This window comes from Cydia amplana, chromosome 2, assembly GCF_948474715.1.
Source record: "Cydia amplana chromosome 2, ilCydAmpl1.1, whole genome shotgun sequence".
NCBI classification, from domain to species: domain Eukaryota; kingdom Metazoa; phylum Arthropoda; class Insecta; order Lepidoptera; family Tortricidae; genus Cydia; species Cydia amplana.
The window spans coordinates 22,230,766-22,365,932 of record NC_086070.1 but is presented as its reverse complement, the minus strand read 5'-3'; the positions used below and the strand labels follow the sequence as shown (position 1 = coordinate 22,365,932).

Below are 135,167 nucleotides of genomic sequence, written 5' to 3'. Positions count from 1 at the left end.
TGTATGTTTCTTTCTATATATGGATGTATCCAATATAAACGGCGTCGTCGCCGACTTCGAAGATAATAATAGGCCAAAATAACGTCTTCATCACTGGACTATATACATCATCACGAATGAAAGAAAATGCAGGCTACGATACGCTTACGCTACGCTTCGTGGACAACGTCAGTACGCCGAGCTGCATGAATGCTGCACGGCGATGCGTGCAGCGTCTATGCAGCTACGCCTCGTGGACGTGGACAGTAGGCCTAAGCCAAGTTTTTTGTAATTTAACCTCTAGCCATCCATATCAATACTATACTAGCCATGATCATTGCAATTTTGATTAATCAAAATGGAGTGGAACGACGTGAGACCGTTTTATAAATGTTTTTAAAATCAGAGCGTACAGCTTGGCAAAAAAGAGTAAAAATTAAAAAGTAAGAAAACGGGACGACACTACAGTGTTGCCACTTTTTAATTTCTACTCTTTTTTACCAAGCTGTAATTTCCATTGTATAGGAGTGACTCTTCTCTACACTAATAAGAAATTGCATGCAATTTACGTACATTGCCGACTACTAAGGTAGACTGCATTCAAATGTTTGATCAGATACCGCAATGTAATGAAAATCGAATGCAAGTTCTTGCTAGTCTCCTCGGTTTAAAGAAGAAGACAATTAATGATTATAAAACCTCGCTTTAAGAAAATTGATTGATTATACTCTGCATATGCTCCACTGACAAGCTTACGAGTCTCACGACAAGCTCTTGCCAAACTATACATAACCCCATATAAAATTATACCATTTAGAATGTATGTACTTACCTAGATGTAGACATTGTAAATTGTAGATAATAATAAGGTAAAAATGTTTCCCGCCTTTTTACGTAAACACGGTATAATGTGTGTTGCATGGAGGGTTAGGTATATTACTTTACCGTTTTCTATAGCCAACGCGACCGTTGTAGAAAGCTGTTTGTGAGAATTGTTGAACAAAGAATTTTTTTCTTGAAGTCGGGTTAGCCATGGAAATGTGAGCAATGAGCATCCATATTTTCCATTTTCTTTTAAAAATATGGAAATGAATACAATGTAGGTATACCTACAGACATTACATTACAGACTGTACGAACAGTCTGTTAAATTTGTGTCGTATACCTACCTACTTAAATTCTCACCGTAGCATTTTTATGGTGTCGTAGACTACGTTTTATTCCGTTTTAAAAAAAAAGATTCAACAAAAAAACAACGTTTTCACATTGTCCGATTCGATATCGGATGTCTGATCATTGGAAAAAAAAAACTTTTTTTTTAAATGTATCACCTACCTACCTATGAAGTATAGATGGTCAACCAAATCTTGTCAGTAGAAAAAGGCGCGAAATCTATACATTAGGTACTTATAGCTGGTCAACCAAATCTTGTCAGTAAAATAAGGCGCGAAATTCAAATTTTCTATGGGACGATATCCCTTTGCGCCTACATTTTTCAAATTTGCCGCCTTTTTCTACTGTCAAGATCTGGTTGACCAAGTATACGTCATAAATTACATAATGATGGTCAAGCAGATCCTGTAACTTCTAAAATAAGAGAATGATAAAACTAAAAAAAATATATGATGTACATTACCATGTAAACTTCCACCGAAAATTGGTTTGAACGAGATCTAGTAAGTAGTTTTTTTTATACGTCATAAATCGCCTAAATACGGAACCCTTCATGGGCGAGTCCGACTCGCACTTGGCCGCTTTTTTACTGACAAGATTTGGTTGACCAGCTTCATATGTCCAGTTACAATTAAATAGGTGCCTATAAACTTGTCTACAAAACCAGGTGTCTCGAATGCAACTATGTATAATACCTACACGTATGTCATTTACCCATATTTTGTAACAGGTGGAAGTGGAACCGACACGTGTAAACTATAATGAAGTCACGGAAATATTATGTCACTAAAAATCCACGAGTAACTACGAAATTACATTTTCATATTATTTTAACAGTGATACGTGGGTTATAGCTTTACAGCTACAATTGAAATGTTTATTGTTTGCCTTTCTTTCTAATAACAAATATGGTAATAAAACAATTAATATTTTAAAACCTATTATTCTCCTTCTAAAAGCAATTGACTCACTTTCCTACTAGTCAAATCAGCTTCTTTTTTAGAACTGTCAAAACGAATTGCTAATATGGAATTTATATAAAAACGTGTGTAGTGACGTCATAGTCAACTCACCTACTTTTTATACTTCCATCCGATTTATTAAATAGAAATTGTGTTTAAAAATAACTGCTGTTTTTCTAATAATTATCTGGTGCTTTATTTGCACGGTGTGAAATAATTTATTTTAAGGCTTCGTCACAGGCGCGTTTTCCAGGCGGAGGGTATAAAACGCTCTCCCCGCTCACGCCACGCCAGCAAAACGCGCCTGTGTGACAAAGCCTTTAAGTAGGTATATAGGAAAGTACCAAATTCTGCACGCACAGGACATCTGTTTTCCGTTATGTCTGGTATTCAATAGTAAAGCCGATTTTGTTTCAAAGGTCCAACTCTGTGAAACGGATACGCGCAAAAATGAGCTTTTTATTACTCTTGAGTAAGTTCAAAATTAAATAGCCAAGTAATTATAGAAGAGGCAAACCTGACTGCAGCGGCAGCCAGCAATCTGTCAAACAAATACGTGCAAAAATCGACTTTACGTACTGTAACATTTGAGTTCAAATTTGAATGGCAAATGACTATTGCAAGAGGCCAAGCAGATTGCGGCTAAGAATGTGGCTTGACAGATGTGCGCGGTTGACATCTGCCTGCTTTAACACTTTGCTTTGACTGTAGAATTAATGTAAAAAAAAATTGGAGTTGAAACTCTAGGTCCATGGGGTCCCAGCGCGCATAAGTTGTTCGCAGAAATCGCGAAGCGTCTGGTTGACGTAACTGGTGACCGAAGAGCTGGCTCTAAGAAGAGCTACCTCGCACAACGTATCAGCATTGCGATACAGCGAGGAAATGTCGCCAGCATCCTTGGTACAATGCCTCAAGGGCCTATTTTAGATTTAAGCTAGTTTTTAATTTCTTTTAGTAATACATTCTCTTTGGTAATACACTGTATATATCTTGTTTGTAAATAAATGAATTATGAAATTAAAAAAGAAAAAAAACAAAAAATTATAATTTAATAATATCATTTTAGTATCGATAAATCCGTGGGACACGGACATATTTATTATTTAATCTGCATTGGGAGCCTACCGCAAAAATCGAAATTCGCAAATTGCGGTCAGTTTTCTCTGTCACTCTAATTACGCCTTCATTGGAGTAAAAGAGAAAGATCCCCGCAATTTGCGAATATATTTCGGTTTTCGCGGTAGCCCCTGTGATGTGATCCTGATGTCAGTAGGTATCACAAGGTGTGTGCAGTCAACATAATAAAATCCCCGTTTCCCCTAACATGTCAGGGTTTTTGGTCCTTTGTCAGGATTGCGGGGGGACCTGGTGAGTATCAGCTTTGGTATCAGCGTTTCTTAGAAATCTCAATTAACCACTAGTGACTAGAAGTTAGCTAAAAGTTTGGAGTTAAGCAGAGAAAAGGGAAGGTGATGCTACTATGTATTAGCGAGTGTATTGTGGCGAGTTAAGTGAGTGGCTAATGGCCCACGAAAGGTTTTAGAAATTTAAGAATGGGATTTAAAGGGAGGATTTTTGATACATTTCACGACTCTTCTCTTTCCGCACAGACTATAATCTACAACTATGGTCCACAATTACTATGAGTCTTTTGGTTTTATCTGGGTTTTTCTCCCATTTATGAAAATGTTTTGCCTCAGAACTATTACGTCATCCAAATAAAAGTCACCTAAAACTAGGGTTACCAGATACAATTTTAGATTTTCCTGACAAAATTCCTGATTTCCGAATATTTTTCCTGACATTCCTATTTTTCACGACGACGACGGGGGGGGGGGGGGGTCTCTAGCCGTTAGCGATGGTCATCCGATTGAGCCGAGCCGCGCCATGTATGTATATGTATGCTTGATTAAAGATTTGTTAATTAATAATTATGAAGTTATTGATAAGTTGAGTGGATCTCATTTATTATTTTTTTACAATGTTTTTGATTAATTTAAGTAAATAAAAAGGTACTTTATAATAAAGTCTATCAATTCTAAAAAATCCTGACTTTTTCGTGTTCCGTCCCCATTCCTGACATGTCAGGAAAATTCCTGTCATCTGGTAACCCTACCTAAAACTAAAAGTTTTGGACCATAGTTGCGAGACTTTGGACTACATTTGGGTGGATTTACGGTACTTGTACTTACTCAATAGGAAGTAAATAAAACGGGTTACCTACGCCATTTCGAAAGATGTTTTGCCGATAGTTGTTTCGTCGAAGACCTTTTATCGAATCTACTTTTAGACGAAAGCTTGATCAATCGAAGGTACCATTCATCGAAATATCATTTCACCGACAATGCGTTTTGTCGAAAGCTTAAAACATCGAATATTCATTTTATCGAAACTTTTTTACACATGATATTTCATCGACATTTGAAGTACTTACCTACTTATGCAATGTTTTATTTTATCGAAAAATGGAATCTTGACCGTTGCGAGGGTTTCAAGCAAAAATTCTTATAAAACTGGAAAACCGTTTATAGGTTTTCCTTTCCTCAAAATTTGCAATAAAAAATACAATATAATAAAATATGTATTTTTTTAAAAGTGATACCTATAAACCTAGAATATATTATGCTGAAGCGATCGACATCAAAATCAGAGTGGTTTGTTAAGATTAGTATGTCGTACGATGAAACGGAGGAGTTACTTAAGTGAGTTCACTAAATTGGAGTTATCACGCGTTCACTTAAATTAATAATTGTCTACTTTAATTTTATTTTCCCCGTATGCTTCTTTAATCTTTTGTTTGTAGTTAATTAATAATAGTAACAGATTCAGTATTCTGCAGTAGGTTATTTCGCAGCTCACATTTTATTATTTTTATCTGTATTATAATTTTTGTTTTTCCTGTACATATTTTCCAAAATACTAGTTTTTTTCACTTGACTGTTGTGTCAACCGACCTTACCTTATCTGTACCACACCGAGTACTGCCGGCCTAGCCAAGGTTACAATCGCTATCGCTTCGACAACGAAAAGCTTCATGTCTCTCTATCACTCTTCCATATTAGTGCGACAGTGACAGTTGCGTTTCGATCGCTACGGAGCGTAAGCGATTGGCATCTTGGCTACGCGGCCTGGCCTCCGCGACACAGGCTTGCCTAGTGCGGGGACCACCGATACCGAATTTGCATCGCACGTTAAGATAAGTTCCTTACATAATAAATTAGCGAATAAGTCTGTAAATATAGATTACTTAAGTGTATTGTACCTACTTATCTTAAATAAATATATTTTCATTTTTTCATTTTCATTTTTCAGTTAGTGGAAACAAATACGAAGTAGGTAAATACGCTTCACAATACATATAATCACCTACGGCTACACTAACCGCGTAGTGTGCAATATAATAGCATGCATATAACCCGCCTAGGGGCCGATACAGACGGACTGCAACTTGTACATATGGGAACTGCACGCCGACATTGCAGTTGGCGCGCAGTCGAGTCGACTTGCAGTTTCCATACAAATTGCAGTCGGGTTGCATTCCGTCTGTATCGGCCCAAAGGCTCAAGGTTCTTCCTAAAGTAGGTACATATTAAGAGGGATGAATAGCTACTGACAATAATAGGTACATGTTTGATACAATTTCCATTTCGGGAGAAAACGGTTTCCACTAACTAATCTTAACAAACCACTCTGATTTTGATGTCGATCACTTCAGCATAATATATTCTAGGTTTATAGGTTTCGCTTTAAAAAAAAAATACATATTTTATCTATATATATAAATGCACGTGTCCTGCCCTAGTAGCACGGTCGCATTTTTATCGTTTATCACCATGCCCGTCACGTTCTAACAAGTATGTAAGTGCGAAAGTGACGGGCATAGTGATAGTCGATAAAAATGGAACCGTGCTGAGCCCGCTGACTGATTGACTGATTGACTGAGTGACTGACTCATCAACGCAGAGCCGAAACTACAAACGCTAGATAGTTGAAATTTGGACACTAGGTTGCATTTATAAAATGTATAAGAGCTAAGAAGCGATTTTGAGAAATTCAACCCCTAAGGGGGTTAAAAAGGGGATGAAAGTTTGTATGGGGTTCAAGTTTTATTTTGAGCTAGGAAATTGAAACTTCGTAAAAAGATATATTATTAAAATACACGAAAACTAATTTCAGCGTGTTTGAAAATTCATCCCCTAAGGTGATGAAAAAGGGGTTGAAAGTTTTTATGGATATCAAACATTTTTTTGAGCGCGGGACTTTAATCTTTGTACAAAGCCATATTATTAGAAAATAAGAAAAGTAATTTTAGCGTTTTTAAAAATTCATCCCCTAACAGGGTTAAAAAGGGGTTGAAAGATGGAATCCATTACAAATTCTTTGAAACTTCTTATAAAGGCATAATATAAGATAGCAAAATAACATTATTTGAACGTCATTAAAATTTCAACCCCTAAGGGGGTTAAAAAGGGGATGAAAGTTTGTCTTGGGGTGCACATTTTATTTTAAGCTAGGACCTTGAAACTTTGTGAAAAGGTATTAAATTATAAAACAAGAAAACTCATTTCAGCATTTTTAAAAATTCGCCCCCTAAGGTGGTGAAAAAGGAGTTGAAAGTTTGTGTGGAGATCAAATATTTTTGAGAGTGCGGGACTTGAATCTTTGTATAAAGCCGTATTATTAGAACTCAAGAAAAATAATTTCAGCGTTTTTAAAAATTCATCCCCCAAGGTGGTGAAAAAGGGGTTGAAAGTTTGTATGGAGATCAAATATTTTTGAGAGTGCGGGACTTGAATCTTTGTATGAAGCCATATTATTAGAACTCAAGAAAAATAATTTCAGCGTTTTTAAAAATTCATCCCACAAGGTGGTGAAAAAGGGGTTGAAAGTTTGTATGGAGATCAAATATTTTTGAGAGTGCGGGACTTGAATCTTTGTATAAAGCCATATTATTAGAACGCAAGAAAAGTAATTTCAGCGTTTTTTAAAATCCGTCCCTTAAAAGGATTAAAAAGGGTTTGAAAGATTGTAAAGGGTTCAAATTTTATTTTAAGCTACGAATTTGTAACTTCGCAAAAAGTTATTTCATTAAAAGAGAAGAAAACTAATTTCAGCGTTTTTCAAAATTCATCCTTTACGGTGGTGAAAAAGGGGTTGAAAATTTGTATGGAGGTCAAATATTTTTTTAAGTGCGGGACTTGAATCTTTGTATAATGACATATTTTTAGAATACGAGAAAAGTGTTTTCAGCGTTTTTAAAAACGAATCCCCTAAAAGGGTCCAAAAGGGGATGAAAGTTTGTATAGGGTTCAAATTTGATAGGTCAAACATTTATTTGAGTGCGGGACTTGAATCGTTGTATAAAGGCATATTATTAGAATACAAGAAAAGTGATTTTAGCGTTTTTAAAAAATCATCCCCTAAAAGGTTTAAAAAAGGGTTTGTAAGGTTGGTAGAGGGTTCAAATTTTATTTAAAGCTAGGAATTTCTAGCTTCGTAAATAGGTAGTTACGTAGTAGGTTTTATTAAATAGTGGACTTGAAAATCTCCTGGGGGTTGAGAGGAATTATATCGAGAACAATTTTATTCAGTTTGGGGCTTGAAACTTCGTAGCCAGGTTGTGAAAGACAAATCTAATAATTAAGTTGTATAATACTTAACAAATGATTAACCGTCCCTACTGCTATCTTTTGCTGCATAATGATCTAAGCTAATGTACAAATCCACGCGTACGAAGTCGCGGGCAACAGCTAGTTATATTATATTTTTTATTGCAAATTTTGAGGAAAGGAAAACCTATAAACGGTTTTCCAGTTTTATAAGAATTTTTGCTTGAAACCCTCGCAACGGTCAAGATTCCATTTTTCGATAAAATAAAACATTGCATAAGTAGGTAAAGTACTTCAAATGTCGATGAAATATCATGTGTAAAAAAGTTTCGATAAAATGAATATTCGATGTTTTAAGCTTTCGACAAAACGCATTGTCGGTGAAATGATATTTCGATGAATGGTACCTTCGATTGATCAAGCTTTCGTCTAAAAGTAGATTCGATAAAAGGTCTTCGACGAAACAACTATCGGCAAAACATCTTTCGAAATGGCGTAGGTAACCCAAATAAAACTGGCAAGTTCAATTTGTAACTTAAACGATGACTTTTAATACATTTTCTATGTTACATTCGTTTGTACAACAGTACGAAGTATACAACGTATGTATCACGAATCGATCTCACGAACAGTACAAAACTAGTACAAAAACACAAGTACAAAACATAACTAATATCAAAGTATTAACTAATATCATGTGTAAAAATTACGTATAAAAATGGTTATGGGGGTGCATTTGATCTTTTTATCACATCACCGATAAACAACATTGCTGAAAAACAAAACACGGTACAGATATAAGAAATAGAAGAAATGGCATATCTTTCGAAATACTTATCTGACTTGATCAATAGCATAATTTAAGGAAACTAACCCTCTAGCCACCTACGAATCAAAACTTGCCAAGGCAAATGCAATTTTGATTTGGCAAATTAAAGATTCAAAAATTCAATGGAACGAGAGACATTTTTATAGGCCTCTGGGCAACAGAAACAATATATAGCTGACCAGAGGTGGATCTTATATTTTGGTAATAAGATTTATTTTATACATATTATCAGAAAAGTGTAAGATAGTACGCCAGTTGTGATACATTATCTGTACCGTGTGATAAGCAAACAGAACAAATTAATAATGAGCGATTCTTAAAAAAATAACAATTTTTTTGATAGTCAGTTGTTCAATGAAGGATCAGTGGAGCTATAAAGTTAACTCAGGGATAAAATGAAGAAGTGTTTACTTTACCACATCATTTTATCCCAAAAAAAAGTCGGTTAAAAAGTTATTTTAACCGACTTCAAAACTCCAAAAGCAGGAGGTTCTAAATTCGGTTGTTTTATTTTTTGTTTCTTATGAGAAACGCTCAGGAACATACAATTAGGTATATTCAATGTAAAGTCTGGCAAATAAGTTTTGTCAGTACAAAAACTGTCTTCCTCCCTTATTATAGTATTTACTAGCACAACAAAAAGAGAGTAAGATTCTCTCTGCGTATGCTTCAATAGCAAACGACTCTTGCCAAACTATAGCAAAAATAGGCACTAGTAGATATAAAACAAAGATTCCTAGTGTCGTCCAAATTATTTATATTAAATTAAAACTAATTGTGATTGTGAATACGCATCAATTAAATAATTTAAATGATTAAACGTAGAAAATCATACAAAAACTGTTATTATCACACAAAGGAAAAATACGGTTAGTGAGTTTGTAAATAGTTTCGACATTTCTTACATTGGTCATATCAGGTAGGTACTTAACTATCATATTTATCGAAAGTTCGCTTTATTAGTGTTATTAGTTAATTTTATACTATTAAGCAAATGACCACACGGTCAGAATTTAATCGTCAATAGAAGACATAGATTTCAAACAACATTACCGTACGTATAGGTAAGTATTTATGAACAAAAGTTAACGTTATAAGATACTGGTCTACATAGGTATTAGGTATGTAGTGATTTTCAAATACATATGAAACTTTTTTGTAGTTACCTGCCTAAGTTACAATAAATTGAACAAACCGGTACTTTCCATTTGCTCTACAGAACTGTAAAATCCTTAAGAAATGGTGTTCATAAGACAAAAAGTGTCAGTCCTATAGAACTAGTGAACGGTACCCAAATAATCCGATCGCTGTCGTAAAAGCCACAAGCCGTGTTGCCATGGCAACCGCGCAAAGTAGCTGTAAAAACGAAAATAACTTACGGCTTGCGACTTTTTGAAATGGGCGCCAGTTGTTAGGAATTTTATGTTTGTAACTTATGCAAACTTATCAGGAAGACGTTTCATACGTTTAAAATATTTAAGATCCATGTCTTCAATATGTCTCGGTGAAAAACTTAGAAATGCCTCTCTTTATGTCGTAGGTAACCTCAACTTTTGAACATATGATCCAATTTTCATTTACATGCAAGTGTCCCGTGTCATTATTTTGAATATTAGGTACTCGCAATGTCTGAGAGTCTTTGTTAATTACTTTATAATTGTTAATTTAACAATGTAGGATGTCATGCATTCAAAGTTATTGGTACCTATACCTACATTTTGATATGCAGGGTGCACAAAGGAAGATAAACTAACATCTTTGTATTGTAAAGATACCTATGTACCTACTTTAAAGATAAGTTATAGCATGATAATAACGTTTATGCAAGGTAAATATTATTTGCAACAGATGCAACCGATTGTTAAATTAAATTAGTAATCGGTAGAATCCCCAATGGTTTCAAGTTTTCCTTGAAGACAACTAGCTTACTTTGTTCTCAACTAAATAATTTGTACCTACATAATTAGGTTTCAAGCTTGTTCAAGGGCAAACAAATCAACTAAGTATAACAACAAGTAAGAAATAACGTCAATTAATGAGTCATACGCTGACGACCCCCAAAACCGCAAAATGAGAAAATGCAACAATCACTACCCGTGAGATCGATCCGAAACAATTAATTTGAAGAATGCCTAAATATCTATCTAGCTAATGGAGCAATTACTTACATTAAGAATCAGACCTTTTTAAAGAGAAAGTCAACAAAAACTGGATTCCGAAACTATATTGCATAAGCGGACTAAATTTACATAGTAAATACGAAACGTTACGTTCAAAAAGGTCCGAGTCGACTAGGCGTTGGGGCGTCTTCCTGCACCAAAACAAACAACGTCAGCAACAACGAAAACTGCCCCACTTCCTAAATAATTCGTTAAACTTAAAGTTGGTTAATTTCATTCACTGTCCGGCGCACAACCTTGGCGGCTCCTTCACTTCAACATGGCGCCGCACTCACACTAACGAACGTTCAGACACTGTGTGTGTGTGGTCACCGCACATGCCAGAGACCGAGGTTAAGTACACTAAGCCGAGGCAACTTCATGATGTCTTTCAAGCCTTGCGGCGTGATACACGTACAGCCGTAGAGATCTATCGCCTTCAGGTTGCGCAGGCCGTCGCTCAGCGCGTGCAGCCCTCGGTCCGTCACTCGAGTGCATTGGCCTATATTCAGCGTCTCGAGCTGTGATAGCCTCGCGACCCGCTCGAGCCCCTCGTCCGTCAGCCGACAGGCGCTGAGCGATAACGAGCGCAGCCCCGACAGCCCCAGCGTCGCGTGGGACAGCGCCTCGTCACCGACTTTATCACAAAACGACACATCCAGTGCGATCAAGCGTCCGCTCTCGGCCAAATACGACACACCGACATCGGAAACACCGTCACATGCCCTTAAATTCACGTCTTCTAACAGTGGAAGCCTCGCTAAATGCCTGAGTCCCGCATCGGTGACGGCGACGCAGAAGGAGAGGTTGATCGATTGTAGTTTTGGAAGCCCGGTGGCCGTGTGTTTCAGAGCTTCGTCGGTCAGCCTCTGGCAGTCTTGTAGTCCTAAATGCTCCAGCTCCGGTGTGCCTCTCGCCTCTCCTCCGCCGCACAGGTGCGCTATACCCGCGTCGTTCACGTGCCAACAAGATCTGAGGTTCAAACGCCGCAGCTTTCTTAATCCCCACGCTATTAAAAGCAGGCCCGTGTCCGTAACGTTCGAACATCCGCCTAGTTCTAGCTCCTCCAAATTTTTGAGCGATTGTGCTATCCTCCCGAGGGAAGAGTCTGTTACTTGTTTACATAGGGATAAGTCTAATCTTCTTAAAGCTGGAAGTTCCGCTGCGAACGCGCTAGCTAAAGCGGCGTCTGTGACACTATAGCAACCGCTTAGGGAAAGGGATTCGAGGCCTGGAAGCGACGCGACGGCGTCCCTCAGCCCTCTTCTAAGGGACAGGACTTGTAGTTTTCGGACTCCTCTTCTGGCTAGGGAAGCGAAGAGTACAGGGGCAGGTCTGCGAAGATGTAGAGCGGCCTCAACGCCGCGCCACACGGACCGGCGGTCAGCCGCGTCCCTCCATGCGCGGCACACCTGAGCGGCGCGGCCTCGGTCCCGCACGGGAAGCCTCTCGAATATAAGCGCCAGGAGCTCCGGGTATAACCTCGAAATGTGCGTCCCCTGCGGCTCAGGGACGGGCTCCGGCACGTAAGGCACGGGCAAGTGCGGCCGATGCAGTCTGTACGGCGCGCTCCTATGTTTTCTCCTCGTCGTGCTCGGCAGCTCCGTTAGGCCGAGCCGCTCGTCTCGCCAGGACAGCATTTCCTCCGTCCACGCACTCATCGCGGCGACACAGCACTATAACGACATCGCATCGGACCGGTTTTCGGAGAAACTCGTGTTTGACTACACGAGAGATGAACGGAACTGACGTCCGTCGCGCGCGTTTGCTCCTCGTGCACTGGCGAGGGAGCGGCGCGTCCCCCGCGGCCTTCCCCGCGCCCCGCAGCGCCCTCGCGCGGCTATTGGTCGCGCTCGGCGGCACGTGACGCGCGCCGTATCGATTCGAAGGCTCTGCGGCGGCATTTTTAAGTTGGCGGGCCGAGCGCCCGCCCCGCCCCTCGTCCCGCGCCCCCCACCGTCCTAGAGTAAACACCACGCAGACGGCAACCCATTTTGTACCTGCACCACCGGAACCGCAGATAGAGATGTATTTTATTTTATTCTATGTTTACAGTTATAAGTTATATGCTTTCCTACAGATCGCAAGGACTACCTGGGTTACTTTCAAAGGAGGAGATTATGAAGGAAAATAAATCGTTGTTTGGTTATTTATCAAGCAAATTCATTTTATTAATTATGATTCCAGTCAAAAATGAAATTTTCATGTATTTTATGTAATGTCCTTCCATTTAATACCGGATAATCAGTAGAGATGCCCCGAATAGTGGTTTTGGTCGAATACCGAATATTCGGCCCCTCTCTCGGCCGAATACCGAATATTCGGCATGACATGCGAACATTTTGAGTCGCCAACAAAGCTCAACGTTAGATGGCGTTAGCTAAGATATATCTTTGTTGAACAGAATTAATGAATAGAGTCAAACAAATCAGACTCATGACAAAAATAAAATGTTTTTTAACCAACAAATGCTCAAAAAATGGTCTTCGTATTTAACAACTTTCCAAGAACACATTCTAAATATACCTACATAGTTTTTGGTTATTTTTGTTGTGCAATTTTTATTTTTAAGTAGGTGCAACAGGTATTCAGGTAGGTGGAATAGTAGGCAACATTCGGCCGAATACCGAATATTCGGCAAAGTGGCCGAATAGGCCGAATACCGAATAGTTGCCGAATATTCGTGGCATCTCTAATAATTAGGACTACTCTTTGCATAATATGAGCGCATTAAGGTAGAATTGTTCGCGCGCTCTAGTTCTTTTTGTACAACTTCCACAGTTTTTATCGGAAATTTAAAATTTAAGCTGTGACGTATAGTCGAATAACTGGTTTCTTTAATATTATACGCAAAATTTTTATAACGTTTTTCGTTGAGCTCTAAATCATGTAAACACGAACTTTTTTCAAAAAAAGTGGATTTTATTTGGTTATAGCTCCTAAAATATACATTGTTTTTATAAATAATGTATTAACGAATCATAGTATATTTAATAATCTTTCGTTTGATGTAGCACACATGTATGTATGACTCATGATATAGTTATAATTTAGATTTTGCAAATTTCGGCAGTGGTCACATGTATGACGCCATTATTTATTACTCAGGCACTATAGAGATTGTCTCCCAGCAGTTTTATGATCCTATTTATATTGCTAATAACATACTAGGACCTTATGCGGATTGTCCTGAAAATGACCAATTTTGATTTTTTAAACTTTAAGGCAATTGTTCTGGCGAATACCTACATTTTGATGCATAATTTCCACAATTTTGATCAGATTTTAAAATGTTTGATATATATATAACGCTTGAGACGTCATATTTAATGTTATAGTACATTGCTTTAACGTCCGACTTTTGGTTTGGTTGTGAAACCCAAATACATAATAGAATATCTTTTTTTACATCATTTTGATTTCTTTGTGAATTGCTCTTAAACTGTTGTATATTTTGGTACACAGTGTATAAATTAAAATATCTGGGTGACAAACTCGAAAATGCGAGTTTTCCCAGAGATAAGACCTAGCTAGAACGATTTTTCGCCCCCGAAAACCCCCATATACCAAATTTCATCGAAATCGTTAGAGCCGTTTCCGAGATCCCCGAAATATATATATATATATATATAAATAAATAAATAAATAAATAAACAAGAATTGCTCCTTTAAAGGTATTAGATTAGATATCATATATTTAATTGGGTTTCATTGAATACCCCACACGTGTATGTGCAATGCATATTTTGGGTGCAATATGCAATATTCGCAATGAGGCGGGAGTGATTTTGATGACGTCATTCCGCTGAAGTAGATGGCCGACGCCGCTGTCTCCCGGCAGTTTTGGAGACCCAATGCCATGCCCAACAACATACTAAAAGTTGGTAGCGGTTTCCGGATCTGAACTATATTCCCATAAGGCAGTGCACTATTACCCGGGTGTGCAAAGGAGCTAAAAACAATTTACTTTTCAGGAACGGAACCCTAAAAGTAATTCGTGGAAATGATAATATAATTTGATACCTACCAACAACAGTGATCTTACTGCTAAGAACTTACAGGTTTCCTGTTATAAATACCTAGTGGAAAAAAATCCAATCGAAAAGTTCGAAGAAACATTATCTGTGCGACGTCTTAATTTTTCCTTATACGCAACTCGCAATTACATATCTTCTGCCAATTTGACAAGTTATATCTATTATCTATACAAATCCCTCTTTCAATGAAAAGCGAATGAAGTTAAAAGATAAATGAACAATACAAATACTTATTTTAATAGTTCGTAACAAAATCGTTTTTAGAGTGCCGTCGACTAACGAGTTAATACTTTTTAGATTCGACACTACATATCAAACGGAGCACCAATGCACTTTGACTCCATATCTAATCTTTGAACCTAGTGATAAGGCGGCAAAACAACTCGCGCGCCGTATTTTCGTTCGCCCAGCACTTGTCGACGAAACACGGCCATTTTAAATAGACCCCCGCTGCTTCCCGTCTGGCCTATAGAACATGATATTATAGATACTCCCACTGCTATGACACGGGTCTCTTTAAAATTGCCGTTTGATAACACTAGCCAACTATTACAAGGGCGACCGGTTGGCGTTCCAAATATGATTTTGAATTCAACGCGTTTGAATTTCAAACGCGTTCCAGAATGAAGTGGGACTGGCCGTTTAAAAATGATCAGCCTGTGGCGAATTTAAAAAGTTTATGAAGGAAAGAAACTGTCAATGGTCTGCGTTATGTCTGCGTTCGAAATTTGAAAAGCAGTCTGTCTAATGTTTGAAACAATGCAGTTCAAACGTCAATTTATGTGTCATTGAAACTAATTGCCCCCATAACAGACGACTCAAATTACAGTGTTTCTGTTTTCTTTTCAAGTATTGATGTAATAGATAAGCTCTAAGGTTCGACGAACTTGACTCAACACGTAGGTACATACCTATACATTTACTACATGACTGCATTTGAAACACAGCTAGGCTACAGCCTATATATTCTTAGTTTTAGTAGAGTCTGTGCGGAAAGAGAAGAGTCGTGGCAGAAACGGGAACTAACATTTTAAATTTTATATGGCAATCAAACCTTTGACACCTGTCTTGTAAAAAGTAAACAAACTTCTGTCATTGTCAGGGATCGGATATTCGGATTGATATTTACCTAAACTTTGGCGGCGTGAACGGTATGGAGACGGACTCAACTTTATTTTCGTAATAAATTTCCCGGGATTTCCCGGGATTTGTTAACTATGTAACAAGGCAATCTAAACTCATATTTGAACATTTTAATACGCTTATTTATTATGTATTTAATGTAATTTACTATGGAGAAATATTAAATTCAATGCATGGTATAATAATATACTCCGCCTGGTACTCTCTTCCGAGATTCGCGAATGACCTAACTGGCACTTGCCTACGTCATCATGCTGTTTACAGGTTCTCAAACTTTAAAATGTGGGAGAATTTTAACCAACAGTGAAAATTATTTTAACGGCATTAATTTTAAGTTATTCATGTAGAAACATAGTAAAATAAAACAAATCTATACTGCACTTTTCACTCCTACTCTTACAGTTCCGAATAGAGCAGCCAACCATTTTCGTAACAAAACATTAATTACGAAGCTTACAACGTGAAAAGTTTGGAAAACACTGCGACTGCTGACACTGAGCGAGAAGGAAATAACAATTAACACGCGTTCGACAAGGACGGTCGGTCAGGGACAAAATGGCGGATTGTCAAATGTGACAGCGCTATCCTGTGTTGCCAGTAGTGTAAACAGAATTACCCGAACGTCTGAAATTTCTTTCGTGAATCGGAAGATATTGCTAACGAATAATTAAAAATGACGTGTTATTGTAAAATTTAAGATAAAATACATATAAATGAAAATTATTAAATTATAAAGAAATAAATTAACTTATTAACCATAGATATAATGTACCCATGTAACATGTTATGTTGAAATAAAGTGGCAATGTTATTGTGACGTAGGCAAGTGACACTCTGGGAAGAGAAGACCATGTTTTATTAGACCATGATTCAATGTACCTGAGATTTATTCAACTAGCGAAATATCATTATCATAACTTAGTTTAACGGAACTTGTCGTGAGTACTAGTACTTTTAAAACTACGAGTACTTTAGAAATTGTTTTCCTTCGACGTTTCAAGGACGACATTATGCCCGTGGTCTCAAATTTTTTCCCTTCCGCTATCTCTGCTACCGCCATTGTCTTACGCATAGCAGGTAAAAAAAGACGGGCAATACAAAGAAAATTCGTCACCACGTGTACTTTAGGTATGTACGTGGGCTTTATCTTAGAGATTAAGTGGGGTGTTGAGAGTAAATCATAGTGTCACGAATACCATCAAGATTTAACTAGACGTGAACCTTATGTACAACTGACAAAATTGTACCTTTTGCTTGAAAACGTCACATATATGTGTTATACAAAAAAAATGTTTTATTATTCTCTTATATTACAGAACCCTTGAATCTACTATAATAAGTAGTAAATAGTTATGTAAGATATGTATAGAGAAATGCTTACATTATTTTGCCAATTCACGCTGCGGCTACACTACATACACTGTTCTTGTTAGATCTATATAACAACATATTTCCTTACAAAAATTGTCAAAAATAGCCATAAACTAAACATGTAGGTAAATTTGTACCATCTTATGTCATTTCGTGCGATCCCGGAGTCCCGGAGCATATTTATTAAACTTATAATAAAAAAGAAGCCGACTCCATATTTTCCCAACAATTTCCGGAATTTTGCCAAGTTTAGGTAAATATCGATCCGAATATCCGATCCCTGGTCATTGTATATTTTTATTCACAAAAACCGCAAGTTCTATGTATAAAATATTTTCAAAACACGATAAAACCGTGCATAAAACCACAAGGAAAATTATATTTAACATTGTTCGGGTTTGTCAGCGGGAAGAAAACGGCTAAAAGCCGACTATCAACTTACAAAAAGTCGCGGAACGTGTTTCCGCCATTCACGGGTATTGATGTTGTATTTAATATTAAATAATTACCTATTTAATAAGCCCCCTAAGTAACTTGTCTCCGGTACATAATCGGTAAGTATATTCATTCAAAATATTATATTCATTTTCATAAATAAGCAGGTCATTCATGATCTTTAAAATAACTGAAAAATAGTCTTGATACTTGCCATTTTATGCATATTTATATGTATTTTTTTATTCAGGATTGTGTAAAAGTACCTACGGTATCTCGAATAAAAGACAGGTAAGTAGGTGATATGCAAGAATTCGTAATCTACGTGCCGGATTCAAGCACATCCAGTTCAGATGAAGATAGTTCTATGAGTGTCCCTGGTTGTGCTGAAGCTAGCTCAAACATAAGTGACATTGAATATTTTAATTCAGACTTTGATTACAAAGAATAAAACTTTTTCTAATGAAATATTTCTTTATTTGTAAGTTCGTTTAGGTACTAGGTTCTGAATAAAACTTTTTCTAATAAAATATTTCTTTATTTGTCAGTTCGTTTACTAGGTTCTGTTAGTTACGAAATTATATTTCATATTTAGCAGTGGCTTTTCGGCGAAGTAAAATATCGTGAGATGAGAGAACCGGACATATCCCAATAAGGCCTACCTACTTATGCACTATTTATATATCCCAGATAGTAAAATTACAGTTCTATTGCCCAATTTCTGCCCGATCTACCCGGTATTGTATTAAAATAACTGTTGGACTGCAATGATTAGGCAGTACATAAATGAGACTCTATCTTGTTTGGTACTAAAATGACAGTTGTATTGGGCAGATTATGAACTAGTTTTAGCAGTTTTGTCAATCGCACTGTCACTTTTTAGTATCTGAGACATAAAAGAAAAGTGTGTTTTAAAAAGAAAACTAGTGCCTGCGCTAAATCAGAGGATTGAGTTGACGAGCCGACACCACAAAAGGGATTCAAGTATCATGGCCTTTAGTGTCGTACTATAATCACGTGACCAGTGTTGTCAGCATAGCAAAAATCATAAAATAGCACTGGCGCGCCCTCAAATCCCACGACTCTTCTCTTTCCGCACAGACTCTACCTATGTTTTAGCATAAAGTAAGTATAGTATAGAGTAATCGGCCCATACAAGCCTCGCTTAGTTCCACAAAAATCCAAGAGATGTCACTCAGAGCACCATTGGGCCTAAATATATATTTGTGTTATTTCAAATCTTGCCAATTTTTAAATTAACATGTATAGTTCTAATTTATTTAGCATATTACAACAAAAACCTTTTAAAACATCCATTTACACATAGTAAATCGACGCAGAAAAAAATAAATAAATAATGGCATGAACTATTCTAAGCGCCATCTATCGCATTACTAGACAGTTAGTTTCTTGCCGTTGTAACACACTAAATAGCTCGATTGTTTGAGAAAGACTATCAATAGATGTCACTGTAGTAAATCCTCATACTTTATGATCATATCACAGACAACATATCAACATTATTAAGTAATAAATAATATAATTTTTCTCAAAAATGGACGGCAAAGTCGACGTTGCCGGTTAAAAAATAGGTCGCGAAGTGTGTAGTTTATGGTCATTCTAAAAATTAAAAAGTTAAAAACATTGCTGTCTCGATTTCGGGACTGCAATGTTGCATACAAATTCCATTATTAAACGAGTTCCAAACTTTTTAAAACTTTAAATGGCCATATCAAATGAAGGCATAGGTCCATTAAACAGCCGAACAGATGATCAGCACTTATTATTAATATAATGTTGGTACCGCGACTATTTAGGTGTCTCAAATACGTTGGCGTATTTTCAGCAGAAAAATACACTTCTATTTTTTTAAAGGCGGCAAGCAAATCTTTTTAATGGTTTTACTTTTCTCTGTGAAAATTAGAACGTTGCTTCTGTAAAATATCTCTTGCACCATTTTTGAGAAAAGCACTATATATGACTCGGCTGGAAGGCTACTTGCTGGCTTCGGATTCAATTAAACGGACTCCCAAGGTCGTCCGTTTAAAACGAATCCTCAGCTTGCAAGTAGCTACTTCCGAACCTCGACAATAATGTACTATTGTTCTTAGAAACGTGATAATAATTAAAATATATTAAACCTACATGGTATCATCAGCCACACTGTTAAGTGTTAACTGTACCGATGTACAGTTAGGAGTGTTGCTGTTTGTATATTAATTTACTTAACCTTACGCATTACAAAATTGTCCTCATATAGCTATACATATATTTTAGGACAGTCTTACACTAATCGACCTACTTGGTAACAAAACATTGTAAATTCTTGAGTAGTTTGAATAGCAGGGCAGGTGACAAAAACTTGCTCAAAAGCATAGAAGGTAGCATCCTATAGAAGTGGTGTACGCGTGCCTCCGTGAGGGACAAAACATGTAAATTCGACCAATCATAGCGTCGCATTGCGCCGCTATGATTGGTCGAATTTATTTGTTATGGTGGGCAACAAATGAATTCGACCAATCACGGTGGTCAATTTACGGTGGGGAATAAAACAAGATGTGAGACTGTGACAAGGACAAACAATAATAGCGCTTTCGCTGCTACTCCTACTGAAAGATACATAAGACTATCCCGTTCTGTCAGTTATCCCCTGCTTCTATTCATGCTCAAAAGAGAAGAGACATCCGACATTTAAAAAAATATCCCTATATGTATGAGAGCAATAATACAATGTGTAAATGTAAATACATACATATCTTATATTTTATGATCATATCAAAGCTGGAAGTCCTAGGTTCGGATCCCCCTAAAAGTGTATTAATATGGTGTCCCATGGTGGTGGCCCATTTGTCCCCGCCGCCATACAAGAGGTGTGGACAGATGGGAATAGATATAGACCATTAATATATACACACACAATTAAAAAACAAATAAATGTCCTATGAGGATTTGAACCCAGGACCTCCTACTTCATAGCACATAGCAGAGCAGGGTCACTGTCACTACTGACTAGCTAGGAGGCCGTAGAAATAATATACAATTTATATATATTTAAATTAAGTACAGTCAGCGTCGTATAGTAGGTCGCATCCAAAGTATTCAAATAGTTCAGTACGCCATACAAATAATATGGTGTACCGAACTATTTGAATACTTTGGATGCTACCTACTATATGACGCTGACTGTACTTATATAACAATTAACAAATCAGACTGGCAGCCACAGTTTAATGGCTAATCTAGGATTAAAACTTTTTAGTGGCTTGCCATTATGTTCAAAACATTTAGCTTCATACCACATCAAATATTTAAGTTTACCGCCATTGCCCGCCAGCATTGAACAAATTGGTTGTTAGTGGGTAGACAAAATAAAGTCACTATCATGTTAAACATTGAATTTATTAATTGTATTTTATTATTTTTAAGAGAATCTTCATAGCATGTGTCTGTCCGTTGAAACAGGAATCAATCTCAACCATCTTCCACTCAAAATATTTTACTTGTGGTACAGTCGCCATCAGATATATCGGAGCGGCCAAGGCGCTCACAAATATCTGAACACGCCTCTATTGTCAGGGCGTTAGAGTGCGTGTTCAGATATTGTGAACACCTTGGCCGTTCCGATATATCTGATGGCGACTGTACAGAGATGCATTGACTATTTCATCTTCACTCTCTTGTTGCATACATTGTAACTTCTAGTGGCTAGAGGCTGGGTCCTGAAATCAGAAACATATTTTTTATATATAAAATGTAATAATATCACAATAAAGTTTAATACACATTGCCTTCACATTGGAGTCTGTTTGCAAACACTAACCATTGTATAGATTTAGACCAAGAAAAGTATGCAGCGATATTGATCGCCTGCGCAGTACATGTGTTATTTTAAATGTCAAACATCTTTGAAATTATGACGTACCTTTCTTCTTTCTTGCTCTAACTCTAAATACTTTGGAATCTTTTGCTTGCTCGGGTATCAATATTAGCATGGGGGGTTAAAATAAAACTTGACAATAGTTATTAGTGGGCAAGGGGGCAAAGCAGTTGTTTAACCGCTCATGCTAATGTTGATTCCAGGGCAAGCAGAAGATTTCAACTATGAGCGTAGCGAGTGGTTCGAGAAGTGGAATCTTGAGCGTTGTGAGAATTCAAGGCACGAGGGTTAAACAAACATTGCCACCTAATGAAACACAGAATTTATCACCATGCCAATGCAGGGAAAATACCAACTATAAAATACCAAAAAAATCAAATCCACATGAACATTATAAAGAATTTATAATTCAAAATCATCATTTAAAAGTAAATTCTACCAGCTAACATAAGGAAACTCAAAATTTAGATCTGATTACTTTGCCCCACATGTGGGATAAATCATAAATGCAATTTTCTCATTAGTATTTGAACAATCAAGGGGGCCTTTACCAGTTGGTGTGGTGATAAATTATTTAATTAACCTTTGTATTCAAAACAAACTTACCTGAAGTGTTAATTTTTTATCAATTTTATCATTTATTGGCAAACAGTAGACACTGTCAGATTAATATGTAGGTTTTACCATTAGTAGTGTTCCGTTACTACATCGGCAATTCACGTCATCATCACAGGTCTTTTCGTCTATTGCAGACGATTTATGCATTGCTGTTTAGACAACGGGTTTGGTGATTGTGGAGGCCGATGCGTGAGCGGCACGACCTCCCACATTTTGGGCACATGTCACGCTTAGCACAGTCTTTAAAGCGCCACATCGGTCTTCCAACTTTCCTTTTAGCATACCTACGCAACTGCACCAAGCAAGACACGTCTAGGTATTCTATTCACGTACTTGTACTATAGTTCAAATGAAGCTATAATATGAAATTAATAAGTTTGTATAAACAGAAACAAAGCAAAGGCAACCAACAAACGCGGTGCCGCTTTGTGGCGACTTGACTATTTGACAGTTTATTTTTAGTGTTGCCGTTGAAAGTTCTTTCTTGTCCCTAAATAGAGCTTTTATGATTTATTATTATACAATATTATTAGTTCAAATAAAATATGATATTCCAAAAGACTACAAATAATATTATATAGTACTTAAATTCCAAAATAATGATAATTATGCCTCAGTGTCCATTTCTGAGGGCCTACCGCGAACCACGTTCGACGTGTTGCCTCTCTGTCGCACTTGTAAATTCGTACGTAAGTGTGACAGGGAGGCAACACGTCGAACGTGGTTCGCGGTAGGCCCTCAGCTTTTTTAAGGAACAGGCGTATAACATTACCCTGAAGTAGGGGACTAATTTTAAAATAGCAATAATCATTACTTGATGCCGTTTTTGACGTTTCTGTGCACGCTGTTGTCTGTCTATACTTATAGGTCACATAATTAGTGATACAAACACCTGCCTGGTCAATATACGCAAAATTAGATATATTTATTCTAATTATAACAGAAAAAGTTTATTAAAACAAACATTAAATGCTTTTGTATAATAATTTCAGGTTTGATAGGTACGGGTTTTGCCATGGGAGAAGTTGAAAAGGAACGTTATGAAAACATATCTTTGTATGTATAGGTACTAAGATGGTACAAATCATGTACAAATCTGTTGCTTAAAAATAAAAGCACGACGCGACGTTGCCAAACTGCTATGAGTTACTGCGAAGCGAGTCCAGTTTAACTCGACAACGTCGCATCGTATTGTTACAATAGGGTATTTTCGTACTAGTCAAATCAGTTACTTTTTTATAGTTATTGCAATGCAACTTGTATCGTAAATTTTTAGAAGGCACGATAATAGTGAATTGAGCATGAATTGAGGTATTTTATCTCATTAGGATCGAAAGAGCTCGTGAATTTGAGTACAAATAACACAAAAGTGGCAAAAAAGATCACAATATAAAAAATGGCAAAAAATAGTAGTTTTCGATATAAGTGCGAGAAGTATGTCATTTTGCACGAGTACCGAGCTTTCGATTTTTCCGGAAATATACTGAGGGGCTACCGCCAAAACCGAAATTCGCAAATTGCGGGGATCTTTCTCTTTTACTCCAATGCAGGCGTAATTAGAGTGACAGAGAAAAATGCCCGCAATTTGCAAAATTCGATTTTCGCGGTTATAGCCCTGTCACTTACAACGGATGCCTTTGCTTTGATATCTGGTGGCGTTAAATTAACTCCAAAATCGTCTGAATCACTCATTTTTATTTAATAACTTATGCTTTCTTGGCAATTACTTACAAACATAAATCACTTTAAATGTTGAATAAAAAAGGCGGGAAGGGAATAAAAAAAGTTTTACTTTTAATTGCCATTTTTTTCAATGTGGATTCTGTTGTCACTGTTGTCAGCATTATGCCAATTGAAGAGAAATTGTATTATTAAAATTAATAAAATTAATTTTCAGAACATATAATTATACATGGTCAACCAGATCTTGACAGTAGAAAAAGGCGGCAAATTTGAAAAATGTAGGCGCGAAAGGATATCGTCCCATAGAAAATTTGAATTTCGCGCCTTTATTTTACTGACAAGATTTGGTTGACCAGCTATATGTAAAAAAACATGAATCTTTTGTTATTTCATTATATTGATATATATCTAATTAATTACATTTATATTAAGTGTATAAAGTGTATTGTACGAACGTCAGCTTCATTCTGTCGCGCGTTGTTCAAGTAATACTATTGGGTCTCGAATAATACTCCTTTATGCCCAATCGCGCGTTGTTCAGGTGGGTCATTTATAAGCGGGTCTCGCATAATACTCATTTATTTAAAATGTATCAATCAGATTACTTTTTAGCACTAGTGTAAAAAAATCAAACTTTACGCACGATTTGCAGCTACAAAAACTAAACTTTTTGAGCAATTGGATTAAAAAAATATAAAGAAACGCTCAAGTACCAGTGGCATGGTGGCATATAGACGGACTTACGCCAGTAGTAATGTCTAATCCTTTTGCCATGCACCAATGGTAGCATGCGCAAAATTATTATGACAGGTATTTATTTTCAGCCGGTTTAAATAGTTTCGGCAAGACTTATGTAGCATTCTTATAATATATAAATATTATCATCACCACAGTATCGTTTTCCGAAATTACTTTATGGTTATACCGTTTGGCTACGCTATTTCTCTGTACCCTGCCTCTCCCTTCCCTCCCTGTACTCCTTAAGTGCCCGAACTCTCTTTACTCATACTGAAAGATACATAAGACTATCCTGTTCGGTCATTTCCTTCCACCCCTCATGCTTGATCCAGTTTTAAACTAGATTCATGATTTATTCAATACGCTATAAAGCGACATCTGTTGATTACTTCTAATCGTTGGCAACGACTTATGTCTACTAACTTTCAATGAAGTCGTATAGATGTCGTTAGGAATTCTATGATTTGGATGTGACACAGCGCCATCTTGTATCCATGATAGGCAACAGTGCTTTTTCAGTGACGCCATCTGGTAATGGTGCGCTTTTAGGCGGTCACATTTGAATGTATGGGATAGCAGCGTCTGTATATATGTAGTCTGTGGTTTTAGGTATGATGACGACATGCAGGCCTATAATTACAATGTAAGTAGGTTTCAAGTGGTTCGGTAGGTTCATCACCCGAAGCCTAGGGTTGCCTTATGGAAAAATGGAATATCCTGACAAAATTCTGGACATCACTCTAAAAATTCTGACATTTCCTGGACGGTCATTTCTCCAAAGTCTACCTACAACCGCTTAAATAACTTATTCCAAAACCTTTAGTGGGTCACTAGCCCCTTAACGGCCTTAACTAACCACAATAACCTTCCCTTTCTTCTGCCCAACTCCAAACTTTTAGCTAGTTTCTAGTGGTTAGCTGAGATTTCTAGAAAAAGCCTGACACTCGCCAAGTCCCCTGCAATCCTGACAAAGGACCAAAAATCCTGACATGTTAAGTGAAATCCTGACATGTCAGATGAAATCCTGACATCTGGCAACCCTAAACCAGTCTACCAACTGTCGCTTTAGAGTAGCTCGGTCCAGTAGGTACCTACAGCTTGATCATATCATGACCACGAATTATCGGTATGTAGCTACATATTATTATGTAAATACCTAGTTGTAAAATTCCCTTAGATTAGATTAAGTACCATACCTATTTGGCTCTTAAAGTTGACATTTTATAGAATTAAATAATGAAACTTCTAAAATTATTAACCACTCCACAAAAACTTTCCAATACCTACTTTGTATTAAATATAAAATCACGGCACAAAATCAGAACATTTTATAATGCAAGTCCAGACCTCACGCACACCAACAAAGAAACAGGTAAAAATTCATACGCACGTCCTCTATACGATAGAATCTATGTGTTGAATACCACTTTACGTTTGTACTTCAAAAAAAAATTACGAATCTTTTTGCAATAAACATAAAGTCTAATTTTGCTCGTTTATGTCATGAGCTTCTTCATAGAAGATTGTATAAAAACAATTTTATACTTGCGTTTCAAATACATAATGACAACCCTATAATGAATGCATTAAGGTTCAAGTTAGTGTTGAGTTTGGTTTGATAACTGCATGGAGGTCTGATGTTGTGCTAGTGTGCGTGGAATGTCAAGCGACTTGGCTAGTAGAGGCACCGTTCCACTTGAGTGGTTTTGTTTTTTTTTATATACTTAAGGAAATTCTAATTTTAAAAATGTAATAAATACCACGCAGAGAGACAAATTTTATGACGATTAAATCGAGCGATTAAATAACCAGTAGGTACAACAAAACATACCTAACTTTATGGTTGCGTAAAAAATGTGACGTAATGTAATGTAACGTGTAATATAATTTCATTTTTCCCGATATTATTTTTAACTCATGCCAAAAATAAAAATGATTAGGTACATAAAAAGTATTGTTTTGGTTTGTTTTGTTTTCAAACTTTTCCTAAAAGTTAGGCAACCATGGCGGGAGTAAGTATTTCAGGATTGGTATTTCGCGACCCTTCCCCCTCTGACCCGGATTTAGATAGGTACCTATAGGCAACCCGTTGCGATTCATCTATGTCAAAGTTAAATAACAGATATTTATAATACCGGTATTATTAATATCTGTTATATAACTTTAAACGGGCACTATTTGGTAAATTAAGTACCTTTAATAATAAAATTGTGTTATTTTGTACTACAATACACATTTGTGTACCTTGGGCAGATAGGTACATATAGCTAAAATTATAAGTTAGCAGCTTAATTTATACGAATAGGGGTTTAATTTCAGAAAAAAATTACACTGTACAGTCACCTGCAATAATATGTTACCTACCTACTCTTCGAAGGCCTTAAAAAAGGCTCCACAAATAAGATTGTGTCAGAGATTTTTACGGCCTGTCGTTGTGTAACATTATCATTGCAGACCTGACTTTCTAACTATTTTTCTATAAACTACTTTTGGGCTATTGCTATGCAGAATCACGAGGACTAGGTATGGATTGCCCTTTAACGGGTAAGACTGAAAAAAAACCTCAATTCAAGCCTCATCGGCAACGCCAATATATTCCTAAAACTTTTAAACGAGAAAAAAATTAAGTACATAAAGATGATGTTATAGTATGGTCTTTTTTGAGACCGATGCCCTATAAAGGGTAAAAAGAGTTTAGAAGAGAATTGTCCTCGGGATTCTGAATTGAAGTAGTAACCCAAAAATTGTTAGTATTTCGAAGAGTAAATAGGTAAAATAGTGTAAGGACTTTTTTCTAAAAATACCCATATCTACATGGAATGCGTGAATATTCGCTGACCCATAATTGCCTGTAGGTATATAAACTACCCAGGCGCACTTAAGTTTTTCAGCTATACGGTCAGGTGTAAGTAGAGAAAACTAGAAAGAAACCTATAAGGTAGGGGCAAACCAGTCAAACCACACTCCTTTGTTGGCAATACAATTTTAATTCCTGCCAAATTCCTGTTATTACCCGAAATAGAAACCAAAATATAAACCACTGCCTTCGGCGTTTTTACATCGGTACGATTTTGACAGGGGACTCTTTTTTGTTCTACCTGGTCCTTCTGTTTTCCCAACACCAGCAGAACGATCTACTTATTCTAACTAGTATAAGTTGACCTACAGCCCTGAGAAACTATTAGGCAACTAGAGATCACATATACGCTAGTCGAAGAGTTGATGGTAACTAGTAAACTATTGGAACACAACCCTTAGAGTTAGACTAAGCTAGAAGCAAAAAAGCATAAGAACCTTAGACATCCAAGGCTGATTCGCTCTTTTCGTTTTCCTACAAATTATACAGACGGTGGTTGTGTGAACTCTATCGCTGAAAGAATAATGTCTAATTTTGGCAAATCTGCTATTTTCCCGTGATCATATTAATATGATGTAGGATTTTGTGTTTTCATAGCTTTCCGCGCGCGGGAGTCGCATTTTGAAAGGTAGAGTTTGGTGAGACTACTAGAGTACCTAGTAATTTAAATTTGCTAAATATGTAACCTATTCTCCACATGCATTAATATTATATAAATTAATTAGGTACTAGTATTTCAAAAATTAAATTAAAAATATCCAGATATTCCAGATTTGATATATGTACCTACTTATATTAATAACTAATGAATCTCGCTCTGTAGTCTCTGTCTGTACTTATCTACTTATTACTTTATGCGACTCAACAGTCGTACCTAATTTACCAACAATTTATGTCCTAGTGCATAATATACCTAGTACTTAGAGTAAAAATATAGCCAAGTAAAACTGGCCAAAGTCACAAGTACCTAGCTGACATGACATCAGAACTTGAGCAGTCACCAACCAGTTGCATAAATCAAACGAATGACTCATTTAAATTGGTGCGACATAGTGCTACGGTCTAAAAGAATTAGTTGATATTTCTTCTGGAAGTAAATAGATTAATTCCAGGAATCATTTGTATCAAAAGTCTGAACATTTGCAATCGTTTAAAGTTCGAAGAATAAAATGTCACAAACTTTTAAATTTGGTAAAGCAATGAAATGTCAAATGCTAGCGACATCTAGTGGCGAATAGCATTCGCAAGCTAGCTACACATGATAACGCCATCTGTTGCTGAGTAGCAAGAATATGTAACTAAGAAAGTCCAAGGTACTGTCTGTGGCAAGTAGTTTTAAGACTATGGTATAGAGGCGCTATTCGCAAAATTATGTTCCTGCGGTTTCAACCCTCTCTAGATTACTAATGTATAGCTAAAAACTGATTGATTATAATATTTATAATATATAAGATAAAGATATTTTATTTCAAGAGGTGTAAAATCTAAAAAAAAACGCCCCTGAGTGTGATGTTAAAAAAATTACATTTATATTTTCAATAATGTTAATATCCAGAGAGGAAAATGGGGACTACCTACGTTAGCATGGAAAGGCGGTTTCGGGGCGGTCGTCCCCTTCGTATTAAAGACAGAAGTCGACAGAACCACCAGGCCATACCAACTTACCAACACATAGCTACAGCAGCTTAAAACCTTCCACTTTCTTGCAAAAAAGAGGTTTGTGTTGACACAATACGGTCAAAAGGTTAAACCTGTTTAAAGCTTATTTAAATTATTTGACTAAGTTGAAACGTCGAGTCTCCCACATTGTTAAAGCCGGACCGGACCGGTACAAAACGAGTAGAGTTGATATATTATACGGCCTTATAGCCTAATATAAGTATGGCTGTAAAGCCATATAATATATCAATGTATGGCTTTAGGTACCTATTAAGGCCCACTTGCACTATCTCACTAACCCCGGGTTAAGCAGTTAAACCGTTAACCTAGTGTCAAATTGTACTGGTAACCATGGTGACGCCATGTTTAACCGCTTAACCCCGGGATAGTGGAATGGTGCATGTGGGCCTTATAGGTACTAATAGGTACTACCTATAGTATATCAAGCCATTTCCGTCAGTAAGTAGATGTAATAAATAAATAAATATTATAGGACATTCTTAGATTGACTAAGTCCCATAGTAAGCTCAAGAAGGCTTGTATTGTGGGTACTCAGGCAACGATATATAAATACATAGAAAACACCCAGGACCAAATATCTGTGCCACATCTGTGCTCATCACACAAATAGATGCCCTTAAGGTAACAGTCCATTTCCAACGACACTGCACAATTTTACTATGGATATTGACAGTAATTTTTCTAAAAATACCCATATCTACATGGAATGCGTGAATATTCGCTGACCCATAATTGCCTGTAGGTATATAAACTACCCAGGCGCACTTAAGTTTTTCCCAGGACCAAATATCTGTGCCACATCTGTGCTCATCACACAAATAGATGCCCTTAAGGTAACAGTCCATTTTCAACGACACTGCACAATTTTACTATGGAAATTGACAGTAATAGCGACGCGTTCAGTACCAGGTACCAGTAGTGCAGCTGCGGTCAGAAATGGAATGTTACCCTTACCGGGATTCGAACCCAGGACCGCGGCTTCACAGGCAGGGTCACTACCCACTAGGCCAGACCAGTCGTCACAAAAACCTTTAAAGGTTAAAATTGTCTCGATAGAAAAAAAAAAACAACCGGCCAAGTGCGAGTCGGACTCGCGCACGGAGGGTTCCGCACCATCAACAAAAAATAGAGCAAAACAAGCAAAAAAACGGTCACCCATCCAAGTACTGACCCCGCCCGACGTTGCTTAACTTCGGTCAAAAATCGCGTTTTTTGTATGGGAGCCCCACTTAAATCTTTATTTTATTCTGTTTTTAGTATTTGTTGTTATAGCGGCAACAGAAATACATCATCTGTGAAAATTTCAACTGTCTAGCTATCACGGTTCGTGAGATACAGCCTGGTGACAGACGGACGGACGGACGGACGGACGGACGGACAGCGAAGTCTTAGTAATAGGGTCCCGTTTTTACCCTTTGGGTACGGAACCCTAAAAATTGTATATGAAATTTTTAGAGTTAGAGCTAGTTAGAGTATGACCAATAGGGGTCAATTTCACCAAACGAGCATTTTTGTCTAATTCCCATGGAATTTTGAAATACTAACATTACACAAAAAAAATTATGCTGATAATTTGATAAAAAATATAATAAACATTAATTTTCTTATGGGGTAAAAATATTCATAAAACTATAAAAGTTATTTCAATTTAAAATTTTGGTCAGGACACGGGAATTAGTGTGTCCATGGGAATTAGATTTTACTAGCACGGAAATTAGAACATGGCACAGGAATTGTTTTCTTAACTTATTTTGGTAGTTAAAACTATTATTTATGTATATTTTAATCTACAATAATGTACTTTAACCATACTGAAGCGGCATCGAACATATTTACCTTCTTTAATTTTAGTTTCGGACGACAAATCTACGAAAGTATGATACACTAAAAACTACGTATTTGACTAATCGTTTCCTTGATTTTAATGGCAACTAATCTCTCTTTCTTAGTAAAATGTACATATTTCAAAACAATACCTACTTACATACATACATACATACAAAACTATTCATTAAATTAAAAAGTGTCATGATGTATCTGCATGTAGATAGGTACAAGGTGTATGATCTGGTATATGGCCGTATAGGAAATGATACTAAGAAATAAGTAAATAGGGGCACAGTGAGAAGAAGTTATTGTGTAAGTTAATCTGAAGAAATCGAATATGCTGCCTTCATAAATTCATAACACAAAAAATTGTTTGACCACATATGAGGTAAGGTGGGGTAAGACTATCACAGACAGACAGACATGACGAAACCATAAGGGTTCCGTTTTTTGCCATTTGGCTACGGAACCCTAATAAGGTATCTAATAGTATTACGATTTTAATACCCCCTGGCACTGACTAAAATAACCGACTTGGTTTCCCATTACATCTCAAAACTTTTTTGTAGTAGAAGAACTGCGTTGCGAGACTTGCATCTTTTTACATGTAATGTTTTTGATAGGATCCCATCTCTTTTTGTAGGCTGTCCTTCTTTTCAGGTAATCATACCCATACCATACTGATACTATGTATACACATCTTTATTCATACTCACATCGTACGTCGTAGTGTACCTTTACTTTCCCTACTAATTGTAAGAACTAAAAGGTAACGTTGTTATCGCATATATTTCTATGGGATTACAAACTTATTTATGCAGTTATTAGATCTTTAGAACGTGACTAATATTGCAGTATTATTAGATTTTTATTGGCTTAAAAAGCTAAAACCAAATTACCTTTCAAATTTGGGTATGCTAGAAGTACCTTAAAATAATGATGATCGTGAGTGATTGTGTCAGTGACAAAACTAAGGGATTGTAAAGTGCATTAAATGTTATTTTGATAGAATGTTATTGAGATTTGATGGTACGGCCGTGCCACTTTGTTTTGCTCGACTTGGCGGCGGCACTGCCGTGCCCCCAGATCCTTTGTCCTTCCCCGGGCCTCAAACTATCTCTATGCGAAATATCATCAAGATGATATTGGTTCAGCGGTTTAAGCGTGACGAGATAACAGACAGACAGACAGAGATACTTTCGCATTTATAATATAGTAAGAATAGGATATATATTTATTTTTTCTTGAATTAGAAAAGCTAATTTATAACAACTAATCTATTAAACAAGCAATTCTTGTATATATTTCGGGGATCTCGGAAACGGCTCTAACGATTTCGAATGAAATTTGATCATATATGAGGGTTTTTTGGGGTGAAAAATCGATCTAGCTAGGTGTTATCTCTGGGAAAACGCGCATTTTTGAGTTTTTAGGTAGGTATATGTTTTCCAAGCAAAGCTCGGTCTCCCAGATATTTAAACTTTATACGGTATACGCTGTCAGCTGTCAAATTTACAAAAAAAAAAAACATTGCAAATTTGATTCATTTTGTTTCATGTAACCTTAGGTACAGGTATTATAATATGTAATAATTCCAGAAATAGTTTTATGTTTATATAATATTTTAATTTTATAATATGATCAATGAATAAGGTAAGGTGGGGCAAGACTAACAGTACAAGGATTCCATACAAGTGATAGTCTTACCCCGGTGTCGTCTTACCCCACCTTACCTTACGTATTAAAATTGCCCGGGTTATTCGGGTCCACCCTGTATGTACTAAAGTACTTATACTAAAAAACCGTTCACAAATTTTTGTGCATTCTTTAAGATTTCCTTAAATGCAAAATAGAAAGATATACGTCATATTATTATTACATATAATATATATTCAAGGCCAATATACATAAATGTAATAATAATATGACGTAAACATTGCCAATTAACTTAAAGTGCCCCCGATAAAAGATTTGTTGACAATAAATGTAATACTTTCTAATTCCCGTGCCACTTAATCAGCTGTTTTAGGTAAATTTGCTATGGGAATTAGGGCACGGAAATTAGAATTCGTAATAAAAAAATTCGCCAAAAATTTAAATCGTGTTTGACCAAACTGTTATGTTATCGCTTACATAAAGATACATAAAGGGCTCCTAAATATGACAATTGTTATTGAAAAGCTATGTGGAAAATAAAATTTATAAGGGGCATCGAAATTAGAAAAAAATTGTCGCCCACCCGGATTCCGAAATACTTACGCGATTTGCTCAAACACGCCACGGCTTGACGTACATCCGTTTGCTTTGAAAGACAGCCGAATACTGCCAGTACAGGTGAGGCGGGACACGAGGCGGTTCAAATACAGACGTCGGCTGTCAGAGCCCTGTGAGTTTTGCCGACGAAATTGTACTCGCGCGCTCGGACAAAATTTAAACATCGATCACGAGTTATTTACCACAATGAAGTTAATAGTGTATGTGCTCAGTGATAGTAAATATCATCTAGTTTAAGTATTTGACACTAAATTAGTGATACTAATGTAGAATTTTTCGTAGGATTTTTCATTATGCTCAAAAGTAGATTCCGGACAGGGCACGGGAGCAGTAATTTGAGCCTTTAGGTATTTTTAAGTGTACTCTAAAAACCAATTAATCAGTGAATTCATATGGAACTCGGTGTGAAAGTGTGACTTCTTTATGTAAAAAAAAATGGTAAGTATTATCTGATGCTAACCCGCGATTTTCATCACGGACAGAAAAAAAATCGTGTTCAGAAATTGACCCATAGGGTCATACTGTCATAGGACTGCGTTTTCTCCGACGTTACCTAAGATATATAAATACCTAAAGGCTTGGCCAAACACAGAGCGCGACGCAGCGCCGCGTGATGCCGACGCGATGACTGTTCAAACAGGGCGCGCGCGGACCGCGCTCTCAACACGCCCTCATCGCGCGCGCGAACGCGGCGCAGCGCTGCGCGGACGCAAGGGGCCGCGCGGCGCGGGGCGCGACAGAAGCGGGGCGTGATACCGGCGGGACGCAGTCTCTTTGACGTCGGTAACCTGTTAACATGTGCCGCGGTCGCGCGGCGCGGACGCGGCGCTGCGTCGCGCTCTGTGTTTGGCTAAGCCTTAAGTATCCAAATTTTTCATGCAAACTTATAACAAAAAAAAACAAGTTTTAGTTGAAGTGATAAATTGAAAGAGAACATAATTTACAATATCTGGGTGACCGAGCTTCGCTCGGAAAACATATAAAAACTCGAAAATGCGCGTTTTCCCAGAGATAAGACCTAGCTAGATCGATTTTTCGCCCCCGAAAACCCCCGTATAGCAAATTTCATCGAAATCGTTAGAGCCGTTTCCGAGATCCCCGAAATATATATATATATATATATATAAATAAATAAATAAACAAGAATTGCTCATTTAAAGGTCGTTTATAGATAAATAATATACATAAAATTGTATTAGAAAAATGTTGATAGGTCCTGATTCGGATTTTGAACTAGACATCTATTAGATATCACCAAGATACGACAACGATATTTTTAAGATCTAGCCTGTCAAATTTGACATTTACGCGATTCTGGAGATACTCATCCAAGTCACATGTAATAGATATCTAATGGAAATCGTTCGTTCATATACGATATTTTAACGTAAAAGTGACATTGGTTGCCCGAATTGAGCTGCAAAAGAGAACTACTTAGTTGAAATCTAAACTGTAAGTAAGTAACTGTAGAATGGATCTAGTACGTGTCGTCTCTTGTGAATATCTTGAAGTTCGAATACGGTAGTATGACTGCGCTTTCTCCGACGTTACCTAAGATATAAAAATATTATACATTTTCAAGGAAAGTTAATAAAAAAATACTTTGGAGATAAATTGAAAAAGATCTTCATTAGAAGCAATAGAGCCTTTGGCACGTGTCAAATAGAGGCCTAGAAGGATCCATCAACATCGAACGCGCTAGTATAATGCATAATCCTGGACATGTACTCTAATCAATGAGGCCAATTTTCGGTCTGTGATTCCGTCAACTATATTTCAACTACTCTTGCCATGTGTTGCTTTAAAGAAAAGTCTATACGTATTCAATATATTAATCAATGCATTCCACTATTCTGTGCATTTGGATGTATTAAATCTGGTAGTTTATCTCGTAAAAAATTTAGTACCTATACTTCGTTTTTTAGCATTAGAAATAAGGTAAACAATCTTGATGTGTCTTTTAATTGAAAAACACATTTTAAAAATAAGTTACGGTAAATATGTAACAATTATGAATCTAATACGATCTTTTATAGTCTTCTGCTTTCATTATTAATAGTTATTGATTTTTAAAAAAGTGTTTTTCAATTAAAAGACATGTCAAAATCGCTTATCTTCTTTCAAGTTCTTTCTAATGCTAAAAAAAACGAACTATAACAATCGAATCGAATGGCTCATAGGTTAGTAATATACCTATAATGTTAAATAATAATGTTAAATATAATGGTTATATTTACCTATGTCCAGTATTTAAGACCTTGGCGAGTTAAGGGCGATAGACATTCGGGCGTAGTTGAGGTAAGTAGTAGAGTTAACCAGAGATGCGATTTATTTGAAATACTTCTATTTAAAATGCAAATACAAAATGCAAAATACCTATTTTGTATTTTGCATTTAAATGCCTTTTAGTAAAAACCATTTTGTATTTTATTTGAAATACTTTTCGAGACGTATTTTGCATTTTTAATATTCATTTCAAAATGCAAAATACTTTGTGATTAAGTTTAGCCAACATTACCAGTCAAACAAAATGAAATGAACGAATGACGCTTGTATTGCCGAATTTGACCGATAGAGGCGCCTGCTAGCGCCTGGCGCCAGCGCCAGGAGGCCGATTTTTGAAATTCGACCGCTCGATTTCGTGTATTTCGTTCAGTAATATCTCCACTACTAGGCATGTAAATTCTACTAATAGAATCAAAAACTAGTGGTCAATACCACTAAATTCACAATTTATATCGCTCGTATTTGAAAAATCAGCATCTCGCCGTTTTCCACCGATTTTCGAGTGACGAAATCGAGCGATCGAAATTCAAAAATCGGCCCCCTGGTATTGTTAAACAGCGTAATAAATAAAAACTGATGTTTTTTTCACTTTTTAACAATACCAGTCCAGTTGTTATTAATAAAAGAAAAGTGTAATAATAATAAAATAAGAACTAGATGCACAATCAACCGAAATAAATGGCCACACAAGTCACAAAATGGAGCCATGGCTCTCTTTTCGTTAGTCTAGTTTTTTACATTATTTTAAGTGAGTATTATTTCCTTTATTTATTTCTCTTCTTAGGTTGGTTTTTTACAATATGTATATAAAATTAAAATATAAAAACACTTACAAAAATAATATAAAAAAATATTATAAACACATTATAAAAAACCTAACCTAGGGTGCCGCCAGCAGCGGGGCAGGGCCCAAGCTGCCGGTGGTCAGGGCCGCAGAGAGAGGAACCGACGGACTATTATTAATACCATAACAGAATGTATTGATACGCGTACTGATAAATATGACCAAAATGTCATGCATAAGGTGCCATGCCATGATATTAGACGTTTTTGTTCGGCTCGGCATTGTGTCTCTATTTCTCATGATAAATACCTAAAATAAATAAAAATATCTGAGATTTGCTAAAAAGGTATTTTATTTTGAAAAAGTATTTTGAAAATACCTATTTTGCATTTAGCATTTGAAATACAAAACGCAAAACTATTTGGTATTTTGCATTTGAAATAGTAAATCTGAAAAGTATTTTGCATTTTGTATTTAAATGCTTTTTTAAAACCATTTTGTACATCTCTGGAGTTAACCACCAGCTGTGCGATTAAGGCTTATTGCCAGTTTTATGAAAATTACCAACCTTTTAAGTTACCTACAGCTAAACCGAACTCTGATGACGCTGTTGTGCAATTTCGTTGTTGACTGGACTTTGTTAGGTCCACGTCTACATCCAATCAAGTCAGCTAGTTAGCGGACAGACAGACAGACTGACAAGTGGTCGAATTAGCATAGTAAGGTGCGTGTGGCGCGCCCATTAAGCTCTGATTTAGCTTTCCCGTTGGCTAGAAACAAACTAGGACATGTCGCGTAAATTTTCAATAAAGTTGTACAAGCATAATTGTATTGGTTAGATATTGGATAGACAGTAGTAGAAGTTTTACATGCAAAACCTGTCAACGCAGTGAATCGCCTGTGTAAACTCTACTAGAAATGCAAGCGTCAATAGGCTGACTCACGATTGCCACCGATCCGATGTTATCGGTAAAGGCTTCGGCACACAGGTGCGTTTTCCGGGCGGGGCGTGAGCGGGGCGTGAGCGTTTTGTATGTAAAAGCGGCGCGCCCCGCTCTCGCCGCGCCCGGAAAACGCGCCTGTGTGACGAAGCCTTAAGAGCGTTCGACTTGCAATCCGGAGGTCGCAGGTTCAAAGTTCAAACCCCGGCTCGTACCAATGAGTTTTTTCGGAACTTATGTACGAAATATCATTTGATATTTACCAGTCGCTTTTCGGTGAAGGAAAACATCGTGAGGAACCCGGATTTATTCCAATAAGGCCTAGTTTACCCTCTGGGTTGGAAGGTCAGATGGCAGTCGCTTTCGTAAAAACTAGTGCCTTCGCCAATTCTTGGGATTAGTTGCCAATAGGGTTTGCTCCCGGTACTGAGTTTGTATGGCGAGAACCGGGAATTCCCGGGAATTCCCGGTTCTCGCCATACAAACTCAATACTGGGAGCAAACCCTGTTGCCAAGCAGACCGCCAGGCTCAAATAAGCGAGAAAAATCATAAAGATGATGATTGAATAACAAAGATAGGTACCTATCATGAATGGTTTAACAATTTAAGACCGTGACGGCCGGAATAAACCAGATCATCACTCATAATTTGCTAAATAAAAAGTAGGTTCAAAATCAGATCAAATCAGACTTACTCACGCAGGCATGCCAAGTAAAGAGCTTAAAAAACAACCAAGATAGCTTACAATCAAGTTCAGACTAAGTTATACGTACTATAATTCGGACCAAACCAGTCTTGTCCTCTCCGCGACCCGGACCGCACGTCTGTACCTTCCCCAAAATATATCGGGATGCTCGAAACTTATTTCGCGTGGAAAAACGCTTAAGTGTTGAAAAAAAAAACTGTGTTTCAGACTTTTTTTTGGCGGGAATAAGAAGTTTCTTGTTTCGTTGTTTGTTTATGTTCGGTTGCGGTATGCGAGCCAATTGTTTATTGTCTTTGATTTTGCGGTTTTGAGCCAACCGCAAATAAAATTGTTAAACTAGAATTGACTAGGTACATGTTATCGTAAACGATAAAGTGATTATTGTTATTGCGATTTAATACAGATTTAATGTGGTTTGCCCACGTAAAGCTGTAAATTGGAGTGTTAACTAGAAACTCTCGATTTATTTAACACTAACGTTTTACATGTCATTAACTATCAAGATAAATTCTACATTAAGAAATCAAGCAACAACTTGCTACCTATAGGTATGCACCTAAAATGAAAATTTTTACCGACTATATTTTTGACTCCTTCCTAAATAAAAGCTAACGTAACGAAACTATTAAAAGAAAAATATTGCCTATTTTTTATTGTTTATTTTTAGGTATCATTAAATAAAGTTTTGTTTAATGATTTTATTATTTATAGAACTTTGATATGTACTTAATTGATGTCTGTGTCCGGTACCGTAGGCCAGATGTGAAGTTTTTATATGCGTTCTTTTCAAATTAGATCCAAATAGGTATTTCTAATTTTGTACAGTGTGAAGTTAATAACAATAAATTTGCCACCTTACCTTAAGTGTTAAAACTCTTCACTACATAATTATTTTCCCAAGCTCGTATTTTACTCGACGTCATCGTTCGAATTCCAACCTTATGCAATCGAGATAAATTATCATTTACCAATTCGCTTAATAGCCCGAAAGGAGTTAAGAGATGCTTTGATATTTGATATAGAGGCGTAGTCTACAAAAGGAAGAGATTGTTAATTAAGATAACTATAGTTTATTCAAATTATGGAGTTCGAAAATTGCCGGGAGCATTTAAAGTGAAGCTAATTGGTTCTTCAAAATTGATTAATAACCTGGAGGGATCCAGGTATGACTACCTAGGTTTTTGAAGCATAACGGATTTTTTTAATAGCGCATCAGTAATTGTAAAACAAAATGGTACTTAAAACTAATTTTTACGTGGTATTATGAACAACTATAAATCTCTAACCTAATATACATATATTACATATACATAAATATTACGTAGGCTATGTACGTATTTATTGTATTTTAACTAGGTACGGCCAGGTTTCCGCAACGACTAGCGCCTAAACTAAACGAATATACCTACTGGGGGCCTACCGCGAAAACCGAGAATTGCAAATTACGGGGATCTTTCTCTTTTACTCAAATGAAGGCGTAATTAGAAAGACAGAGAAAAATGCCCGCAATTTGCGAAATTAGGTTTTCGAGGTAGCCCCTCTGGTGACTGTTACACCTGAAATTATAACTTAATTACCGTCGCCCATGGACACCTGCAATACCAGAGAGGTTTCAAATGCGTTGCCGGAATTTAAGATGGGAATACGCTCTTGAAGGTTTATAGATCGTATCGGTTCAGAAATACCGCGGGCAGTTCATTCCACAGTTTAGCAGTGCGAGGCAGGATGCTTCTGGAGAAAATGAGAACACAACAACAAATTTACAGATTGATATCGATATCGGTAAAGAAATATAGATAAGATAAGATATAGTTTAGAAGAGTTTTAAAGATAGATGGCTCGATATGTGGACTTATGGTTCACATTGTCTGCATCTTATCTTACGAGACCACATCAGGCTTTCACTACGCTGACACTGGTCGTATGGTGTGTCATTATTTACCGACCTAGCGATATAATACGTGAAGTCTTTAGTTAGCTCGATTAGAAGTCGTGACCTTTGGATTACCTATATAAACTTTAGGAAGGTTTTTCCTGATGCAAAGGCTGTCCATCGCAATCCAACGCGGCAACACAGCGAGCGTGATGGGCACCTTTGCGTCGGGGGCAGCTCGGGACGGGTTTTAGTGGGTAGTTATTTTATATTTAGTTTGTATTTAGGAAGTAATAATTCAATTACAATAATACTGCTCGTTAAGGATAAACAGGTACGCACCAATACGATTCCAATCTCAATAGTACCAAATAAAGCAGGTATCGCTCGGGTCCATATCCTGTGGAAACAACTCGGGTTCCCAAGTCCGTCATGGCCCCGTATAATTGGGATCCGACTACAATGGAATAGTCATAAAGGCGTAACTAATTTCTATATGGGAGCAGGCTGGGGACTTTTAGTCGACGCGAGACGACTTCGACACGATCGGTAGAGTTGAGGTGAATGATTAATCATTGATTACAAACACAGCTACACATAATACTAATCGCAAAAACAGTATTGAATGAATGAACGAGTGAAGTAACTTTTTGGTCCATCTTCCAGTTGGCGGTTCAACTTGCTATAGGTAGGTACGAAAAAAGAACTATATGTAGGTAGGTAATTTCATAATTTCGCTGTCATTGTGTACGTGACTTCAACTCTCGTGCCTCTTGCCGTGCCCATACATTCGGCAAGTAATTATTTTAACGACAAGACTTTGGGACATGGGTGATTTACACACACTTTCATTAACTTGCAGTAGACTAACACCGTTAGGTAAACAAGTCTGCGGTTAGAAGCAAATCACTGGATTGAGCTCTACAATCCGTCTTTATTTTAGTACCTACCTATATCAAAAGAAAAGTATCGAGACATTCGAAAGTTTTAGAAAATAAGAGAAGTCGGAAGGAAGGTCGATTCTAATTTAACAAATTGTTATGGTTTTGGACTGGTTTTGATACAACCTTGACGATAGGCTAGGTGAGCCGTGCATCTCATGTACGACTTTCACTTAATTTCGCATTCACCAATCAGCGCGAGCGATCTTCAAGGTCGTATCAAAATAAGATCAAAACTGTAACAAATTGTAAAAATCTGAATCGGGCTTAGGCATTTTGTTTCGTCTTAGTGAATGATCAGAAAAGCTTGTAAAAAGTATGTAAAACCTTTTTTAAACCTTTTTTTTTTTTTTTTATTAAATCCCCTCCTTAATGAATTGGAAAGATAAACACCACCATCTTATTTTGCACCGTTTGTATTTATATTAACAACGGTAGATCGTATCGATGTCGTACCGCAATCGTCGCGTGTAAACCCCATTTTAATAATAATAGCGACTTATTCTCTATTATTATGATAATAAAAGAATTTTTGAAACTTATTGAGGGCCGATTGTTGTTTCCCCCGTGTAAAGTTGGATTCGACTTTAATCCTTATTGTTGTTTCGAGTCGAATCAAGTTTTTAACTTTTTAAAGAAATGAGTTGCCCTTTTTATTATATTAATTATTTTTGTGAACACCCACGAATTTATTGTTCGTGTGAATAGTTCAGTTCGTTTTTAGGGTTCCGTAGCCAAATGGCAAAAAACGGAACCCTTATAGATTCGTCATGTCTGTCTGTCTGTCTGTCTGTCCGTCTGTCCGTCTGTCTGTCCGTCCGTATGTCACAACCACTTTTCTCCGAAACTATAAGAACTATACTGTTGAAACTTGGTAAGTAGATGTATTCTGTGAACCGCATTAAGATTTTCACACAAAAATAGAAAAAAAAAACAATAAGTTTTGGGGTTCCCCATACTTCGAACTGAAACTCAAAAATTTTTTTTTCATCAAACCCATACGTGTGGAGTATCTATGGATAGGTCTTCAAAAATGATATTGAGGTTTCTAATATCATTTTTTTCTAAACTGAATAGTTTGCGCGAGAGACACTTCCAAAGTGGTAAAATGTGTGTCCCCCCCCCCCCCCTGTAACTTCTAAAATAAGAGAATGATAAAACTAAAAAAAATATATGATGTAAATTACCATGCAAACTTCCACCGAAAATTGGTTTGAACGAGATCTAGTAAGTAGTTTTTTTTTATACGTCATAAATCGCCTAAATACGGAACCCTTCATGGGCGAGTCCGACTCGCACTTGGCCGCTTTTTTAAACTTATTGGGATTATTGCTCTTAAATTTCGGCAGGTGCATGTTATTATTTAGCATGGTCAATTTCATAATTTCTTACTAAAAGTTGAGCTGTAATTATAGTCAAATGACCAACATCATTGATCATAGATCACATGATATGGTTACATGAATCAAGATTAGTAATTTAGTACCTGGTTAAGTATACCTACATCTTTACAAGTAAGTAGGTAAAGGAATAGAGTCCGTCTTAGCTAACTCTGCACCGACTTTGACATGACAAAGGCCTTCCTTTGTGCCAATAACCAACCATATTTTCACTGTCTCTTCGAAGTCTGTGTAAAGTTAGCTTGGTCCGACTCTGTACCTACTTACAAATTTATAGATTATTAAATCTACATTATTAATCACTTAACTATCAAATCTGACTATGTTTAAAACGTGAATGACACAGAAAACCAATGTGACCAATTAAAACCAATGTGATAATGTGAAACAGTGCGACATAAGCTAAAAGTGTGATGTAGTCAGCCATTCCGTGCGATGTGACGGCCATCTTGTGAGCAAGATGGCGGCGGCTGTCAAGATGGCGGCGCTGCTGGCGTTGCTGGCGCTGGCGCAGGCGCGGAGGGAGCCGTGGACCAATGGGAGCTGGTTGTGAGTATTTATACTTGATTTATAAGTACTTGGTCAAGCAAATCTTGTCAGTAAAAAAAGGCGTGAAATTAAAATTTTCTATGGGACGATATCCGGTCGCGCCTACATTTTTCAAAGTTGGTATATAAATATTACGGTTATTTCATAAAATAACACTTTAATGGCGCTGCAATGGAATAGGACGTACTTAAACAAAAGGAGAGCCTCCGTAAGGTTGAATTTTAGATTCTGATAGCTTCTAGTGATTAGTCCAAGTTTATAAAGCCAAGTCGCTCCGCAATTCTAACAAAGGGTGAAAATCCTGCCATGTCACGGGAAATCTTGACGTATGGCTACCCTATTCGCAACTGTTTCTTCAGTTGCGACAAAGCTTGAGGCGCAGCTTTGTTGTCCTATTATTTATTTCTGCAAGTTTCATATAAAATTCAATAACCTGGCTGGTTATGGGCGGAATTGATCGCCGTAAAAACACCTGTGACGTCTAGACGGTTAGCGTAAAGTAACGGTCGATATACGCAGGACATTGATTTTGCTTAGTATTTTTTAATAAGGAATCTTAAGCTCTTGTGTACGATGACTATGATGAGAATCCTGTGACATTCCTGACCGAATTATTAGTCGACTTTTTGCATATTTTTCGACATCGATTTTTTCTGCTCTATACAGCCGAGATACGCTAAATATTATTCAGGCCCTAGATTAAATTTTTAGAAACACGAGCCACATTTTCTTTTACTAATTTTTTTAAAGGAGATGAAAAATGAATACCTATATTATATTATCCTGCATATAATGGTGTATCTCTGTATACCTAATCATTTAAAGAATTAATATATTAAATGACGATTCAGACAAATCACCAAGTTTAACCAAGGTTGTAACATCACATCTCAATAATATTTTATTTTTTTACTATCACAATGTAATCAATTACCTATCTAAAAAATAATATTAAATATTTACAACCCTTTAACCTCTGGAACCCTTGGTCATCGTACGTTGCGGTGAGCGAGACAGCCTTATATACGTAGCGCCGTCTAGCTCACACTCCGGAGCGGCGTGTGGATCAGATTTGGTGTGATAACCACGTAAATTTGAACTGACTTGGCAGTACTATAAGGCTGCCATATCACTTCCCTTATCCGCTCCACTAAAACAACCAAAGCTATTTGTTGTTTCGCGCACGTTTCCCCTCATCTCCGCCTCAGTAGAAAGGCAGCCTAATGGCTTCCCGTCTAACACATGACGTAGTTGTATTCTTCTACTGGAATGCTGCTCCGCTGGACTCCATACAGCCAGAACTGGTACGAGAGGGTCGTTATGCCCTCACTGATGAAAGTCAGGCTTATGGTATCCTGAAATATACATTTGCTATAGTAGCCGCAATACCAACTGGCGACCGGGGTCATAATGCCATCTCTTTTACTATTAGTTGGTCTTCACAAGGGTAAAGGAGACAGCATTATGATCTCAGTCACCAATTGGTATTGCGGTGAGTATAATAAACACAGGATGTCGCGTTTTTAGTGCGGATCAAACGTAGGCCAATGACAGAGGAGTGAGAGGAGCTTAAAAGCTACCGACTTGATCCGTGTATATGTTCGAAAAAATATGGCCTTATGAGCTTACACAACACAGGCTTTACTGTGGGACTATGTAGGTCAATCTGTGTTAAATTGTCCTATAATATTTATTCATAACAATGGACGTGCGAGAATACGAATGGCCATTCGCGCCAGGTCAGATGTAAAGATGGTGCAAATATGGGAAGGCATTAATTTCTATATAAAACTTTAGCCTGTAGGTACAGTGTGCCAACCAGAGACCAAGGTCCCTTGGCGTTTAACCTTTTGAACGCGAAGGTCACCTAAAGGCGTCGTAAGGTCGTAACAAGTAGCTCTGGACATGGACAACTATAAGTGTAGCGGCGTACGCTGTTAAAGTACTTTACACTTTCACTAAACCTTTACACTTTCAAGAAACGTAATACATTCGCTTGCTTGCGCCCGTGACGTTGGCGTGTAAACGACGTTTTTGATTTTGACGTAAAGCGTTCAAAGGGTTAAACAGTTAGCTTTAGTTATTAGTAGTATCTCCAGTATCCCTCCAGATTGTATGAAAGCGGTGCCTCGCAAGCCGTCCGTATACAATATCACTAGGTATCCTGTTATAACGTAGTCTTTCTCTATTATTATTTGTAGCTAAAAACAAAATCACTTAATTAATAACAGGAAAGGGGTCTATTTTTTATTTCACAAGTAAAGTGGCATACGACCAGGGCTATCCTCTGAATATCTCTGTAAATATCTCTGATGGGGCTAGAAACTAGAAAAGTCCGGTTAGTGATGATTAGCTAGTATCAGTTCAGGTACGAGCAACACCAAGGCTTTTAAAGAAGAACAGAGATGTGAAAAATACTTTATAAAAAGTATTTAAATACAAAATACAAATACTTCCTTGATATACTATTTCAAATGCAAAATACAAAATAGTTTTTGAATTTGTATTTAAAATACAAAATACGAAATAGGTATTTTCAAAATACTTTTTAAAAATACAAATACTTTGGGATAAAAGGTACTCTGAATAGTGAATACCTAGTCTGAATTAAAAAGTATTACTCAGAATATCCGAATTGAAAAGACTCTTTATTCTTTGAAAACTGTGTGTCAATCAGTCCTCTATCTAAAGTGCAAATTTCTAGTTGTTTGCTCATATTAACCGGAAGGATGATGGTTTATAACTGACAAATTTTAAAAGCATTAATTTAGATTTGTAATGTTTTACAGCTAGTATAATTCCTCTCGTTAGTGTGATAAAAACGTCATCGTGATAAAAGTATTTTGTATTTTGAAAATAGAAAATAGGTCCCAAAAACTATTTCAAATAAAATACAAAATAGTTTTTTTCAAAAGGTATTTAAATACAAAATACAAAATAGGTATTTTGCATTTTGTATTTGCATTTTAAATACAAGTATTTCAAATAAGTCACATCTCTGAAGAAGAGGCACATATACATATTATGTACTTATATGTAAACTAAAGCATATACAATACATACAATGCACAATACCTACATAATAGCTCAACCGAAATAGGACATAGTTGAAATCTCTAAAACAGTCCGGAAATTTGGTAGGTGCTGTTTTTATGTCCAGAACATCCTGACGTTTGGGGACCGCGGAGGGACTTCCGATTCCGCCACATTGTTGTTTTTGTATCCTTTAGAAATTCGCCTTTTCGGTACCTACTCTAAATCTACGCATTCTATTAAAATATGGTTCAGAGTAATATTAAAGTTTATTCTAAATATTCTACACAAAAAAGTAATTGAACAAGGAGGAGGGCAGTTTCTCTTAATATGAAAATGTAGGGAGTAGGAAACCAACTTTAATTGAATCAATCTTGTATAATTGTTTTGCCCCCTCCAGTACCATCGGTCCATTTTCCCAATCTGTCTACTTTACCAAACGGTCTACTTTCCCGATCTGCCTAATTGCTTTTCTCAATCCGTCTAATTACCTATCGGTCCACTTTCCCGATCCGTCTAATTGCCGATCGGTCCACTTTCTTCATTGGTCTACTTGACCAAATGGTCCGCTTTTCCGATCCCATGAAAAACATTTCATGTAAAATGTTGCCAAGACGAAACCACAAGGCTCGGACTGTCAAAAAGTTATCAGATATCTTGTAGAGCCAAGCTTCTAACTCTACAAGCCCTAACATCACAAACTCTACACCTTAGTCAAAATACGTGGCTTGGCCGTTTTGTTAGTACAAAAACAATTGTATAATAAAAAATTATGAATAGATTTCACCTTCCGCCCATCACGCCCATGTGACGGTAGCGAAACGGCCAAGCCACATATGTTGACTAAGATGTAGAGTTTGTCATGTGAGGGCTTGCAGAGTTAGAAGCTTGGCTCTACAAGATATCTGATAACTTTTTGACAGTCCGAGCCTTGTGGTTTCGTCTTGGCAACATTTTATATGAAATGTTTTTCATGGGATATTGTTTACTGAAATGATCCCAGACATTTTGTTCGTTGTAGTCACAAAACGGTAATTTGCTGCAACGCAATCAGTTATATTTGATTAAATACTGTCAGAACAATGACGGTGTCTCACTCGCACCTGTTACAATACTGATATGTCGGTCCTCTGAGGTTGACACATATTGACTTGGCATTATGCTGGCACTAAGCGTTTTTAGTATTCAGAGAAACTGGTGGTTTGCGTGTATAAAAAATACATTTCGCGAATCGCCAAATGAAAGTTCGCGAAGTTGGTACTATGCTACGAAACGAGTGAACCAATGGCGAAAGTAGACAACGTGCTCAAGTAGACAAATCGGGAAAGTGGACCGTTTGGCAAAGTAGACAGACCGGGAAAGTGGACCGATGGTAAAGTGGACACATCGCGAAAGTGGACCGTTCGGTAAAGTACACAGATCGCGAAAATGGACCCTTTGGTAAAGTAGACAGATTGGGAAAGTGGACCGATGGTACTGGAGGGGTTTTGCCTTGAGCCTGATTTATATCTATAGATATTGACTTACATCGGCGTGTTCGGCGGAAGGGTACGCCAGTGTGAGGTTTACGTCTTGCCGAGGAAACTTCCAGGCTTTGCTCCCGCGTTTATGACGTCACAACTTTATCATAATATTCATAATCATAATTTAACCTTTGAGACCAGGGCAATTATTGCACTTTAGAATTTTGAATTTTCTTGTATTTCTATAGTTCAAAATTCAAAGGGTGTAGCAGGATAACCTTTGAAAAATTGCCCCCAGAGCTTTTGGTTCAAAACTATAACCATACGATGCCTTTTAAGAAGATAATACTCTGCACAACATTTCAACCCCCTCCGACCCTCTGGGGGTCCACAATACCCGATAAACCCCAAAACGATTTTATTGTTTTCCTCCTATTAGATGGACGAATCGATCGAAATTTTTAGAACTTGTAAAAACCTACAATACCAAAATTTACATGCAAACAAACAAGTTAAACAGGCAAATTTACTTACTTTCAAAATCCTTGAACACTTCACAATGATATTTCTTAAAAGTTCTATATATCACGCCATTCACTTGTATCGGATCCGAATAATTTGCTTCTTCGAGCGGCGTTATCTCTTTATATTCCCTGTCTAATTTATTTTTATATATCACCGCACTCGTATCACTTAAATAACACAATAGAAACATAAAACACTTAGCTCGCATAATATTTATTAATCATAAAAAACATTGGTGTGTTGCTCAAATCAGTGGAGAGATAGGATTGATTGCATTTGGATAAAATGGTGTGATAATTTTCGGGTGTAATAAATGATAGTGAGAGAATTAAATTGCAGGCCCATAGTCAATATCAGTAATAGCGGATGAAACTGTACGTGCCAAAATTATCTCTAGAGACCAAGATAAGTCTGCAACGATTTTGATAGCATACGCAGCGCAGTGCAAGTGTTATTTATACGTCGTACTTAATTTAATAAACGTTTGACGTTTAAAATAACTCTTGTGCTATCAAAATAATTGCAGACTTATCTTGGTCTAACTTTCAGATATAGGTCTCTAATGTTACCTTTTGTATGAACATGGAAAGTGTTTAAGCGCTAAATAAAAAAATACTTTTACTTTTAAAATGTAATTTATAAACGTCAACACATTAGGTTATAATTCTGGTGCACCTTCCCATCCCCAACCCCCGCCAGTCCGGGAACGCCATACAGCCATAACTCGTAGGATAACATCGTTATACCACTCATGGCGAAGTTGAGGGTTATGTGGTTCTGAAAAAAAAAACAATTCATCAGTCGTCTTTTACTTCGTGGTTCTTAACCCTTAATTCGATGTGATTTTGTTCTGGGTGAGATTAGCTCAGGACCGGAACAAGTGGCGTACTAGAAGAGAGGCCAATGCCCACCATAAAGGGCTGATATGATGATGGTGATGATGAACCCTTAAATCGACATAGGTAATAATGCACTTTACGTGCACTTATTGTGTCGAATTAAGACCTTTACGGTCGTGAGTTATTTGGTCGTATATTATGGAGAATATGGAGCACCTTGGAGAAGGTTATACGTGCTTATAACTTTCAGTGACATGTGTAAGATAAGTGTCAGTAACTTGGACCGTTTGCCGAAGTCAAAATTGTACAAATAGCTCCATCTATAATATATGACCGTCGCTGTGTTCAGTTTTAGTTAGTTCAATTTACAAATAAGAGGACGTGACTGAGGATATGAATATGAGGACTGTACCCGCATTAACCCGCCCGATGCTATGGAGCCCGTGCAGTGTTTGCCGTCCGAGAACAAGAGCACCTCGTAGCCAGTTATCAGATAGTTATCGACGTTTCGCCGTATTTCAACCTGAAAATTACATTACAGACTACCTTGATATAGTATATTATATTATTCTACTAGCGACCCGCCCCGGCTTGGCACGGGTTAACAAATTATACATAAACCTTCCTCTATCTATGAAAAAAAAACCGCATCAGAATCCGTTCCATAGTTTTAAAGATCTAAGCATACACAGGGACAGACGGACAGCGGGAAGCGACTTTGTTTTATACTATGTAGTGATGATTTTCAATTCAATCTTTGGGTAATATGGCTCCATCGATACTGTCGATGATTTCGCCAACGTCGAAGTGGATCCCACGTGGGATCGAATTAATAATTATATTTGTAATAAATAAACTTCAGCCAGTGTACGGTATATAAAACTATAAAATTATGGCTTCTAGGGCTCTAGCCAGCCACGGTTAGAGGTAGAAATACCAAATACTCGTAGAGCACGACGTTGTTCGGTTGTATTATGAGCTCTTGTAAGGCGATAGCTGGACTTTACAAGGGCCACGTGGGGGGCTACTTGGCGTTGACGCCATAATGGTGATTAAACTCGTATCAAGATTAATTCTTCATTATCCGCACACTTCCATATTAGTTTACTATATAATAAGCTATCAGTATATTACACTTTAAACAACATTAATGGGCAAAAACAAAGAAATTAATCAGGACCCGATGTGACCAAGATGGCGGTCGACAAGAACCCTCCGTGATGATTTTTATGTGAACAATATGTACTTACATCCGAAGTGGGGTAGGATAACGTGAAATTGACGTCCTGTTCTGGAAACGTCCATCCGTTGGACCCATACAAAATGATAGAGGAGCCTGAAGACAAATTAAATAAGTTTTTGGCAAAAATTTCATTTTTGGTACAAGCTTTTATCGCTGACTGTACTTTTCTTACGACAGACAACTAATACTCATCGAGACAATTCTAAAAACCCCTAACACAATTAGGTTGCGTTGTTTCATCTCAGAGTTCCTATGGCCACCTCCTGTCTCCATCGTCAGATCAGCTCGAATGGTACCATAATACTGCATTGTCACCCGACTTACATGTGTATGCAAAATTTCAGCTCAATCGGAAATCGGGAAGTGGATCAAATTTAACTTGCAAGATTTGATTACAGACTGACAGACAACGGCACAGGTGAAAAAAAAAACTCGAAGCTCGTAAAAAAGAACTTCACGCAGTTGTGGAATCCTACCAAATAACCAAGGTGCTATATTATTATAGCGTCGATAAGAATAAAGATAGGTATCATTTTGTTTATTTATTTTTACTAGAGCCTGAGCGAACGTCTATCAATTCATCACCCGCGTTTGGAAGTGTCAGCCATACATCTTATACCTTTAAAGTCTTTAAACGAGCAACTCTTGTTTATTTATCGGCCTCCGTAGCCTAGTCGGTAGTGACCCTGCCTACGAAGCTGGAGGTCCCGGGTTCGAATCCCGGTAAGGGCATTTATTTGTGTGTTCATCACAAATATTTGTTCCCTAGTTATGGATGTTTTCTATGTATTTAAGTACTTATATGTATCTATATTATTATATATATCGTCGTCTAGTACCCACAACACAAGCCTTATGAGCTTACCGTGGGACTAGGTCGATTTGTGTAAGATTGTCCCATAATATTTATTTATTTATTTATTTATTTCTCGTCTCTTTCTCGGGATCTCGGAAACGGCTCTAACGATTTCGATGAAATTTGGTGTATGGGGGTTTACGGGGGCGAAAAATCGATCTAGCTAGGTCTTATCTCTGGGAAAACGCTCATTGTTGAGTTTTTATATGTTTTCCGAGCAAAGCTCGGTCTCCCAGATATTTATCTTAGATATAGGTACTTACTTTTAAACGAGCAATTCTTGTATATATTTATTTATATGTATACATATATATTTCGGGGATCTCGGAAACGGCTCTAACGATTTTGATGAAATTTGCTATATAGGCCCCATATGGGGGTTTTCGGGGGCGAAAAATTTATCTAGCTTGGTCTTATCTCTAGGAAAACGCGCATTTTCGAGTTTTTATATATTTTCCGAGGTTTTCTCGGTCTCCAGATATTGTATAATTAATAAATCAAGCAACCATAAAACATTACAAAAATAAATTCCATAGATTTTGAATCGCAAAGTCTTGAAAAAACAACAAAGCAAATCTGTCTACATTTGTTAAGTAGGCATTTTGCCGAACAAAAAAGTTAAAAGCATAGTTGATTCAGCCACATTCAGTTAACTCGGAAAAAAATCAATAATTTAATTTAAAAATATATTACAACTTACTTTCATTAAGAACAGGAGTCAAGCAGTGGTATCTCATAACAGTTTGAAAAAGAATGCCACTCAAGGAAGCCTGGTTGCCATTGTTATTAATAAAATCCGGCATAATTCTGAACACATCTTCACTTTTTAAATCAGACGCGATAGGCACGGCACTATTCTTGACCACAGACAAAATTAAAAGTAAAAAACCCGCGCCTTGCATACTCTTTTAGATAAGTTTTTAACATTTGTTTAAAATTTAAGGTTACTCTAAAGAAATACGTGAAAAGGTGATTAAAATGATTAACAGTGTCTGATAACAGCAACGTCCTTGTATTTTGATAATTAATTATTGATTGAGATTGAATTACGTGTTAAATTTATCACCTATTATCTGGACTATCAGAAGTAACACTAAAATGTTTTCAGCTGAACGATGAGTATTTTGGTTCGTCAAATTTGTTATCCATGAATTAATAGAATTATAAATAATTAGGTAATTAATTAATGTAACATTTGATATGAACTGCCAAAAACGTGAGGAAACTAGATTGAACTCAATAAAACATAGTTTGCTCACTGAGCTGAAAAGAGAGGAAGTCGCTTTTGTATAATCTACAGCTCGATTCGGATATCACATCTGGTTACTCTTATTGGTGCGTGCGAAATGAAGTAAAGATCTTGCGTGAGATACGCGCCAATCACAAGCTCGTATCAAAACCATAACAAGTTGTTAAATCTGAATCGGACTCCCAGTGTCTTCACCAATTCTTAGGGGTTTTTTTTTAATACGCGGAGTCGGCGAGTGAATCCCAGAATTTGGCTAACGATGGGCAATGCCAAGCCACTGCCATTTGCGACTGTGTGAACACCACAGGCCACGCTATTACGCCACTTCTTGTTGATCATATGAAACACCTGCAAGAAATTATGTATTTTCTTATTGTATAGGTTTTTCACACCTATATTTTGATACCCTTTGATACCTATTTTAAAATGCCTACGAGTGATGAATGAAGTGAGTAACAACACAAGCCGTACACCAGGATCGCATAACCATTAAGCAGTTAATTACTCATCTTATCTTTGACCCATTCATTATCAGAATACCATTGATCGTATTTTTTACGACAACAATCTAGCATCCCCACCTTCACAAACAAGGCATTTTGAACTTTCTTCCATTTGAATAAAGATCAAAGTGAAAGGTTGCGGGTATTAAAGGTATTGAATTGAAACCGGACGGGATCGGAAACCGACACTCTTTTGACGTAAAATCCCTCATTAGGACTACTTAAATACTATTACAGGCCATTATACTGACTCAAAGACATGACGGTTGTGTTTACCTATATGTGTAGAGATGTTAATGCATCTACTTAAAACTTTCGTAAGACTTGCTTTTATATCCCAGATTCTAAAATGATAGCTCAATGGGGTTGGCAACTGTCGAAGGGTTTTATAGATCGCGCAAGTATAGGTTTTACCAGTCTCTAGTTTTTTCTATGAGATCTGGCTTAAAGGCTATCCCGGCCAAAAAAAAAAGAATTAGACATTATTTTATAGTTGTAAGATGAACTTTGAAAGTAAGTATTATAATGTATTTGTTAAATTTACTTTAACTTGTTGAGTGGTTCTGCAGAACTGACTTACTAAACTGAGAGAAACGTTCGCTTTAAGCGAATATAGATAAAATACTATGGATAAAATAAAACATAGGTACTTACATATCTCTACAAAGAAGCTATGTTTGTAATATTTCGAATGGAAAATGTAATAACACCTTTATACCAAATATATCTTGTAGTTCGAGCTCCTTCGATCTCACAAATCAAGTCGACGTATCTACTATTTATTTGACGATATTAGAAATATCTCCTGCCTTTTATTGCCTCCTGGTCCAAATAAAGGTAATTTATTGTTATTTAAACGCAGAAGAGAAACGTTATTTATTGAGAAAGATATTTTTATTTAATAATGTCAGATGGAGTTGTAAATTGTATTATGTAATTAGATTTAATAAAGATTTTATATGACAGGCTAATAAGAATGTTATGGGAAGAGATTGCTATTTACATCATCTAGGTACTGCGCAAACTAAGTTTCAGTCCACCAAGAAAAATCCGGTCAAGTGCGAGTCGGACTCGTGTTCCAAGTGTTACGTAAAGTGTAATTCTATAGAACTTGCTAACTATGTAAACATACCGCCATATTGAAAGTGTCAAAAAATATGAATTTACTAGTGGCTTTTGTTAACAAAGTTAGCAAGTTCCATAGAATGACACTTTACATTACTTACCTACCCAATTTTTAACAAAGTTGTTTTTTATCTGGAACGTGAATGAAATGTCTTTAAAAAAGCGGCCAAGTGCGAGTCGGACTCGCCCATGAAGGGTTCCGTAATTTATGACGTAGGTATTAAAAAAAAACTAGGTACTTACTAGATCTCGTTCATTCAAAACAATTTTCGGTGGAAGTTTGCATGATAATGTACATCATATATTTTTTTTAGTTTTATCATTCTCTTATTTTAGAAGATACAGGGAGGGGGACACACATTTTACCACTTTGGAAGTGTCTCTCGCGCAAACTATTCAGTTCAGAAAAAAATGATATTAGAAACCTCAATATCATTTTTGAAGACCTACCCATACCCCGTATGGGTTTGATGAAAAAAAAATTTGAGTTTCAGTTCTAAGTATGGGGAACCCCCACAATTTATTGTTTTTTTTTCTATTTTTGTGTGAAAATCTTAATGCGGTTCACAGAATACATCTACTTACCAAGTTTCAACAGTATTTCTTATAGTTTCGGAAAAAAGTGGCTGTGACATACGGACGGACAGACAGACAGACAGACGACATGACGAATCCATAAGGGTTCCGTTTTTTGCCATTTGGCTACGGAACCCTAAAAACCCGTAGGTTTCGGATCAAAAACGACGTAATTAAGTCCAACTCACGCTTGACTGCACATTTCTAATAGGTTTTCGCACAGTGTTCGATTTCCCTCAAAAAATTTCCCTATGCTGTTTATTGCATAAATCAATCAAGGAATACATTTGAAATGCAAGACTAGAACACCCAGAAGTCTATTTCAAATACTTTTTTTTATAAAAAATAAATTATATTTCATGACCTGACATCGAAAAATTACTAAATAAATTCTACAAAAGTATCTGATGAAGAAGTCGCTTTTTAATCAATGTACTTAGTTCGATAAAGAAGCCTTTGGCGCATATTTTCTAGTTCTTAGTTTTGGAATTTACCCTCTGGTTACAGAGTAATTCATATAAATAAAGATTTTTTATTTCATTTTTATCTCCTAAATAACTCAAAAGTGCGACTTATGCTTGTGACTAGCACTGACAGATTGCTCTTAACTAGGTCAACCACTGGTAAAAAAATCACGTTCCACTATCGCGGCGTTTGGGAGTTATCGAATTTAAAAATACAGTGTTAGGGTTGACCCTCAACTTGACCTTTAATTTTTAATAAGAAAAAAGATAGTATTATTGGTGGACGTAGTAAAACCTAATTCAGGTACAACTAATGATGGCAATTCAGCCCGGACAGCACTATCCGATAAATATCGTGCCATATTTACTGAGATATTAGGTCTTGATGCGTGGTTAATCGACGGATTACATATTATACTTGTCGCCATATCTTGCGAGTATCCTATCGATGCAAAAAAGTTCAGTACTTTTTGCCGTACGCTCGCGGAAAGGTATGTGAAGAAGTCGTCATATGAATGGCATCCGATGACTGTAACGGTACACAAAATTCTAGTACACGGCGAAGAGATCATAGATTCATGTTCTCTTCCTGTTGGTATGCTCTCAGAGCAAGCGGCCGAATCGCGCAATAAATTTTGGCGGTCAGATAGGGAACACCATTGCCGGAAAATTAACAGGAGAAAAACTATGATAGATCTCTTTCACCGTGCACTAGAATCATCAGATCCGTTCGTGTCTATGGCACACTACAGACAACGCCAAAAATCGTCCAGTAGGATTAGTCTACCAGAAGCAGTTCGTGAACTTCTGAAGCCGATTCATGAAGAAAACTTACAAGAGGCTGAAGTCGATGATGAAGATCTAGCTAATGATGGATCTTCGTTAATAGACGGTGATGAAAATCCATCCCATGTTGACGACTGCACGTTAGTTCTCGAAAATGAAAATGATTTGTATGAGCCACAAAATACATAAAATCTGAGACCAACTTGCGAAAAGAAACTATAACTTGACTTCTGAATTTCTTTCTTTCTTTTCTGAATTTAATGACTTTATTGTTTAACAAAGTGCACTGCACTTAAAAGTTTCTGCGTGGCCCAATGGTTGACTGGTAGAGAATGCCTTTTGGCAAGTCTGCCATTTGTAATTTCTTGTATTGTGCAATAAAGGTTAAATAAATAAATATAAATAAAGTTTCTTATGTTGTTCCTTAATTTAATTTAATCAGATTTTTTAATTACTCCGACCTTTCATATTTGTTTGACCTTTAAGTAACAACCCTAAAAAGTATAATTTGACCTTTATACGTAACTCCCAAACGCCGCTATAGTGGAAAGTGATTTTTTTACCAGTGGTAGACCTAGTTAAGAGCCATCTTTCAGTGCTAGTTACAAGTCGCACTTTTGAGTTTTTCAGGAGAAAAAAAATGAAATAAAAAATCTGTATTTATATGAATAACTCGGTAAGCAGAGAGTAAATTCCAAAACTAAGAACTAGAAAATATGCGCCAAAGGCTTCTTTATCAAACTACATTGATTAAAAAGCGACTTCTTCATCAGATACTTTTGTAGAATTTATTTAGTAATTTTTCGATGTCAAGCTCATGAAATACCTATAATTTATTTTTTATAAAAAAAAGTATTTGAAATAGACTTCTGGGTAGAACACCCATCTTGCATTTCTAATGCATTCCTTGATTGATTTATGCAATAAACAGCATAGGGAAATTTTTTGAGGGAAATCGAACACTGTGAATTTTCCTGTCATAGGTAAAGAACTATTTTGTGTATTTTTTTACAAAATTTTAGACCCAGTAGTTTCGGAGGTAAAGGGGGAGAGGGGGAATGGTCGGACAGACAGACAGACAGACGCACGAGTGATCCTATAAGGGTTCCGTTATTTTTCCTTTTGAGGTACGGAACCCTAAAAATGAGAAGGTTCTCATAAAGGCTTCTTTCTACAGAACTCGCAACAAATAGCATACGATTTTAGACAAATGTTACTTTTAAGTAGTACTTACCAATTTCCGATCGGCGTATCGTATGTCGATGTACGATTGTCACCTTAGTAGGCCCCTTGGTCCGATCTCAGATCGCAGGGATTTTTGAAGTGAAAACTTCTTTAGCGGCGCTGTGCACTTTTTGTGATGGGGAAAAAATGTTAAACTCGCGAGAGGTAAGAATCGTAAGACGTAAGACGGACACGTGACCTGATCGAAAAACTGTTACAATGTCATTGAGTTTTTCTATATTGATTTAAATGCCATCTAGTGAGTTTCCCTCTAACTGGTACTAAACTAATATAACTCGAGTACTAACAGTGATGTGCTTAGGGGTTTCAAGTAATGCGACGAAATAACGCTAGAAGGCGTTAACCTCAATTATACATAGTGCTGCAGACATTTTGCACTAGTCATTGAGTTTTCACTTCTGCCGGCACTCCCGGAGTGCAACCCGTTGTTTTTTTTATTTAGGCTTGTTGTGAAGGGCACTTGTCCTTTTACCACTGGCACTTAAATCTAGCAACTACAAGCCTCTGAAGAAGCTATCAGCCTTTGAAGGTTGGTTGCCCTTGCTTTGCTTCCAATTTCTCATCCACTTATATACAAATGTAGATTGACAAACATAGCCATCAAGCAGGTTATTCATAACATTCGTGAAACATACCTACGACCAGGGGACCGATTTTTGAAATTCGACTGCCCGATTTCGTGTATTTCTTTCAGTAATATCTCCACTAATATTAGGCATTTAAATTCTACTAATAATAGAATTGAAAACGAGTGGTCAATACCACTAGATTCCTAATGTCTATCGCTCGTATTTCAAAAATTAGCATTTCGCCGTTTTCCACCAATTTTCGAGTGACGAAATCGAGCGATCGAAATTCAAAAATCGGCCCCCAGTAAATGTTAACTTTGACACAAATCTCAGGCGATCTTCATATTGGCCTTAATAGTACGAGCGGGATATCAATAAGGCCTAGTTTACCTTCTGGGTTGGAAGGTCAGATGGCAGTTGCTTTCGTAAAAACTAGTGCCTACGCCAATTCTTGGGATTAGTTGCCAAGCGGACCCCAAGCTCCCATGAGCCGTGGTAAAATGCCGGGACAACGCGAGGAAGATGATGATGAATGTACGAGCGGAGACATCGCTGTTTAGGCGCACATCGCTGTCTCGCTCACACACATCCGCATCAGTGCGATAACCGCGTCACGGCTCGGCCACGACATTGAGCGACTTGCGACGGCGGCAGCGACAACGAAAGGTCCGATCGCTGTGTCTCGCTCCAACCTATTGTTAGCCGAGCCGTCAGGGTCTAGTTATAGTAGCTCCTCACCGCCGAAATGACATGATTTGCTAATACATCAGACCAGACACGGCAGACAGTCCTTCAAATATTGGATATGGATACTCTGATGCCCATCACAGTAATTAACTGTGGCTTCTAATCAATATTAGACCTTAGCTGGTAGTGTTATGATTGGTTCTTGATTGTCAGCGATTTGCTTTGATAACTTTAGTGACCTTTGATTCTAAAGTTTGCTGGATGAGATTGTGTACTTGAGTATAGTTTACATGCGTCTATTTTAGGGCCACTTATATGTATAAGACTTTGGAGGTACGTCGGATTTTCGGGCTGTTTTGAAAACCATCTGAGATAAATTTTATTGTATACTAGGGAATGTAACTCATCAACACACTTCACCCTATCAACGTTAATATTTTTCACCACACCAATTGGTAAAGCATCTCTTGAGTGTTCAAATCAAGACACTGTAATACTAGCTAACAGTTTAGAAGAATTACAACAGCTATTGGACCGCTTAAATACCAAGGTAAAACACTACAACCTTAAAATGAACGTTAATAAGACCAAAGTGATGGTAATAAGCAAAACAACATTTTCAACAGGCAGGCTTCTGATTGATGGTAAACAAATAGGAAGAGTTGCTAAATATAGGTACCTACCTGCTGGCTGAGTGAAAACTGGGATCCAGAACAGGAAATCAGGGTGAGAATAGAAATAGCCCGTAGTGCTTTCATTAAAAATTGTATACCAATAAAGACATTGCTAAATTTAAGATGGAGACTAATAAAATGCTATGTATTATCCATACTTTATTATGGTGTTGAAACATGGACCTTGAATAAAAAGATTGAAAAGAAAATATTAGAGGCCTTCGAAATGTGGCTGTACAGGCGTATGCTGAGAGTATCATGGACCGCAAGAATAACGAATATAATAAAAGAATGAAGAAGAAAAAAGCGGCCAAGTGCGAGTCGGACTCGCCCATGAAGGGTTCCGTATTTAGGCGATTTATGACGTATTAAAAAAAAACTACTTGCTAGATCTCGTTCAAACCAATTTTCGGTGGAAGTTTACATGGTAATGTACATCATATATTTTTTTTAGTTTTATCATTCTCTTATTTTAGAAGTTAGGGGGGGGGGGACACACATTTTACCACTTTGGAAGTGTCTCTCGCGCAAACTATTCAGTTTAGAAAAAAATGATATTAGGAACCTCAATATCATTTTTGAAGACCTATCCATAGATACCCCACACGTATGGGTTTGATGAAAAAAAAAAATTTTGAGTTTCAGTTCGAAGTATGGGGAACCCCAAAAATTAATTGTTTTTTTCTATTTTTGTGTGAAAATCTTAATGCGGTTCACAGAATACATCTACTTACCAAGTTTCAACAGTATAGTTCTTATAGTTTCGGAGAAAAGTGGCTGTGACATACGGACGGACAGACAGACGGACAGACAGACGGACAGACAGACAGACAGACAGACATGACGAATCTATAAGGGTTCCGTTTTTTGCCATTTGGCTACGGAACCCTAAAAAGGAAGTACTAGCCACAGTTAAGCGGAGAAAGATTGCATATTTTGGACATCTACATAGAAATGAAAAGTATAATCTGCTGAAAGTTATAATAGAAGGAAAAATAGAGGGAAAACGGGGAAGGGGAAGAAGGAGGATGAACTGGCTCGACAACATCAAAAAATGGACAAACATCAAAGTCGCGGCCACGCTAACAAGACTGGCCAAGAATAGAAACGACTTTGCAAAGGTGGCCACCGACGCCCGCTAGGGCATGGCAGCAGAAGAAGAGTGTTCAAAAACTGATAGCAACGTTGCATTTTATTCACATGTGAGGCAAATTAAAGTAATCAAATGCAAATTTTTAGTCGTTTTCTTATGATTGCTGGTAGAATTGACTTTTTAAATATGATTTTGAATGATAAATATTTAATAACATTCATTGGATTTGATTTGGTTTGATTTTGTTTGATATCTTACAGTTAATATTTTCCTCGGGTTGGTGTAGTGAAAATTGTTGTTTCACTCGGGGGCAAACTTTGTTTAACCCTCGTACTTTGAAACCCTTGCAACGCTCAAGATTCCATTTAACCAATTTTGGAATCTTTCGCTTGCTCGGGTATGAGTGAAACAAATAACTATTTATTTTTCCATCTCTTTCCTTATTACACAAACTATTAGTAGAAGTAGCTGTATTTCATGAAATGTTCTATTTGATATATCGATTATTCATACAAAACTCCTGTTTCTGTTGATTCTGTTGATTAAGCGACTCACAAGTCACAACTCAAAAAATTACGCTCCTCTGGCTTCACCCTTACCGACAAGCACTTCACCTAAAATGAAAAGTTATGATGACCGAAATAATTTACCAGTCGGTCGGCCCACAATTGCCAATTTAAGGAATGTCATGAGTCAGACAAAATAACTGCAGAATTGCACTTGCCTTTATCTATACAAAAATTAATTAACTATGAGCGGTAGACATCAAAATACCTACTTACTTCGTTGATAATTATCACAGCGAACTTACAATGGTCTTAAGTGCCATAGGGTAAGGTGAGTTCGGGTAAGTTTCGGACGTTTTTAGGTGGGTTGAGATAATGTTGGATTTTTTTTTTCTCAGCTTGTGGATAGGGTAGGGGATGATTCAAGTACAGAATTGATAATAATAAAATTCTCTATATGATTGAATTTTATTATCTTTATAGACGTCATAGTAAGCGTTTAATGACTGTTTAAATATAGGATACAAAATAAATTGACAGCATTATTATTTTGCCTGGTGGTGTAAGAACGGACGGGCATATAACTTCGGCCCTATTGCCCGTACCATAGAGTTTACTACTGCAAAATAACCGGTTTTATCCGCTGACTAATACATAGAAGAATTGGCCTAGCAGTAACTCGGGCTATCATATCCGACCCGATTTTTATTTTTTTGCATTTTTTCCGTCTGATCTTACACCATGCGCTCAATATTCAAGAAATTATGGTTGTCAAACTTTTAGATGTGGGGTCAATGAACCCATGTGGGGTCAATGAACCACGTGGGTTCATTGACACCATAAGCGCGGTAGGTTGAAAGAAGGTGATGAAAGAGGACATATGGATAAAATAATATGAAAATGGAGGAATTAATACGACCAAATCTTAATCAACCAAATTTTAATCAGTCTGCTATTATTAAGATAGATTAAGAAAATTTAAAATAAAGAAACTCTCATACATACATGCAACCCTGAACGTTGAAATCAATACACTCAAATTTTTAGGCAGTTGTATAATTAATTAACTATGTTTAAAATTCGTTTCATAGCACTTAAACCTACTTCTCATTTAAATTTGCGGTTATGTAAAAAAAAACACCATTATATATACGTCTGTTAGAGAAATTTAATCAAGCCTCGTGGTGACACGTATTAAAGTTTGAGTATCCCTGAGAAAAAAATAAGATCGGATGAATTGCATCCGATCTTTGACCACTTCGAGTAAGACCGGATCTCGGCCTACAGGCGTCGTATCAAAATTCCAAATATACAGATTTGTCACAAATTTAATAAAAATAACATACAATTTATAAAAGAAACAAATAATGCTCAAACTTACCAATTATTCCAAAAAAACTAGCGGAGGGTATATCCGGATGCGAAATAAAAACACATTTTTTGTACTTTTTTACTTAACGGCACAATGCACGCGTCTGATCTGTCACAGCAACAAGTGCGGACTGAAGAGGGGTGCGGAACAAAATGGCGCATCGCATCACCTTGCCAGCATTCATAAATATCCCCACAATAGGCGGAAATTTGAATCATACGATCTTACCCGATGTCCGATCTTAGTCGAACTCACCTTACTGGCGCTTAAGTCCTTTATGCCAATTTCATAAAACAAAACGACAGAAAAATCTAACTAACTGCCTACCGAACTTGCTCATAAAATTTCACGAGAATCGGTTGAGAATTGCATCCGGAGTATTTGGACATACGAAAGCATTTTACCCAAGTCAAAACGGAGACTTTCGCTAACGCTTCGGTAAAGAGTACTATACATATCCTTAGAACCCTGTAAGATTGAGTTAGTTACTAAATGTGTATCTGTCGCAGGGAAATGATCAAAACAGAGATTTGAACAAATCTCTAAGGGATATGATCAAATCACGCAGGATGTTAAAATGGCGAATCCATATCATCATTTCCCTAGAAAAATTCAGTCATTTGACCAAATCACTGACTCTGTTTAGTGAAAAGACAAAATCGGCCAATAAACGCGAAACGCTTTTTCATTTCACTAGATTTGTTTAGGAATTTGACAAAATCCCTAACCACGACAGTAAGTTGACGAAACGAACTTAAAAAGTCAACTAGTTTTATCATTTCGCTAAACAAGTTTAGTGAAATGATAAAGTCTCAACTGGAAGATAGTACCTATATGGTGATTTGATTAAATCTCTGAAAGGTTTAGTGAAATGACGAAAGCAAGTACAGAATACAACAGTTTACTCTACAGTTAAGCGATTTGATCAAATCTCTGACTAGATTAAGTGAAATTTTTTGAAATTATGATGCCGACAGATGTACCGATTTGGTACAGATAATTTTTAATACCTATTTAAAATAATCCCCGGTACATTACTTCCATCTAATGGACCTCTGTCTACCTTAGGGACGTCCACCAACACGCTTGATTTGATTAGCAACTCTTTGTGCAGAGAAGTCTCTTTCATTTTTTCAGCCGATATTTTCAAAAATGTTCACTTAATCTAGTCAGAGATTTGATCAAATCGCTTAACTGTAGAGTAAACTGTTGTATTCTGTCTTGCTTTCGTCATTTCACTAAACTGTTCAGAGATTTAATCAAATCACCATATAGGTACTATCTTCCAGTTGAGACTTTATCATTTCACTAAACTTGTTTAGCGAAATGATAAAACTAGTTGACTTTTTAAGTTCGTTTCGTCAACTTACTGTCGTGGTTAGGGATTTTGTCAAATTCCTAAACAAATCTAGTGAAGTGAAAAAGCGTTTCGCGTTTATTGGCCGATTTTGTCTTTTCACTAAACAGAGTCAGTGATTTGGTCAAATGACTGAATTTTTCTAGGGAAATGATGATATGGATTCGCCATTTTAACATCCTGCGTGATTTGATCATATCCCTTAGAGATTTGTTCAAATCTCTGTTTTGATCATTTCCCTGCGACATATCCACACCAAAACAGGCTGTCGTCTTGACGACAATATCTATGGACGTCTTCCTTGGGTAGTTAAAAACTCATTATAAAAACAAAATCGCAAATATACAACCTTGATAACAGGAAAATAGCATCAGTAATCCATTGCCATCACATATAAACCCGCCTTAAGGTCCAAACTAGATCTCAATACATTTGACCTCAACTCACGCGTCAGTTGTCCACTTCACTTCATACAACGCGGTCACCTAACCTAAAAATGTTCGCCAAGTGCCTTATACTTTGTGCTGCAATCGCTGCGGTGCACTCAAAAACTGTCATCGTGGGTCAAATATACGAGCAAGGTGGAGTGAGAAAAGTGTACGACAAGACTCTTGAAGCCAGCGCCATACCTCTTTTCGTTAGAGAAGAGGAAGTAAAATTCGAGTATCCAACATTAGACATGAAAATAAAAGGGATCGCTATTAAGGATTTGGAAAATGGGAACTCGCAACCGGCTATAAGGAGTGGAGGTCTCGGATTCAACTATGTGACCATCAAAGTGAGGAGTGAGCGAGGATCCGGATATAAATACTTGATTGAGGTTTTCGCTTAATTTTGTCGTGTTTAACTGGCCGAAGAAGTGTGCAGAGTGTAAAAAATAATCAAAAGAACCGGCCACAACCGCAATGTGAAGGGCCTGCAAATTTCCAGATTAATTTTGCAGGAGATGTTGCAGTTGTGTTTTGTAATTGTAAACATATTAAAAGTTTTAAGTTCAGAGGATGTTTTTATTGTGTGACTAGCGACTCGCCGCGAACAAATGATACATAAACCTTCCTCTTGAATCTCCTCTATCTATTAAAAAAACCGCATCAAAATCTGTTGCGTAGTTTTAAAGATCTAAGCATACATAGCGGGAAGTGACTTTGTTTTATACTATGTAGGTAGTGATGAATATGATCATATGAAGTCATTTGTCGTTAGGAAAACTTAGTTATTCATAACTGGAAACCAGAACAAGTTTAAGTTACATGCCCATGCCATATATGTAGGAGGTGCATTGGGGTAACTTCCAACGCGGGATAATTTTAATAATCGCTAATATAAACTAAACCAGAAGCAATTTAACACTTTGGCAAAACTTACGCATTTTGCTTTCTACCGCGAAAACCGAAAATCGCAAATTGCGGGGATCTTTCTCTTTTACAGTTTTACTCTCATTAAGACGTAATTATGCCCGCAATTGACGAGCTTCGATTTTCGTGGTATAGCCCTGTCGCTATAGTAGAAATTGCTTCTATTTTAAAGTGTCATTCAATAGATATGTATGTAACTGACAGTGTATAATTAATACCAATAAAAATCTATCTAGAACTTGCTAACTAGGTATCTAAACAAACCGCCATACTGAAATTGTCACTGAAATTCACTGAATGTCAGTTTACTAGTAACTTTTGTTTACATAGTTAGCAAGTTCTATTGAATGACATCATCTTCCTCGCGTTGTCCCGGCATTTTTGCCATGGAGCCTGGGGTCCGCTTGGCAACTAATCCCAGTAATTGGCGTGGGCACTAGTTTTACGAAAGCGACTGCCATCTGACCTTCCAACCCAGAGGGTAACTAGGCCCGTATTGGGATTAGTCCGGTTTCCTCACGATGTTTTCCTTCACCGAAAAGCGACTGGTAAATATCAAATGATATTTCGTACATAAGTTCCGAAAAACTCATTGGTACGAGCCGGGGTTCGAACCCGCGACCTCCGGATTGCAAGTCGCACGCTCTTACCGCTAGGCCACCAGCGCTTCTTATTGAATGACACTTTAGTAGATATTTATTTAGAATTTTCTAAATCATCCGAAGTTACCTCATCGCACGGTATAGCACGAACGCCACGAACAGCCAACTAGATTTATAGGACACTTAGAACGATGTCACAGCAAGATAGTGATTTATATTGTTATTCGTTCCTTGTGTTTTGATCTAAACTTACATGCTATTATGATAAACGTGCAAATCGATAGGTACCTACCTAATGTAGTCGGGTAAGTTACGGGTACCTACCTAGGTAATGCTATGGTTTCAAACAATGACGAATTCCCTAACTATAGAAATTACATCAAACGATAAGTACCTAGTTCAAATGTAGATCTTAAATCATAGCAATAAAGTTGCATTTGGTGAAACTCCTATTCGATTTAGATCTTTTTGTTTTCAATGACACGTTGCGATCAAGAGCACACAACCCAGAACAATTGAAACGAGATCCATATCTTCTGATTACAAAGCATTGAAAAAATAACGACTCAGAAGACAAACTACTTAGTTCTTATTATTCTATGGTCAGTGCAGAGGTAGCTGACCCCTCCTGCATAGGTACTGTATAGGTACCTATACAAATTTACGTGCACCAGACCAACCGTAGGAGTATCTGCAGCCGATTGTACATAGGTAGGTATACAATAAAATAACATGATTTCGATTTAATAGAACCTCGGTGCATAACGCGAGATTACTCATAACTATTGGGTGCGAGGTACAATACAATACAATACAAATACTCTTTATTGCACACCTCATTACAGAAAACAATACGGATAATACAGGAAGAAGAGGTTAAACAACAGGCGGTCTTATCGCTAAAAAGCGATCTCTTCCAGACAACCTTTAGGTAGCGGAAATTAATAAATTTATGTCATGTCAGTAGGTGTTTCATATTCAATATAAGAATTTTAGCACAGAAAAACACAATACAAAAACAGTATAACACAAATAAAAATAAAATAAAATAAGATACATATACATACACATATACATACACATATACATACACAAATACATACATATATATATAAATATATGTGTAAATATGCCAGCTATAGGGAAAAGGAAACAGGTAAAAGTATTACGGAGCAGATAAAAAGTGAAGTTTAACGAGTCTCTTGAAAGAATTAGGAGACTGGGCGCACCTTACGTCTGCAGGCAGAGAATTCCATAGTCGAACAGATTGGAAAGTGAAAGAATTAGTATAGAATTTAGAGGTAAACATAATGAGTAACCTCATCATTAAAAGAGTTAAGAGGCAAGTGCAGTGGTCATTTCTCCTGCATTTTAGCAAATAAAAATTTGAACTTTGAACTCTTTCCTCCGTGGTTTTTAGGGTTCCGTAGCCAAATGGCAAAAAACGGAACCCTTATGGATTCGTTATGTCTGTCTGTCTGTCCGTCCGTCTGTCCGTCCGTATGTCACAGCCACTTTTTTCCGAAACTATAAGAACTATACTGTTGTAACTTGGTAAGTAGATGTATTCTGTTAACCGCATTAAGATTACACACAAAATAGAAAAAAAAAACAATAAATTTTGGGGGTTCCCCATACTTACAACCAGGCATGTTGCGGATGTAGATTTTTTGACATCCGCGGATGCGGATGCGGATGCGGATGTCAAGATTAGGTACTTAGAAAACGTCAAATATTAAATTTTTAGTATTCTTTTATTTAAAAAAAAACGAAACGTTTAGTATTTGAGCAAGAATATAGGTGCGTTATATTTAATAAACAGTAACTTGGCCGACTTTTCTGGATCTAGACGATTTCGTTATAGGTAATGACGAAATTACCCAGCACTTACGCCGCCGCTAAGACGTTCCTGTACCAACTTGTTCGACATCCGCATCCGCATAAGCTCCGCATCGATTTTATGCGGATGCGGATGCAGATGCGGATGTCTAAAATAATGCGGAAGTTCCGCGGTTGCGGATGCGGATGCGGATGTTCGCAACATCCCTGCTTACAACTTACAACTAAAACTCAAAAAAATTTTTTTTCAATAAACGTGTGGGGTATCTATGAATAGGTCTTCAAAAATGATATTGAGGTTTCTAATATCATTTTTTTCTAAACTGAATAGTTTGCGCGAGAGACACTTCCAAAGTGGTAAAATGTGTGTCTAACTTGTCTGTAACTTCTAAAATAAGAGAATGATAAAACTAAAAAAAATATATGATGTACATTACCATGCAAACTTCCACCGAAAATTGGTTTGAACGAGATCTAGTAAGTAGTTTTTTTTTTAATACGTCATAAATCCCCTAAATACGGAACCCTTCATGGGCGAGTCCGACTCGCACTTGGCCGCTTTTGACTCTAGCTAGAACAATGACTTTTCAACACAGATTAAAGTCGCAGATCAATATTTGTGTCGAACCCCGACTGTTTTGCTGTTTTTGATATTTTTGCTTGATTAAGCGCCAGAGCTCTTAAAACATTGCCTAAAATGGCCAAATTTACTAGATCAGCAAAATAAGTCTTTAAGTCAAACGATTAACTAAGCTGAGTAAAATGAATAACACCATAAATCTTTATTGCACAAAACAAAACACATCCTACAAAAGTGGAACTTAATGTCATAAGGTATTCTCTGCCAGTCAACCTTTCTTATTATACCTACAATACATAAAAACATGGTCGTTATGTCCTGGCAGTTATTTATATCAATGGCGCTTGTGGCTATATTACTAATACCTGCTTAAATATCTACATAATAAATCATTGTTATTTCCCTGGTAGAGGTCATGCTTGAGATAAGGTTCGTTTCTAGTTAAAAGATAAGTAAAAGACCGAATAGTACCTACTTTCAAACTCCGAATAGTTGAAGTAAATAGGGGAGGACCGTGGACCTCAGTGGAGGGCAGAAACAAGTCCCCTACTACCTACAGCAGCTAATAAATCTAATTTCACCTGAGACCAATTGCTAAAATGAAATACTCATCACAAAACTATAACAACTTTATTAAACACAAACCAACAAACACATTACTGACTAGTCACTTCTTCCCATGGTTGAACAGGAACTCATTCGTTTCAATGGCGTACACTTCCACCCAAAAGTTGTATCCTCTGAAGACCGTAGGGCTGTCCAGCTCGATCGTCACACTTTTCTCCCCTATCCCCCCTTTCTTGATGTATGCTTCTCCCCACTTATCCTGTCTTAGATCCAGGACTTTAATGGCGTTGATGACTTCGTTTCTCGAACAGTTGACTGTCACATCCTCCCATCGTACCCAAATGGCAGGATTCTCTTGATGAACTTTGCTGTAGATCAGCTTTGAATTCACATCAGGATAACCAAGGAGTAAGTCGTGAGACGAAACTTGGAGAACAAATAATGTGATCAATAAAATTCGGATAAGAGCAGACATTTTGAGGGCAATATAAGTTTTGGTGATACGACTGTTTTCTAAGGAAGTCCAAATAAATGTGTAGCTAGAACATGTTTCCTTTGCGCCTGTATGTAAAATTAATTAGCGTATGTATGTGATTTCGTCGTTTCTGTGAATGGACATTTACCGATGATATGGCTCGATTTGTCATGTCGAGAAAATTATGATCTATTGTGTATTAATATATGTTTGTGAGCTGATAAATCTAGAGGCTGTTAGATAAATATCTAGATCTTTCTCATTTTTTTAGTAACTAAAGCCAAAACTTTGACTTTTACTTAACAATAACACTATTTTATTTAGAGGTAACCTAGGGATTTACGAGAGTTGGTAACGTATACCTTTCATCCGTATAAGATGAGATATAATAAGAATATGACTAAATTAAAATATTAATCATCTACTACAAACGTGCTATGAAGAATTGAACATTCAGGTATAGTACCTACCAGTAGTATTAAACTGAATGGTACTGAAGATGAGTCAAACGGTAGGTATAATACCCAACTGAATACTCGATTAAGTTGTTTACAAATGGCGACATCTCGTCATCTCGGCGACATGTGACAATGACGCAATTTCCTCGTAACTCCAATACCTAACGAGTATCGAAAATAACTCCAAGTTAGCAGTTTATTGTTAACCATTAACGATATATGATCTCACTAATACGTTCTGGGCCATATAAATACGGACACACGACTCGTTTTTCCATTCAGTTTTTAAGACAATATGAAGATCGTCGTGTTGTGTTGTTTAGTCTTCTCATTGGCTAATGCCAATGATATTCGTCTAGGCTATGCTGATAGCCGTTCTACACGAATCTACAATGAAATAAAGGAAGCCAATCCGGCATTATGGACCAGGACTGACCAAATCGTAATCAGTGCAGCGGGGAACAACGTGATCACAGAAATCCTGGTCACGGATCTGAGACCGGACAAGGATGGTGAAGCGAGTATCGTGAGCGGCGGGATCGGCGGGAAGACGGTGACCATCGGCCTCTCCAGCCCCACTATTTTGAGGGGATACAGATTCGAGATTGAAGTGTTCGCTGCTGACCCAAATTTAAATGCTCGGTATTACAACAAAGGCGGCCGCAGTTATGATCAGTATCAGGACAATGGACAGTTTGCGCGAAAGTATTGATTTTATTTATATAAACTTGTTTTTGTACGTTATTAAAATTATTTATTTTTATGTGTTATTTTTTACTGCCACAGTGTCCTTGTTTTTAGGGTTCCGTAGCCAAATGGCAAAAAACGGAACCCTTATACATTCGTCATGTCTGTCTGTCTGTCCGTCCGTCTGTCCGTCCGTATGTCACAGCCACTTTTTTCCGAAACTATAAGAACTATACTGTTGAAACTTGGTAAGTAGATGTATTCTGTGAACCGCATTAAGATTTTCACACAAAAATAACAAAAAAACAATAAATTTTGGGGGTTCCCCATACTTAGAACTGAAACTCAAAAATTTTTTTTTCATCAAACCCATACGTGTGGGGTATCTATAGACAGGGTTGGGCAAAATACTGGCTTCCACGTATTTGAAATACAAATTACAAAATACATTTTTAAAAGTATTTGAAATACAAAATACAAACTACTTTGGTGACGGGTATTTGAAATACAAAATACAAATTACAGTGTTTAAAATAATGTATTTCAATTACAAAATATACCTTTATTTATTTTTTTGTTTAGCATTTAGTTTTAACGTTAACGAATATCCTTTCATATAAACTTATAGGGTCATTGCGCTAGTTTTCGTCCAGCTCTAGTTTACGTCCACTTGACGAAATTTGAATATATATACCTACATTCCTGCACAAATTTGGACTGATTTCAATCCTTATGTCTAAGGCGTCTAAGCAATATATCTGTCTACATATAACAATGATATTTCGCAAAAAGGAAGCGCTGGTGGCCTAGCGGTAAGAGCGTGCGACTTGCAATCCGGAGGTCGCGAGTTCGAACCCCGGCTCGAACCAATGAGTTTTTCGGAACTATGTACGAAATATCATTTGATATTTACCAGCCGCTTTTCGGTGAAGGAAAACATCGTGAGGAAACCGGACTAATTCCAATTACGGCCCTAGTTTACCCTCTGGGTTGGAAGGTCAGATGGCAGTCGCTATCGTAAAAACTAGTGCCAACGCCAATTACTGGGATTAGTTTCCAAGCGGACCCCAGGCTCCCATGAGCCGTGGCAAAATGCCGGGACAACGCGAGGAAGATGATGATTTCGCAAAAAGTAGTAAATTAAAAATGAAATATATATTTGATAATCCGTCAAGTCGTCGAAAACTAGTGCATGGACGGAAACTACTGCAATGACCCTATCCCCTAGATTTAAACGAAAAGTTCCACGCAGAAGTTGACCTAATATAGATCCAGTATCCAGCCAATGAAAATTGTATCTCGGCTGGATCGGAGGTTCGCGGTCGGCTCACAGCTTGTGCGAGAGATTAGACATTTTAGGATTATAGAATTTAATAAAATGTATTTATAGAAATGTATTTTGAAGCTTGAAGTATTTGAAATACAAAATACTAAATACATGTGAGTGCAGTATTTGAAATACCAAATACAAAATACTTTTGAGGTAGTATTTGAAATACAAATACAAAATACTAATTTGTATTTCAAATACGTATTTCAAATACATGTAATTGAAATACTGCCCAACCCTGTCTATAGATAGGTCTTCAAAAATGATATTGAGGTTTCTAATATCAAAGTGGTAAAATGTGTGCCCCCCCCCCTGTAACTTCTAAAATAAGAGAATGATAAAACCAAAAAAAATATATGATGTACATTATCTTGCAATCTTCCACCGAAAATTGGTTTGAACGAGATCTAGTAAGTAGTTTTTTTTAATACGTCATAAATCCCCTAAATACGGAACCCTTCATGGGCGAGTCCGACTCGCACTTGGCCGCTTTTTTGTTTAATTACTTAGGATGTTCCACTTCAACAGAAAATGATAGTGAGTTTATTTGTTTTTACATTGTTTATTTTACTGCATATTTCAAAATATTCTTCGATTTCAGAGTGTCACAATATATTCGCTTGAGCATAAAGGATGACTCGCGCTAGACCGGCCCGTGCCCGGGCCGAGGCCTCCGACGTGTATAATTTTCTATGATGGTTGATCGGTGATCACGTGGTGCTTTCTATAGAAAACGAAGCTCCGAAAGCTCCGGCCCGGGCACGGCCCGGTCTAGCGTGAGGCATCCTTAAGGATCTGTTCGAGCGACCGCATTCAAAGTAAACTCATACTCATAACAGAGACGAACATTTTGTTGTTACTACCGATTATAAATTGGTGTTATTTGAAGACGCAAGAAGATATGAACAGTCGACGTCATAGACATGTTTGTATTATTCTACTATACTCCTTTGTAAATATTTACATCTTTGACGTCGACGGTAAGTATTATCATGCCGCGATCAGAAAGGGATTAGAAATAACAGATTTCCATACACTTACGTCAAAATCAATATGGATTAACAGCTATCTCAATCCCTTTCTAATCGCGATTCAGTAATATATAGGTACATATATTATAAATCGTTTAGTTACGTAATTACGGGATTTTACCTTACATACCTTGGAAGGTATTAATATCCCTAAAGGGGCCCACTGATTACCAGTCCGCCGGACGATATCAGCCAAATCAGCCTGTCAGTTAGAACAAAAAGTTGACAGTTCCGAACAACATCTTATATCAGGGTAGGTACCTATTTATTCTCGGTGACAAAGACGTAGCTAATACTATTAGCCTAATAGGTCTTCTACAGCTAGGCACGATAAGGTATGGCAGTAAAGTACCAATTTAACTATTCACAGTAAGTCGGGCTTATACGTGCTTATACTACATGCATGAAAGTAGGTAAGTACTTACTGGAAAAAATGGAAATTGTTCCTAAACATTGAGAATAAATTTAATAATCTTTAAACCGAACATTGATATGTTTTATAAGTGTTATGTCACAAATGTCACAAGGAAGTAGCATTGTCTGTCTTTAGGTAACTTTTTATTAGTAATAAAAGTTTATTCTACAGACCTACTACCTCCATTCTATGGTGCAAACAATTAAAGGTCCACCTTAAACTAAGACTAGGTACACAACACATTTAATTATTGTGCTGTGCTCTTCACAATCACAACTAAACTATAGTTTGTCAAAGGACTGTCTCATTTCAAACATAGACAGAGATAATCATACTATCTTTGTCTTACACTAATACTAGCACCCAAAAGAAAAGGGTGCGTATAGTTTTTTTGGTTCTTATTTACTGACAAATTGGTTTGACCAACTATAAAACAGGAAACTCAGTGGCACTAATACTGACTTGTTGTGGCAATAAATGCTTTATCTATCTATCTATCTAAGTATCTTTTACAAAATGCACCAGGCGCACATCATTAAAAAGGAAATAAATATCGTCCGTAGATGGTCACCGTGAAGTTCAACCCGCCGCCTCGCTGGGACTTCAACTTGACCTTCACAAACCGCTGTCCAATGCCTCCAGCGGAAATCGACGGGTATCCTCCTGAGCCATCATAATCGTTGTCTTTAATGTGGATAGCTCTTATGTAGGCGAAGTTATACTTCCCACGCTCCGGGTATTTAATGATGCTGGTCCTCACGAAGAAAGGGAAGCCATATTTATATGCGTTGACCTTGTATAAGACGACGTCTCCGTACGTGGTCTGCCCGAGGACCAGTACGGTTACCATCAGTTTGTCACTGACATAAACGCCGTCGAGAACGTAATTTACTTTCTATACATCCCGTTTGCACTAATATGCGAGTGCGAGCGAGATGTATAGAAAGTAAATTACGTTTTCGACGGCGTTTATGTCAGTGACAAACTGATGGTAACCGTACAGGTCGTGGCTCTGGCAGGAGGAGGCCGCGACAAGGCAGAGGAGCGATAAGACGGCTACCGCGCGCATTTTGTTCGTTCGTTTTGATGTGATAATTGATCGCAATGATCGCGCTCGTTTTTAATATAAGATGGATGGGATTATCCGAGATGCAAATAGCTGTTATCTTAATTTTATCTCGAGTTTTGGGTAATGCATACCTAATTATGCTTACGATCATGCGATCCTGACGTCAAATTTGGTGATTCATGTGCTACGTCGTACTGTGTTTTTAAGGTTTTATACCTATGGGTATAAACATTTATGGGTTTGATGTAATCGGAATTTTGATTGCGAAGCTTATTTACGAGTCTTTATTTACATACTACTAGTTCTGTGTTGAGAGATGGAGCAGAATTCTACTTGGTTACTTTTGACGTAGATTTACAGCAATATGTATATGACACCGTAAGATTGTGAACCCGTTAGTTTATAATCTAAAGTAGGTTAGGTTACATTATAATCTCCCTACCGTCAGTTTATAATGTAACTAGCGAGATTATAATATGACGAGTGTTTACAATTTTACGGTGACATATATATTTTGTTTGTGAGCAATGTTTGTGTTTGTCCTAATTATCAAATATACAGTTTGATAAGGGTTGATTTGTCATAGCTCTGTCATGTACATGTAAGTATGTCAATACTTAATGAGTTTTTAATGTTGTAAACATTTAACGTAAATTATTACTAGAGTAGTAAAGTATTTAATTGGAAATAATACCAATTTCTTAATAAGTTTAACATTTATATCACATAAAATTAATCAATATTATGGACGTAATTTCCGCTTATAGTTTTACGGTATTTGTTTTATTTGAGGAATGATGTACCTAACTATAATCTACATTAATTTGTTTATTACCTGTCTCTAAAATGGACACCACAAAAAAGTAATGTAGGAGAAAGGCAGTGGGACCACGTGGCCAGTGAGGTAAGTAAGATCATCAAGTGTTATTTACATTATGTCTAAACTAGTAAAATTTTATCGTGTACAAAATATTTATATAAAAACGGGACATTGGATTAAAATTTTGTCTAGGATTATTATGTCTTCTAGCGTTGAGAGTCATTAGACAGACTGTTTACTCGAGATATTTGTGGACGACATTATTCAATAATGGTAATATTTAACTAGGTAGGTATACACTGTTAGTACCTATGTGTATTGTCACGCGCTAATGCAAAGCATCTGTATATTTCAATATTTTCAATTGAATCTTCAAGATTTGGCAGGCCTTCATAATTATTTTAAGTTTAAGTTTATCATTCCTCCTTCATTGCTTTCGCATATTGAATGTATATTTATCAAAGTCGCCTACTTTTTTTTAGCATTAGAAAGAAGGTAAGCGATCTTGAAGTGTCTTTTAATACGTATTGAACAACACATTTGAAAAATAAGTTGCAGCTAGTATGTAACAATTATATAGCATATACCGGGTGTGCTATGACCGGGTATGATCATTTACAGTACTTTGGTTTTACATTATACTTTGGTTTTATAAGTAATAGTACCTATTTTTTTAATAGCGTTTTGCAATAAAACACCACATTAGATTGTTTACCCTTTTTCTGAATGCTAAAAAAACTAAGTACTTACCTATAGTCAAATTATACCTACTTAAAGTTCTAGTTGTCGTGACCATGTTTTCAGTTATTTGATAAGTAATTGTTCATTATTGCATAACACTTTATAATAGAATGTATAAGATACAGCTTCAAATTTTGTACCTATACACACTTCCGATAAAATGCGTGCGATAACTATACTCTTATTTTCCTGCCTTTTCGGAATATATTCCTGTCAAACCTACGATTTGGTTCTTGGAAAACCGACCGGGCGTGACGTCATCATTTACGAATCCCAGGAAGTCAAATATGGCATTAAATACAGCGTCCGAACCTCTATTGTTGAATACCCTGTACCAGGGAAGCCAAGCTTCGCCTATATAAGGGCTATTCTCGTGAAAGACAATGACCGTTTTGGGGGAGGCTACCCGAGGATCATCGGAGGCGGTGTTGGACAGAAATCCGTCAAAATCGAATTGAGGAGTCAAAGGGATTATGGATTCAATTTTACGGTGACCATTTATGGACGATATTGAATACATCCTTGTGCATAATGCGCGTCAGTGTGGTGTTTGTTGAATAAATAATAAACTTTTAAAGAACATTGTTTAATTTCGATGACCGCTTCCTTATTTCTTAAATTACAAAACATATGTCAATTGTTTCTTCAGTACTCATACTTACAGTTTATTGATAATTTGAATTACAGGCTTGCATGACTAATATTTCTCCTCGTATGATATAGTTAAAAGGTTGTTATATTTATTTTATTAATTCTGATTTAAATCTGCATTAGCGTAGCGTTGCACTAATGCACTAGAGTTGCAAACGCCAACAGGCTAAGGTGGCTGGTTAACATGCTTAACAAAGCAAAACACGCTTGTTTACCATTGTCATCACGCATCATTTTCCTTGCGTTATCCCGGCTGTTTGCCCCTCACGAGAGCCTAGAGTCCATTTGGCAACTAATCTCAAGAATTGGCATGTTTACCACATTCATATACTATTTAATAAAACACGCACGCAAAAGACAATTATCTTTTAGTTATGAGTGACACCAAGATGAAGCCACCAACCAGTGGATGCTATTGGTAATAAAAAATACTTATAGAGTTGTAGTGATAGTAATTGGTTGCTCATTATGGGTCCCATAAGAAGGCTTACTACAAGCTCGGGGTTTCCTTGCACAGAGTTGCTAAACTTGAGTAATATTTTTTTGAAGTGAAAACTTCTTTAGCGGCGCTGGGCACTTTTTGAGGTGGGGAAAAAATGATAAACTCGGGACAGCGTAAGGCGATCACGTGACCGTAAGGTTTAGATGGTCACTCATTTAGATGGCATTTAAATAACAACAAATAAACAACTGGTAGTTCGCTTGCTCAGCCTTGCCTGTCCTACTATGTAAATCTTATTATTAATTAATCATAAGACCTAGCATTAAGCATTGTACCTCACATATAAAATTCTATTTTTATCAATAAAGAATTGAATTGAATTGAAATCAATAAAGAAAAACTCAATGACATTACATGAAAAAGGTTCTAATCTTGTACGGGTTGAAATACGAGGATCTCACAGTTACATTCTAACTTTATATCACTCAAATATAATTCAATAAAGCTACATCTTGATGAAATCGCTAATAAAAGTGAACTCTAGTACTGGTGAATAAAACTCAAGGTATCATGACCAAATATATTTACATGCGAGGTCTGCAAGGTAACTTTAAAATTTCTATTCGAATTTTAAACAATTAACGCTACAAATTTAAGCTCACTGGCCAGCAATTTCGGAACTAAAGTTTTTCAATAGAAAGGAGGATGGGTCAATTATACATAGTGCTGCAGACATTTTGTACTAGTCATTGAGTTTTCACTTCTGTCGGCACTCCCGGAGTGCAACCCGTTGTTTTTTCATGGTATTTCGTGTTGAAACTAGCTAACCGTAGTAATGTAATGCTGCGCACTCTACGAGTATCAACAAGATGCGGAAAGTGGTGTCATTCTGTTTATTCTGTTATGACTGTTCACTAAATGTTATGACTTTTAATAGGTTCTTTACTGTTACTAACCCACCACCATCAGTTAGGTATAAACTATATCTACCTACTATTAATATGTAATATCTGGGCGACCGAGCTTTGCTCGGAAAACATATAAAAACTTAAAAATGCGCGTTTTCCCAGAGATAAGACCTAGCTAGATCGATTTTTAGCCCCCCAAAAACCCCATATAGCAAATTTCATCAAAATCGTTAGAGCCGTTTCCGAGATCCCCGAAATATATATACATATAAATAAATAAATAAATAAACAAGAATTGCTCGTTTAAAGGTATAAGGTAATGGACTGATCGTGATTGTTCATAGCGGAATTAATTTCCCCTATTACTCATTTCCCAAACGATTTTTACCATAATTTAATTTAGGCGTATAATCAAATGACATATCAACATTTCGCATAGGTATGATGATGTATATTGTTATTCACCAATATTTATTTACGTACAAATCTAACCTATTCGATACCAAACGAATATTTTGAATAATACGGTCGTTTTAGGGCCCATAAGATACTTGTATAAATGCTGTAACAACTTTGTTTTTAATCTTACCATGGTGCAATAAACGATTGATCGATTGGTTGAAATATTATGAATAATAGCCCAAATAAAAATGATTAGTTAAATAAGTTGGTTAGCTTGGAATGTGAAATGAGAAATTAAGGTAGTCAATAAATTATATTAAAAGTTTTTTTAGAAACAAAGAAAGAAAGTAGGATTTTTTTTTGTCAACTCCAAATCAAAATTAGATACCTATTAAATTATGATTGTACTATTCAATAGTAATTATTAATCAGGAAAAAGTATGTAGGTAGGTATAGCGATTTGCTATAACCGCAATATCACTTTTTAATTCCATTATAATTATTTATAGCGTAAAAATGTGAGAAAAGTGTTAATTAGTTACGCAACAGACACCCAAGACAGGAAAGTATGAATAAGCGAGGAAGTACGGATCACAAGCTATGACTGTGTGTGTTCGTGACATTACCCGCGTCAGATAGCTGATGGATGGACTTGTTGTCTTCAGGGGTTGGCGTTATGCAGCAAAGAGCCATGTAAATTTTCATTATCTAGTTTCATTAATTATTTTGCTTGTACTAATTAAAATTAATCACTACGCTATCTTAGATTTGTTTGATTTTTAAGATTATTTGAGATACCTACATTACCTAGATATAATATAAACGAACATAACATATCGTCCTATATTGTATAGATTAGGTACATAAATATTCTTGAAAAACTAGGGTTCTAAATAAATAATTGTTTTGTTAAACAACTTAAACATTAAAACGTAACTATATTTAAGACAAGAACAATAAAAACAGGTCGGTTTGTATTAAGTAATAACATTATTTAAATATTATATAATTGTTCATGCAAAGTAACCCGTTTTATGTAAAATCAAACGCTTAGGTTACTTCACCAACTACGGTAATACTTGGTAGGTACACTATTTTGTGTAATACATGCCGGCAAATAGGAATGTGTCCGCTACCTAAGTTACATCATGTTTGATTTGGAAAATGCGTACCTATTTGTGCCCTCTACAAAAATAAAGACAAATTAAGATAACATACGTGCATGATGGTTTTTTCTTACATAACATCATCCCACTATATAAAAGAATGGCGTCTCATTATCACCTCAAACGGACGAACAAAATGCGCGCGCTAACCGTCTTACTGTCGTTTCTGTGCCTTTTCGCGGCTTCCACCTGCCAGAGCCACGACCTGGTCCTCGGGCAGACCACGTACGGAGACGTCGCCTTATACAAGGTCACCGAAGTCAAATATGGCTTCCCTCTCTTCGTGAGGACCAGCATTATTGAATACCCGGAACCAGGATTGCATAACTTTGCCTACATCAGAGCTATCCACATTAAAGACAACGATCGCGATGGCTCAGGAGGATACCCTACGATTTCTGCTGGCGGCATTGGACAGCGGTTTGTGAAGATCAAGTTGAAGTCCCAGCGAGGCTGCGGGTTGAACTTCACGGTGACCATCTACGGACGATATTGATTTATTTCTTTTAACTTATGTGCGCCTGGTGCATGCATTTTGTAAATATTTTATTTTTTGCTTGTCAGTATTAAAGTGCCATTGAATTATTTATCTTGTAAATGATAACCTATTTTTTGTTTTATTGTAATTACCCTCTAATGTTCGAACTATATTGACATCAGGAGATCAGTTTTAAATTAACGTTTTGTTATAGTTTTGAACTGGTTTGGGTGCGACCTTGACGATCGTCTCGGTGATTAGCGCGCATCTCACGCATGACTTTTACTTCATTTCGTATGCACCAATCAGCGTGAGCGATCTTCAAGGTCGTATCAAAATAAAATCAAAACCGTAACAAGTTGTTAAATCTGAACCGGGCTCCAGTTTTCTTTCAATTCGCCCTTTGATTCTTATTTTACTATGTGGCTAGTAGTACTAAGTGACTTTCCTATAAAAAATGGGCCTGTACTTAACTAATGTCATTATATAGTTTTTAACCTCTATAATATATTTCCGTAATTCATTTTTTAAAGGATTTAAGAAAATGCCTACTGCTGAAATTTCAGTTTGTAATCGTAATGTAACTGAAAGAAATGTTAGATTTCCTTCATTGTTCAAGTTGTTGACTAAAAAGTGTTGCATAGGTACCTACCTAACTAATTAACCTATGTATGACATCTGAGCCCCAGACATGTTTAGTAAATACTATAAGGAAAATGAATGGCGACAGTTGCGACATATTTAACGTTTCTACCGAAATATTCCATTGATTTGGTAAGTGGGCGTTTTTTTTTTTTGCTGTCCCAAACACTTTTTTTTTCAAATTTCGGATTTTATATGTTATTTCTACTCAGAATCACGAGCTCTTTCTATCCTAATAGGAGAAAAAAAATGTCCCAAAATTTCCATACATTTTTCGATCTTTCCATTACGCGACCGCCATACAAAGTCTATGAAAAATGGTGACGGAATGGAAAAAAAAACCTTAGGACACTTTTTTTCTCCTATTAGGATAGAAAAAGCTCGTGATTCTGAGTAGAAATAACATAAAAAATCCCAAATTTGAAAAAAAAAGTGTTTGGGACAACAAAAAAAAAACGCCCAAGTACCTATGATTTTTCTTCACCTTCGTCGCCCCTCTGTGAAGGGATCAACTAAATTTGATTAATAAACTGATTATTTTTCTTTTAATAAACTTCTTAGGTAAGTAATTCTTTATTAAATGCAGAACAATGATACAATACATAATAAAACCCAACTAAATTTATAACTAACTTAAAATTACAAAATCACAAAATTCTTAACCTAAACTAACAAGTTAACAACTATTAACAAACACAAAAACTATTCACAAATTTCGCCCCGCGCCCCTCCAGATGCAAAGGAGCCTATCACGCTCGCCGCTCCTTTTAATTACTAAATATGTTCCACACAAATAGTAAGAAAATTGTCAACTTAATATACTTATGATTCAAACTAATAAACACGATTTTCACTTAAATAGGTATAGGTAATTTTACTGAAACGGGACTTAAAGTCTGTCAGACCAAATAATAAAAGTCATCGCACGCGATTATGCCTCATATCAGTTAAAATTATGAACATCTAACACTAACATTAACAATAAATTTTAGATTTTACGCTTTAACGAAAACATAACAAACGTACAGAAATGCTGGTAAATATCTATACTCTATATAGTATCCATACTTACTGCAAGTCTTTGAACAACCATAAGTTTTAGGTACCTACATAATACATACTTAATACCTATTATGTATAACAATGTCACGAACTAACTCTTGTTATAATATGTATCTAGAACATGATTGAATGGAAACTCATACGCATAAGATAACGTCATTAGAGAGAGGTAACTTATGTAACAAGATGTTCCACACATAATTCCATGATGTATTAGGTTTCCTAGGTCATGCATGTCATAACAGGGAGCCTATTTAAGATGACAATCATTGATAAAAAAACGTCAAAGTATGGAAATAGTCTCGTGAATTTTCGTAGCATCGCGGTAATTTTTTTCTTTTCGTTTGGAAACCCCAAGTAAACTTTCCGTCGACTTATTTGCATTGCGAAACTGTCCGCCAGCCGGCCTTATCGTGGAAGAGCATACTTTACGACGGGGCAAACAAATCAGTCAACCACAAGTGTAGTCATCTACGAGTATTTACTTTTGGATAAAAATATGTACAGAACTATAGAATTCATTACGAAATAAGCGAGGTCCTCCGGTGTAAGATACGATACCGACTTCGATTTGCTTCGTCAAAAAACGAAATTGGAATTTTCGGTTGCGATGAAAAATTCTATGTGATATATCATAGATAATCCATCATCGTATGTTATACTACCTAAGATTAATGTTTTTAACATTAGAAATAACTCCTACTATTACTATTTAAATCACAGTTGCGTTGGACAGATTGGGTAGTACACACGAGCTGTCATTTTAGTTCTTATGACTAAAGATATCACAGACAATAAAATCGACATTTGCCTTCCCCATTATGACCTCAAATAAGTCACGACCAGTAGAATTATTTCATTTTACACACTTAAATCTAACAAACTTTTACACTCACACATTCTTAGATTTCATTCACACACTTTTCACTACCTCCTCACAACAACCTTACACATATACAAGTACACACTCCTCTCTCTTTCCTAAATAATTCCTATTCTTATGTTTAGTATAATTATAAATTTTATTTTTGGTAACTCGTGTTGATCATGACCCCCGCGTTACAGGCCTTGCCTAGTGCGGGGTTCACCGTAACGTTCCTGCTAAACTTTAATTATGAATAAAAATATTGTTATTGTTATTGTTATTTTCCTTTGTTCCAGCAACATGGGCCTTCTCGAATTCGAGAAGTGGTCGAACCAGGACCTGTTCTCCGAGAAGTCCCGCCTGTGCGGCAAGCTCCGTGGCCTGACACCGGGGCAACGGCGCGTATGCCGACGACACCGGGACCATATGACCGTGGTCGGAGACGGCGTGAAGCAGGGCATCAGGGAGTGCCAGTATCAGTTCCAGCAGAGGAGATGGAACTGCACTATTATGAAGGATGAGACGGTGTTCGGACCTCTCACTCTCATAGGTAAGTAGATACACCACCACACCACATGACACTGAGGCAACGGCGCGTATGCCGACGATACTGGGACCACATGACTGTGGTCGGAGACGGCGTGAAGCAGGGCATCAGGGAGTGCCAGGATCAGTTCCAGCAGAGGAGATGGAACTGCACTATTATGAAGGATGAGACGGTTTTCGGACCTCTCACTCTCATAGGTAAGTAGGTACACAACTGCACAGGTGCAGGTTTTTATCCAGGGGTGTCATCATCAGTCAGTTCCAGCAGCGAACGAGCTTCGAGTTTTTACAGCAAGGCCTCGTGATAGTCGTTATGATGATTCGGGCCTTCGGGCATCCACTTCTATTACCGGGGGTCTGCACTTCTATTACCTACTGATACCCGTAGGACAGTAGAAGATCGTCTATAGCCGTCCATAAAATACCCACATACCTAACCATATTTGATACTAACTAATATTAATTATTAACTTTACAAATTGAAATTCCAAAAACTGCCATCTCAGCAAAATAACTGAATACAAGTTTGGCGGGACCATCGTGTTTTTGAGTTCGTCTTACTTACATATGTATAGGTATTTATTTACCCCCAATTAAGGCATTGTCTGCTCTTATTTTGGACGATATCTACACAGCCCCATAAATCACATCTAATCAACGTCATAAAACTCCGAGACTAACAACAACTCTGTTTTATTTCTCCATTTCTAGTAGTAAAAGAGCGGAATAGTGGCGTCACAGCCACAGCGCATAATACACAGACACCGCATTATGACCCGTTTACAGGTCTTACAGACTTACGATAGGTTTAGGTGCAATTTTAATTGTACAACATAATGCGATTCGAGGAGCACAACTGAATTTGATTCTACATAAAATAGCCCAGGTACACCCTTAAATTAGTCATTGTGGGCGCAACTGAAATAATCTGTCGTGCTCCCGTACAAAATTTGCAGGAAGCGCTTGTACGTATGTGTTGACTTCGATTGTCTTAATCCATATTTACAGTAGGCCGTTGACGGCAGGGCAGTAAGCAGGGCGATGAGCAGGGACTGAAAACGCAATCCTCTTTACGTGTTTTCTCCTGCTCATGCCCTAACTTATCGTCAGAGGTGGTTTTCTTCTTCGTGCTCCTGCATGAGCAGCTAGGGCATGAGCCCTAGCTTGTCGTTTAGGGCTAGTGGCAATAACAGTGTTTATACATTATTCCCGTAAGAACATGTTTCAAATTGGTAAGAAACATTACGCGACATGAAGGTTCTGCCAGGTGTCAGAGGAGACTGCAATGCACATTCTCTGTTCCTGTGGACCACTAATGTCAAAAAGAAGTACATACTTAGGGCGGCACGTATTGCAACCCTATGAGGTACAGAACATTACGACTCAAAGAATCTCTAATTTTCTGGATGCAACGGTAATTAGTAAAGGTCCGTCACAAATGTCACAATAGATCAACGCTTGGTCGATGCGGCACTCAAAGGTCCAATACCACCCCAATAATAATAAGAACATGTTCGATCGTTCGTAGGTATTTCGCGCGTATGTCCGCTCCGTCTAGTAGTCGAGGTCGAGGTGGTCTGTGCACCACAGTAAATCAGTTAGTGTCCGCACCCGACAAGATTTAGAGCTCTGTGGAGTTTACAGCAAGTAGCGACTCAGCCCGGATTCCTGGATCGTGCGAGTTTGAAATTGATAAACGCCTGTGCATTTCGAAAATGAAAATGAAAAATGAGAACGCTTCAAGAACTGACACCCATTAAGACGGGTTCTTTGTCCAAAAGTGTGACGAAAGACTTACTTAGGTACTTAAGTATTATAATCTCGTTCAGTTGTCAACACATTACTATTACGGTGTCTGCAGATTTTATAGATGATTTCTTCTTAAATTTATAGAAACTTTTCGTGTGTTTTTATAGAGTTTGAAAATGTAAATTATAATTTTTAAGAAAAAAAAACCGACTTCTATGCGGCCTGGTGAAAGATTATTGTAGATGGTGCGCTATGTAGAAAAGGAAGCATTTCGTGTCTGTAAGGCTCGCAGTTCTAACCTAACCTAACCCACTTTTGTTCGGTTCTGTGAGGATAGCAGTTCAAACCTAACCTAACCCACTTAACGGCGCATGCGGTGCGGTGTACGGGGATTTGAGCGGGAGGGGTTTGGCCTCATCATACTTTATACCTACATTTTATGGTAGTAATCATAGTGGTTTATTTAGTTTAGGTATCATAGTGGTTTTCTTGGTCAAGGTCCGGGTCTGTGTCCGAGTCCGGGTCCGAGTCCGGGTCTAGTCTGGACTACTCGGACCTGGGTCCGAGTCCGAATCCGAGTCCAGGTCCGGGTCCGGGTCCGAACCGGATCTGGGTACGAGTCCGGATCTGGATCTGAGTCCGGGTCCCAGTCCAAGTCAAAGTCGAAATTCGAAATCACCAAACATGTACTATGCGTCGTTGAAGAGTTCTGTTCTGATCATCATCAGCAGTTCCAGTTCATCAAATGCGATAGTTTTTAATGTTAATGCTTTATTTTATGATGAAAATACAGAAAATTCTATACGTGTGTGTCAGATGTACTTTAATATAATCATTAATAAAATATAAAATAAGGATGCAATGCAGTATTTAATTAAGACCAGTTATTTATTGCTCAAAGTAATGTATTTATTATAGGGACAACTACAAGGTTTAGAATATAAAAATGGTAAACATTATTTAAGTAATATATTGATATAAGCAGATTGTAAGTAAAAGTATATTGTAGATTTACTGAACAATTAATCGGCTTTATTACCACATAATTCACAAAAATCTTAATATTGTATTGCTAAATTAGTCAAGTAGGTACGCTGCGTAATAGATATTGGTGGCTTATAGTTAGTACTGGCTACCTTAACGTACACACTTGACATAATTTAAAACAGTAATAAAGATCTAGCAATAAGCTACATGATGTATTACACCGTAATCAGTTGGAATATACGTTACAAAGCAATTGTTAAAAGGTCATCAAAGGGTTATATTCACACTAGCTGTTGCCCGCGACTTCGTACGCGTGGATTTGTATATTGGTGGTTATATATTCTACATTAGCTTAGAACATTATGCAGCAAGAGATTGCGGTAGGACGGTTAATCATTTCTTAATTATTAATATTATACAATGCATGAGACTTGTCTTTCACAACCTACTAAGTTTCAAGCCCCTAACTGAATAAAATTGTCCTCGATATAATCCCTCTAAACCCCCTTAGAAGATTTTCATGTCCTCTATTTAATAAAACCTACTACCTAACTACCTATTTACGAAGTTTCAAGTTCCTAGCTTTAAATACAATTTGCACCCTAAGACGAACTTTCATCCCCTTTTTAACCCCCTTAGGGGTTGAATTTCCAAAAACGTTGCAATTACTTTTTTTGTAATCGGCTATTATGCCTTTCTAAGAAGTTTCAAAGCATTTGTAATGGATTCAAACATTCAACGCCTGTTTAACCCTGTTAGGGGATGAATTATACAAAACGCTGAAATTACTTTCCTGTATTTTAGTAATATCCCGAAATACAAAGATTCAAGTCCCGCGTTCGAAAAAATGTTTGATATCCATACAAACTTTCAACCCCTTTTTCACCACTTTAGGGGATGAATATTCAATAACGCTGAAATTAGTTTTCTTGTATTTTAATAACATATATATTTACGAAGTTTCAAGTTCCTAGCTTAAAATAAAATTTGAACTCCATACAAAATTTCAACCCCTTTTTAACCCTGTTAGGGGATGAATTTTACAAAACGCTGAAATAACTTTCCCTGTCTTCTAATAATATCCCTAAATACAAAGATTCAAGTCCCGCACTCTCAAAAATATTTGATATCCGTACAAATTTTCAACCCCATGTTTTACCACCTTGGGGAATGAATTTTTAAAAACGCTGAAATTTGTTTTCTTGTATCTTAATTCAATACCTTTTTGCAAAGTTTCAAGTTCCTAGCTTAAAATAAAATTTGCACCATAAGACGAACTTTCAACCCCTTTTTAACCCCCTTAGGGGTTGAATTTCCAAAAACGTTGCAATTACTTTTTTTGTTATCGGCTATTATGCCTTTCTAAGAAGTTAACCCCTTTTTAACCCTGTTAGGGGATGAATTTTACAAAACGCTGAAATAACTTTTCCTGTCTTCTAATAATATCCCCAAATACAAAAATTCAAGTCCCGCACTCTCAAAAATATTTGATATCCGTACAAATTTTCAACCCCATGTTTTACCACCTTGGGGGATGAATTTTTAAAAACGCTGAAATTTGTTTTCTTGTATCTTAATTCAATACCTTTTTGCAAAGTTTCAAGTTCCTAACTTAAAATAAAATTTGTACCTTAAAACGAACTTTCATCGCCTTTTTAACCCCCTTAGGGGTTGAATTTCCAAAAGCGTTGCAATTACTTTTTTTTGTAATCGGCTATTATGCCTTTCTAAGAAGTTTCAAAGGATTTGTAATGGATTCAAACTTTCAACCCCTGTTTAACCCTGTTAGGGGATGAATTATACAAAACGCTGAAATTACTTTTCCTGTATTTCAATAATATCCCGAAATACAAAGATTCAAGTCCCGCGTTCGAAAAAATGTTTGATATCCATACAAACTTTCAACCCCTTTTTCACCACTTTAGGGGATGAATATTCAAAAACGCTGAAATTACTTTTCTTGTATTTTAATAACATATATTTTTACGAAGTTTCAAGTTCCTAGCTTAAAATAAAATTTGAACTCCATACAAACTTTCAACCCCTTTTTAACCCTGTTAGGGGATGAATTTTACAAAACGCTGAAATAACTTTCCCTGTCTTCTAATAATATCCCAAAATACAAAGATTCAAGTCCCACACTCTCAAAAATATTTGATATCCGTACAAATTTTCAACCCCATGTTTTACCACCTTAGGGGATGAATTTTTAAAAACGCTGAAATTTGTTTTCTTGTATCTTAATTCAATACCTTTTTGCAAAGTTTCAAGTCCCTAGCTTAAAATAAAATTTGCACCGTAAGACGAACTTTCATCCCCTTTTTAACCCCTTAGGGGTTGAATTTCCAAACACGTTGCAATTACTTTTTTTTGTAATCGGCTATTATGCCTTTCTAAGAAGTTTCAAAGCATTTGTAATGGATTCAAACTTTCAACCCCTGTTTAACCCTGTTAGGGGATGAATTTTACAAAACGCTGAAATTACTTTTCCTGTATTTTAATAATATCCCGAAATACAAAGATTCAAGTCCCGCGTTCGAAAAAATGTTTGATATCCATACAAACTTTCAACCCCTTTTTCACCACTTTAGGGGATGAATATTCAAAAACGCTGAAATGAGTTTTCTTGTATTTTAATAACATATATTTTTTTGAAGTTTCAAGTTCCTAGCTTAAAATAAAATTTGAACGCCATACAAATTTTCAACCCCTTTTTAACCCTGTTAGGGGATGAATTTTACCAGACGCTGAAATAACTTTTCCTTTCTTCTAATAATATTCCCAAATACAAAGATTCAAGTCCCGCACTCTCAAAAATATTTGATATCCGTACAAATTTTCAACCCCATGTTTTATCACCTTGGGGGATGAATTTTTAAAAACGCTGAAATTTGTTTTCTTGTATCTTAATTCAATACCTTTTTGCAAAGTTTCAAGTACCTAGCTTAAAATATAATTTGCACCCTAAGACGAACTTTCATCCCCTTTTTAACCCCCTTAGGGGTTGAATTTCCAAACACGTTGCAATTACTTTTTTTTGTAATCGGCTATTATGCCTTTCTAAGAAGTTTCAAAGCATTTGTAATGGATTCAAACTTTCAACCCCTGTTTAACCCTGTTAGGGGATGAATTTTACAAAACGCTGAAATTACTTTTCCTGTATTTTAATAATATCCCGAAATACAAAGATTCAAGTCCCGCGTTCGAAAAAATGTTTGATATCCATACAAACTTTCAACCCCTTTTTCACCACTTTAGGGCATGAATATTCAAAAACGCTGAAATGAGTTTTCTTGTATTTTAATAACATATATTTTTTTGAAGTTTCAAGTTCGTAGCTTAAAATAAAATTTGAACTCCATACAAACTTTCAACCCCTTTTTACCCTGTTAGGGGATGAATTTTACAAAACGCTGAAATAACTTTCCCTGTCTTCTAATAATATCCCTAAATACAAAGATTCAAGTCCCGCACTCTCAAAAATATTTGATATCCGTACAAATTTTCAACCCCATGTTTTACCACCTTGGGGAATGAATTTTTAAAAACGCTGAAATTTGTTTTCTTGTATCTTAATTCAATACCTTTTTGCAAAGTTTCAAGTTCCTAGCTTAAAATAAAATTTGCACCATAAGACGAACTTTCAACCCCTTTTTAACCCCCTTAGGGGTTGAATTTCCAAAAACGTTGCAATTACTTTTTTTGTTATCGGCTATTATGCCTTTCTAAGAAGTTAACCCCTTTTTAACCCTGTTAGGGGATGAATTTTCAAAAACGCTGAAATTACTTTTCCCGTCTTATAATAATATCCCCATATACAAAGTTTCAAGTCCAACACTCACAAAAATATTTGATCTCCATACAAACTTTCAACCCCTTTTTCACCACCTTGGGGGATGAATTTTCGAAAACGCAGAAATTAATTTTCTTGTTTTTTAATATAGTACATTTTTACGAAGTTTCAAGGTCCTAGCTTAAAATAAAATTTGCACCCCAGGACAAAGTTTCATCCCCTTTTTTACCCCCTTAGAGGTTGAATTACCTAAAACGTCGCAATTACTTATTTTTTTGTCATCGGCTATTATGCCTTTCTAAGAAGTTTCAAAGCATTTGTAATGGATTCAAACTTTCAACCCCTTTTTAACCCTGTTAGGGGATGAATTTTCAAAAACGCTGAAATTACTTTTCCCGTCTTATAATAATATCCCCATATACAAAGTTTCAAGTCCAACACTCACAAAAATATTTGATCTCCATACAAACTTTCAACCCCTTTTTCACCACCTTGGGGGATGAATTTTCGAAAACGCAGAAATTAATTTTCTTGTTTTTTAATATAGTACATTTTTACAAAGTTTCAAATTCCTCGCTTGAAATAAAACTTGCACCCCATACAACCTTTCATCCCCTTTTTAACCCCCTTAGGGGTTGAATTTTTCAAAATCGCTTCTTATCTCTCGTACACTTTATAAATTCAACCTAGTGTGCAAATTTCAACTTTCTAGCTTTTGTAGTTTCGGCTCTGCGTTGATGAATCAGTCAGTCAGTCAGGACACTTGCATTTATATATATAGATTAAAGGTTGTAACGTACAATACCATCAGACTATAACACAAAGAAAACATACAAGTCATAAAAACACAATAAAATAAAATGGACACTTAACTTCGTTTGTCGTCGTTAGCTCGCCAACTGAGAAGAGAGCCACAACTGTCAGAGACCCGCTTATATTCGATCAGACTTCACCCCTTCCACCACTTCTTGGTAGGAATAACAAGTAAGATGTTTCCTGCACATCCGGTTATCATAATAATTCAATTTAACAAATGTATTGGCTACATTTTAATTTAATTTATTATAGAATAATTAATAGCAAATTAATACGAATTTAATATCATGGCTTATTATTATAGGATACTTTATTTACGTTACTAATGTTCTGACAGTTATGGTCAAGAAATATACATGGAGGGTAGTTGTGTAATTAAACAGCAGTTCTAACTTATTATTTCGATATACGTATTAGCTTAGCAAAAGTGGACTATTTCGTAAAAATGTAAGTGATCTTTGTTTTTATACTACGTATCTCACATGTGCCTTTAAGATTTGAGGAGTTCCCTCGATTTCTCATGGATCCCATGTTCAGAACTTGAGCTTGACATAAATATGGCTTAAAAACCTAACTTGCTTAACAAACATAACGAAAAGAAAAAATCGCCAAACGCGAGGTATGCGTCGTTAAAGAGTTTCGTTCTGGTCATCATCAGCAGTACACTTCCTCAAATGTTACTTTTTAAATGTATATGCTTGATTTGTTGATTAAAACACAACAATCACTATATGTATGCCTTTAAGATTTGAGGAGTTCCCTCGATTCCTTATGGATCTCATCATCAGAACTCGAGCTTGACAGAAATGTGGCTTAAAAACTAAACTTGCTTAACAAACATAACGAAGAGGACAAATCGCCAAACGTGAACTATGGGTCGTTGAAGAGTTCTGTTCTGATCATCATCAGCAGTTCCACTTCATCAAATGCGACAGTTTTTAATAAAAATGCTTGATTTTCTGATGAAAATACAAAAATCTCTATACGCACACCTTTAAGATTTGAGGAGTTCCCTCGATTCCTCATGGATCCCATGATCAGAACTCGAGCTTGACAAAAATGTGGCTTAAAAACTTAACTTGCTTAACAAACATAACGAAGAGGACAAATCGCCAAACATGAACTATGCGTCGTTGAAGAGTTCTGTTCTGATCATCATCAGCAGTTCCACTCCATCAAATGTCACGTTTCTGAATGTATATGCTTGATTTGTTGATAAAAACACAAAAATCACTATATGTATGCCTTTAAGATTTGAGGAGTTCCCTCGATTCCTCATGGATCCCATCATCAGAACTGGGTTTTGACAAAAACGGGACCAATCTGTATGCATATACTTACAATCAAAAAAAAATTTTCAAAATCGGTCCAGCAATGACGGAGATATGGAGTAACAAACATAAAAAAAAAATAAAAAAATAAAAATAAAAAAAACATACAACCGAATTGATAACCTCCTCCTTTTAGATTTGGAAGTCGGTTAAAAAGGATACACGGTCTTGTCGTAACTACATATAAAGAATCCGCTTTGCTTTGACATCTTAAAAAATATCCTAATGGGTGTTATTTACCTAATTTCGTGAATTGTGATTAGGTGTCAAAGTTAAAATAATGCAGTCTTCAGTAGTTGTAGGGTTTGAGCATTTAAAGCTGAGTATATAAGTACTTAGGTTGATATCTCACTCTTTTATTATATTCGGTATTTATATGAGTTCTCTATATTTTGATTTTCACAATTGGTATTCATGTTATGCTAAAGCCCTATCCATTATAAGCGAAGCATATATTCTCAAAGAAAATATAGAAAAGCTAAAGTAGACCCTTTTTCCGTCTGATCTAATAGAAAGAGTTTATGATATTTTTATTGGCGCTGTCAGTGGGATATGTATGGTAATTTCTGTATTTTTATCTCGGCTGTTATTGTTCTAAGATAGGGATTTTGCGAAAATGTTAGATCTTATGTACATTAGCCTATTGAAAGCGTTCTTTATAAGATGTGGTGCCTTGCATTATAAAATATGTGTCAGATGGGTTTACATGGGTTAATAGTGACAAAATGCTCTTATTAAATCCAAGTTTCTGGTCTTGTAAGCCAACCACATGAACCAGATCATTGTCAAATACTTGAAATTTAGTAGGGAAAATTTTCACAGTCCAAAAAGATCCGAAAATTTAATGGTTCACGACCGCTAGTATGTCGCCGTGTCGCCGCATATTATTAAGAGTCGTGTCGTTTTGTCCTCAGTGTTCCGGTCGCGTACTTTTGGCGGGCTTGTCGCGATGGACGAGTCGCGAGTTGCAAGACTTGCGAGTGCAGTCGCACTGCGAGAACGAGTTCGCTGTTTTCTCATTAACAATCATGTCATTTATCCACAGCGTCTCGAGAGACAGCCTTCACGCACGCTATCACGGCGGCTGGCGTGTCGCTGTCCGTGTCGCGGGCTTGTCGCGACGGACGACTGGCGAGTTGCGGGTGCAGTCGAGCCGCGAGACCGAGGTCTCTGCATTCGGACTGGGTGTGGTGTGGGTGTGGCGACAATCTGGATTACGGGTATAAGTGAGTACTACTTTTCCGACATTTATTTAAGTTGTACATTTTCGATTTGGTACAGTCACAGCCACCATTCAATACATCTGCTCAAGGAAAGTAGGTATATAACCAATAGCATGCCAATAGCGAAAGATCGATAGAGAAAGATAAGGAACTCCTGTCCTTGTTTAAAGGAATGGACATCCATTTCCAATATACTGAAGAATACATAACAAAATGGCACCGGATTGCTATCAGATAAGTTTAATGACACGTTGTCTAATATCTGAACTATTCAATTGGAATGGAAACAATCGCATATTAAGCGTAGTGTGTTTAACTCGTTCGCTCTCTACACAAACAGTAAAACGTCAAAATGGCGACAACACGGCGTCTACTGAAAATATCATATAAAATAACGGCTACAGTTACAGCCTCTCAATATTCTCAAGTAGACACGATATTACATTCAGGACCTAGCTCAAAGTTAAAATATATATATTTCAATTTCAATATAAAGGATAACTTCTACGATATAACCTCGTATACCTATGCGCGCCGGGTACCTACTACTATGTTCAACTACAAACATACAAGGATTTCTCTTGAAGTATTCTAGAATTCTATAATTCGACCTCTTTCATCCCCTGATGTCCTAGCGGGAGATTATTATTTTATTTAAATACCGCTGCTCCCGTGAGCCGAGTTTCTCTCTGCGCTCCACGATTTTATGAAAGCCTAGTATTTTTCCCCCACTATGTTGAAAAATTTCCCCGCAGAATGTAACTAATTCTCCCTACTTCCAAAATGGAATAATAATTAATGGTACCTACCTCATTTTGTTTATTTTTTCACACAAACTAATTTAACTAATTCGTGAATGTCAGAGTAGATGTCAATTCTTCGTATTACCTGCCTACACAATACCTACATATCCCCTGCATTTATCAATTTTTTCAGTACACGATCATGAAATAGAAAATTGAAAGCAATTGATATAACTCTTCATTTATACACCTGTCTGAAAATTCTACGGTACACCGTTACAAACTCTCCTGCGAGGCAACTTTTCGTCAGTGTGCACCTCGGTGTGCACACCTGAAATCCGCTGAAAGTTTCAGGTAAGCTCACCTGTTTCACCTCGCACCTGGATACCAGGAAAACAAGAACCAGGTGAAGTAAATTTTACCTGTCGCTCGCACACAATCAAACTGAACATGAAAAGTGGAAGTGTGTGTGTCATTTAGGGACAAATAGGGAAAGTTAGCGCCCGATGCACACAAGGAAAGGAACAAATTTTCCCCTTTTAAAATGGAGAGCGAGAGCGGGAGAGCAGTATATGCCTCAAAATATAGCGACCTGATTGGGCCGTGTCGTTTGCGTAAAACGAACGTGAGACGCATTCAAAAAGGTGAGCTTCGTTTGTGTGGGTGCACCTGAAATTTCCGTATCCACGTGAAAAGGTAAAGTTTTCTCCTTTAACGTCCTTATCCCCTAGTATTCAGGTGGAAGGTAAGACAGGTGAAAAATTTTACCTTCGCTCTTCAGGTGTTTTCCTTACCTGAAAAATCCTTCTAGATTGAATTAATCGGCTTCACTTTAGAATTACAGTAACCAATCAATATTTTAACGATTCCTATACTGTATTTTTACTACCCTTAAGAACTATCACTGCAAAATAAGGTTGGTAAGATTTTATAAATAGTTCAATGATAAAGTTCTATATAATTAGCCACGTAATTATTAAAAGTTACCTATTGCTAATTATTTATCTGAATATCAATCTACGTATATCTACGAAAAATAATTCAGAATAGTTGAAGGCCGAACAAACAAAATACCTGAAGACTACTTAAAATTATTTAAAACAACAAAACTCCTTTAGCGGTTGTCGGGGAGCTGTCAAAACAATAAAATTGTCGTTAATCAACTGTCAAAAGCGCCTCACGGGTGTCAAACCATGGCTGCAGACAGGTCGGGTACCAGGGCGTTAAGGGAAGGCGGGGGTGTTGGCAAGACAGCGACGGGTGACGCGGCACACGAAATGGAGAGTAAACTGGTAGGGATGAAGGAAATCGTTGAATTTCGGTAGTCCGCCTAAATACGAGTAAATAGAGTCCGTCTAGTAATTACAGGTACAGTAGAATCCGCTTATAATGACATCGAAGGGAAGTGACAAACACGTCATACTAAGCGGATGTCATATAAAGCATAGTGGATTAACTTCTTATTTTTGGTAATTTTTCCAAATTAATCCCGAATTCCTTTGTAACTTGTAAGAAATCAGTTTTAATAACCTGGTACGAATTATCAACTTGTCCCTGAGAATCAAAACTAAAACAACTTAGGTACATGCCACGCACGCACTATACGTGGAAACTAAGGGAAAACTATAATACTATAAGGGAAAGACGTGGGGATGGCCACGAAAACCAGCGAACGTGTCAGTATAACCGGACATAATTTCATGAAAATAGGCTTTATAGGTCATAGTAAGCGGTTTGTCACTATAAGCGAAGTCATCTTATCCGACTTTGTCACTAAGAATTGTATATGAAAACCAAACTTCGCACAGTAATTACGTCATAGTAAGCGGTTGGTCAGTACGTATAAGCGGAGTCATTAATAAACGGATTCCACTGTATAAGTATTTGGACCTGCGTGAACAGAACAAATGAGAGAGTATCATTAACGTTATATTTTTATTGCAAATGCCATGTAGAATACTTATTTATGATACAATTCAAGCTTGATAGGTATTAACTTTAAAAACAGTTTAATATACATACATATACCATATGTCTGATACTAGTTTTCATGTATGTATTACATGTATGTAGTCATTATATGTATTACAAATTAAAGATATATATTTGATACAGTTTTAACACCCCCTGGCACTGATTAAAATAACCGACTTGGTTTCACATTACATCTCAAAACTTTTTTGTAGTAGAAGCGTTGCGAGACTTGCACCTTTTTACATGTAATGTTTTTAATGGGATCTCATCTCTTTTTGTAGGCAGTCCTTCTTTTCGGGTACTCATACCCATACTACGTATACACATATCATAAAGAAACACATCTTCATTCATACTCACATCGTACTTCGTAGTGTACCTTTACTTTACCTATTTGTAGGAACTGCAACAGTAACTTTGTAATAGCATATATTTATATGGGATAACAAACTTACTTATGCAGTTCTGAGATCTTTAAAACGTGACTGATATTGCAATATTTTTAGGTTTTCTATGGCTTGATAAGTTGAAAACTACTTATGTTTAAAATTTGAAGCTTGTGAGTATACTAGAAGTACCTTAGAATTGTGATGATCGTAGGTGAGTGAGTGAGTGAGTGAGTGAGTGTGTCAGTGTCAAAAATAAGGAACTTTGACGTACAATAATTCTTAAACTACTAGATCAAATTGAATGTTTTTGAGAATATATCTTAAGCATGTTAAGCCCTATATATTACTGAAAATTCAGGGTTCTAGCTTCAGCCAGCACAAAATTACAGGACGTCAAAAATGGCCTGAATCGCTTCGAGAAAAGGATGGTACGGCCGTGCCTCTTTGTTTTGCTCGACTTGGCGGGGGCACTGCCGTGCCCCCAGATACAGGTACATGTTATTACGTATGTAATGTTTATAAATGACAAGTTTCAGGTAATTTAAAAAGCATGTCGTTTTAAAATGAGAGCGTAACTCGTAGCGGCTTATTGGTGGCAAGTTTGCGTGACTCTTACGTGAGCCTACGTTACGTACGACCGAGTAGTACTGAAACTACGTGGAGACCGTAAGCCACCCCCTGCTCGTTCTGCTGCCCTGGTCCGTTTTCACGCACTGAAAGGGTTAGACCGACGATAAACGCCTGAAAACGTGGTTTTCATTTAACCATAAATATAATAACGTCAATAACTGTACCGTTTCCTTAGTTACAACACCACTGAATTGATTAATTAAATTTTAAATACCATGCAACATATAATCCGTTATAATCTGTTATAATACAAATTATAACGGATTCTACATTAATTTACTAATCAAAATATTTTGTACTAATTGAGAAATATGTAACTTCTACTATAAAGTCGCTAGCTTCTACCATGAAACTTCTTTGAGAAATTTCCTTCGTGGGGTTCTTTCGATACTTTCTTTCAAGTTAGATTTCCACGATACCAGGGAATTATGAACTTATGCCAGTACAGAATTTCTTCTGTGTGCAAAACCTCTTCCAATAAAGCAAAACAATGAACATATTTTTTTTATATTTTTTTTACGGCGTTTTCACAAAAACACGGGATTTTCTGCATATTTTGAGGCAACGTTACCAGGACATCAAAATACTAAAAGAGAGCTACGGCACAAAAGTATCGGGTGGGATTTTTATCTGTCGCTACGGCAACATGGCGTTTTTCAACGACACGTCATCGCTTCGAGGCTGGCGCACTAGGAGATCAAAATTCTTAGGGAGTTGTGATATTGTCTTGTCTCAACGTTGCTAAGCGACCGACACGAAAACACCCCCCAGAAAATCTTAATTTAAATTTAATAGTAGTTTATGCAACAGTGATATAATAAGGGTTCTTAAAATTCAAGGGTCGAAGTTACAAAACGAGACGTAGTCGAGTTTTGTAAAAAAAGACCCGAGAATTTTAAGAACCAATTATGAGCTGTTGCATACATTACTTTTTCTATGACAGCTGCAGCAAAAAAAAAAAAAAAAAAAAAAAAAAGTTATTATTAAATCAAAAAGAGATTATTAAAAAAAAAAGTTATTATTAAAAAAAAGAGTTGTTATTTAAAAAAAATTGAGTTATTATTTAAAAAAAAAAGAGTTATTATTTAAAAAAAAAAAGAGTTATTATTGTAAATGAAAACATACCTCTTTCAATCAAGATGATCGGAACTTGTATCTTTAAAAAAAATAAAGCAGTTGTATTATACTCATAAGATGACTGCTAGCAGTCATCTTATGAGCCTATAGACAAAGCATTCAAATGACATTGCTTTAGATATCACTGTCAGTCATTTAATTGACACATTTGAGTGCTGGAGTAGAAAAATTAGAATAGAGAGGGCGTAGGACAAGCAGCATGAGCCAAGAAGAAACTCCACGCCTCAAGGTGGAGCTTTGTAAAAATGCAAACCTTGAATACTAGGGCCTAATAAACACAAGGAGCCCTATGGATAACAAAAACGTAAAAAACATTATGTATTAGTGTGTAACCTCTACACGGAAAATGGGAGGAGCTTCGACACTGGGAGCTTTTTAAGTTTTTTTGCGGGGCAGGTTTTAAAAAAGCTTTTCTGATTTGTCTCTTTGAATTTTCTCCACTGGGATACCATGATTGCGAGCAGTCCGGGAATGATCGGCATGCGGTCGAGAATGCGAGCCGAGAATCCGGCAAAGGGAAAATGTGCCTTTTCTCAATAGATTGGACTTCATAGAGAAGATTTTCCCGCAGTCGAGTATTTTTCACACCAGGGCCGCATGGGTGCGCGAAGATTGGCCGAATTCCTTGCGTTGTGTGGAATGTTCCATATAACCGAGACCTCTGAATTCGGCTTTATTGTAAAGGAATTTCAGTTTTTGGGAATTTCGCCTTGTTTGCGATTATCAATAGCATGGTATCGTTTTTTTTTTAAAGTTATTTAGTCATGCAGAAATATTTATATAGGACTCTGTCTCCTATTAACCGTGCCTCGTAGCGCAAATTTTCGTTCCGCTTTAATATCCCTATTCAATGATAAAAAAACACGAAAAAGAAAAAAAAGGGTAGGTAGTTTTTTATATTTTTTTAAATGGCTGAATGACATCATGCTGTGTCACAAATACCTACAAGTGAAATGGAAATTAAAAAAGAGCCACTTCCCGGCCTAGGCCTTTCGTCTAGCCGCGCCCGAGACGTGTTACTTCCTAGCCTAATATGAAGAACACATATAATATCATATAAATATTTCATTGCATGTTTGAGAACACAAGCTTACATACTACGAGTTACAGGGCAAGTGAAATAGCAAGCTTCTAAAAATAAACAAGTAACTGTCAACAACACACTTTTATTGCTGACTGTACCACTTCTTATTTGCATGATAGACATGCTGCGAGTGCTTCTAGAGACCTTTCTAATGAGCCTAAGCTCGATGTGTTTGTGTTTTTCCATCGAAGAGTTCCTTTGGCTAGCTATCGACTGCATCATCAGATCTCCATGTTAGCATATTATTGTATTGTCACCGGAATTACGATAGTACTTCAAATTTCAACTGAATCAGATACCGGAAAGTGGTTCAAATTTTAGCTTACCTACGTAATTTGAAGCAACAAAGAAGATACATAGGTCTGTGTAAAAAGCTAATTATATGTAACTTAACTATTATTTTGCTTCACTTTCACTATTTCAAAAAAAAACAATGAATAAGTAAAATTTTGTGTGGGTCTCAAGAATTAGGCAAATTATTCAAGTTAAGTAGGTACAAAATACTAAAGCAGCATAACCTGGCAAGACGTCCGGTCCAAGCCCGGGTAAAGGATAAGCTTACCCGGGTTTAGCGCGTTAAGCATGCTTAAATCCGTTATCGAGTACCAGGACCACATACGATTGAGGGGGCCGATAATCCGGATTTCGATGCAATGTAGCTAGGCCGAAAATATGCAGAGGAAAAACCTACGCGAAGTCAAAATTTGGCCCTAAAATACTCACAAAACTGAATGTGAAAATTAGGAACTCTTTTTTAAGCGTCGTTTTCCAAAAAAGAAAACCCCTTTAATTTAACTTAATAACTAAAGCATCGGTACTAGGAGCAGAATGGATAACCAAGAAGCAAAACCGTATTTTCCCTCAATTTTCTTATAAAAACAAGCAAATTTATACATTACGCCATTACATTGAAGTCGTTTTTAGGTTGTGGCACTTCGACTGCACGAGTGGGTCTACAGATCGATACGACGCGTAGCTCGTAGCAAGGGGCGTAGCTGCTACGAATTAACTGTAACATATCTGTCTCTTTCCCGCCTACACGCATTTATAAAACTTCACCCCAAAGTTTGTTGGTGTGTTGTTAGAGGTTCTTTTGTAATGTAAACAAATAGTTGACGTTCCACCTGCGTTTCACAAATATTTTTGTTTCAGAAACTTTTTTTTGTTGTGGCCTTGGAAGTTGGGATAGGAATAACCAAAATGTTTACACAAGCGTATGCGGAGTTGGGATTCGTCTTGATTTTTTGTATTTAAATTCGCCTTTTGTAAGTTAAGGTATCTTTTAAGCAACAAATAATAAATAAATAAATAAGTAGAATAACATCAGTAAGTACTTTCTAAAGGTACTAAATCAACCAATTTATATTTTTCTGTACAGATTCACAGAAGACTTCGTGGACATTCGGGAGAGCGAACGCAAGGTCAAACGGGGCAGTCGAGAGCAGGGCAGGCAACTGATGAACAGGCATAACAACGAGGCAGGGCGACGGGTAATCACAAATTATCATCACTTTTCATCATTTTAGATACAGATGGTGTAACGCAGGCGAGAGCAGGGCAGGCAGCTGATGAAAAGGCATAACAACGAAGCTGGACGACGGATGATAACATATTATCATCTATTTTCATCATTTTAGATACAGATGGTGTAACGCAGGCGAGAGCAGGGCAGGCAGCTGATGAAAAGGCATAACAACGAAGCTGGACGACGGATGATAACATATTATCATCTATTTTCATCATTTTAGATACAGATGGTGAAACGCAGGCGAGAGCAGGGCAGGCAGCTGATGAACCGGCATAACAACGAAGCTGGACGACGGGTAATAACACATTATCATATATTTTCATCATTTTAGATACAGATGGTGAAACGCAGCCGAGAGCAGGGCAGGCAGCTGATAAACAGGCATAACAACGAGGCAGGGCGACGGGTAATAACACATTATCATCTATTTTCACCATTTTGGATACAGATGGTGAAACGCAGCCGAGAGCAGGGCAGGCAGCTGATGAATAGGCATAACAACGAAGCTGGACGACGGGTAACCAACTAATCACATATTATCATCTATTTTCATCATTTTAGATACAGATGGTGAAACACAGGTGACTAGGTGAGAGCAGGGCAGACAGCTGATGAACAAGCATAACAACGAGGCAGGGCGACGGGTAATCCAGAGGATGAATCGTAGTCTCGACTCTCGACCAGGGCAGTCAGTCATAAACCTGGTTATTTAATATGAAGATTGTTCGTCAGTAACTTTTCAAAGTGGGATTAGTAATTCGCTTTGTGATAGTTCGTCATAAAGAAAATAGTACATTACTGCAGACGCCGGGAAAGAAGGGCTTGCCGGGTGAGTAGGTATAGCCGGCCGACCGTAGGGAGGCCGGATAGTGATACGAAGCCGGCAAGACCTTTTCACGGCTAGGCATGTATGGTGCTTTTCTCAAACATGCAATGAAATAAAAAAATACACCACTCAAAAAAACAAATTTATAATCTTTATAATAAAAATCCAACTTCACAACAAAAGTTTTTTAATTTTCCTTCTAATCCCGCCATAATTGTTTTTTTTACGGAAGTCGTCCGTATTTCGCGTGTGTAGTGTTCGAATAGACCTTACTATGGCCATTATACACAATCTGATAATAAGAATCTCAATTTCTATAAATAAAATAAATGCAGAGGATTTTAAATATTGTCTATGGTCTCTGGTGACTTACGTATAGACAAAATTTTAAATTTATTCATCAACACATTGAATCATACAGATTCGTATTCTTAATATCAGTACGTTCGTGTATAACAGGCGTTAACACGGATATTTTGGTCCGATAACCATTCTCCAAAAATATAAAAAAAATATATAATTCGGCTGTTTAGTCTGTTCATGGACACATACCCCATGTTTACATTAGAATTTAAAAAAAAATACTTCCCGGCCTAGGCCTTCAATTTCGTATGAATTTCCTTTACAGTTCTTTGGAGTTGCTCCGCCCTAAACGTGATACTTCGAAGCCTGATATAACGCCCGGAGCGACGACATTTCATTGCATGTTTGAGAAAATAACTTTTTTTTTAATTACAAGTTTTTGAAAGTTACGTTTTATAGATATAGCTAGTCAAGCAAATCTTGTCAGTAAAAAAGGCGCAAAATTCAAATTTTCTATGGGACGATATCCTGCCGTGCCTACATTAATTTTCAAATTTGCCGCCTTTTTCTACTGACAAGATCTGCTTGACCAAGTATAGGTACATAACTGGCTGGACCAGCGCATGTCATGGTATACTGATACTGAATACGTTAATATGAGAATACGCAAATTGATATGGCTATTCAAAAAGTTAAGACATATTACTACAAAAAATCTACTAAATCAGTTATATATAACTTTAGCTCAATCAGTAATGTCTTACTGCATATCGGTGTGGGGTGGTTCAGCAAAAACCAAGTTTCTGGAGGTTGAAAGGGGACAACGTTGTCTACTTAAGGTTATGTACTCTAAGCCATACAGATTCCCAACGAAAGACCTCTACCACCTAAGTGACTTACTATCAATGAGGAAGCTGTATGTATTGAGTCTAACAACGAGACTACATAAAACATTACCATTTAACCCGGAGCTGCAAAATCGTAGAAGAAAACATAATGTTGCTCCCCTTTCAACTACAAAATCTGTATTTGCTAAGAAACAATTCGGGGCGCAATCTGCATATGTGTACAATAAAATAAACAAAGTATTCAATATATATAATCTTCAACTGTACAAATGTAAAAAAACACTAACTGAATGGCTTAAAATACTTAACTATGACGAAACAGAGGCTCTGATATACTAAGTTGGTATTATTTAATTAACTTAAATTCTTAAGTACTTACCAGTTTTTAAAATACGATATTATGCTTTACAGTACCTATTGTATAAGAAGTTCCGAAAAGTTCAACATATTCACTTGCACTCACACGATCTCACACACAGTCATATACCTAGACACACACACACGTACACACACAACACACACACACACACACACACACACACACACACAAGTTAGAATAAATTGTACTATTAGCTTAAGTTTTCTTTCTGTATGCTAGTTAAATATTTCTTAAATCTACAACTTGTTGCTACGGAGGAGCGGGGCTTCCTGATACAGGTATAATATACTTAATAGGGAGTCCCAACCTGTTACCTTGCTATGTAACATTTATTAATGTAAATAAATATTTTCATTTTCATTTTTCATTTTTTCATTTTCATAACTTGAAATAACAAATCTCTTGACTTGTAAACGGCTGGCATTAGAAACGTATTTCTTTTGGTCATCTTCCATTACTTTCACATTACCTATGTATCGAGTTTGTACTGTAATTTTGTAATGAAAATGAGACTTTATATACTTACACATAAGTACAGAAGAATAAGAGTATACAATATGTAATCTATGTATTTATTTTACTTGCAAACGTGCATTATACAGATAAATATAAGACATTCATAGGTATCCACAAAACACGATATCCCAAGAAAGAGGACAAGCCAATAAAAAGGTGGCTCCGTCTGTCTGTGGCTGTGTGAACTACAAGTACTTGCCACAACTAAACTTATTAGGATTAGGTCGGATCAGCTCCGCTAATGCTCTCCTACTTACTAAACACTTTGTGGCCACGAAACTAGATTCTAATATTTCATCTTTAGATAGGTAGTATCACCTTGTCCATTTTTACAAGGTTTTATTTAACTTGCCCTGCGGCGGCAACACGGTCGCATTTTTATCGCTTGTCACCATGCCTGTCACGTTCTAACAAGTATGTAGGTGCGGAAGTGACGGGCATAGTGACACTTGACAGGCGATAAAAATGGAACCATGCTGCGCCCGCTGTTAGTATGAATGTGAATCTTGGTAGCTTTTGACCCACTTCCCGATTTCCGATTGAGCTGAAAATTTTCATACTTATGTAAGTCATGTTTCATAACACTAATTTAAACCGTCGAGTTTTACACATTGTTATTTCTCCGAGACCACAAGAATAATACCGATCTATTAGAATCTACGTCTGAGATCATTTTAAAACTTAAATATTTGGGAGACCGAGCTTTGCTCGGAAAACATATAGAATCTCAAAAAATAGCGTTTTCCCAGAGATAAGACCTAGCTACATCGATTTTTCGCCCCCGAAAACCCCCATATACCAAATTTCATCGAAATCGTTAGAGCCGTTTCCGAGATCCCCGAAATATATATATATATAAATAAATAAATAAATATGCAAGAATTGCTCGTTTAAAGGTATTAGATAGATAGATAGACTATACGCGGTTAAGTCCCGTTTTAGTAAGTAATAATACCTAATGTCATGTTTTGTGGCCACAAAATGACCTCTGTGCCCCTATTACTTCAGATTATATCGATCTGACTAGTCTACACCGGGCTTACAATAATTTCTACTTTTCTCTTCATACTTATTGTACGGATTAGGTACTTATGTATGTGCCAAGCCAACCACTCATAACAGTAAGCTTTAACGCCGTTACAAGTAAAATTATCCCGTTAGCTTTAAGGAGTTTCAAGTCTAGAGAGTTGTATCAGAACTTTGCATATTCGTAATTTAATTGACTTAACTATACTATGATGACTAAATCAATCGGTAGGTAAGGTAGGTTAGGTTCGTTAGGTAGCTTCAGATGCCCGAAAGGCAAACCGCCCAGAAATAGGAGCCCCGCGAAGAGGTGCTCCGTCTAGTTAAGTTGAAAAGGAAATGTTTTTTGAAAAGAAACAGTGCGGTGGGACCATCCAAGAACTCCAGATTTGATGGACACCCCACTCACCCCAGCGTTTTCCATAGTTTTGATGTGCAGCGCCACGCGTAGTAAATTAAAGAACTAATTCGACCAAAATGCCGCGGCAAAATACAAACGGCGCTGTTACTGTCATAAGGCATTTTACAAAATGCGGACTTTTTATAATTTGCCTTCGGCATTTCACAAACCGCGCATTCTTACAAAATGCCTGCGACATATACCTATAGGTATATTCAAATGCATCACAAATACAATGTATTCCACAGGCAGTGATCAAGAAATCCCGCGTCACCTGCAAATGCCACGGCGTGTCCGGTTCCTGCAGCCTGGTCACATGCTGGCAACAGCTGGCCTCCTTCCGCGAGATCGGTCAGTAACTAGTACAATGCGGCGAGTAATGTCAAATGCCACGGCGTGTCCGGTTCCTGCAGTCTGGTCACATGCTGGCAACAACTGACCTCCTTTCGCGAGATGGGTCATCAGTAACTAGTACAGTGCGGCGAGTAAGTAATGTTCAAATGCCACGGCGTGTCCGGTTCCTGCAGCCTGGTCACACGCTGGCAACAACTGGCCTCCTTCCGCGAGATCGGCCAGTATAATATAACTAGTAAAATGAAGAATAGTCAAATCAAGAAAGATGTATAACCCTTTATTATGGCACAATCAATATGCAATAAGCTAATTATTACCCATCACTTATTCTGTGCCTATCATCACATCACACAACACAACATCACAGTCATCCCCTTTTTGTATTGCAGAATATTTAGGTTGATTAGGCAATGTGGTTGATGTAGAGATTTTATAATGAGGTCCGTAAGGGCCCTCTTACACGGCGCACGAACTCGTATACGATTTTAGTTACATTGCGGAACATTGAGGTTGCATCAATTCAGCCGACCGATCAAATGACGCAATGTAATGAAACTCGCATGCGAGTTCTCGCCCCGTCTAAATTAGCCCTTAAAGAGATACTTAAAGCTCGAACGTGACTCCCTACCAGGGATGTTGCGGATGCCGATTTTTTGACATCCGCGGATGCGGATGCGGATGTCAAGATAGGTACATAAAAAACGTCAAATATTACATTTTAGTAATTTCTATTTAAAAAAACCGGCCAAGTGCGAGTCGGACTCGCGTTCCAAGGGTTCCGTACATTAAGTTCCACTCACGCTTGACTGCTAATTTCTAATAGTTTTTTTGGCTAATGACTAAATTACCTAGCAGTCTAGCACTTACGCCGATGCTAAGACGTTCCTGTACCGAACTGTTCCACATCCGCATCCGCATTAAATCCGCATCGATTTTATGCGGATGCGGATGCGGATGTTAAAAATAATGCGGAAGTTCCGCGGTTGCGGATGCGGATGCGGATATTCGCAACATCCCTGCTCCCTACATGGTCCATCTCCATACCATCTACAAAAACCATGTCAATTTAGAAAGCTTGTCAGCTTTGCTGACAGTACAAAATGGTTGCCATTTAAAACAAACCCCGCAAACAATTGAAACTATCCACTTAATAACTTGAAATTAATCTACCAGGGTGCTAGAAAGACATCTAGGATATTATTATGCATCGTTAGCATTCGCATATCACGGGGATAACTTTGGAAAATTCATGTCTGGTTGCTAAACAAAACACAACCTAAATGTCTTTATATTAGAGTTGTTTTTAGATTAAGCAGGCTACACTGGCTACACAGTAAGAGTTTTCTGAAATTATTTCTGGCTATACGGAGGTATAATGCCTCGTTTAGATCTTAGTCATTGTAATTACGTGTACATTAGTTTGTATTAGATACTTAGTGCGATTTGTGGTTGTTTTCAAGATCTTAGTCATTGTAATTACGTGTACCTACATTAGTTTGTATTAGATACTTAGTGCGATTTGTGGTTGTTTTCATTTAATACATACAAAGTACCAATGAGCAGCGATAACCTACTTGATTAATAATAATATAGGTTATCACCTCTTAAATGAAACTGACGGAATAGCTACATGAAACAACTAAATAAAGATGATTTTGAACCGACGCGTCCGAGTATTGAATGAGTACATAACATTATACACGTGAAGGTAAAGGCTGGCGTCCACTAGACTCGCCGAGGCGAATCTAGTGGACGCCAGCCCTAATTCTCTCTGTTACCTCTTCATCTTTGGACCGCTAAATCTAAATCGATTAAGATTAAATTCGGTAAGTTCAAAGTAACTAGAGAAAATAAATTAAACTATCTAAACTATTACCATCTGGAACCTTTAGAACTTTTGCCAAGATACTTTTACCCTTAAATTCATTTAAAATGATCTAATAAAGTGCGCCTTGAAGTGGTTTAAAACCCAGATTTAAATTAGGCTGTTAATACACAGTTCACCGTAATAAAACACCCTGTAGAGTGTAGAGAATGTCCTCATTAACATAATGACATACTATTACCACCCCTATCCGGTCTTTTGTTGTGGCACACATATATATATTTTACCTAATTGACCCATCAACCCTTTACTTGGGACACTTTTTTATTCCTTTTGTTTTTATCGTTCAAACAGGCTAGGTAGGTACTTACCTTATTATTAACAGAAAATCCCTTGTTATGGGTAGTAGTGAAGTGTTTGTTTGTACCTACACTTTAAGAAGTTTAATTACTTAAACATTTAATTAAAAATTTAATTGTCATAAGTACATACGTACGTTTTTGTTAAATGTACCTACACAAGTACACACACACACACACACGTGTAACAAAATAAAGTGGGGGGGCAGATATTTCATATGGTAAAAAGAAAGTCAAAGTTTAACTTCGCAGATAGCATCAGATAGGTAGGTTAGGTATGGTTAGGTACAATATTTATTCTAAAACAAACACGTACATTTGCAACGTTTTACTTTTTCCCTAAACTGTCAACTGTGGAACATACAAAGACCACCCAAAAAACAAAACTATACTTTCATTGGAACTATAAAATGAAGACTTATAAGAAAACGTTAAATAAGGCAGGCGTTGGCAGGCCGTAAAGTTTCCGGAATTGTTTATTTTTTTATAGAGCCATAAATATATTAACTTATTCGAGAACGCGACTTAATCAAGCTTTTTAAGCTTTCTTTAATGATCGTTGGCTTCTTTTAAAGAACTCCATTCACTGGCTATTGTAGATATTTTAGTCTAAAGAGTAAGTATGCAATGGTGACTATAAGCTAGTTATGTCTCTATATACGTAATATAGATTCGACCAAAGCAGCTTACTTAAATATATCTAACTACTTATCTACATAAGTATATTAACATCTTAGAGTTGTCTAGAGGTATTTCGTAGATCTTACATTTATGTATTTTATTACATCAACGTTATTAATTTTATCAACGTTATTATAAAATTACGTTTAAAATTATGAGTTAAATACTTGAAATAACTTACACGATTTTCTCACGCAGCACAAAGCAGAGGGCCTACCGTGAATGAACCACGTTCGGCATGTTGCCTCCCTGTCACATTTACGTACGAATTTACAAGTGCGACAGAGAGGCAACCACGTCAAACGTGGTTCGCAGTAAGCCGTTTGAACCGTGAATGGTCGGCTTAATTCTAGAATTTAAAAAGTCGCCCAATTTTATGAAGCTATGGCGGCATGTTCCAAGTGCCGTTGCGACATTGCCTTAATACTTACAGCTTAGCTTAATAAAAACAACTTAAAACTTCTAATTAGGTTAAACGTGCATTTAAATTAATCTAATTTTCTATTTTATGACTTTACTGGTTACACTGTAACTGTTCACCTCTATACTAACCTAACCTAACTTTTTTATACCATTTAACCCGTGGAGCGCCCCAAAATTACCATAGTATGGAACTCCTATGCTAGTTACTGGCACACGTGTCTTGTTAAGGCGCTCCACGGGACAAGTTCTGAGATCGATCTCTTTGTTATATAGGTACCTACCTAGCCACTGGCTTACCGAGAAAATCGAAAATTTAAATTTCGATATATTCCTGTCTATATTCTACCTGCAAAGTCGGTCATTCCATCTTAAATATTCATATTCATATTTATTATTAATAATGTATAGCTGGTCAACCAAATCTTGTCAGTAAAAAAAGGCGCGAAATTCAAATTTTCTATGGGACGATATCCCTTCGCGCCTACATTTTTCAAATTTGCCGCCTTTTTCTACTGACAAGATCTGGTTGACCAAGTATACCTACACATACATTACACGTCAAATATACAATCGGTGAAATAATAATATAACTTAGAGAATTGAGAATAATATCAAAAGTATTCAAATTAAGACAAATTATATAGGATTAACATATCGCTGGGGATTAAATGATGCCCTATAATTACTGGTTCGGATACAACACGCCATCTTCTGGGTGGGCGCGTAAATCAAACGCCTACGAACTACGAGTTGCGACTAAAGCTTCGTTTACACGGATATTTTAATATGGGGCATTATCTATGAAAAGAGACCTTATTGTCGATGGCGCTTACGCCGCACAGCGTCGCGAGCATCGTTAATAATGGCGTAACCGGTCCCTTTTCATAGATAACGTCACAAATGATGTTTTATACCAACAACAGCACATAATAAAAATCACCAATAAACCTAGTTCAATAACGTAAAGCTCTACAAAAACAATTGACGTTTTAGATGTCTTTGTATCGATCGAACCAAGTTCTCTCAAAATTTATTTATTGGTTTGGGACGCTAATAGAGCCTAAATGTATAATTAAAGTAAATTTATACACACACCTTATTACTTCTGAAGTGATATATTGGGGTAAGCCTGTCATTATATTTTAAGCACTTCATTATTTTAATGACGCCTTTCAGATGATAAATTACCATTTTATACTAGCATTGATTCCAACGACGATCACGTGATTATGGAGTGACTTGGAGGCCGTGTTTTGTTTATTTTAAGTTTATGTATAGATAGTTTGTAGGTATTATTATTTTTAAGCTTAGGTATTTAATGTTCCATGTGTATTTGTGTGTCTTAAATTATTTATATGGATATTAAATTTTGTAATAATAATATTTTTTAAATTTTAGAAATGCCACGGTGCACGGTTATTCTTGAGTTGGTTTTCCATTTACCATCAATGATATTATACATACCTAATTCTACACTAAAATTATACCTAATATAAGTAATTGTTTACCAATTACCATGTATTGAGTTGAGTGCCATGACAAAACCTCCGAATTTAACTCTTTTATTGCTTTTTATACTCCGTAAGTTCGATAAGGGCCAAAAAAATGTACTGTAGTTGACTGTACATGTAAAATGGTTTAAATTCGCAGGCGACTACCTCCGCGATAAGTACGAAGGTGCCACGGAAGTGACAGTGTCCAGGCGAGGCAAACTTCGGCTGAGCGACCCTCGGTACAGGCTCCCTACGGCCCAAGACTTGGTGTACCTCGAGCCGTCGCCTGACTACTGCGTGAAGAACGACTCTCTGGTTAGTAGATGACCCCATTATGTCAGTATACTACACTGGCTAGAAGCCTAAAGGATGACTCATGTTAGACCGGGTCGTGTCCGGGCCGGAGCTTCCGGCGTTTCGTTTTGTATGGAAAGCATCACGTGATCACCTGCTCCGGCCCGGACACGGCCCGGTCGGCGCGATCGAAAGTGAGTCATCCTTTAGAGTCTCTTCCTAGTTCCTTAGATTACCTCGCTTGAGCCATAACTGATTTAAATTTCTAAATAAATAAAATAAAATAAATAAATAACTAGAATCCCTAGAATGTCCGACATACCTAAATGCAATGTCGACCCGGCATTGGCCTATTTGTCACTTGCAGCCGTTTTTATCCCCATATCGAATATTTCGCTTGATTAGTCTCTAGGTTAAATCTTAGAAAACATGGCCTGGTCAAGAGTTTCCAATTAAAATAGCATAAGAATATCGCAAGTCTCAAGGCATACTCGTATTCATACTCTACAGCGCGGAGTTACTTTAAATATTACCTACCACGCAGAGCATCATAATTATATTCTACTCCTGTTCTCTCTACGATCGGCACTGATACTGCCAAAATATCCTATGATATACCTCTTAATATACTCCTACAAAATATGTAATATTTCCAGGGTTCCCTCGGCACATCAGGACGCGAATGCAACCGCACATCAGCAGGCATGGACGGCTGCGCTCTCATGTGTTGCGGACGAGGCTACAACACCAAGAAACTGACGGTGAAGGAGCGATGCCACTGCAAGTTCCATTGGTGCTGCAAAGTCGAGTGCAACACCTGTATTAGGACCGTCGAGATCTATACTTGCAAGTAGGACATGCCGAAATAGACTCAGTTGCGTGAACAACAGTGTTGAAAGTTCCGTGGCAAGGGTGCCTTCAGCTTTATGTGCTATGGGTGAGGCGACAAGAAATTCACGGTCAAAGAGCGATATATGCCACTGCAAGGTTCATTGGTGCTGCAGCATCGATTGTAACACCTGTGTTAGTTAGGGCCGTCAAGGTCTACACCTGCAGGTTGGATGTATACAAATTTACTTGAGTAAGCATTGAGTGATGCGAGCTTCATGGCATGGGAAACTACAGTTATAAGTACCTACTGTTAATGAGATTAAAACACCAAGAAACATAATTAATGCTAAAGAGTCGAGTGCAAGACCTGTATTAGAACCGTCGAAGTACACACCTCCAAGTAGGATATGTAAAAATGGACTCAGTTGCGTAAGCAATAGCGATGTGAGTTACGTAGCATGGACAACTGTCCATAATTATGCTGTGGTCGTACAACACCTAAAACTCACGGTCAAGGAGCGACGCCACTGCAAGTTTCATTAGTGCTGCAAAGTCGAGTCTAACACCTGCTGAGTCTATGGACGGTGGAAGGGTACACCTGTAAATAGGTTACAATGAGTAGGTACCTATAGACATTCTAGGCTAGCATACTACCTACAGACATTCTCTCTCGCATAGTTAGTGACGCCGTGACGCGTGATTTTAGCGTAAGAAAGTAGTCGTCAATATCAACATCTTATTCTGGAACTACAGCTGCAAGTAGAAAGTAGTAACTGGGTCAAATACGTTCGGGTAAACTTTCTTTTCTGTAGAATTAAAATTAGCTAGAAATAGGTACGATCAGAGAATTTACTTTCCTACCCATCTTTACAAAACAAAAGTTAACGATTTGGAGACATTTTTCTAAGCTAAGACTTTCTTCATAAGTCCTATAGTTACAAGGTTTTAACAGGTCGAAAACGATAAAGAGCGAAAATTAGGCTTTGAGCACCTTTTTTTTATGATATCCACAGGAAACTCGCATAAAACCTTAAGGTAGGTACTCATACTAAAAAAGTTTTTGACCCAACTGTACAGTATATTTAATTTGTTTATAAATTATAATGCTCACTACCTACTTACATGAACCATATGAAAATGTTGATGCTTGAAAGCTATTTGTGTTAGTGTAAATACGTAAGATAGTAATTTATTCGTAGATACTTTTCGAAATATGTAGTACTTACCTATAATAATAAAATAATTGTAAATTCTCGAAGTCAAAATAGGATTGGGTGATTCCACGAAAAAGCAACGCAAGTCACTATTTCATATTTTAGGTAATTTGTAATTAATCCATATATGTAGTGTGTCATTTGTGACACCTCTAGAGAGTCAGAGGCAACATGTTCTACGCAAACCCTGTATACAATAAATAAATATGATATGAAATATTTTATGACCCAGGGTAAAAAGTATCTCTTATCCAAGTAGAGTAAATTAACACTTTTACATTTATTAAAATGGTGACTCGCGTTACTCCTACCGTGTATTTTGGTACCTATAGCCAGCTATTAGGTATCCGTAGCGTAGATTTTAGTATTTTACTTCTTCAAGTGACAAGACATTCAGACGGTACTCATTTGAGTAACCACTGTTGAATTGAAACTCGTATGACAATCTCAGATTGGAAGTGAAAGTATGGATCTGTAAATAATTTAAAATAACGAGGCTCAGTATTAGTTGTAAGGGTTTCAAGAATAGAATAAGGAATAAGAATATGTTCAGGTTGGTGTACATCAATGTGCATAATAAATTGATAAAATTGAACCCCGAGCGTGGCGGGTGGTAAAGTAAGGACTCTAAGCTCTAAGAATTTCATACTTTGACCAGACATTTCCTATCTCTATTGCGCGCGCATAATTAAATTAATTCTGTCCCGCTCGCACAGAGGCATTGACCGCCTGCATTATCGGTTCATCGGCCGTCAAAAAGTAGAACCTTGAGCGGCTGCGAAAGTTTCAAGGCATGAGAGGCCTACTGTAAAAACATTTTTCATTTTTGTATATGAACCGCTTATGTTTTAAGTTAACCAAGATTTAAACTCAAAGTGATCTAGAAATAAGTGGTCTTATTGTAATTTAAGTAAAACTTTGTCAATTTATATAACAATTCATGATATTTTCATCATACTTGCTCGAAAAAGCTCTCTTTATTCTTTAAAAAATATTCTGTGCATATTTTGACATATTTCTTTACGTTTTGCTGTGGAATGGCGTTTTGACTGATTATTGCGGATGATAAATAATTGATGATCAAACGAACTTCTTGAAGTGAAGTTCGATCGAAATTATATGAGTCACTTCATTTGAAGATATAATTATATATTAACCATGTAGTTTCCCTATTGTACAGGTAGCATCGCACACATTTAAGAGTAACTGTTTTGATTAAAACTGTCAAAACAACTTCCGCCCACATCCGGTTACCGCTCACAGGCGTGCAGCGGCCGGCGCTCTTCATTATTTTTAGAGAAGGCAGAAACCAAAACTTATATCAGGGTTCTAGGGCGGGAGGGACCTTATATCTTCAAATGAAGTGACTCATATAATTTCGATCGAACTTCACTTCAAGAAGTTCGTTTGATCATCAATTATATTTCGTCACTTCATTTTTCAGATATAATTATATATTAACCATGTAGATGTTTAGAGATATAAGTTTTGGTTGAAAAAAGATAAAAGTGTTGTTTGTCTTTCCTTTTATCTTTTTTTATTTTCTAAGTTAGGAGATTCCTCCTGACTCCTGGGCGCCGGGGCGTCCCGAATGAATTTGTTTTTTCTTCAGTTTATATTCCACTGAACGCAGTATTTTTAAATACTGTACGTATTAACGCACTGGCATTAGAAATATATTATTAAAAGTATAGTGAAACAGGTCCTAGGTTTATTTTATTAATAACAGAGGTTATTTATTTATTTATTATTTATATTATTATTTATTATAACGAGTCATTCAGGTGGAATTTATTTGTTAACCGTGGTGCTAAACCGGAACGCCAATTCTTATTTGGCCCAAGTGTACGCAATATATTAGGCTGCTACTCATAAATAGTGTCATTGGTATGAGATAATTTATACCTATTATATTTCAAAACATTCGTTTGTAAATTATTCGCCGTGCGTGTAGAACAATGACTTTTTTTTTTATATATATTGTTGTATCTTTTGGATGTTATGTTTTTAACATAGTGTCCCAAATACTATACCACATATGCCACCAAGTAAGTTATATGATTTAAAACCGTACTTATTTTAGTAGTCGTTTAACTTTAAGTTAAAATAATACGATCTGATGATCCTTTTTTTTGAAAACCCATGATACTACTTTTTCTGATTTATTTACTGCTATCCTGAAGGAATCCAGAAGCCTGAGAAACTAAACTAAACCAAAATTAAATCAATGCTTTAGCAAACAACTGTGTTAACGGGTTGTGTTCTTAACTTTTTAGGCAATCAAGTACCCAAGTTATTATCTAAATATTTATCTATTACTATAATATCGAACGCTGTGTATTGCACACCAAGCTCAGGACATAATATGTGTACATTATACACAAGTTTACTGTGCAAATTGAGTCATAAAGCGTTGTTAAAAAGCACAAAGGAAGTTTAGTGATGCAAGTTCAACAAAGGTCCATATTAGGTATAGCTAGGTTTTTTTTTTTTTTTTTTAACACATTACGATGTTAGCACAAATCTTAATAATCCCGTTTCAATTAGTTGATAAAACATAAGTAGGTAATTGATAAGAATTCTACTTATACAATTTGTGGTCAACTTTACATTTAATTTTATTTTATTTGAAAAAGTGTTATAAACTCTTAAAATGTCCTTTTGTGAAAAAAGGTTTTAAAGTTCACTAGCGGTCCTTGTCCGCGATGTGGAATTAGAGGCTCCGAGCGGTACTACTTGATATGAAAATACAGGCTCGTCTAAGAGTCATAACGTAATTTAGGCTAACGATACAACCCAGCGTTACCTCATCCCATACAGGGCGGGATACGCTGTGGCTGTGATATCGTTCCCCGCGTCGACCGTGTGATGTCTTATAGCAGCTCCTGCTGAACAAAATTGTGACACAACGGACATCCTAATGACTCACGCGGCGTAGCGCGTTTCAAGACTCAACTTCAACTATTAAGTCTTTTTTTTTTTTTTTGCGTATATAACGTGTCTAATATCGTTAGGTCCTCTGGATCTATCCAAGAAGATATTATATTTTGATTTTAACAAAATTTCAATATCCATCATGTTCGCGAACTATAACAAATACCTATATGAACGTGCATAATTATGCTTTCGGTTCAATCATGCGCTATAACATGTGTAGCATTACCAAAAGTATATTAAACAAAAATCATTTATAAGACTACTGCTACTCAACTTTCGTAGTAATCTTCTAAATAATTTGCTCAAACTCGAATGGTTATTATTGCACTCATATTACATACCTACATATAAAAGATGATCCAAGGGCCAAGGTCCATTAATGGCACCAGAATAAGTATATTTCTGATTCAATTTTATAAACCTAATGTATACTATTCGAGCTACTGAATGTGCAATTGTGCATAGTACCTAATAACCAGTTAAAACCCGAGTAGGTAAAGTCAGCGTACAACAAACACCATTTGTAATTAGCTTACTGTACATTTGTACATAACTCCATGTGACGAGTCTTTACATTTGAATAAAGATATAGGATAAAGGGGATGAACCTCTGTTTATCATGTTATAATATTATTGACAACAAGGAATGAATGGCCATCTTTGCATAGATATCGGTGTTGCAGCTTCTATTCCCGCAGCGCGAACTAAACACCTATTTACAGCAATCAACCACGATAGCAATCCGTCAGAATTTACCTGAAATTCTAAGCGACAAAACTCAAACTTATGCTTTCTATTTTTATCCAAATATTCGCTCTGTCGGGAACCTCACTGTTACTGTTAGACGTAATGTTTTTTCTTTTTTATAAAATAAAATATTCTTGGCTTTAAAAATATTGTATTTGCTTTATTGCTACTGTGGTTGTATTGTGAGTTTAGAAAACAAATATTATGTTTAGTGATTTCATCTTGATGTCATGACATATGCTGTATTAATAACATATAGTGGTATGGTTAGATAGCAAAAGAAGTATAAGTGGTGTATGGATCCCACCAACTACGGATAATACATTTATGATATGTAGGTAGGTACCTACATACATTTTAAACTTGGCAATAGCGTATTGCATAGTAGGTACCATCGTATTGTCAACATGGTATTGACAATGGCTGAAGGGGTACCGCGACCGACACATGTAACTTGAACCATACCATACATTCATTTATTTATGTTTTACGGTTTCTATTATAATTTTAAGGGCATAATCTGAGGGTAATCCTTTAAAAGATAATCGTTTTGATGTTTTGATAAAATTGAATATATATATGAATAGGTATTTACCTAGTAGCCCATTATTTAAAACAATAAATGTCTGTGACATATGTGAAGAAATATCTTCATAAGTGCAACTCGCCAGAATGTACAGAAAACCGCTTTTATTATTATTCTCAGATGGATGGTACTCCAAATGATGCTTGACACTTTGTCAGCTTCGACATGAACTGATGTATCAATGATGAAAAAGGCGTAAAAAATGTTTTGTATTCAGTACTCACAAATTGTTTAAGTGGGTTTATTAGATAAATTATGATGAATAAACTCATGTTCCTCTAATTCAATTGAATTAGGTGTACTCCTTATAGTTGGATGAATCAAATGAATAAATCATTTTCTTTCACTCTAAAACAATATCTCAATCAGACAATAAGTAATACTTATTTACTGACTTCGCCTAATAAGCGATCTTGATATTATAAATATATATTTATGTAAGTACTCATTTGGTTGACTCTTTTTTATGAAGTTTAATATAAGAGTAAACCGAAGTTGTTAAAGTTTCATCGTCACCAAAATGTATGCACCACTGTCAGGGCACCACTTCGTTTATTATTTTTTTTCATTTGTTTAATTGCAAATTGTATGTCAGAAAAAAAAACTTTAAAGTAATAATGTGACGTGATGTAGGTACACCTAGCAATTCCCACTTTTAGAGACAAGTTATAACTACCCCTGTATTAATATTATTTATGTGGGTAGTATAAAAGCAATGTACTATTCTGTTAATTATAGAATATGTGAGATAGTCTCTATTGTTGATTCACATTAGATCTCTGGGCGCATTAGGTTTTCTGTTTATTATACTTTGAGGGTTTATACTATTTTTTAAATACCGTTCTATGGGTTAGGTGTGAGTAAAATTTATTATGTCAAACATAATTGGATATTTGAAATTCAAGTATATTTTTATATGTTGGGCCATCTAAACCCAAGTAAAAAGAAAGCCTCCCTCGGCTCTATAACAAAACATTTTACACATAATATAATTCGTAATTCTTTATTGCAACCATGGTACCCTGGGTACCTACTAAGAAAAATGTGGCAATATGAATATCTAGACCCTCTGTTTCGTTGTGCGATCTTATGCCTTCGTGTTGGTTCACGACCAACCCCCAGGCGAAATTTGTGTTCGAAATACGAACAGACTTTCCTTCGTGTTGGTTCACGACCAACCCCCAGACGAAATTTGTGTTCGAAATACGAACAGACTTTCCTTCGTGTTGGTTCACGACCAACCCCCAGGATGATTTATTCCTTCGTGTTAGTTCTCGACTAACTCCCAGGATTTATGTATGTCCTTCAAGTTGAAGAATTGCCCATTGATTTTAATAACAAATAGTTATTTTTTATATTGCACAACGAATAAAATGTAATCTCACAGCTAACACCATAGTACAAAACGAAGATCGTTATTAAAAAAGCAATGTGGTCTTGTGCCGAATATTTCGGCAACTAGACCGACGTGTGGACGCTACCAGCTACCACGCACAAATAAAGAATGAAGAGCGCCGGCCGCTGCACGCCTGTGAGCGGTAACCGGATGTGGGCGGAAGTTGTTTTGACAGTTTTAATCAAAACAGTTACTCTTAAATGTGTGCGATGCTACCTGTACAATAGGGAAACTACATGGTTAATATATAATTATATCTGAAAAATGAAGTGACGAAATATAATAAATATTGAATACTATTAATTTGGATTACATAATTAATGTTTTATAGCTTTCCTCGCATAGTGTGGTGAACAATATTGTGTTTCATTCAGCAGCAAAATTTGTTTTCACATCACCTACTCGAAAAAGGGCTTTTTCTTCCCCGCTAGGAGGGATCAAAGGGAAACTTTTCTCTTCTAGAAGACTTTTTTTTTCTTTTTTGTATAGGTACTATTTTTTTACGTTAAATAATATTTTGTATCACAATAATTTTCTCATAGGAGTCATACATAGGTGATGTGAAAGGCAATAGTGTCACATGGTTGCAAAATTATTTCCATCTTGGGCGTTAACATTTGAATCCCTCACTATGCTCAGGATTATATCTTAGAATCCCTCGCTACGCTCAGGATTCAATTCTAGAACCTTCGTTTCGCTCAGGATTAAATGTACGCTCTCACCGTAAATATGTTATTTTACTCCCTTGTGACACAATCTACTATTTTACAGCACTTTTTTGGGATCTTACGCTTGCTTGGGTTGCAATATTAGCACGAGGGGTTCAATATAACTGTTTTATGGCTCCTCTACACGATGAGCCAACGCCGGCCACTCCAAGGGACGCATTTATGCGTTAGAGGGAGCAAGTGATATTGCTATCTCATTCTACCGCATGGCTGCGTCCCTTGGAGTGGCCGGCGTTGCACGTTGGCCCATCGTGTAGACTGTAGACGAGCCATTACCCCTTGAAAAACTAGTAGATAACTGTTTATAGACACGTGTTAAAAAATCGTAGTATGACTGTACCTACTTACCTACCTAGTAGCTGATTTAATAAATAATCTATTACCTAATAAAAGTTTACAATCCCTTGCTGAGTTTATACTTATGACTGAATCTTTATTTTTACCCCAAAGTAAATAGTAAATATATTATCTTTATTTATTTCTCATCTTAGGTTAAGTGTGTTTACAATATGGATATAAAAGTAGAATATAAAAACACATACAAATCATATTTATTTTCTGAACTCAAGAGTACCCCAGGATCGGCAGGAGCCAGGATCCCCTGTCCCTCACGGGGTACCTATAGGCTATAGCTCAATGGAATCAACCCTATTGCGGGAATCTTGCTCTTTTACTCCAATTAAGGCATAATTAGAGTGACAGAGAAAGATGCACTCGATTTCGACGTTTCATTTCACGCGATTTTAACCGATTGCAATATTTTGGTAGTTACTCAAAATAAAATATTATTTTTATATATTTGCAAACCATAATATAGAAATTCTTTTAGAAAATAATTTGTAAAATGGTAAAAAATATATTTCTTAATTACCAACAAAAACCGGGATGCTAATGTTCGTAGAACAAATGTTTAAATTATAACTGGTCAACCAAATCTTGTCAGTAAAAAAAGGCGCGAAATTCAAATTTTCTATGGGTCGATATCCATTCGCGCCTACATTTTTCAAATTTGCCGCCTTTTTCTACTGTCAAGATCAGCCCTAGTAGCACGGTAGCATTTTTATCGTTTATCACCATGCCTGTCACGTTCTAACAAGTATGTAAGTGCGAAAGTGACGGGCATAGTGATAGTCGATAAAAATGGAACCGTGCTGAGCCCGCTGGTTGACCAAGTATATGTCCAAAACTGTCCAAAGTTGGTCCCATACTTTAAGTACTCTTTGGTTGGTCCAAAGCGTCGCCAAGTTTGACCTTAAGCCACCTCCACACTCGTGCGCGAATCGCGGCGCGAAGCGAATTTAAGTAACCCGCGAATTTTAGTATATATGGTCAAGCAAATCTTGACAGTAGAAAAAGGCGCGAAATTCAAATTTTCTATAGGACGATACCCCTTCGCGCCTAGATTTTTCAACTTTGTCGCCTTTTTCTACTGACAAGATCTGCTTGACCATCTATAACTAAAATACTCGCCACTCGACTAATTACGTAGTCCGAACTAGGCTTAACGCCCTTCAAGCAACGCGCACAAATTTCCGATAGCATCAGCAATGCATCAGCATAGGTGTCTCATTCTAACTTGCACTTTGTTGAGCCACTTAACCTTAACGGTCTATAGAGCCCTGATCGCAACGACAAATCGAAGCATCGAAGCAAGTTGTTATATGTGTAAATCCCTTGAAAAAAAAAGTGAGGCCGCCATCTTAGATTTTATAGGAAAACATTTATTTTATACATTCGCATTGCATTTTCACTATTTTCAGTTCTTCATTTCAGTTTCTTCAATCTTTCAAGATAGTGGTAAAGAGCATATAGTAACATATGCGAAAATGGGGAAGCCCGAACCTGCGCGCAAATGTGTTAGTTAACGTTTTTCTTGGTGTAACATTTCACAACTTTAGTTTTGGTAATGTAGGTAAAATTTACGTTTAAGCATGGTGTGTCGCTTCGGGCAAGGATCATCTAAACATTCCTATTCAACTAACACAACATTTTATTTAACATGTATACAGGTTTGGTGTTTGCAAACAACGTGTCATCTGTGGCTTGTTACCTGCGGTTTATAAGAGGGTCTTGTTTTTTGTCGTCTTTCTCACATGCGTCCTGCTTTTGGGTCTTTAACAATACTTAAATAAATAGTTGCATAACATCTGGTGCCAATAGAGTTCTTTGTTTTGGCTTTACTTGTATACCTATTGCACTGCAAATGGTTGTTTCATGTTGTAAGTGTTCTGTGTATAAAGTGTGTCCTTTGTATAGTAATGTGAAGATATTTGTGCATTGCAGACCTCGACGACGTCGTCGAAACCTTCAAATTTAAGTTTACGCGCATGCTCTTCTACTAGAATGAGTTCTAGAAAACAAGTCAACGTGGCCAAAAGAAAATGGTCTAGGAAAAATAAAAAAATAAAGCTGCTGTTTGAACAGCTTCGCGAGAGCCACTCCGTTATAGATCTAGACGAGTCTAATAACACTGAAAGCAGGAAGCGGAAATCATCTTCAGTTGACTTGAGTGAAACTGTCAAGGCAAAGGTCAAAAAAGTGGATCACAACTCGAGTGTGATTGTCATACAAGACAATGATCATTTGCCCAATGCAACTCCACAGAAAAAACGAAGTCCACTTCATTGCTCTACGCCTCTTGGCGGGAGACAGAGCACAAATTTTATAGATTTAAATGTGTCCGCAATAAAGAATGTGACAAACAACAATGATTTATTAGATAACTTTAACCGTGAAGTATCAAATTTAACATCAGATATAAAAAGTGGGATCCCTGTCAACAAACAATACATAACAGTAGACCTCACAGGAGAGGTGCAGGGTACTAGTAAAGGTAAGCAGACATACATATTTCCAAAGGTTAAACATATAGTTCTAAGAAATGTGTCTCATTTTTTGCTTTCTGCACCATTCAATATAAAATCTTAAATAATATTAACCTTAAGTGAAGAATATTCCGAGTGCCACCAACAAGTTAGGTATGTGCAATTTTAATAATAAAATAGGTGTTCTACACGACAAAAGCTCTCCAAGTGGCCTCTACGTGTTGGATCTATATCCCCATGCAAGCATATCAAAAGACCGGGATTAGGCCCGAGAAAGCCAAAAGGAGATACAAAAAATAAATAAAAAAAGTGCAATTTTAATACTGTATGTCAATTTCACTACGACACAATGTGAGAGATTTGAGTATTTAGAAATACACATTTTACTTAATTGTGAAAGAATGTTAACGAAAAAACCACAAGACTGCTTTTCAACCAATGATATACTTTATAAATATAAAAAATTGTCCATTGGCTGCATAACTACATGACCTGCCGGGCTAGCACATGATTGGCGCGACAGTATGTCGCGGCGAGATAGACTACCCGTCCCTCTTTTATTAACATAGTTAGAAAAAGACGGGTAGTCTATCTCGCCACGAGATACTGTCGCGCAAATAATGTGCTTGGGGTGCTGGCTTTTTTATTTACATTATTTTAAGATCTGAATGGAGATTAGGACTCTATATCCCTCAAATATTTACTATGTTTGATCAGATGTACAAGGATTGAACATATTCCATAATATGCGATGATTTCGCATCAACTAGAACTAGAACTACAGTTTCATTTAATGTAAAAATTTTATCATTTTGTAATTCAATACTGCATTGTTTTTTGGTCTACATAAATGAGATAATTTTAACTTTCTCTGACCACCAGAAGTGTGTCTTACTCTTAGTTTTGTAGAAGAATATTATGTATATCTTGTAGTTAAAAATCTTAATTGGAAATATGCCTTTTTTTCTCCTTTTATAGATATTATCAATGTCACAGATAGTGACTGCATATTAGTATCATCAAATACATCCGTGAGCTCGAGTAGGGACTCACAACTAACAGTAATAGAGAGACCCAAAAGTACAGTATCTGAGGAGCGAACAATTCGTAGGGTCGCTAAAGGTTTGAACGGCTTGATAGCCAACCTGGACACTTCGTCCCAGGGCAAACTCCTAAAGATGATTACGCAGAACATTTTCAGCGGCTGTAATGTAGCTATGGGTTTGAAAAATAACCTTGATAATGATAGGGTAAGTGAAAAAAGTATATTTTCTCAATGGAAATATATGCTTCAAGTATGCCTAGAATTATTTATTAAATTTATGTATTTTATGTACCTATATATTTTATCTGAGTATCTATTATATTATATTATTATTATGTGTATGTATGATATATGAAACTAAACCACAAAATTAAATGACATAGTTTTTTTATACCTTTCTTTTGTAATCTATAACATATGAGTATTTTATATTATTGTTGCATTTCATAATTTATATAATATGTAATTATTTGTATCTTAAACAGTAACAGTTAAGAACCAATTATTTTGTAACTTGCTCATGTTGTAAGCTGATATTATTTTACCTTGTAAAACTATTCTGTTGTTATTTATGAATGACTCTAATTAATGTAAGGTAAAATGAACTCATTATGCCAACAAAACTTGAGATTAGGTAGCCAATCCATTTCAAAAGGATAAGATTTTAAAAATAATTAGTAATACAAGTAAAACTACAGAAACAAACCAATTTTTTTTTGTGCAGCTGTTTCAAAAGGATGTATTACCACTAAAAAGTCTTTTCTTGGCACTAAAAGTAAGAAAAACATCTAGCCTGGCCTGCATGTTCGTTATAAATATGTAAATAGGATATAACAAATATGTATATTATGTCAAAAGCAGTCGAATGATTGGGCTCTACTAAATATCTTGATATTATTCATTGGAAAGTTCATTCTTCAGAGCAGTGCTGGTTCACCTTTATATTACCCGTATTTTATTTATGGTAGCACTAAAATTACTTACATATATCTAAACCTTGCTTCTGCTGCAAGAATGTCACTATAGGAGTAAATAAATAAATATATATTATAGGACCTAACTAGAATAAATACAATTTTTATTTTTAACAGGATTGCTGCCATAGTATGAACTAGTAACGTATTTGGTGTAAGAATTTCTTTGTTCAAAGCATTCAAAATAAAAATCTAAAAGGCTTATATTTGCCACAATGTGCTCCAGGTACCCCGCATAGCCGAGACGCCCGAAGATGTATACATCAAAGAAATGTTCAAGGGTGACCGGCCCTCTAACAGCAGTGTTGGCAGCAACATTTATAACCCGGATAAACATGTGAAGAGGACCGGGCCTAGGACCATAGTCATAGATGGCAGTAATGTTGCAATGGAGTAAGTATTTATTGAGATGTTTATTTTTAAAAAGCTTTTATTAGGTCGACCTGTATGTAACTATGTAATGGAATCTAAGGTAACTAATTTAACCATCTTCCAAGGATCGTAGCGTCATGAAAATTGGCAGCTGTATGCAGGGTTGGGCAAAATACTGGCTTCCACGTATTTGAAATACAAATTACAAAATACATTTTTAAAAGTATTTGAAATACAAAATACAAACTACTTTGGTGACGGGTATTTGAAATACAAAATACAAATTACAGTGTTTAAAATAATGTATTTCAATTACAAAATATACCTTTATTTTTTTTTTGTTTAGCATTTAGTTTTAACGTTAACGAATATCGTTTCATATAAACTTATAGGGTCATTGCGCTAGTTTTCGTCCAGCTCTAGTTTACGTCCACTTGACGAAATTTGAATATATACCTACATTCCTGCACAAATTTGGACTGATTTCAATCCTTATGTCTAAGGCGTCTAAGCAATATATCTGTCTACATATAACAATGATATTTCGCAAAAAGGAAGCGCTGGTGGCCTAGTGGTAAGAGCGTGCGACTTGCAATCCGGAGGTCGCGAGTTCGAACCCCGGCTCGAACCAATGAGTTTTTCGGAACTATGTACGAAATATCATTTGATATTTACCAGTCGCTTTTCGGTGAAGGAAAACATCGTGAGGAAACCGGACTAATTCCAATTACGGCCCTAGTTTACCCTCTGGGTTGGAAGGTCAGATGGCAGTCGCTATCGTAAAAACTAGTGCCAACGCCAATTACTGGGATTAGTTTCCAAGCGGACCCCAGGCTCCCATGAGCCGTGGCAAAATGCCGGGACAACGCGAGGAAGATGAAGATTTCGCAAAAAGTAGTAAATTAAAAATGAAATATATATTTGATAATCCGTCAAGTCGTCGAAAACTAGTGCATGGACGGAAACTACTGCAATGACCCTATCCCCTAGATTTAAACGAAAAGTTCCACGCAGAAGTTGACCTAATATAGATCCAGTATCCAGCCAATGAAAATTGTATCTCGGCTGGATCGGAGGTTCGCGGTCGGCTCACAGCTTGTGCGAGAGATTAGACATTTTAGGATTATAGAATTTAATAAAATGTATTTATAGAAATGTATTTTGAAGCTTGAAGTATTTGAAATACAAAATACTAAATACATGTGAGTGCAGTATTTGAAATACCAAATACAAAATACTTTTGAGGTAGTATTTGAAATACAAATACAAAATACTAATTTGTATTTCAAATACGTATTTCAAATACATGTAATTGAAATACTGCCCAACCCTGGCTGTATGTAGTGATGACAATACAATAATATGGTACTGTCGAACTGATCTGATGATGGAGACAGGAGGTGGCCATAGGAACACTGATGAAACGACGCAACCTAATTGTGTTAGGGGTTTTTAGAATTGTCTCGATGAGTATTAGTTGTCTGTCGTAAGAAAAGTACAGTCAGCGATAAAAGCTTGTACCAAAAATGAAATTTTTGCAAAAAACTTATTTTACCCTGTGAATGTTACGCCCATTATACAGAATCAACCTGTCGCCGTGCATGTCTGTGGCCAACTTTGGTGGTCAAAGTCTTAACTAACTATAGATACAATAGGTACATGCAAAGGATGCGTTAATTAGACGTAACCGCAAACATTCTCAGAGCAAACAAATAGGAAAAATAAAGTTTTTAAATATGTCATCAAAGAAATCGAATTTCTTTGTATGTCCGAATGTTCTCGTCTACAGGTCGCATTTTTCAACCGATTCTCGTGACAGTTGGTGAGCTAGTTCTATAATTATATATAATTTTTTGTTGATTCAGTTTTTGGAAATTTTTCATAATGGCGAAGCCATGGTATTTACAAGGTCTACAGCTCACAGAGCCACTCGTTAGTGGCAGCAGTGCGTCGCTATCGATGACTATTCTTTTTAGGGTTCCCGTTCCGTACCAAAAAGGTACAATAGGACCCCTTATTTAATATATTAAAAGCTGAGATTTGCGCAAAATTTTTGCATTGTATGTTTCATGACATAATTTAATAGTGTAACTCAGTGGTGGAATATTTTATTAAAATGTAGTCTAATATTAGTCGTGTATTTTACAGGCATGGCAGAGGCAGAGAATTTTCTGTTAGAGGGTTAAAGATCTGTATGGATTATTTCGTGAACAGGGGTCACGAGGTCAGGGCGTTCGTGCCGAGGTTTAGGTAAGCACATCTTTATACTACATTATATTGTATAGGCTGACCATGGGACCTAGCCAAGATGCCAGTCGTTTGCTCTACGTCAACGAAACTCTGTCTATCACTCTTATTAGTGCGATAGAGAGAGAGAGATAGCGGTTCGTTGGCATGGCATGCCAACGTTGTTGGCTAGGCACCCAAGCAGAAAAATTATAGCTAATGTTACTTTAGTATACTATACAATACTTTTTCTATAATTCAATCGGTTGAAAATCTCGTTTTCTTTCGTTGCATCGACACGTGATTGGTGAATTCATTATAGTTTATTAAAGTATTATATAATGAATTCATTACAGTTGACTTGTCGTTGCTATTATAATGGGTCTATGAAGGCCTAATTCAAGCATTCAAGTTAACAAGTAGAATAAATTATTTGACGTCACGATTAGGGTGGTATGCCACCTGTCCAATTTCTTGGTCCAATGCGTATTATTTGCGTCTCACATTCTGCTTAATGAGAAAGTGAGAAGCAATGCACATTGGACCAAGACATTGGACAGGTGGAATACCAACCTTATCACTACATAGTTCAAATCAAAGTCGCTTCCCGCTGTCTGTCTCTATGTATGCTTAGATCTTTAAAACTACGCAACGGATTTAGATGCGGTTTTTTTAATAGATAGAGTAGTGATTCAAGAGGAAGGTTTCTGTATAATTTGTTAACCCGCGCCACAGGGCGGACACGCCAATGGGCGGATACATCAAAAATGATTTGCGTTTATATGTGTGCGTAAGTCGCTCTACTGAGAGCATGCCAGAAGTCCGTCAGATTCATGTCGCGGCCAGTCGCCGGCGAGGTAATCCGAGTCGGGGCGGGGCGGTGCGTGGCCGTTCTGTACGATAATACTATTACTTCTGTGCCCGCGCGAAGCCGGGGCGGTTCGCTAGTAAATAATAGTACATTATTGTCGAGGTTCGGAAGTAGCTACTTGCAGGCTGAGGATTCGTTTTAAACGGACGACCTTGGGAGTCCGTTTAATTGAATCCGAAGCCAGCAAGTAGCCTTCCAGCCGAGTCATATATAGTGCTTTTCTCAAAAATGGTGCAAGAAATAGAAATATTTTACACAAGCAACGTTCTAATTTTCACAGAAAAAAGTAAAACCATTAAAAAGATTTGCTTGCCGCCTTTAAAAAAAAAGAAGTGTATTTTTCTGCTGAAAATACGCCAACGTATTTGAGACACCTAAATAATCGCGGTACCAACATTATAATAATAAGTGCTGATCATCTGTTTGGCTGTTTAATGGACCTATGCCTTCATTTGATATGGCCATTTAAAGTTTTAAAAAGTTTGGAACTCGTTAAATAATGGAATTTGTATGCAACATTGCAGTCCCGAAATCGAGACTGCAATGTTTTTAACTTTTTAATTTTTTGAATGACCATAAACTACGCACTTCGCTACCTGTTTTTTAACCGGCAACGTCGACTTTGCCGTCCATTTTTGAGAAAAATATTGTTGTATTGACAGGTGTAAGTTTGGCAAGAGTACGGACCCTCGGCTGTTGGACGCGATGGAGCGGAGCGGGCTGGTCGTGTACACGCCGTCGAGGGAGGTGCAGGGCAAGATGATCGCATCCTACGACGATAGGTAACAATACAGTACATTTTTAGGGTTCCGTACCCAAAGGGTAAAAAACGGGACCCTATTACTACGACTTCGCTGTCCGTCCGTCCGTCCGTCCGTCCGTCCGTCCGTCCGTCCGTCTGTCACCAGGCTGTATCTCACGAACCGCTAGCGATAGCTAGACAGTTGAAATTTTCACAGATGATGTATTTCTGTTGCCGCTATAACAACAAATACTAAAAACAGAATAAAATAAAGATTTAAGTGGGGCTCCCATACAACAAACGTGATTTTTGACCGAAGTTAAGCAACGTCGGGCGGGGTCAGTACTTGGATGGGTGACCGTTTTTTTGCTTGTTTTGCTCTTATTTTTTGTTGATGGTGCGGAACCCTCCGTGCGCGAGTCCGACTCGCACTTGGCCGGTTTTTTAACACATTCACTGCCAGGAACCCACCTGGTGGGCGCTCGTGAACTTTGCTCAGGTGCCGCGGGTTGTTTTATACGCAGCTATACAGGTGGATTTTCTTTTTGGGTCAGTGAGGGCAGCTACCAGATCCCGTGCTGCTACGAGAAAACGGTCTAAGAAGACCTTCCCTCGATTTCAAATTAATGAAGATTGGCTTTTACAGATTTTGGAAAAAACATACAGGGTGCGAGAAAAAGGTCATTTTTGACAAACTTTTTTTTTGATGCCAATCGATCCCATTCCTATTAAGGATCAAAAGCTTGTATGGAACCAAAAAAAAATTTCCGGCTAGAAAAGCCACAAATCGAGGAAAACTTTTCCCATACAATTTGTATGAAAATGAAAACTTTTATTTTTCACATGCTATTTTTGTATGCCAATCGATTCCATTCCTATCCAGTATCAATAGTTTCTTTGGGGTCAACTTACGGTAATGTACTAAAAAGCCACAGATTAAAGAAAACTTTTTCCATACATTTACTATGGAGAACATGTGAAATTTAATTCACATTTTTCTATCTGGCCAATCAGTCCTGTTACATTTAAGGACCATAATACTGTATGAAGACATTGCTGTAGGACTGATGGGCGAGATAGAAAATTGAGAATAACATTTCACATTTTCCCCATAGTAAATGTATGGAAAAAGTTTTTATTAATTTGTGGCTTTTTAGTACATTACCGTAAGTTGACCCCTAGGAAACTATTGATACTGGATAGGAATGGAATCGATTGGCATACAAAAACAGCATGTGAAAAATAAAAGTTTTCATTTTCATACAAATTGTATGGGAAAAGTTTTCCTCGATTAGTGGCTTTTCTAGCCGGAAATTTTTTTTTGGTTCCATACAAGCTTTTGATCCTTAATAGGAATGGGATCGATTGGCATCAAAAAAAAAGTTTGTCAAAAATGACCTTTTTCTCGCACCCTGTATGTTTTTTCCAAAATCTGTAAAAGCCAATCTTCATTAATTTGAAATCGAGGGAAGGTCTTCTTATACCGTTTTCTCGTAGCAGCACGGGATCTGGTAGCTGCCCTCACTGACCCAAAAAGAAAATCCACCCTGTATACGACCGGTTTCTGGGGTAGTGCGCCGTTTTTTGTCTGGTGGTGAATGTATTAATTTTATTTCATGTTAAGAACAAATTTTAGGAAAGTTTTCAGTAGTCGCAACTGACAATAAAATCCTACTACCGACTGACAATTGATTGATTTTTATCAATGCAGAAAGCGACCAAAGCCACTGAGTTAGGGTGTAAGTCACTTTGACAAAAATCAGTCACAATCTAAGGGTCTGCCGCAAACGAGAGAGTCGAAATTTTGTTATCTAACCTCTCTATCACTCTTGCATATTCGAGCGATAAAGGCGCAGATAGCTGAGTTTCGATTTGGCGGATCCCGGTAGACAAACCACCTTGATGTATCAATGTCATATTTTATTGTCTTGGAAAACTTGTCAAAAAACAGGATAAGGCACAATATGTATAAGTTACTCTATGGTTTACAAAAGGCGCTAGTGCTGCACTCTGGCGGCAAAACATTGCAGTAATACTCCTTAATAGGACCGTCATAGAGAAAAAAATACATAAATTTCTCACTCCGTACATCAGTTTTGGTAACAAAATGACTATTATTTTCACAGTCGACATCTAGCATCGAGTAGCGGAATTATCAGTACTGCTACTTGACAATAGATGTAGCACCGACCGGAAAGTCTAATGCTCAACAACTTAAGACTTTCCGGTTGGTGCTACATCTATTGTCAAGTAGCAGTACTGATAATTCCGCTACTCGATGCTAGATGTCGACTGTGAAAATAATAGTCATTTTGTTACCAAAACTGATGTATGGAGTGAGCACTCTTGTCTTACTATATTTCTCTATGGGACCGTGAAGTTAGAGCCGCTAGAGGTTATCAGTCATATGTTTCGTTTCGAATTGATTTAGTACCTCAATACGCACAGTGTCTTTGAACGGACCAATCACGGCACGGGATTCGCTCACCTCGTCCCCCCGCACCCCCGTATTTTTGGCAGCATCGGTTTCATGAAATAATAGGGATGATGACATGTTGAATTTTATAACAAAATCTAGTAAAATAGATACCAAACGAGCAATTTATCACAATAATGTGGATATTAAAATAAAATATTGAAAAATTACAAAAATACAGGACCTGAAAGTTACAAAATTTAAGTTTTTTTTTAACTTCCAAAAACGATAAAAGTAAGGGTACCATTCGATTCCTTACATTTCATCCAAAAAAATATTGTATAGCAACTATATACATAAACGCAATATTTCACCGACAAAAACGCAATTTTCTTGTTTTGTCCATACTACAAGATGGGCGATGACGTCACGGCCCCTGGCCGTTTTGTATAGGGCGTTTCGCGAGTGAAGTGCGACTGTCGGCTTTTGACTACAATTTCTGACTTTTGTGTTACTTTAATGCAATGGGTTCCATATAGACATTTGATCCCAAAAACAAACCCGATCGATTGATACCATAAATGAAAATTAGTCATGTAGCCTATTGCTCTAAACTTCGTCTAGAGGATTCTTAGTCTATGTCAATACGATATGCCCGCAGCATAGAAGGTAGCATCCTATAGAAGTGGTCTACGCGTGCCTCCGTGAGGGACAAAACATATAAATTCGACCAATCACAGCGTCGCATTATGGTGGGCAACAAATGAATTCGACCAATCACTGTGGTCAATTTACGGTGGGGAATAAAACAAGATGTGAGACTGTGACAAGGACAAACAATAATAGCACGTTCGCTGCTACTCCTACTGAAAGATACATAAGGCTATCCCGTTCTGTCAGTTATCCCCACCACTCATGCCCAATCCAGTTATACTAGATCACTGACAATCCAACCTCTAGACTGAGCTTAGGCCAATTCTTTCATGAAACCGATGCTGCCAAAAATAAGGTTGACTGGTAGAGAATGCTTTTGGCATTAAGTCCGCCTTTTGTACGATAAGTTTTTCTTTTGTGCAATAAAGTTTAAATAAATAAATAAAATAAAAATACGGGGGTGCGGGGGGACGAGGTGAGCGAATCCCGTGTCGTGATTGGTCCGTTCAAAAACACGGACCAATCACGGCACGGGATTGACTCGAAGATGGAGTAACGCTACCGTATGTGTGGCAGAGGGGGTAGCGCGAGTATGCTATGTCTAGAGGTTGGATTGTCTGTGTACTAGATTCATGGCCCGCAGGTACATAGTGCAGTACGCGTCGGCGGTCGACGGCGTGATCGTGTCGGGCGACAACTACCGGGACGTGGCGCTCGAGCACCCGCGCTGGCGCGCCACCATCGAGCGCCGGCTGCTGCCTTTCACCTGGGTCCAGGACATGATCATGTTCCCCAGGGACCCGCTCGGCAGAAACGGACCTACCCTCGAACAGTTCCTGAGACACGACGGCTAGGTAGCTAATACTCGCCGATAGCTTCGTTTTCATGGCGGTCTGAATATTGGATGCGGCGTCCGCCGCTCAGGTGTCAGCGGGTCGCTATACAGGATGCCCGGTAATTAGTGGATAACCTTCTAACCACCGACAGAGCACCTTAGGCTGGTCCAGAAAATGCACTTATAGGTCTAGTAAAAGTTTCGTGGTTTTTAATGGCTAGCTCCAATTAAAAAAGACAGAAAAGTTTGATTATCTCGAAAACCACGAAACTTTTACTAGACCTATAAGTGCATTTTCTGGACCAGCCTAAGGTGCTCTGTCGGTGGTTAGAAGGTTATCCACTAATTACCGGGCACCCTGTATACGTATTATTAAATAGATCAGAGTTCGAAATGATAATTATCAATGATAGTTATCTTGATAACTATCGTGATTTTTATGCCTGATAATTATCAATTTGATAATATCCTAAAATTTTAAACCTAAAATATAAAAAACGCCCCAATCATTTTTTACTATCGAAGAATTCAAAGAAAATAAATACAGCACCATCTATACCTGGGATAATTATCCGATATCTATCGAATAATTATCAAAGACTATAATTATCTGGATAATTTCGAACCCTGAAATAGGAACGAAATATTATCCGAGTGAGACATCACTAGGTATAAACCTACGCACAGTCGGCATCAAATAGCGGCTAAAGTGGCCAAATACATTGTACCACACTTTTGTTAACATAGAAATAAGGTGTTCCGATATGTTTGACCACTTTGACCGCTATTTCATGCCGACTGTGCACCCGACTGGAAAATTGCATGGACACTAAATGAATTCATTGACATTGTGTCCATGCACTTTTGCAGCTCGCTATAAATAGAGCTCTGTCTCACTCGCAACCCGGAGCGGCGTCCGGATTGGCATCAATATGGTAACTGCATATTCCCTTCCGCCATAGAGAAAAAAATACATAGAGTGCTCACTTCATACATCAGTTCAGACTATTAATTTCAGTGTCTACATCTAGCATCGAGTAGCGGAACTATCAGTACTGCTACTTGACAATAGATGTAGCACCGACCGGAAAGTCTTATCTCAACAGCATAAGACTTTCCGGTCGGTGGCTACATCTATTGTCAAGTAGCAGTACTAATAGTTCCGCTACTCGATGCTAGATGTTAATAGTCTTTTTGGTACTAAAACTGATGTATGGAGTGAGCACTCTATGTATTTTTTCTCTATGCTTCCTTATGAACGACGTGGGGACAGATCGTCGCTATACTTACTCAACCTCATATCTGCAACAATCATTTGATGGAAATGTCGCTTTTCTTTCATTCGGAATACGGGTGTTTTTGTCATCAAATGAGTGTTGCAGATACGAGGTTGAGTAAGTATAGCGGCGGCGGCGAAATGGAAACGAAGCTACGTACAAAACCAAAAACCTCATATACTATAAGTCATATAAACGTTGTTTTTATATCCTAAATGAAAGTTGGATTGCCCCAATCTAACTGATCTGTCGTTTTAGTATCAAGGATAAAAAAAGACAATACATAAAATATTGAAAGATCTGGTGAAGAAATTATCGTGTCTTGCTCAATATTAAAAATAGCTGTATGTAACTCTAACATTAGAGAGAGCCCTCAAATCTTAAAACTATATATTTTTATAAATGGAACCCCAGGATAAAAAAGGTGTTATTTTAAAACGTATCGTATAGATCTATAATTCTTTTTTTTTTCATAAGTATCTTAATTATGCAATGTTGAATGGCCAATGATGTTTTATATCGATTTTAAAATTTTAGAGTTCAACCCCTCGACGTCCAAAATATACCCGTTAGTACCGCGATTTCATACAAATACAATTGTATGAAAAGTCAAAAGCCCCTCGGGCTTGGGAGGTTTTTACTTTGCCAATACCTGGCACTCGAGGGGTTAAACCAAACACACAGAATCCACAGAATCCCAGAAAAAAATCCTACAGTTAAACGGTCATATATGTGTCCTATGAATAAAACAAGACATAGTTTATCCGAGGCTTATACGCTACTTTTTGTGTTTTAGCACTGATCATTGTTGGAATATTATAAACTTTATGGTAATGACATAAGATTTAGTATTCACTGCCACTGGCCAGTGCTAAAGCGTAAAAAGTTAAAGGCCTGAAGTCTCTTGTCTATAAAATACCAGGCAAAAGATTTATTCGTCATAAACCGAACATTATTACTAAATATAGCCTATACTAAAATTGTGTAGGTACCTAAGGTTACCATATGATTTTATATTTGTATCCAATAATGTAAGTTGATGAGTGAAGATATAAACGAGAAATTTTTCTGTACAGACATAGAGAAAAAATACATAGATGTAGACACTGAAATTAATAGTATTTTTGGTACCAAAACTGATGTATGGAGTGAGCACTCTTGTCTTACTATATTTCTCTATGGTACAGATAAATTATTCCCGTGTATATAGCCAGCCATCTAAGGTCTTAGACTTAGATAATCTTTTATACTGATAGTAGTAGGACTGGTAGGATGTATGGCAAATCTGGGTGTACTTACGTCTTCGGAGCTGCTGATAAAGTACAAGTTAGTATATGGGGCATTATCTATGAAAAGGGACCTTATTGTCGATGGCGCTTACGCCGCACAGCGTCGCTCAGCATTGTATTTATTTCGGAGCATCGTTAATAATGGCGTAAGCGCCATCGACAATAAGGTCCCTTTTCATGATAACGTCACATATGTGTATGAAAAACTCTTGTGTAAAATTAGCATGTAATTTATCAAATCCGCCTTATCGTAATCCATATAAAAAATAAGTACACTGCCGTGCTTATCTAAAACTCGTCAATTGTATACTTTATCCTAAAGCAATAAGGTATCCATTTGAACTAACTTTGGAAATGTTAAGGTTTTGTCGAGCGCAGCAGTTTACGTATACTACGTTACGTTTACGTATGTTACGTTTTTGCCCATAAGGAAGGTATACATAGTAGAAGTTGTATTCTAATGTGGTTTATCGGCAGCTTTCGAATTTTCTAGGACTTCTCTGTTAAATTATACAGTGCATTACTGTATAACTGAAATAATTACCTATTAGAAAGTAATAAATAATACTTTAAGCGACTCGAATCTTGCCATACGATTTAATTAATTAATTACCTATTTGAGATTAAGTATATTATTTTTCGTTTTTTTTGTTCAGTTTATAAAATTAAAAATATATAAATTAGTGGCAGGAAAATATAATTTGGGAGTTGTCAAATTTGTCGTCAAAGCCAATTTCATTTATTAAACATTTTAAAAACTAATAACTTTATCTTATTTAAATCCTTTAAATATATATGAACTTTGTTTAATTTATTTGTAAACTAAAAAGCATATACCAAGAAAACTCCAGATGTTTCCAAAATTTTTATTTGAATAAAATTATTATAATTTTCTACACAACTATTGCACTAACATTGCAATGGATATGTCTGAGTGAATAAAACAATAAATGCTGCAAAGTCGATATCAGACCTCTGAGCGACCAAGGTGGTCAAAAGTATCTGATGTTCTCTAACACATTGGTAATAGAGGCGTGTTCAGATATTTGTGAGCACCGTGGGCGCTCCGATATATCTGATGGGGACTGTAGGTACATTATAAAGCTGTTACAAGTGCAATATTGAATGTGAACAAGGTGATTAGTACATTTTGATAACTTTATTTACCTTTTAATTTAATCAATGTTTTTGGCAATAACATAACAACATTACATTACACTGACTTCCTGTAATATTAAGCGAAACTATTTCAATACCTATATCTTCTAGTAGCAAAATACAAAAATAATGATTTTACGTAGCTTTTACCTCCTACCGTATCATACAAGCTCTGTCATTACCTGCTATAGTCAAAGCTTGAATCGCTTAGGATATGTGTTCATGTCACGTCTGACAGACATGAACACAATAATGAACTATCAAAATACGTAAAATCCGCGCCAGCTTTCGTGAAACTTTCGATAATACGTATTATAGGCAATTTCACAGCCTATTTTCAGTGTAACCCTATAAATTATCTACATACCGCTCCTAAAGGCATAGGACTAAAATCACCAATATTTGATGTGCCTTACGTATACATACAATTGCGACTTATGTAGTTTAGGTATGAACTAGGTTTAAGAAAATTGTCTCTACGTTAGATAGCGTTTTGGGGCGTAGAATTAACACATTCACTGCCAGCGACCCGCTAGGCGGGTTCTCAGTTCGTAGACGATTTTCGCTACATACCGTTTTTCCCTACGCTCATTGTGCGTAGCTCGCGCTGGCAGTGAATGTGTTAAATATCGGTCAATAATAACAAGAGACTAACAATAAGTCAAAACTCAATTTTTGTTTTTATGTAAGTAGATACAAGATAATAGAAGAAACTTGGTGCATTGTTTTAATAATTAGTACCCCATTAACTAGGAAGAAATAGTTGTTTTTGGCACTGCTAGATTAGCAATGAAAACATCAATTTAAATATATTTAATTAAAAAAATGAAATAATGAGTGCAAGGTGCCGATAACAAATAGTCGATTTCTGGTCTAAAATAGTTTGAATCGCCACCTTACTTGGA

The 135,167-nt window shown here is 36.8% G+C and overlaps 7 protein-coding genes across 8 annotated transcripts; 4 read left to right on the top strand and 3 right to left on the bottom strand.

Annotated features, from left to right (window-relative positions):
* Positions 1–10,758: 10,758 nt before the first annotated feature.
* LOC134660207 (F-box/LRR-repeat protein 14) lies at positions 10,759–12,614 on the bottom strand. The gene has a single exon (XM_063515936.1). The coding sequence runs from the start codon at positions 12,370–12,372 to the stop codon at positions 11,041–11,043; it is 1,332 nt and encodes a 443-aa protein (XP_063372006.1). The 5' UTR covers positions 12,373–12,614; the 3' UTR covers positions 10,759–11,040.
* A 29,949-nt stretch (positions 12,615–42,563) lies between these two features.
* Positions 42,564–110,045, top strand: LOC134660747 (protein Wnt-5b-like). Its single transcript, XM_063516535.1, has 7 exons — positions 42,564–42,732; positions 81,779–82,032; positions 91,750–91,930; positions 99,263–99,374; positions 103,959–104,061; positions 109,003–109,160; positions 109,796–110,045. Exons 1-7 carry the CDS (start codon positions 42,644–42,646, stop codon positions 109,991–109,993), a joined length of 1,095 nt encoding a protein of 364 aa, XP_063372605.1. The 5' UTR covers positions 42,564–42,643; the 3' UTR covers positions 109,994–110,045.
* LOC134655510 (uncharacterized) lies at positions 43,968–51,428 on the bottom strand. The gene is made up of 5 exons (XM_063510983.1): positions 51,392–51,428; positions 49,843–49,928; positions 49,005–49,115; positions 48,469–48,530; positions 43,968–44,169 (listed from the first exon to the last, which is right to left on the bottom strand). The coding sequence occupies exons 1-5, from the start codon at positions 51,426–51,428 to the stop codon at positions 43,968–43,970; spliced, it is 498 nt and encodes a 165-aa protein (XP_063367053.1).
* LOC134662213 (uncharacterized) lies at positions 68,849–69,536 on the top strand. Its single transcript, XM_063518481.1, has one exon. The coding sequence runs from the start codon at positions 69,069–69,071 to the stop codon at positions 69,483–69,485; it is 417 nt and encodes a 138-aa protein (XP_063374551.1). The 5' UTR covers positions 68,849–69,068; the 3' UTR covers positions 69,486–69,536.
* LOC134662212 (uncharacterized) lies at positions 72,751–73,415 on the bottom strand. Its single transcript, XM_063518480.1, has 2 exons — positions 73,238–73,415; positions 72,751–73,096 (listed from the first exon to the last, which is right to left on the bottom strand). Exons 1-2 carry the CDS (start codon positions 73,303–73,305, stop codon positions 72,772–72,774), a joined length of 393 nt encoding a protein of 130 aa, XP_063374550.1. The 5' UTR covers positions 73,306–73,415; the 3' UTR covers positions 72,751–72,771.
* LOC134655502 (probable salivary secreted peptide) lies at positions 74,723–79,022 on the top strand. The gene is given in 3 exon segments (XM_063510972.1): positions 74,723–74,730; positions 75,516–75,578; positions 78,469–79,022. Coding segments are annotated over 3 exon segments (534 nt in total). The 3' UTR covers positions 78,932–79,022.
* Positions 110,046–119,278: 9,233 nt separating the features above from the next.
* Positions 119,279–130,585, top strand: LOC134660698 (uncharacterized). Of its 2 annotated transcripts, none has more exons than XM_063516488.1 (7): positions 119,279–119,434; positions 119,862–120,411; positions 121,382–121,653; positions 122,649–122,815; positions 124,943–125,044; positions 126,554–126,673; positions 130,347–130,585. In XM_063516488.1, the coding sequence occupies exons 1-7, from the start codon at positions 119,405–119,407 to the stop codon at positions 130,555–130,557; spliced, it is 1,452 nt and encodes a 483-aa protein (XP_063372558.1). In that variant the 5' UTR covers positions 119,279–119,404; the 3' UTR covers positions 130,558–130,585. The 2 variants fall into 2 exon arrangements, with proteins under 2 accessions (XP_063372558.1, XP_063372551.1); XM_063516481.1 differs by having other exon boundaries at positions 119,279–119,486.
* The last annotated feature ends 4,582 nt before the right edge of the window (positions 130,586–135,167 follow it).

Coding starts and splice junctions, on each gene's coding strand:
- LOC134655510 (XM_063510983.1), bottom strand. CDS start 51,428: ATGAGATACCACTGCTTGACTCCTGTTCTTAATGAAA. Junction 48,531..49,004: donor CATCGGGCGGGTTAATGCGG/GTACAGTCCTCA, acceptor TTTTTTTTTCAG/AACCACATAACCCTCAACTT. Junction 44,170..48,468: donor TTATCCTACGAGTTATGGCT/GTATGGCGTTCC, acceptor ACCCTTGTGAAG/ACCAACTAATAGTAAAAGAG.
- LOC134662213 (XM_063518481.1), top strand. CDS start 69,069: ATGAAGATCGTCGTGTTGTGTTGTTTAGTCTTCTCATTGGCTAATGCC.
- LOC134660207 (XM_063515936.1), bottom strand. CDS start 12,372: ATGAGTGCGTGGACGGAGGAAATGCTGTCCTGGCGAGACGAGCGGCTC.
- LOC134660698 (XM_063516481.1), top strand. CDS start 119,397: ATGCGAAAATGGGGAAGCCCGAACCTGCGCGCAAATGTGTTAGTTAAC. Junction 119,487..119,861: donor ACAACTTTAGTTTTGGTAAT/GTAGGTAAAATT, acceptor TGTGCATTGCAG/ACCTCGACGACGTCGTCGAA. Junction 121,654..122,648: donor ATAACCTTGATAATGATAGG/GTAAGTGAAAAA, acceptor AATGTGCTCCAG/GTACCCCGCATAGCCGAGAC.
- LOC134660747 (XM_063516535.1), top strand. CDS start 42,644: ATGGCGGCGGCTGTCAAGATGGCGGCGCTGCTGGCGTTGCTGGCGCTG. Junction 82,033..91,749: donor CGGACCTCTCACTCTCATAG/GTAAGTAGATAC, acceptor ATTTATCCACAG/CGTCTCGAGAGACAGCCTTC. Junction 99,375..103,958: donor ACAACGAGGCAGGGCGACGG/GTAATCACAAAT, acceptor TGTATTCCACAG/GCAGTGATCAAGAAATCCCG.
- LOC134662212 (XM_063518480.1), bottom strand. CDS start 73,305: ATGCGCGCGGTAGCCGTCTTATCGCTCCTCTGCCTTGTCGCGGCCTCC. Junction 73,097..73,237: donor TCCTGCCAGAGCCACGACCT/GTACGGTTACCA, acceptor CGTTTATGTCAG/TGACAAACTGATGGTAACCG.